Raw genomic sequence first — 124,992 nt, forward strand, 5'->3', positions numbered from 1 at the left:
TATAGCGCGAAAATTTTATAAATTATGATTTTATTTTCCATTACATATCCATACAGTATAGATGGATGAGATTCCATATGAAGCTTGATGGTTCATGACATCCCCTCTTAACTGTAGTTTGCACTTAAAAGACGTCCTGCTTTTGATATCAAAATGAATAACGATCAAATTTTGTTGCTATATAAATATATTTTGTTCAACAATAACATGATATGGAGTAATGAATTATTTTGATGGAAAAAAGATTTTTGGTGAATTAAGCTTTTGTAAATGTAGAACTCTGCTTTAAAGTAATATTTTCGGACGTAATTTAGACTTAATTTATTTCAGAATCTTCCTCGGTAGAAGTATGAATTAAACAAGAAGTCAGGTTACATATGTGTTTTTTGTAAATTTCAATTGAATATGTCAATTTATTTAATGTAAGATAATACAGTTAAAACTTTCTTATCAACAAAAGACAACATATACCAAAAATAATCGTAATTTATGACCCTTATACACTTCCATACATTTTACCTGAAGGAAAGACATAGTATCTTGAGGGAACAACATAATATATTAAGAGAACAAGGTAACTTTCATGTGGGAACGACATAATATCTTGAGTGAACAAAATAAGTCTGTAAGAACGAATTGCGCGGTATAAAGTCGAAATGAGAGCGATTTATGTAATGGCAAACAACAAACAAACAAAAAACAAAAAAAAAAAACAAAAACAAAAACAAAAAACAAAAACAAAAGAAATAATTAAAGAGGAAATAAATTAAAAAATAACAAACAAATTAGGATACAGACAAACAGTCAGTAAAAAAAATGCAATACAATACAATACAAAACAAGTTATAATTCAAGTTACGTTCTGTCATGGGTTTATACGAGAGAAGAAGGAGCTATCCATGAATTAGACCGCAAAATAATAATTCGATTATTTTATTGTTAGAATGCATTTTTATAACACGTGACAAATTCGTGCGTAACATAGTAAAGATACACTTTTGTCATACAAGCATTTCAGGCAAAAAATTTGTCCCAAATAGTTAGATATGTCGCGGGGTATTTATTTTAATATTTGTGCCATGTCATGTCGCTGACCTGTAAACGCTTCCCGATTAACTACTTATCACTTTAAACTAGCATAGAAGCAACTCCTGTTGCGAAAATGGCTTATCTTAACTCAAAGTGTACTGATCTAAATAAATGATAATGCCACATTTATGACGACGAATATCAATTGTCCTTTGTTAAATGTTTATTCCTCATTTAAATATCATAATAGTCGGCGTATATATTTAAATATTTATTTATACTAGTCTCGTCATTGCATTTGTATAATTCCATGGGTTCTGTATTTGATTAACATTAATATGAGTTATTAAAATCAGCAATTTTAGTTATTAAAATTGCGACTACTCCGCCTTTTCGAAATGAAAAGCATATTTACTGTGTTGAGCATTCAGTCAGTATTATTCGAAATTATCGATGCATATACGTTCATGCCGATATAACAAAATCACATTTGTATTGTACACAGTAGAGACGATACACATAAAGCCTGAATTCACTTATAATGCATAAGTTTTTATGAATAATAAATTGACGTAATCTAACGAACAAATATTATAGCGGTAATCAAAAGAATGTAATACAGGGACAAAGACCAGACATGGGAAACAGACAAATACAACAGAAAACATAAAGTAGCTAAAATAATACATACATGTACAAAGTACCAAAAGCAAATGAGCAACTCGGACTCAACAAAAAACTTGGAGCATGGACCAGGTGTACCGGTAGGGTAAGCGTCCTTTGCTTTTCTAGAACACACGCCGGGTTGCTCATAAAAGTCAAATCCGGTGCAATGCAAGAAATTAAATACCAGTGTATTTGTACATTTTTAGAGGTCTCGCTGACCACTTCTAACGTTTCTATTAATTTATATGTTTTAAAAGTAATTTCAAAGTCCTGTGAATTCCGAGGACAAATGACATCTTACAGTTGCATATCATAGCCAAGATGGAATAATATGGCTTTCAAAATCATTATCCTAATGGAACGATGGTCGTAGAAATTGATAATACTTAAAATCTTCATTTTTACTTTTTCTGCTAACTGACAGTATGGAACCATATTACTCATACATGATAACAATATTCATATTCTTTTGTAATAAATTACAAATATGGTGTTAAAGTACACAGAAATTCTATTTTTCTATTCCGGTATCCTGTAGTATTTGCAAAATCAAATAGGATAAAATAGATAAACCCAATAATATAGATTAAATGGAAAAGTAATCTATCCAAAATCGATCAGTTATTACTCTTAACAATTTTTGGATTTAATAGGCACAAGGTTCATGGCAGTAAATCATATTTATACTTTATTCAGTATTGGTCACATGTTAATATATCATATAGTATTATGACAAAATGAAAACGCAATATCAGTGAAAACCATAGATCGTTGGAAAGGGACAGGGCAAGAATCTGGATGAAAACGAAAGACGAACATAAAGTCCACCTCGAAAAGGCTATTAGAGGATTGTAAGTCCGACAGGCCACAATCAAAATAAAGTTGAGGTTAAAACAGCAGAAGCAAACACCTTCCAGCAATCCTTTCTCATCAAAATATTTGTATCCTTTGATTGTGCTGGATTTGCGTTATAAAATGTATCTATTTTATTTATCTCCTCTCTCGTAAATCAATCTAAACCAGCGACTTAATAGTACAGGCTACTTCATGCTTTGTGTTTTACGTATACAAATCAGTTGAAGTCATTAAAATGTACTTAGCCTTGGTTGTCACTCATGTGTTTATTTTGCGTGAAGAAAAATTACACGTCCGTACCATATTCGACCATCATCTATATCTAAGTGCACCGATCCTTATAAATCAATGAATTTAATTCAGATACTATTGCATTCTAAATTTAAAAAAAGATCAGCCAAGTCGAACGAACTGACGTACATACGTACTGTTTATATGCTCTATTTAAGAATGTATCACCTGAATTATGTTTCTGGAGCATTGTAAACACTTTTAACAGTTACATGAACTAAAATGGGACAAAAACGTAAAATTTACGGTATGAATCGTATGACCTTTAACTTTGCCACACGTTTTGATGACTTTATATTCATAAGAAATATAGCTATGCTGAAGGTAAAAACGAGAGGAAATTCCGTGACAAAATAATTGTGAGAACACCGAAAGAGGGGAAAGTTTTTGGCAAAACAATGTCCAAAACGTTAAAAGGGGGGACATCCCTGAACAAACTAATGTTGAGAACACCTGAAGGGAGGAAATCCCTGGACAAAACAAACCTGAGTACACTGAAAGAAGGGGGAACCTTGGGCATTACAAGACCTAAAACATTTGAGAGACTAAAAAATCACACAACACTAAATAACTAAAACAGGTACACACAGAAAGAAATTCAAACAACGACAACACCACTGAAAATTGAAGTTTACCCAGGTTATCTGGAGAATTAGCAGCCTAAGGTATCTGCCCGCTGTGCGTTGGTCTTTAAGCTACCACCATGATCAAGATTCGCCTTAATTATTTCCACAATTTACATTGAGAAAAGCAGAGGACGTTTACCCTGCCGATGCACCATACTCCCAGATTTTAATGTAGTCTGAGTTGCTCATTTTTTGTTACTTTGCATGTATTAGATAGTTGATTTTATGTTCTTTGTTGTGGTGTGTCTGGTCTTTGTCCCTGGATTACATTCTTTTAAATTCCGCCATATTCTTGGTTACCTTGATTACTCTTTCGATTAACCGATTCCATTTTTATCATAATTATTTACTGGGCTATTTAAAATCCATAATGTTCTTGATCTCGGTAGAATCTTCGGTCAAGTCATTGTACAAGTACGTATTCAATGAAAGATTTATATATTCATTTAGATTAGTCCAAAGCCTTTTGCATGATTAAATAAATATAAGACAATAAAAGAAAATAAGGTATATGAAAAAAGTTAATGTACTATAGAAACACGAGCAACATTTAAATTTTGCAGTGAATGAATACACATTATCTTTGTATGTATTCGGTTCAACAAAGATGATAATTTACAGCACTGAAAATAGAAATCTCCAAATACTTGTTCAATTTCAACAATCACCATTTATCTGTAGTCTAAAATTTTGTTTTTACTAATGGAACAAAATTAAATCTTTGGCTATCTATATTGCAAACAAGTGTCATTTCACAATAGTTTGCTATCAACATATAATTGTTTCGGGGTCTCTTGCGACGTATGTCAATAAGCAATTTTATTATTACAATATTGATATTACCAACACATTTTACATTAAAACACATAAAACACAATTCTGATATTATCATAACGAGAATAGTTATGGTGAATATATCAAAGAGACAACAACCTCCAGGGATCAAAATGTCAGTCCAAGGCCACCCACTTGTTTTCGACGAACGACGAGGAATATATACATGTTCCTACAAATAAAATTTTATAATCATTTAGCACCTCGAGGTTTCGTTTTATTTTGTAAATTTCCTAACGCGAAAAAATTCTGAAACTTTGTTATACAGGTTCCCGTTGTTTAAAAGTTGTATAACGTCAGCTTTTTGGTTTAGATCATCCAACGCTCTTCTCTTCGATATAACAAAATCACATTTGTTTTGTACACCATTTTCTGAGGAAGATTCTCCCTAGCAATTATGTAAACGGTATCAACACAAGCATGAAGATTATTTCAACTCGGATTTTCGATTAGTTAATATAAATCTCGTTCACTTACCGTAAAAAACACTGCATGAACGAGAATTGTTTCTTAGGTTGCCGTAAATCTCGTTAGTGCATGCTATTGGTCAACACAGCGAAAAATATCTTTGTTCATGGCGTTAAGATTTGGGTCTCGTTTCTTGAATTCGTGATATCAACATAAATATACAGGGTGTATTTGAATGGTAGCATGATATCGTCTCTTGCAACCTGTTACAGAATATTCCCTAGTACATATGCTACAAGAGATTGTATAATTTTCCTGCATAAATTAAAAAAATATACAGGATAAAAACAAGACATATGTACCCGATGTGAAACAGTCAGAATCTCTTTGGGAGATCGTCAAACTACTTTCTAGCAATATACATGAATTCATGTTACTAAACTGGCAAATAATGGTCTTTTCAAATAGAGCAAGTATCATTGAGGGATATTACATTGATCGGTGGGGTTTCTGATTTTTCCGATTTTGCCTGATTCTTCCAAACACTTACACTGAATACGAAATACAACTTCTTTACCAAGTCGAATATTAACGATTTCATAAAAGTGTGTTAAGATTTGTCAAAAATGTGTCAATAATTTCTGAATTTTTAAGTACCAGTCCATATAAAATTCAGACACTGGCTATGGTAAGATGATTCAAGGTGTAGAAAAAACACACAGGACAAACGATGCTTTTTTGTTTTAATTATGCTATATTTTTATGTGACAATGATCTCCTCTGTATTTAGATCTGTACTGTTGCGAAACTAAACTTTAACTTATCACTTAAATAAAACAAATCAAACCAAATCAAGAGCAATTACTCTTGCAAAATGCTAACTCCATGTACTATCTATATAATTTCTAACTCAAAATCGCAACACCAAATCAAAACATAAGACTGATTATGTGGTCTATAGCTGTTTCGGAACATGAAACAAATGTGAAATTGATGGGTTTTAGACATGCATGAATCACCTGCTGTCTGATTTTTATAAAGACTGCTTCTTAAATGATAACTATTTGGCTTCGGGTAGTGTCGCATTGAAGCATTCTCTTGATCTTTTAAAACATGTTGAAAACGTGAGGACTTTTCCCCATGATTATTTACAAATAATTTGTATTCAAAATATAAAAATTGAACTACCCATTCACCAAATAAAAATATAAAGAACTTGAATGTTCACTTGGATTTATAATTAGACATAATTATAGGTTTATCATTGTATATTCTCCATATTTAATTATGTTCCTAGTAAAATGTTGGGCTCTATATAGCACATCAGAAAAAGAACGGATACATTAATGTGCACGTGAAAATAACATAAAAAAGAAGTCGACACCAAACTAAACAATATCGATCATTTGGTTTTTTGTACTTAAATCACAAATATGCTATAGATAGATAATATAAAGAGAAATTCATCTTCACGTTCATATATAACGTTCATATGATACAGTTTCTTGTGTGCCCAATAATACTTTTATACATATTGTCTCCACGAGAAAAAAAATGTCTAATTAAAAAATGAATAATGTCTAAGACTGGTTATATGTTCCGTAATTTTACCTTCAAGAGGAGCCATGCTTGGTTGTTCTTGAAATAAATGACGTTTATGTATGCATAGAACATCTTTATGACATTATTTTACTTAAAATTCTACACAGTACAAATGTTAACTGGTTTACGATTCTGTACTAGACAAAACAACAAAAAGAAGGTTTTTTTGTGACCAAAGTTGAACGCGATATATATGAAGAACGTTTTCGGAACGGAAGTGAATCTGAAAGTGGTCTATTTTATGTATGAACGTAGTCACATTACAACAGATTATCGCAACAACCATAACCCAATTAGTACATCTGTGTAAGCACAACGATGCATCACGCAAACCACAGCAGGTCTAGATAACTAAGCATTAAAAGGGCATCAAAATATTAGCTGCGGAAATGACCGAGTATTTCCGATTAATTCTGCTCGCTTATTAAAAGTTAAGACTAAGTGCAAAATTGGGTTTCCTCAACTCTAATTACACTGTCCTCAACAAATGATAATGTTACTTTTATGACGACATATGTCAGTGAATTTTGCATTTCAATGTTTGGATAAAAACCTAATTATACTAAGCGACATATAGATTTAAAAAGGTGCATTGTATACAAATGATTAAACTAGTCCTGACATCGCGTTGGTATAATTCTGTGTGTTCTGTATATGACTTATTTATATGAGTAATTAAAATCAGTAACTCCAGTTTTTAGAGTGCAAAATTGCTCCGCCTTTTCATAAAAAAGATTATATTTACAGGGGCAAGGGTTGATCATTATATCGGTAATAGTGCAAAGGTCTAAATGTTACCTTCATGACCTATATTACAAATAAGTTTGTGACACAATAAACATAAAATATTAATACAGTATATGGCATATTATGCTTAATATGATTGCTTACTCGTAACCGTGATGACCCGAATGTTTTCAAACAAAATAAGTTTTTTTATTTAAAAATATTGCTTCAGTTACATATATTCATGGGCAACACCGGAGAGCAGAATGAACTAATGACCAGGTGCACCGGTAGGGTAAGCGACCTCTGCTTTTCTAGAACATCCGCCGAGTTGCTCATAAAAAGTCCGGGGTAGACGAAGGGGGAAAGGAAAACTATGACACGTTGAACATGGTGCAGATTTTGACTTGATACAATTGGGATGGAACATCTAGGTTGTCAAAGCATGTGGCAAGAATTTTATGTACAGATATATATTTTGAAACCAAGCGTGTACCCCTCAATTTGGGAGAATCTACATAATTTCGCCTAATTTTTCAATTTTGTAATTAAACTACATGTATATGAATATAAAATGGTTTAGTTTCGTATCGTATCATTCGGGTGTTTGATGTTTGGTTCTTTATATGTTTATGATTCAGTGAATACTATTTCGTTGATTCGGTAAACTAGTATTTATTGTTTCAAAGGTCATAAGGAGGCTGATTTCAGCTGCGGACAAATTATCATTGTTTATTCAAGATATCTAACTGCTCATGGCTGTTTTTACTACAGTTGTTTTATGGTCGTCATCATGAACTCGTTACAGTGTATCCATCTGTACCATGAACTTGTGATAGTTTTCCTTTCCTCTTTCATCTAATATGGACTTTTTATGAGCTACTCGGTAGGTGTTTCTAGGAAAGCAGAGGACGCTTACTCAACCGGTGCACCTGGTCCATATTCCCAGTTTTTAGTGGCTCATTCACTTTTGCTACTTTGTATGTATTATTTTGGTTAATTTTTGTTCATTGTTGTGTATGTCTGTTTTCCATGACTGGTCTTTGGTCCCTGCATTATATTCTTTTCTTTTCCGCTAGAATCTTGGGTTCCTTGATTACTCTTAGATGTCAAATTATTTCAGACAAAATGAAATGACACATTTTCATTAATGTGTAGATCAAAACTTCTGATAAAAATTTGGAAGGCCTAATAGACAAAATTATGCATGAAAAGTAAGGTTAAAACAACAAAAGTAAATCCTACCCAATCCCTAACACCGAATTCATAATCACAACTGAGAAGGGAGGGTCAAAATCAAGTATAAACTGGTAAAACGAAGAAAAAAAAAACGTTTTGCTTTTTGCTTTGTATGAACTATTAAATGGAGTCTTTAATAATAACTTGTTTATCACTTATGTGTTTCATTTTGCGTGACGAACCGTCACATATATATATATCGATCATCACCATTTTCTTAGTGCTCCAATCCTTTGAAATATACAAATTTACTATTTATGTGAATCAATTTTTATTTAAAATAAGTCATGTCAAAGACATTTCCGTACAAACATTCTGGTGACAAGCCCTAGTGAATTATGTCATCAGCAATCTGTGTTTCAGATGCACAAATTTAACTGACATTGTTTAGAAGACTAAGTTCGAGTTGCACACTTACTTTTGTTACTTTGTATGCATTATTTTGGTATTTCATACTTTGTTGTGTGTGTCTGTTTTCCGTGTCAGGTCTTTATCCCGGGATTGTGTTCTTTTGATTTCCGCTGCAATCTTTGTTCCTTTGGTTACTCTGTCAAGGGTTTGGCAGCCGATAGCATAAAAAAGATATTAGCCGAAGAAAAGGTCAGTCTCGAGGATATGAAATGAAACAAGACATAACTTTAAATGTAGAATATGACTCGATTGCACTTGACCTTTCCACAGTTTACAATCAAGAAGATACATTAATACCGTACGCTGAAATGAAAGAGAATCCTTTGTCTATAAAACAGTGGGAATATCTGATGGGTAATTGCAAGCCATCCATCTTCATATTCAATCGCTGCACCAGTAGTTCTGATCAAAAGTGTATGTGGTGTGATGGAGAAATTACAAACAATCCTTACAAGAGAGCTTATACCAGGCACTTGGATATTACCAAATGCCAGCGTAGGTCAATTTACACTGATATAACAACTGCAACAAAACATTTTCTTTAATTTATGAATATTAGAATTCTATGTACTAATCTAAAACCATTTTGTAAGCATTATAGGTTATGATATTTTTTTTCATTCTGAGTAAAAGTTTAATTTTAGAGGTTATGAATTATGTAACATGTTTTTACAATTGGTACATTTGTTCAGTGATTTTAAATTTAAATTCCTGCAAAGAAACTAAAATCAAAACTTTTCCCCAGTTCAAATGGGTTTGAAAGTCTTGGAAAAATAAATACATCGGTCATTCACTCTACGCATATGTTGAAATTTGTCTAGTCGCTAGAACAATGTATATTAAACTTTAAATAAGAAGTTGGGGTGGCGATATATATAAACATTGCTATACATTTCGCTACATATATGAGTTATTTGTTCGAAAATTCTTTCGCGTATTGTATGACATTTACAGAGGTAATAATATGCTCATATATGATATACTGTATGTGTACACACATTGACACATTCGGGTTTCCTGCACCCATTTTTCAAAAACTACACGATAAACGAACGCTCCACACGTGTATTCAAACGCACGGTAAATAGACAATAAAAGTGCTCTGACTTGACAAAACACACGAACACAATATGATGTACGAATGTTTAAAAAGCCCAGAGCAAACGCATGAAAAACCATACACTTTTGCTTTCTTGGAAAGCCAAAACGCCTCAAGTAGTGTATTTATTTACAAACTATTGTATTCCTAATTGATTTTAATATCGAACTTTACAGAGGCATGCTCGTGGAGGAGCGACAGTACCAGATGCTATCCAGGGACATGTGCAGATGAACTTGCTACTAAATGTCCCTGTGCTGAAGATTTTAGTGGCAGTCATTGTGAAAATAGTATGTAAAACAGATATAGAAAAAATGCGATACAAGAAAATTTGTACCTCATTCCATCAAAATGTTTTGTTAGGTACATTTTTCATTGTGGATTTTGTTTGAAAAAGTGTACAAAATACATTAAAATCTCTCATTAAGCTTGAATAGTACAGTTAGTAATAAGAATTATTTATAAATAAGTCCATTTTCAGTGATTTCATGCTCACAAACATCTCATCTGTAAACCCATCAAATACGTATTAATCCGCTGACTTTTAGTGTCTATTTACTTTCCAGGATGTGAAAAAGATAAGGCTTGTACACTTATTTGCATAACTAGTGACAGACAAAAAAAGAGAGCTTGTTATCCGATGCGCAAGAAAAAATACTTCATACAAAAACACAAAATATGGAAACAGAAAAAAAAACGTTTCTCAAGGATTCTGACCAATCCGTTACTTAATACTTAGTTCAAGTTGGTGAATTTTTTAAAAATCCACCAAAACATCACCAAAACCGTTTTATACATATACGGTAGGTTTATTTTTCATGTCCTATATAATACGAGAATAGTTTTAATGCGAACTTTTGAATTTACAAAAACAAAAAACAAAGACAAAAAAAAAAAAAAAAAAATAATAATAATAATAATAAAATAAAGGAAAACACTCTTTTTAACTTAAACTGATAAATAACGCTATATAAATAAAATTTTCTTTTCAGTTCTTAAAACTCCTGCCATAAATGAAAATTACTGCCAGTTTTCTGACACACACAGGGGTATAATGTTGTTGAAAATGACGGGAACTATATAAAAGATGACTACCCTATCATTTGGACAAAATTTGTCGGATACACAAAAATAAAAACAAAGATGTCAGCCAAGTATACTCAGCCATCTGACAACCGGGATTCCACACATTATGTTAAAGATTTTAGAGTTGGTGTTATAGAAGAGAAAGTAACACTTACTTATTACAGAGGTATTATAGCTAATATTGACGCATGTGCTATGCATAAGGTCACACATTATACACCTGGTCATAATATATGTGTAAATACCTCTTAACTTAAACAAGTGTTTTAAATATGACAATTTTGCATTTGTAAAGGAAGGCAAAAAAAAAAGGCGAAAAGAAGTAAATCCATATCCTACATAACGGACACAGGAGAAGTTGTCAAAATTCATAAAATGAACTGCAGAAAACGAAAAGGCAACTAAGCGGCGAAAAAAAATGTCGATGTGTAAAATCGAACCATTCACTTACAAAAAAAAACCCCAAAGAACTTTTATGTCAGGTTTGTGAATAAAATCACTTTCAAAACAAATAAAAGTCCGATTTTACCCATCCATGAATTCTGGATAAAACAGGACTTTTATTTGTTTTGTGAGTGAATGGTCCGATTTTACACATCAAAAAATTCTGGCAAAACAGTGTTTAATCCTTACAATTCTAATCCCTTACTGTTTTAAATACAACAATAGTTTTTTTTTTCTTGAAGGCTCATTTAGTGAAATTGACACCCGATACTGACATTGCAAATGGCGGCATTCAACCGACAACGTGACATGGTTGTCAATTTCAATATTCAAAGTATTTACGGGCTTTTGATAACTATATTCTTTAAAAAAAATGTTGCTTTGAATATACAATGTCGAAAGTGAATGGATTAAAGAAGCAGATTTTAAGGCTCTATCTTTTGTCGAAACGATGGTCATGATCATATGTGGTACACATATTGTTTATGATATGTAAATAAAATATACACTGTTGTAAAAACTGTCATTGCCGAGGTCGTAAAAGGTGAGCAACCAATCATAATGCACGAAAAATGCTTATGCTAATAAGATTGGAATTATATTTTCTTATCATGAACAGGTAGTGTGTAACATCAACAATGAGTTATTTGTGCACTTAGAAGTTGAATAGGTTGCTGCTATGCAGCGTCCTCTTTCTGTAAAAACTGTGACAGGTGCTGCTGGTGGAACAGGACATGCTTTTCCGATGCACCTGATATCACTCTCGGTTCATCATAGGGGTCATATAGCAAGTGCTTTAGTTTTTTTCCTTTGTAATTGTATTTCATTCGATAAACGTTGTGTATGTACATAGCACATGTTTCTTGTCCTTGGGTTTGGCCATGAGTTTGATTTGGCGTCTCTGATTCGACCCTTTATTTCGATGTTTCGGTGTATGGTTTGCCGATGTATATTAGAACAATAAAAATGTTACGACAAATGAATAGAAATAAAGAGTCTCCAAATGAAAATCAACAACGAATTTGATCCTTTTAAAGTTGGTTAAGATATTAGGTAGATATATAGTAGAAGGTCTGGTGTTCTTATCTCGGGGTATTTTTGATGGGATGAAAATTAACACTAAATCGATATTGGTCAATGACAAATGAGGCACATTCAACATTTTTACAATTCAGTTGATTTACTTCCTGGCTTAAGGATTTGAGTTTGTTGAATAAGCCCAATAAGAGTAATAGAAGGAGAAGTTTAGTACGTAGTGCAAAAAAAGAAGTAAAAATAAATGTAATCCAGAAGCAAAGGAATAAAAAGAATGTAATCCAGGAACAAAGACCAGACATGGATAACAGATACACACAACAAGAACATAAAATAACAATAATTAAAACATACAAAGTAATTAAAGTAAATGAGCAACTCGGGTTTCACTAAAAACTTACACCAATTTAGTGCCAATACATTGTGAGTCATAATTACATCTTTATATATTCAGTTAATTCATATTTGATGTTCCAAGGAAGACTTAGATTCTCGAACAAAGGATCGAGAAAAAAATTAGAATCTTGACTTTTTGACCAAGTGGGATATAATGAGTGTACTGAAGAAGAATCCGAGTATATTCTTTGGCGACAAATTGATACGTAAATGGGAGGTATAAAGGCACCTGAAATCATTCATGAAGTTGATGAGTGGAAGGGGTGCACGGTTGACTTTCTAAACACATGGACTATTTTAGATAGAGTTTTATAATGAAAAAAGAAGTTACATGTATATAAAAAGGGATTCAGCAGACTAAATATGATATCTTTCGCTTCCATAAAAAATGAAGAACTTTTGTAATCGAAGTATTATTGGAATCGTAATAACTATACTTTGAAAATATTCCCATTATCTCGAAGAAATACTATGAAATTTAAGACAAACTTAATATACAGAAACACCACCGTGTACAATGTACATATGGTTCAAACCATTAATTTATATTCATATGTAAGGAAATTTATCACCTGTTTAATAGTATATTAATAAGATCTCTCTGCGATGACATGTTCGTAAAACTTTTATTGTCATCTGAATCCCCTTTTCATCTAGATTCCATTTTCTTTGTTGCAATGTAGTAAAAAATCCACCATCATTGATCATTTTTGCAGTTATGAAAATTAGCATTGCATATTTACCACAACACAGTATGCGCTTTCCCCCGCACGCCAATTGTGTTAAAAAAAAAGGTACTGACAAACACACTGTCAATTATATTGTTTTGTAAAAAAAATGTAATATTATATTCCGTTTTCTTTTTATACAAATGGAATATATATGATTAACGGTGAAATTCATTGTAGGTAGTAATGTCTTAGGAGTAAAGAAGAAGACTTGTAATGGAATGGACAAAAATACACCACTTAATAATAAAGAGTGTGATTTTAGTTTTAATTCCTGGTCAGGCTACCAGCATGATGACAAGTAAGTTATAGCTGTCAGCGGGAATTTTCGGCTTCTCATATCAAAGAAGACTGGGATATTATAATTGATTAATACATAGTCATGGTGTAATGGTGTCTTCTTCGAATGACAACAAAATTATTTCTACAAAAGTTTATACAATTACAACAGGTATTTTATAATTGTTAACCTGTGTTAGACTAAACGAAAAGATATCAAATTACGTACATTTTTATCTCAGGTTTTTGTTGGTATTTGTTACTTAGAATAAAAAAAAAAAAAACAGAACATAAATGAAAAAATGTTTAGTTGACTTAATAGTGATTCTGCCTGAGAAAATAATTAAAGATTGATTACTAAAAATTTACTGTTTGTTACAAGAAATTATACATTAACAGTAAAAAAAAAATCAGATATCCAATGATATTACGTAGTAATTTATGAAATTCATATTTTATTGAATTTTTTATTTTTTCTGATATGTAAATTAGCCTTTGGTTTAAAAAAAAAACTTGTCCCTATTACTTTAATATGATATAAAGATGACAATCATGTTACCACATCACTTAAAAATCACTTAGGCGGGTTTGAAAGAGCTTACAGTAAATTCTGCGTGTGTATGTTAATTTCGGTCATTCTTCTGGTATTGAAATTGACTCCTTTTTCAAGTCGGTACGAATAAATAGATTTCTCAGATAAAACAGCTTCGGACACTAAGGGCTTAATCCAAAAGACTGTCTAAATGTAATGCTGTTGTGATATCAAAAGGTGTAGGGACATTAAGCTCTGAATATGGTCCGAAATGTCAATTTTATTATTATAACATAAACATTATGGACATCATAATGATGTTGCAATTATACGTCATTTAACAAAAACTGTAGTAAATTGTACGTTTTAATGGTTTTTTTTTTCGACAATATTTGCATCCAGAAAACGATGTCGTCACCCAAGGAACAAGATTAAATTTTCACGTATGATAGACTATATCATAATGAATGTATTTAGTATATATGAAGTTGTTTTCTGTGTGTGGAAAGCATTTCCTTGACAGAAATATTACAAGCAAAAACGTTCAGAATTCAGAGCATATTTAAATTTGGCATGCAATATACTTCTTTCATCTGTGGCAAAATCCCTTCAGCACCTGCGTATCGAGTGTTCATATCACAACTCATACGTTATGCCAGAGCTTGCCGAAACTTTTTGTATCGCGCTAAGCTTCTAACAAATGGGCTTCTGAAGCAGGGTTATGCTGCTACAAGATTGAAGTCATGACTACAGAAGTTTTATGGTCGTCATCATGAACTCGTGGATCGCTGCGGTGTATTCATCTGCGCCATGAAAACTGATTTGTTCAACGTGTCATAATTTACCTTTCCTTTTTCGTCTACCCCGGACTTGACTTTTATGAACAACTCGGTGGGTGTTTCTAGAAAAGCAGAGGACGTTTCCATGCTCCTAATTTTTTAGTGGAGTCTAAGTTGCTCATTTTTGGTTACTTTGTATGTATGTTTTTATTTACTTTATGTTCTTTGTTGTGTATGTCTATTTTCCATGTCTAGTTTTTGTCTCTGGATTACATTCTTTTGATTACCGCTATAACCTTGGTTCCCTTGATTACTCTTCGATTACCGCTATAACCTTGGTTCTCTTGATTACTCATTGATTACCGCTTTAACCTTGGTTCTCTTGATTACTCTTTCGAGCAATTCATTTTTGCTTTGATTTTTATGTCAGAATTTTAGGAAATAAGAGCATTTAATGCCCTTCTTAATTCAAAAAGTATCTTATGACTTGCATTTCTGAGACATCTTTTTTTTTTAAATTTTAGAGTCATGTTCGAAGTGTCCTCAACCAATGGAGGATATGTAGTGATAGCTGATAGGAATGCCGATCCCTTCGACAACGTATTACATAAACATTAGTACAACGGTCAGACTTTGACGAGAGACTTTGAGTTCCATTGGGATTTGGTTAACCCATACCATTGTTCAAAGTCGTCTGGATCGTCGTGTGCTGCTTTTGTTTCATTGATAAATGGTGATATTGTTGAAAATGTAAGAACAATAATGGCATGTTTTTGATAGTTTTCAATCTCCGAGTCCTACATGTTTCTTTTTTTTATGAATGGCTATCGGGTGTATTTGACACACCTTTATTGTCCGGCGATTTAAAGAGTTCTTTCCCAACCTTTAATACAACGCAACTGCGGACCATATAATACATGCCTAAATTAATTATGGTTTACAGATATTGCCTGTATATATTATAACAGTTAAGCAGATATTTTTTTCGCCTTTTCATTTAAGAAAATTTTGAATATTAATGACTTTGGCTAATTATAGTTCTAACTATCAATCTTTCTGAAGTTTCGACTATCAGATTTTTATCATCGACTACAAGCATTACAGATTATTAATTAATATCATCTGATATTGGTTTAAAGCTTCTGATAGTATTCAACTGTATATTTATTATGTCAGAAGTTGAAGCTACACGTACATTGCTCCTTTGTGACTAAACCCCACAAGGAGACAATAACTATGGTAGCTGAATTGTTGACTTTTCCCAACAAAGTGGTAAATACCATCATCATTCTGTTCACTCAAATGAAATTTAAAAAAATAACTACCATTGTCATGTATTGCTTTTGAAATGTAAGCTAATTTTCTTTAACTGCAGCCCATTTACTTAAGCTCATATTTCTTTTTTAGCCGACAATTGATTTTACATGGGATGGCTGGGCAGATGATCTATCAGGTTTATATTATTATGAATACGATGTGTTTGACTTGGGACGTGATGGAACTTCTTTGGTTGATGGAGCTGGGGCTGGTGGGAAAAAAATTGATTCTGTTACGAATATAACAACAGCTACAAATTCGGTATGTTAGTAACCAGGTAATATAGTATGTATGTCATAATTTTGTATCAAAAATCGAATTTGAAGTATACGTGTAATTTGTTTCATTTCACAAACTGTTATACTTTTCATATATAGAATGAGAAGCTTATTAATTTAGAAAATGTGTCTGTTTTAAGGCATCAATAACGCTAACAGAACCAGGGATGTACTCCCTCCATTTGGTGGCGTATGACAAGGCAGGCAATCACAAAGTTGGCAGAAATTTGTTCTTATTTGATGATCAATCCGTTGTTGACATTGACGATTCTGCTGAACATACTAGGTGTACAACGGCCTCTAAAGACACTGAGTACACGTGGGTTGTCGAGGGTACTTCTGATATAACCTTTGTTTGGCCAAGTCGTTTCATGAATGTTCGCCATATGAATAACTTTTGGTTGAATAAAGTGTTGACTTATGGTCCAGTCCCCAGTGTGGCTATTTATGAAGATTTGTATGGTAACAGGACCAATCATGCCATTAAGAATGTTAGAGGTGAGTTCACTATTTTATGATATTTTAAGATGTGTTCAAGATGTGAGTTACTTTATATGAAAAATAAATGAAAAAGACAGCATGCCTCCATCGGGCTAACGTCGGCTGATGTTTTGTTTGTTTGCAATTGCATGGCGTTGGCAAGACGTTTCCCTAAAGTAACAGTGCTTGGTAATGGATTTTTTCTTGATTTATTTTTACCGTAACAGATTATATTTGACAAGCAAAATTAATGCTAAAGCATGACGATTAAAATTTTAAGTATTTCAACTGTATGATGTAAAAGATTCTACGTTGGTTCCACGTTGGTGATACTAGGTATATTAAAAATAACCATGAATTTCATGTTCCTCTCTAGATAGTACAATACAGTTCGGTCATTTCTGAAAATAAGGTCTCATTTTGTTCAAATAAAAGTGTTTTTAGGCAGTCTGCATCGAAATTTCTAGTGTTTTGTCGTAAAAAAAGTGCATATTCTTGAAATCCTTTGTATGTGTATGTTCAAGCCATTTATAAGTATTTTAGTGATTATTGAAATAAAATCCAGTAGCCATGGTAAAATACTGAGAAAAATACTACTGATTTTTAGTACAAATCAGGGGTGCCTTTTCAAAACTAACAGACAAATACTATGTCTTATAAATTATCAGGCACTTAGACACTACCACAGGATGAAGGCATGCATGGAGTAGGTGGAAAAAGGGTAAAAAATTGTAAGGCCCTTTACGATTCATTCCCTCACAATTTTAGTTCCAAACGTTTTTGCGAAATAAGGTATTTTGAAAATCAGCCATCTGATGCTGAGGAGAGAACCTAATACGGCAGAGGACTGAAACATACCATTCTTTATTTAAATTATACCTGTTTACCATTACATATATTACATCTGTCTATTTATAAATGCTTAACTACATTTAAACAAACTTCAAATTTGTGAGCAGACCGTGAGCCAATATTGAACTAACGTCGAAACAACATTGGCAAAAAAATGCTAACACAGCTTTTATATCATTCTTGATGTAAAAATATATGTGAAATTCAAGGAAAGTAAAATAAGATGGAAAATCCGGAATAATTTTGGAGTATATGTTACGTTTGCCAAACATTAGACCAAAATTGGCCCAACCTTTTTTCTTGTACAGCACTTTTTAGCTAACTTGGGTCGAAGGGCAGGGAAGCTGTTGTCATCACTTGATGTCCGTTATCGTCGTAAACAATTTTATTCAAAACTCCTCTCTTCTTAAGCTACTGGACAAATCGGAACAATGTCGTTAGGTTGAGCAAATTGTAAGAAGTCTAACGCGATACAAAACGTTTGAGTAGTTACGGCAAGCTCTGGCATAACGTTTGAGTTGTGATATGAAAACTCCATACGGCTTGCCGTAACTATGTATGCAGGCTTTTTTTTTATCGTGTTTTAAGTCTTACAATTAGGCTTCTGGAACAGGGTTATGTTGCTACAAGACTGAAGTCAGCACTACAGAAATTTTATGGTCGTCATCGTGAAGTCGTGGATCGTTACGATGTATCCATCTGCACCATGAAAACTGATTCGTTCAACGTGTCATTGTTTCTCTTTCCTCTTTCATCTACTCCGGACTTGTCTTTTTTTAGCAACTCGGAAGGTGTTTCCAGAAATGCAGAGGCCGCTTATCCTACCGGTTCACCTGGTCCATGCTCCCAGTTTTTAGTGGAGTCCGAGTTGCTCATTTACTTTTGTTACTTTGAATGTTTATTTAAAAAAAAACTTTTTTATGTTCTTTGATGTGTTTGTCTGTTTTTCATGTCTGGTCTTTGTCTCTGGATTACATGCTTTTGATTTCCACTAGAATCTTGGTTCCCTTGAATACTCTTTTAAAATTGGTCATAACATTCCGACAGTTGACTGTATGCATGTCCAATTGCAAGGTCACCAGATACAATGCCTTATTTTGGCAAATCCTACAATTACTTTTTCACAGCTGTGGTTGATTATAAAGTGGCATATGATGTCTTCAGCGACCCAACAACCATGAAAGATACTCGTGTTTCGATCTCGGTCCCTGAACTTTACGATCAACAAGAGACACTGTCTGTTGTTTGGGCTGATGGTGACCGTTTGAACATGACTGGAGTGGCTTATGATGTGTTGGGAAAAACAAACCAGGAGAGTGTTACAGTTTACAGAGATGCCACACCTCCAGTTATTAACAACCTATGGCTTACCAAAGGGGACAGACTAAATATTTCTGTCCATAGTCTGGAGGAATTCAATGAAATGACGTAAGAAAATGAATTTATTGAGAGTATATAAATACATGTAATTGAAACTAACTCTTTAACCATTTAAATGATCCATATATTACTCTTTAAATTGTGAAATATCGTCATCTGGAAATGATCATCTCGAACTATTCACAAATTAAAGGAATGCCTACAGTTGTAATACTGAGTACTTGATTACCCTTACTACTATGGCAAGCCAAAGTGGACAAAAATGAGTATTCTCTAATATTAAAAAAATATTTTTTAATATTACAAATTCAGTTTCTAATATTACAAATAAGATTTCTTACATCACAAAACATTTTTTTAATAACAAAAAATCATTTTCAAATGATTTCTAATATTAAAGAATCGTTTATAATATTAAATATAATGATTTTGTAATATTACAAATTCATTTTCTAATATTACAAAATATTTGATTTTGTCCACTTTGGCTTGCCATATACTACCATCTAATAGAAAATCGACTCAGGTTCTACTCGTATCTTAGCGGTGCCATATGAGTACGCCTGTATACGCCTGCTGGTTAAAAATACACCTGCAGAAGGAATGATGGCCGGTTTACCTGTAGTACCTGCATAGGTCGATGTTTTATGAGATGGTGGTGTAAGACATTTTCCATCAATGAATGGGCCCAGAAACTGACAAATAGGATTTTTAATCAAATTACCAAATATAAATATGATACTCTTTGAAACACATGTACAGCATATCTAATCCCAAAAATTAATGGTATTGTACATGTATAATACAAGAAGTACTATCGAAATTGGGAGCCACAGTTCTACAATGTGCAATACAGTCCGTGTTTAAAAATGTATTTTCATAGACCTGTGATCAAATTACTGGTCTATGGTCCATCGTATTTTGAAATTTGTTATACAGCAAATTTTGATAATATGACAAATAAATTCTGACGAATTAGCTGGAAAATAATACATAAAGAATCACGCCGTATTATTGGTTCTCGAGAAAAAAAAGTGGGGTACGTGGTCGAAACCATGGGGCCCCTAGTGGCTGTGATATTCTGTGTAATTATAACTTTTTTCGTAAATGATCCGTTTTCTATCGAAGATTAAAGAAAAAATGAAACAAAAATAAATCAGAAACCTGCTCTGTTTTAAGATTTAAACGCACACCCAATCACAATTTTCACACCCAATGGATAGGGATAATTACAGAAAAAGTCATTATTTCACTTAAAGTAATCCTGTTGAAGTGAAAATTAACACTCTCCTTAATCCTTACTTGCACATGGAAACAATATTAAAATAACGCTGCAACTGTCAGCCTTTAGACGAGTGGGTCGAAATGACATTGAGTTGTTTCATTCTCCTGTATCTCACCTCCCTTTCCCAGTATTGAAACCAAAAACCTAGAAAGACAAGGTAATCACATCTGGAATGCATTTCTGGAAGAGCAGTTCCCAAAGAAAAATATGTTCCAAATTTCCAAATTATTATATTAATCGTAAGATACTCACGAGGGACTGGAAACATTGTCTATATATTTGTACTTGTACTTTTTTTGGGGTCAAGTACAGTGCATGATTAAAATGTAAATTTGTAAGATGTAGGAAACCTCTCTTCACTCTACTGCAGAAAATTTGTCATATTGAAGTTATCTCATGGACTTCCAAACAATGGAAACTGTAATGGTCCTCATGAAGGATTTCATGATATATTATTTTTTGATTATGTATAAAAAATCAATATTTTGTAATATTAGAAAATGAATTTTTAATATTACAAAATTATTTTTTAATATTAGAAAAGATTTTTTAATATTAGAAATTCATTCCTGATTTAGTGATATTATAAAACATCATACATTTTGTAATATTAGAAAGTCACTTTGCAAAATTGGTCACATTTTTTAACATTACAAAATGATTTTCTAATATTAAAAAATTGTCATTGAATACGACAAGTCCATTTTCTAATATTACAAAATCAATTTCAAATATTAAAAAGTTAGAAATTCAATTGAATTTTTAATATTAAAAAATGATTTTTTTAGTATTAAAAAAGTGTTTTGTGATATAGGAAATATAATTTGTAATATTAGAAAATGGACTTGTAATCATGCAGTCGACTCCCTAAAAGTGGGTTTGAGTCCTACATGTCCAGGTACCTATCCTAGTCAGGTGTTTCATAGATTTTTGTGGAATATTGGACTTTCCTCCCCATGGCCACTAGCCTGGCAACTTTGCTAGAAGCTCACATTAGCCAAACGGTCGTAAATCTCACTGTTGAGTAAAAGGGCTCCTCAGTGCTTATGCTAATTTTTTACTTGTACACACGTACATTAAATAAAATTTACTTTACCTACCTTTTCCTTTATCCTTATTTCTCATTTATTTTCTTTGTTTAGGTAAAAGTGCTTATAAATAGACAAATTGCTACATTGCATTTATAATCATTTTTAAATTGCATGTAGGGCAAACTATGTTTTTGTGATTGCAGGGTTTATTTTCAATAGAAATTTGTAATTTATAATAATATATTGTTGTTTTGTGTTGTTGTGATTTCTTACATGTACCATTCGATATTACATGTTACATAAATAAGATATATTGATTTTGAAATTTTAATTACATTAATATGATACAATAAAGTTATTATTTTACAGGAAATCAATGACTCAGTCATTATTACTTTATTAACAAGTTTAAAATTGTAAAGATTTTATTATTATTATTATTATTATTATTATTATTGGGGCACAATGTTTACAAATACATGTACTTTATAATAGAAATGCTGTCCTGATGACAGTAACATATACTCCTTGAATTTTGGTATTTTCTGTTGACATGACTTGACTGTGCATCATATTGGTGGTGGCCCGTGGTTCTTTGATTTTCTTACATAGAGAGGAAGGGCCAAAGGCACATGTAATTGAGAATTCAAGTATGAAATTGGGACTTAAGGTAATAATCTGTAAAGGGCGCTGGACTTAGTGCAGGCGGTGTTATATCTCACAGCGGTACGAGTTCGAGTCCAGCAAAGGGAACGACAAAAATTTGCTTTGTAAATTTGACAGTCCTAACATCGTTGGGAATTTTTCAGACCCTTCTATAAGTTTACGTTATCTTCCCTGTATAGGAAGGCAAAGATTTTTATACATATTTAAAAAATGATTTATAATGAAATCCTTCATGAGGACCATTACAGTTTCCATTGTTTTGAAGTCCATGAGGTGACTTCAATATGACAAATTTTCTGCAGAAGAGTGAAGAGAGGTTTCCTAAATCTTACAAATCTCCATTTTAATCATGTACTGTACTTGACCCCAAAAAATACAAGTACAAATCTATAGACAATGTTTCCAGTCCCTCTTGGGTATCTCACTTCTAATGTAATATTTTGGAAATTTGGAGCATATTTTTCTTTGGGAACAGCTCTTCCGGTATTTGATATCTGATAAGGTCTCACTAACCACTTCTAACGTTTCCATTACTTTACATGTTAAAAAAGTAATTTTCAAAGTTTAACTGTGAATTCCCAGGACAAATGACATCTTAAAGTTACATTCCATTGCACAGCTTGGAAAAAAAGGCTTTCAAATCATTATGCTAATGGTACCATGATTGTAGAAATTCTCAAAATTTACTTGAATAAATAATACTGAAAATCCACATTTTTACTTTTTCTGCTGACTAGCACCTTGGAGGCAAATTACTCACACATATAAACAATATTCATACACTTTTGTAGTAAATTACAAATATGATTTTAAAGTACACATTATCAGCTTTATTTTGGCTACTTTTAATCAGAATACACACAAATAATGCACTTACAATGCATAGGTCTAGGTTCAGTGTGTTTTTGGTACTACATAGGAATGGCCATTTGTTCCGAAAGTTGTTAGTGAGACCTAAGATTTCTCTGTCTTTCGATTAAAAGTAACCATCTGCTTAAAGATTGACTCCTCTGCCTTTCTGTACTCTTTTTCAATCCAGGGTATTTTTTAGGCAAAGTATCAAGGTAATGGTTTTCATAACAATGTTTTTGGTTTGTATATACAGTTTGTTGAAGGCTTTTTCTGTTTCAGGTAAAGTATTACTAACTGATATTGATAAAATGAATAGAAACTGAAAAACAAAAAAAAAAAAGAAAAGAATTAAATTTTGCTTTAAGCCTGTTCCTCCACTTCTGTATACCAGGGTATAACCTTTTATTTTACACTTCAGGATAGAATGGGAGGCTTTTGACATACACAGTGGTTTAGATAGTGTTAACTGGAGATGAACATGGATATGAAGATATTATTGCCCAGGGAGAAGCTGTGGTTAGTAATAAACTATGAAACATTGATCAGAAAAATTTTCACATGTACCTGTAGATGTCACATAAACATGGACAATATCAATAGTTTAAAATTCCAATTTTGTGTTTTTACCATTGGATGACTGAATTTCCTCATGCATGTACTGAATAAATTGTTTTATATTTATTGGAAAAAGAGGTTATACTAACTGTTTAAAAATGCTGTTTAGACCAGAATTTGAGCACACTCTTTATATTTTTTTTTTACAATATTTGGAAAATATAAACATTTTTCATAATGTACTGGGTTTGGTTGTTTATCGTCAGTACTAACCCTGTATTAAAATGCACTGATCATTTGATTTAAATTCAATCATACTTGTATGACTGATCAGTTGTTCAGGATTTAATATACATGTATCTCTAAAAATACATCAAGCAATGATAGAAACATGCCACTTCTGTCTATTTGTACTATTTTTGCAATTTTAAATATTTGGTTAAATATTTTGCAATTCTAAAATAATGTAGTGGAGTTTTTGAAAAGGGAAGGATAATCCAGATAAAAAAGGGTTTTCTAGCACATTAAAGGCAATTAAAGAAGAAAGGGAATTAAGGGCAATATTGGCCTGAAATACAACTATAAATTGATCATCAGGTTTCTGAATATTTTTGCATGAAAAGGATGAAAGAATTGCTAAAATTTAACGAAAATGAAGAAATTCTGTTAATTTTTTTCAGTCATATGTTACTAGGAAATGTTGTCCACACCCAAGAAACAACTTCATATTTAGTGAATCCATTCAATACTACATACATGTATTTTATTATATATGAAAATATAAAGTTGTTTCTATGGTGTAGACCGTAATGGATTTAGTTCAAATTTGTAAGATTGTTAGTCACCATAATTATGTAGTTGATCATATCGGGTGCCATTTTGATTTAAACAAATTCACAGGAGTGACGTACGGGACCTGTAGTTGTATTTGTACAAGCAACACATAACCGCTCAAAGGATTTTGTTCAAATATTGTTGGACTGTCAGTCACTATACACATGTATGTAGTTGTTCATATTGTGCTGTGATTTTGATTCTATTAAATGAACATGAGTTATGGGACTTTTGCACTTCATCTTCTTTGTGGCTTGCAGGGTGCACATGGCAATCATGTAAATAGTTATAATGTAATTACAACGGAGTTGATATTTTTGGGCTGAAATCATGACCCATTGCCTCTACAACTTTGAAGCATATCATGCAAGCATTAATATCTAAATGCATTTAGGGAAAAATGATGAAAAAGGGCAGGGACTTTTAAAACTGAATAAAAAAGGCTTTCTAAAGTGGTCTGTCAGGAATACTATTAGATATTGAAACATCTGCTTGATATATTCATGCAAAGATTGAGGAATGTGCCCTTCTGTTTTGGCAATTGGGGATTTCATCCAAAGAGGGGAAAAATGAAATATAAATTTAGTGTTTTAAGAAAGACATGTTTCTTACTTTTGTTGTTTAGTATAACATTCAAACATTTTGCTAAAATAAGGCAAATTCATGACCTTACAAATGTAGATAACACAATAATTTCCTATTTTACTGTAATGCATAATCTTTTTTGTTGTTTTTTTCTTCTTTAAAGGATCTTGATAAATGTCAGACCAAGTACAGCTCATATGCCAGGGGAGCTAACTGTTACTGTACTGCTTTCATGGGTTGCTTCCATCGTCATTTTCAAGTAAAACCAAAAATAAATAAAAATGGAGGACTAAAAGTTGGTAAAGACTGAGGAAACCATGAATATGATTATTACATAGAAGTCAGTGTTACAAGTAAAGCTAACCTAACCACAGTTCTTACTAAAAAGGTTGGTTTTTATGAAATAAATTGGGCATTAGAAGGAACACCAACCTGTCTGTCTGTTTGTCTTTCTTGTTAAACAGTATGCGTTTTTGTTCTTTTTTTGGATTAAAATAAAATGATTAAACTCAGAATGTAATATCTTTTCTGACTGGTTTAAGTTTTTGGGATTATATCATCTTAGGAACAATTTTACCCTCTTATTTTGATGTCCTTTACATCATTGTTTGCAGATTTATAATCATTCAGTTTAAAAGAAAATGAATGATGGAAATATTAGTTTCTTTCTACTGAAAATAACATAAACATGCATGTGTGGGCAAGTTATACTTCAAGTTACTCCTACAATGTAATCAGTTGGAATTCTTTTCCTCCATTTACATGTGATTTGTAGCTTGCCAGACAACCTCTAGCACTACAGGAGTAACTTCAAGTGAGTAGTCCACATATTGAGGTTATTTCTTCTGTATTTAGAAAATATTACAAGCCTTCCTTAAATGGTGTATTTCACAACAAAAAGTGTTGAAAATACATGTGCAATAAATACAAGTTAAGCTTAGTATTATGTATTATGCAAGATAACTAAAGAATAAGGTGGACATTCAATATGTTTTATCAACTTTCCCAACCACCTAAATTATTTCAGAAAGATATTTATGTGGCTAGAATATATTAATGAGAGATATGTCTGATGTTTAGGAAGTACAGTTGAGTTTGAGCATACTTTATATCGGAGAATTTAATACAATTTAGTTGACTATGCAATTAATGGGAGCGATGAATCAGTTGATTTTGAATCGATGTAGTGTTAGACCTGTTTATCCCTACAATTTCAGCACAGTTTCTATAATTTTGACTGCAAGTTACACTCTACAATTTGTGAATTGCTCCATAGTACCCATGTTAAAATGACACAAGATTAAAAATTTAACAAATCATTTTCATGAAATACCACTGAAAATATGCTTTGTCTTAAAGCATTAAACAGGTCTGTGGTGCTATGCCATAACAATGTGGTGTAAAATGCATCCATGTACCATTTTCATTTCTTTACTTATGTGAATAAATGTAATGAAATTATAGTAAACCACTATAGTTGAATTCCATTGAATAATATTTCCTACCACTACTGATCAATGTACAAGCAGTCAATTTTTTTTTACAGTTTCCCAACCAGAACCACCTTCTTTATTTTTATTGGTTCTCTAATTACTTATAGAAGTTACTGAAAACATTTCTTAAGATTTTGACAAGAAATGAACTTATTACTATCTGCATAATTCTAAGATTGGCCTGTACTTATATATGTAGCTTCTTAATATTTATTTTCGTTTACAATGTATATCATAAATAAGTTTAGATATAAGACCATTGAAAATAATATCAGTGGCGGATCTACTGTGAAGTGATCTGAATTTGCTAGGGGGGGTTGGGGGCATGCCCCCCCCCCAAAAAAAATTTTGAAATATTAAACCTCAAATCCTGCTTTCTGAGGGTATTATGAACAATTTTTCAACAAAATTGCAATTTTCTAAGGGGGGCTCAGGCCCCCTTGGATCCGCACTGAATATTGACAGACAATGATAGATAACACCTAAACTGATAATATATGTTTAAATTGGTTTGTAATTTTTATATCAAGTTGATTTTTTTTTTTACTGAAATCTTCCTGGTCTTTTCACTTATATTAACTACTGACAAAAACAATGACACCTTTAGCCACAAGTCCTACAGTCTAAAACATGTACTTGTACTTGAAATGCATCTTTCCAGCTACATGTATCTTATATTTTCTTTCCAGATTACTATAGACATTAGCCCACCACATGCTGGAGTTGTCCATGATGGTTTGCCATCAGAGAAGGAGATAGACTACCAACAGGGACTAGAACTAAAAACCTACTGGGATCAGTTCTTTGACAGAGAGAGTGGGGTCTTCTTTTACCAGTATATCGTTGCAGATAGCTGTTCTAGTAAGACTGATTTTAATCTTAATTTAACTTCAAATCCTGATGTAAGTATTGAAATGTTCAAGTTGATTTATGATTATATGTAAGAAAGAAGAAAAGACTAATGATTTACTGAGGCTTATTGTAATGAATTTACGACCAACCATTTATCCAGGTGTTGAAAAGTTGCTGATTCTGACCTATGTATGTTTGTTTGACAGTGATCCTTGTTTTTATACCATCCACTTGCAAAGTAAGGGGTATAGTGATAATAATGTCCATCCTTCTGTCTGTCCTCCTGTCTGTCCTTCTGTCCGTCCTTTGTTCTGTCCTGTCCATCCATCTGTCTGTCCTTCTGTCCATGCTTCTGTCTGTCATGCCGTCTTTTTTTCTGTCCATCCTTCTGTCTGTGCTTCCTTCCTGTTAGTGTTCTAGGATTTGTCAAAACTTTAGGTTTCCACAGGAAAACTGTAAATGAAGATTAACTTTCCAACACTTAAAGTTTGCTTTCAAAACTTAACATATCCTTTCAAAAATTCAACCATTCTATTTGCCAAAGGGAAATATATTGGGCATAATAGTCAAATTTCTCACACCAAATTTGCACTTGCCCTGAGTGACAGGAAAGTGGAATCCTAGAACACTGCCTTCTATCCGTTACACAGAGAGGTACCCATCTCTTATCTGTTACTCCTTCTACGCTGCTCTATGGAATTCAGTGAAACGCAGAATCTTTATTTCATATTCCGATTCTGCACCTCCTATTTTAGATTTTTATCCAAGTAATTTTGGAGGTCAAAAAGTTAATTTTATCAAGTATATGTATAATTTAATGAGCATTGCTCACAGTTTTTTAATATTTTACCTGCATCATTTGCACCTAAGGTGAAAGTAGGTCTGTAGTCACTTGATTACTTACTTCTGTCATTCATAAAGAATGCTTTTATCTCTGTAAATCAAAAAAGTCTTTTTTTTAGGTTTGGATGTTTTAAAGAAAGGGCAAGACAACAACTTGAAATTTGAATCCCCTGAAATAGTCTGTGTTGAATCATTTTGGGATGAATATTTCATGAAGGCTATAGATATGACTATATCATTTAAGGGCAGGACAGCTTTGCGTTCCTATATTATTTAGCAGGATTAGTTGATCCTAAATGCAAATGAAATGGTTTTAATCATCAGTCATCCATAAAATTTAGGAAAGTTAAGCATGTTGTGTGCAGATATTGGTTACAGTGAAAAGTTAAATGAACTGAACCCTCAACATTTGGACTTTAAAACTGGATTGGTTTAGACAGATGTTTGGTTCACCATGTTTTGGTATACATTTCAATTGATATAAAGTTACTTTAGAAAAGTGTCTTGTTTAGACAGGTTTTGAATTATATAGTTAGTTTTGACAGATTTCACTGTACTTTTCAAAACTTGCATGAATGTAATTTGAACCTGGTCCAGAATAGTTCATTAATACTAAATTTTTTGTAGACTTAATCTTACCAATGAATTACAGATTGTAGAAACTTACAACACGTTTGGAACCCATACAGCCGGCAGTGATGGTACCTACTTCTTCACTGTTGTAGCTTACAACAGGGCATTGGACCCCTCTGTCCCAGTCTGCTCTAATGGTGTAACGGTTGATAGTTCTGTGCCTGGTGTAAAAGAAGTTGTTGTAGATGGCGCTTTGATCACAGGAGGTCTTATTAAGGACTCGACCAGTACAGATTACTACATATTAGGATCTGATCGTGTTCGAAGGGAGGTTGTAAATGTAACTGCTGACTGTGTGTAAGTCTTACAGAAAGTTTTATAGTAAACTTAATGAAGAAACTTGATATTAACGAACAGGGTTAAATTCATTGAGTATTGCCTGACTTTGTTTAGGGGTAAAAATATGAAAAAAGAAAAAAATAATTATCTGTTTCTATTAAGATTTGATGATATATGTGAAAAATATGATAGTAGAAATTGTTCTACACCATAAAGTTTTAATTATGTTGGTAACATGCTATTTCTGATATTTGTTTCTCATGAACAGGAGTAAATCTACAGCTCTGACCAATATTGATCTGTTCCTGTTACAAAGAGATGCGAAAGGTGATCCTGTAAAAGTTGATGGCGATGTTTTCTGTAGTAACTCAAGCTCTGCTCCAAGCAGTATAGGATTATCATTATTCAAATCATCAATGGTGAGTATATTAGTTATGAGGTAAAGTAATGAATGGTAAGCATTTTGGTGAAGTGGTGAGGCCATAAATGGTGAATGTATTAGTTAAGTGGTAAAGTGATAAATGGTGAGTATATTGGTGAAGAGGTAAAGTAATGAATGGTGAGTATATAGGTGAAGTGGTAAAGTAACAAATGGTGAGTATATTGGTGAAGAGGTAAAGTAACAAATGGTGAGTATATTTGTTATATGGTTAGGTAAAAATGATGAATATATTGGTTAAAGACAAAAAACCTGAAATTGAAAAAAAAGAAGATAAGTTTTTTGCCAAGAATGCTAGCAAGAAATATGCAACTAATGGAATGCTTGAAAAACTACAAGTATTCACAAATTGCTTGTATTTAATGAGTAAAGTGATCATTCATACTTGTAATCAAACATATTGCACTCAAAAATCACTCTTTAAGGTGGTTTCATTCACAAGGATTTGTGCTAGTTTACAAATGATTGTTAGAAGATTATGATAGATCATGTAGATGGATTCATGAATAAACACAAATTCAAGTGAATAATGTGTTAAGTTTTGAGGTTTGTAAGAATTAGTAAGAATGATTTTTGTATGTGAAGTATTAATAAAATCAGCTTTAATGAATAGAATATATATATATACACGTATGCCTTCATGGTGGAGATTACACCCTGCTTAGAAAATTGAGAAGTATATAGTGTACTCTTACAACATAAGGTGATGGCACCAAGTCAGATAATAGTTTGCCAGACAACCTCTGGAATTCTAGTGTAGCATTAAGTGATAATGCTATCCATACCAGTATGCTCATTGGTCTGTTCATCAATCCATTCCCTGTTTTTATATGCAACTTGCCAAAACAGATCAATTGTATTTGAGTAAACTGATACTTACAATACCCATGTGCATCTCCTACTGGTATTTTGTTTTTATATTGACCACTGTATACAAATATATAGTTTAATAGGTAATTTTCTCAAATACATATATAGAAGAGTAATCAAGGGAACCAAGGTTATAGCGGTAATCAAAAGAATGTAATCCAGGGACAAAGACCAGACATGGAAAACAGACATACACAACAAAGAACACAAAGCAACTAAAATCACACATACAAAGCAACAAAAGCAAATGAGCAACTCAGACTCCACTAAAAACTGGGAGCATGGACCAGGTGCACTGGTAGGGTAAGCGTCCTCTGCTTTTCTAGAAACACCCGCCGAGTTGCTCATAAAAAGTCAAGTCTGGGGTAGACAAACGAGAGAAGGAAAACTATGACCCGCTGAATAAATCAATTTTCATGGTGCTGATGGATACACCATAACGATCCACAAGTTCATGATAACAACCATAAAACTTCTTTAGTGATGACTTCAATCTTGTAGCAACATAACCCTGTTCCAGAAGCCTATTTGTTAGAAACTGCATAATGCACTTTGCTGGTCTGTGATGTTAACACATTGTACATATTTGATTTTCCAGATGGAGATGTCATGGACACCTGTAGATATCCCTGCCAAGGTCTATGACTATCAAGTTGGTTTCTCTTCAACACCTGGAAGTGCTGCCCCTGATATTATGAGTTTCGAGTCGACCAAACAACATGCTCACCACCGAGTGATGCATGGAAATGTTCCAGATGGATCTCAGTTTTATATCATTATCAAATCTATTAGTAAATCCAACGTAGAGGGTTTAACAGTAAGTCTGAATTAAGTTCTGTCTGACCCTATTAGATGGGGATCCAGGATTTCAGTTTAAAGGGGATATAAACATAATCAAATTGCCAAAATAAAATAACTTCTTCAGCTAGAATGACAAAACCACAATATGTAGTGAACACAAAAATTTCTAAATTACATGGATATTCTACTTAGCTAAGTTCTATTTTACTTCACTTATAAAGTATTCATACATGTATGTACTTCTTTATTACAGACCATTGGACCATGTTTCATGGACACAACACCCCCAGATTTTGATGACACTAATGGTGGCATTACTACGACACTCTCAGGGGATTACCTTATGGCAACTTGGCCCCCCAGCAGCTTTTTCTGACAGTGAAGAATTGTTTAATCTCGATTACCAGTTTGCCATAGGTAAGACTACTGTGATGGTAATGGGTAATGGATATTATCAGTTTATATCAATTTTATTGTAATGACCAAATTTTGTTAAACCATTGATTTTTAAATCTTTGGATTTTTTTCTTTAAGTTTGCCTGAAAATCAGCACTAAAACATCATAGAAGTTGTATTAATAGCAGTTATTAACTTTATCCATTCAGGTCATAGTACCTATGGAACAGACGTACAGAACTTTGAGCCTCTACGAGCAGGTGGGTCCTATACCCTATCTACACCCCCATCCTGTACAGCTGCCAAGATCTCTGATTTAGACTGGTACATACATGGACATTATACTTACTATATATCTGTTAAGGTGGAAAATACAGCAGGACTAAATCTGATCCAGACATCTGAATCATATACCCATTATGTACAGTTACCAGCCAAGGGTGTGGTCATAGACTGTAATACACAGGTAGGCTCCTAAATGTAAATCAGACTCCTGATCCATTCATCCATGATGTACAATTACCAGCCAAGGGTGTAGTTATAGACTGTAATACACAGGTAGATTCCTAAATCTAAATCAGACTCCTGATCCATTCACCCATGATGTACAATTACCATCTAAGGGTGTAGTTATAGACTGTAATACACAGGTAGGTTCCTAAATCTAAATCAGACTCCTGATCTATTCACCCATGATATACAACTGCCTTCAAAGAGTATTGTCATGGACTGTAATACTCCAGTAAGCTTATTCCTAAATCTAATTCAGAGACTTCAGATCCATACAACCATGATATATATAACTGCCAGTCAAGCGGGTGTGTCTGTGATGCACAAGTAACTTTCCTCCTACATCTTAACCAGATCTCATATACAATGTAACTTCATTTACTCTGAAAACTACAGGAAATAAAAAACACCAATATAGCATAGATCACGATCAATTATGACATTCGTTCAAATGCATTACAGTTATCTCCATTCTTAACCAACTATTAAATAAATCTGTGAAAATGACAATTAAAAATTTAAAAAGAAATATGTCATTGTATGCACACACATCAATCATGGAAGTAATACCTCCAAATGTTCAATGTTATCCAATGAAATTCAATGTGTAAAGTGTTCTGAAATTTTTATATGCTTTCTATGTTATTATTCTAGACATTAAACATTAAACATGTAACATCAACATCTTCATGATCAAATTTATTTATTTTCAGGACTTTTCAGCAGATATTCCACTGAAGGCAAGTTTTTATATCAATTTTAAACATTGCTTTGTGAAGACCCAGGCAAGTCCTTTTAAAGTTAAAAAACAAAAAAAAAAATTAAATTTTTGTTTCATATTAATCATGGTTTTGACTGTTTATATGCATTGGTGATTGTTCCACAACATGGCAGAGTCATTTAATGTCCCATAAGATGCCTGACTTTTTTATCTCATTGTTGGTCTCAATGAAGCATGCTTTTTTTTTTATTTCAGAAAGATTTTTGAATTGATGTTTTTGAATTATTTATTTCAGGATATAGAAGATGAAGATTTTCAGGCTGATACAACTAGTATGCTGCTAAATGGTCAGGATTTGCTCATCCACATTTAGATGTCACATACAAATTCAGCATAGGTACTTCCTCTGGTGGCAAGGATGTGATTTCTGACAAAGATGTTGGTTCTAGTTTATCTCATCAGGAAACTGGGTTGAGTCTTACACCTTATCAGGTAATAATAGACACATTTTAATACAATCAAGGTATTTAGAAAGGTTCTGTCTGTTTGTCTCTCACTACTTTTAAAAAAACTGGCTGTTGGATTTTGTTGAAACTTTGTAGGATGTTTCAGTGCGGAATTAACCTGATCATGTCAATTTGACATTTTAATTTGATAATTTTGTAGAAGTTGGTAGCCTAAGATGAGTTTTACCCATCAAACTAAATTATGGTTACATAACAGTTCTTAATTGATTCACGTCACATGGAGGAACCAAATTTGTTCTGGTCCAGCATTCATTTGTCAAAAGAAGCATTTTGAATTATGAAAAAGATTTAAGATCAACCAATATGATTTGGACATACAGGTTTGAATAATTGATATGCAGTATGCACCTCATCAACATGCCAAAAGTTGTAGCGTTGATATGATATGACCAATTTTGAAATGCTATTTACGTGTAACAGGAGAGTCATCATAGGCTATGATGATATTCATGAAATTTTAATCTCTAGTTTACAAACAACAAGCTGACAGATAATTGAATGAACAACCATGAAAAACATCTTCTTTAATTCTTTCAAGTAACAACAGAAAACATCTCCAAGCTTTATTCTTTCACAGCATTATGCCGTGACATAGATAAATTTTAAGAGCTATGTAAATGTTCAAATGTTACAACACTGTCATATTTGTAATATAACAAAGTTGGTTGAGGCTAAATTGAGTAACCTTATCTGTAACTTTTGTAGAAATATATTGTTACCATTGCTGCAGTAACTTCGGTAGGAAGTACTGTAGTGTCATCTGATGGTGTTACCATAGTAACAGAATATGATGGCAGGAGTTGTTATTTATGAATCATGCTACAAATGCAGCAGGGTTAAAGGGCATATCTTATTCTGACCCAATACTAGTAGATTTGACCCCACCTGACATTAAGTTTGTCTATGATGGGGAAGGTAAGTAGTAATACTGTTGCCTTCTGCCTTCTGCAATCTTCAATATTTTTTACCATGTTGACTGTATGGACATTGTGGGCATCCTCACACACTTAGTTTTGGTGGTATAACATGAGTATTATTTTATGTATCTTCTTCATTATTGGGGGTTTGCATACTTTAAATTACATGTAAATGCATTTTCCATTGTCATGGTGATAAGTAGACTATAGTGTGGTTCATAATAAACAATGCTATTTTTTAAAGTTTGACAGCATGTATTTCTCATTTTTCACCGGCTGTTGCCTTTTATTTATATTATGCTATCTAGGAAAATTTATCATATTTCTTCATTAACTGTGAAAAGTCACAATCTTAATATACACATCAAGCCAGAACAGGTGAAAATGTTTAGAACAGTCTCATAATTACCAAGGTATTTAGCCTCCTTCATTAAGTAGTTTATTGTCAAGTCAGGGAACTATAATTGTCTGTGTGTATGTCAGATTTACTTTGCCCCAACAAGCAATTTTTTTGTTGGTAGACCTTGTTTATCAGCCCACATAACTAGTAAGAACAATTCCTTTTAAACTGAATAATAAATTGATGAACATTTATAGATAGGTTCGGCCTCATTGGTTGATGTGTTTGAAGGAATGTAATTATTGTATGATCACCAAATGGAGATAATCCAATTCATTGCTTTTAAATTTATGTATATAAAGCAGGGGTATTTTCATGTGAAAACTTTCATCAAGCATGTGCACAGTCTTCTAAATACTGTGAAAGTACTATTGTTCATGGTATTTTGTGGATAAGCCAAAACACAGGAAAGCTCAAAACTGTGAATTCAAGAATCCATGAACTTGTGTTTCTACCCTTATCCATCAAGTTAATTGTATTCATGAATTAAAGAACTTTTTTACCTGCAATTTTATTCTTTGAAACTGTAAAAGTATATCAGATAGAAGATAATTACTGGTATAGCATGATTTAGAAATATTTATCAGTATCATTCTTTTTGTAGGTACTGATGAAGAAGCTTGGGAGTTGAATGAAGTGATTGCTAACTGGGATGTAGAAGATCTGGAGTCTGGTATACAACAGTGTCAATGGGCTATAGGTAAATTGAGTTATTGACCATTATTATCCCCTATCAATGGGCTGTTGGTAAATAGAGTTATATCCCCTATCAATGGGCTATTGTCTCAATTACAACTTCCTGGTCAAATGACCACCCCTATATGTAATATCAAAACCACACTGAACTAAAATAAATGCATTAAAATTGCTTATTCTCTGTGTATGTTATTTATGTTGATCAATAATAGTCAAAATAAAGCTGAGAATGTGTACTTAAAATCAAATTTGTAATTTACTACAAAAGTGTATGAATATTGTTTACATGTATGAGTAGTTTGCCTCCATGGCAGAAAAGTTAAAAATGTGGATTTTCAGTATTATTTATTCAAGTACATTTTGTGAATATTTCTACAAAATCATTTTGCTAAATATACTTTCATGAATCATACTGAAAATCCACACAAATTTTCAAGCTTTCTGCTACTAAACAGTTATTTCATATTTGAGTGATTCGAAGTCTCAATGCTGTATGTCCATTAAAGTACTTTAAATACATGTATATATACGAAACAGTGATGTTTAGTGTTTCAGGAATGATTTCTAGTTTTTGGTCTAACTAAACCTTGTTGCTTTGTAGTTTTTTCATATTTTCAAAATATCTTTCAGGGTGCACTTGTAGTACAGCTAGCTTACATTTCTCACACTATTCATTTTATTGAAAAGTGGAAGTTTTAACCAAAAATTAGGATAATTTCATCTAATTATTATTTCTCTGAAAGTGTCCTAAATTAGTACTTATGTTTTTTTTCAGTATTCACTTGTTATTCTTTTTTTACATTTTATGAAAGCTTGGTTTACATTTTATGTTATAAATTTACATGCAATTATTAGAAGGCTAAAAATCCATAAATTGGAAGCTAAGCAGAGATTAGAATGTGATAGTTTTGAAAACTCATCATAACATCAATTTAATCATATGTTATCATATCTTTAAAAACAACATAGGTTACAAACCTGGAGGAAATGACCTTATGGCTTACAAGCCAGTAACTGCAAACAGAGGGTATAAAGAGTTCTCGTACAATGTACTGACTGGCAGAATAATTTACACTACTCTTAATTGTGAAAATAAGGCAGGACTATTTTCTACATTATCGTCCAATGGAGTAAGGATCTCAAACCAGCCACCTTCTGTTCTGACTGCAGAAATTATGATGTTCCCTGTATCTCGTACAGAATTCACTCCTGATAGAGGTTTCCAGGGAGTGAATGACAGCTTGAGGATGAAGTGGACAGGTTTTACTGATGATATTGGAATTGAGAGATATAGGGTATTGAAGTTTTTGTATATCTGGCGTTAAGTGGTTGTATATAGTAATCATGATGTACATCAGTTTATCTGTCGATACCATTTTCATTAAAAGTTTTCTATGCTGCTATTTTTCGCAACTATTTGATAGTTTTGACACAAGCCTAAAAAATAATCAGGGGAACCAAGGCTATAGTGGTAATCAAAAGAATGTAATCTAAGGACAAAGACCAGACGTGGAAAACACAAATAGACGACAAAGAATATAAAGTAACTAAAATCATACATGCAAAGTAATAAAAGTAAATTAAAGGCATGCCATATAGTGAGAGATCTTTCAAAGTTCAAAGCATCATCAAGTTCCAGTTTTATACACCTTATTTTTGTCCATTTGATTTTAATGCAAAATTTCAGTCTTCTCTGCTTTGCAAGTAATTAAAAACAACCAAACTTGATATTAATACTGACCACTTTGCAGGAGGTATATTATGATCATGCAATTAGGTGTCCACCTTCAACTCTTTGATACTAATTTCTCTCACTTGGAAACTTCATATCACAGCTACTTAATATTTTGAAAGAAGTTCATTGAATACACTACACCATTTCAATGGATTTGACAACTTTTTAGCTCACTTGGCAAGAAGGGCCATGTGAACTATTGCAATCACTTTGTGTCCGTTGTTGTCGTCATCCTGTGTCATTAACAATTTCAAAGGTCTTCACCTCCTTTGACAATACCAGACCAATTAGAACCAAACTCAGTATGGTTGTTGCTTAGGGTTGTTCTGCATAGAAATGATGCATGATTTTTGATTGGTTGAACAACGTGACTGCTGTTACTAAAAGTAGAACATATGTGTTGCACAGAAGTTTTTTGCAGATATCTCCAAAACTGTTAGGTTTAGCAAAGTCCTGACATGCAGATTAAAATGTTCAGTATGATGTAATCTTCCTGTGGTCTTATTTTTGTGTTTTGTGTGAATCTGTTAAGTCAAGTTGGAGTTAACGCCTCTTTTGACATTTTTTGCTATTTGTAATTCCTCAGAAATTCCAGGACAGAATTTTGTAAAAATTATTATGATTTATCTGTAGGTATGAGTGCAGGTATTATCATGCAAGGAAAAAACATGACTGCTTTTAAAATGGTCCATAGAGCCTCTAGTTTTATATTTTGACCATATTGTTTAGTTGTTTTGTTTGTTTGTTTGTTTGTTGGGGTTTAACGTCCGAGCAGCAATTTTTCAGTTATATAGAGGTGGGTAGGGTCGGGAAATTTAGTCTTCTGTGGCGGAACCCTATGGTTCCTACTCCGGGAGAATACCACAGTAGGGTTTTTTAACGTGCAAGGAATGTGGCATCTTTCCCAACACGGTGCACCACTATGGTTTGCGGTCAGGTTTTCCGTATTATAGCCTGACAACCCCAGCATGTAACACGCCAGGGGTACCCTATTCCACCACCTGGGGCACACATCCCAGGGTTCTGAGCACTTTTTAGTCGCCTTTTACGACAAGCTTAGCGCTGCATCAGGCCTATTCTTTTAACACCCGAACCTGCACGGGGAGAGAAAGGGCTATTCTCAGGACTTTCTAAAGATATTCAGAATTTGAATGAACCTTTAAATTGGAAGCCTTATAATTTTCTTTTAGATAGAAGGGCCATTTTTAGCCAGAAGGTCATATAGCCAATGGCCCCTTGTGTTCTCTACCTATGATGGTTACTGTGTTTGGGGTATTTAGTGTCCTTTAGCTAGCTTATCTCACAGTTGTTCTACTTCATCTTTGTTATAATAGAAGTTTTACTCTTTGTTTTCTTGTATGCTTAATTTGATTTTGTTAAAATGAACGTTATTGTCACCTTTTTTAGCTCACCTTGCCAGAGGTTTTTATTGTTTATTGCATATATCTCCAAAATTGTTAAGTTTAGCCAAAATCTGACTAGGTGAAAGTGTTTAGCATGACGAGATCTGTTTGCGGTCAAATTTTCATTGTAATTTGTTAAGCATGTTGGAATTGCCCTTTTTCAACATTTTTGTTCCTATTTTTAATGTAATTCTTTTCACAAATCTGCCTTTCTAACATTACTTGACCAATTTGAACCAAACTTGGTATGAATGTTTCTTGGGGTATCCTACATAGAACTGATTTGGAGATTTTTTATTTGTGGAAAAAAATGGCAACTGTTACTAAAAATTGAACAAAGGGGCCAGACAGTAGTTTTTCTTATATATCTCCAAAACCATTGAAATTATTTCAGTTGCTCAGTTGCTGAAATTACCCTTATTACAGGGCCTTTAAAGTCTTCAGGGATCATAGTTGTCAGGCAACCCTTTTTAAGATTAATTTCCCCCGTTTTTTTTACAGTTTACAGCCAATATCTTGAAAACTATAATAGATAGAAAGAAACTTTCAATTGCTGAAATGATCTGCATAATAATTCTACCAAAGTATTCTTGAGTCAAAATTGTTGGACAACTCCTTGTTAAATTTATTGCCCTTTAAAGACAAACTTTAGCAAGACTTCAGAACCATTTGTTTGCAAAGCATGAGCATAATATTTTTTTCAGTACATTTATTCCTGTTTTTTTTCTCATATGTGTTGCAGTGCTAAACTCAAGGTTCTCTATGTGGTGTACCCAGTACGTTGAAGAATTTTGCACAAACAAAAGCTTACATGACAAAAATTTAATTTATGACAAAAGACACTTCATATGTATGAAACAAGTCTCCATATTATATATGAAATTATCCTTTCTGTAGGTGAATTATAAAGGTGACGACACCGATGAGCTTATGTTCTTTGCTGATGTTCAAGATGTCCTTTATGCACATTTTACAAAGATGGCTTTGACAGAAATCAGCCAGAACTTCTCCATACAGGCCATTAATAAATTATTCAAGAGAAGTGACAAGGCAATTTCTCAACTGACTGTTGATACTACTCCTCCTAGTGTTGATGGTAAGTTCAATGAATTTTTGATACAACCCTGAAAAAGGTTAGATAAACATTTATGCAATTTTGTAAAGTATTTTCAGTTAAATGATTGAGCATGAGTGTTGATGTTAAGTTCAATACATATTGATATATGTATTAATAGTGTGTGGGTATGTTGACAGCTAGAAGAATGATAACCTTTCTTTAGTGTTTGACTGTAAATTGAAACTGAGTGTTGTGAGGTAGCTGGATGAACATTGATAGAAATATTATGTCTAAAATTAAAGCTTGTACTTTTGGTTCTGTGCCATAGAATTGTTACAGTCAGTAAATTGATGGATTGATGGCTGAAGATTGAATGATCCGTGAAAGATTGATAATCAATGACAAATGACCAAACTTATTAAAAGCCGATCTCCCGTTGTTCCTGGTTTTTGTCATGTCGTGTGAGACATATCAGAAAACCTTGAGCGATGCAAAGTTGGCTTTTTATAAGATCACCCAATTACTAATCTTATTGCAGTTTTGTTATGTAAACTAATAGATGATTGATCCATGTAAGCTTCAGAATAGCAGAAAAGTAACAAAATGCTGTTTTAATTTTACTTCCTGTATGTCATGAGAAAAAGCATCTGTAATTGAAAAAAGTAATCTAAATTAATGTCTTAGTTCATATCATTTTGTAAATTTGTGTGAAATGGAAAAATGAAACAAACTGATCTGTAAACTATATTTACTGATCAGCCGTCAAGTGATGTAAACGGAAGAAATCACTGGTTTTACAAATCAGGTAGACAGATGAATGACTGATCTGAAACTGATCTGTGATCAATAATGAATTGCAATTATAGATGCATAAATTGGTCTGGTAACTGTAAGTAGGTTAGGACCTTTTTTTAGCAAGCTGGCCATGATAAGGCCTATTTTTTTTTCAAGATCCAGATTGGTATTATAATGATAATTTATTTCTGATTTGTGAGCTTCCATTACATTATATTGTTTGGGGAATCCAATAAGGAGGATACAGAGACTTTGAAAGGACAGTGATTGATATATTTTTGTCACATTTTTGCCCAAATTTTGCATAAAGTGAATAAAACTTTCCAACAAAAGGTGGAAGGTCTGACTTCTTGATCTGCCATCACCAATAAGATTCCTGCTACATGTTACAGATTATTTGCTTTTATCAGTACGTATGTAGTGGTTGGACAAAAATGACCTCAGAGAACACTACTGTTGAAAATAAATTTGTTGAAATTTTGTTAAACAAAACATTATGGTTGCCAGTAGATTCTAGCAATAACTTTTTTGCCTTAGAAATTGTTAAGAGAAAGATGAGTGAACATTGATACAACTCTCAATAGTGTACAGCTGTTTTTATTGAAAATCATAAACCACAATTTGCAAAATTATAAAAAATAATAAAACACTGAGGCCTTATTTCTTGTAATTCACTTGGTATGACTTCTTAGTACTGGATCAATTTAGACTGCTGAATTTTCAATAATGTTTGTTTTAAGTACTTGTATACAGTTTATTTTTGGCTTTAGATCCTTTGGGTCTTATGCTGCAAATTCTGACATTTACATGAACCAATTAAATCTGATTAAATCAATGATCAGATCAGTCACCAATCGTTGATCATTAAGCCATCAAATGGTTGCTCCAATCAGTTCAGGGATTGTTGGAGTAACTTGGATGAACATAGTTTACATTGATTTTAAGTTTGTACTTTGCATTGAAAAAGTTGTATGGAATACAAATTACCATACAAGTTTTGTAAATCCCTGCAGAAATAGTGTTGCTTTTTTAGTGTAATGATTGAAAAACATGTTTTAAATAACATCTTTTTACAGGTACCAAGAACATGGATATTTCCTGGGTAAATGAACAAGTCATTGTGTCTTGGGATCAGATATTTACATCAACAAGTGATATATTCTACGAGGTGTCGGCCGGTTCCTCCAGTTCTGGTGTTAATATCATACAATGGCAAGAAACCAACCAGACCAGTATAACATTTGGTATACCAGCATCTGTATCAACAAAGTCAGGGTTACCAGTTTATATAACTGTGAGAGGTGTGTCTGATGGGGGATATTCTGCTGTTAAAACTGGAAAATTTGTTCTTCCTTGATAAGAGTAATGAGACTTTTTTCAGATACAACTAGGAATGTATATTATCAAGCTTAAATATTGGTTTTTGAGTAGATGTGTAAATGGCCTTAATATTAATATAATGTTTAGGACTACATGCATGACCAGCCATTAAATCTTTGAAAATGAAAAAAGTTGCAAAAATATAAATTTCTTCTTTTAATATGTCTTCAAAAATATGGTTGTAAAATGGTATCATGCTGTTGTCATTCTCTGGCAACTGTAGACATTTCGTTGTCTGGCCAATAATGATAACAATACCACAAAAGGAAGGCTGGGATTGCTTTTTTGGGGGGATTTGTGACTAAAACCAGTTATGAATAAAGGGCCAAAAAGGGTTAAATTTGATTTCTAATTAAATCTTTATCTTTTGTCCAATATTTCATTGCAATCAAAATTCCCAGCTGTATCAAGCTTGGACGATGTATTATACTTATCCCAAATGTTCAGTGTTTGACTACTGCAGTCCCATCAAGCAGCAACCGGTGCACCATATTATTCTCAGTTAATTATCAGTTAATTTTCGGACTTAGCATTTTGTTAATTCACATATAACTGCTACTACTTTTTAAAAAAATGTGTACAAAGGGGGTAAATTCACTTACACTAGTTTCTGGCCTACTATTTTGCCAAAGTTTCAACTTAGTGTTGAAAATTTTCTATTTGCCTAATTTAAAGCTTAAATACCATCTGAATACTACTATACAGAAAATACCAGTTGTTGTGTTGTAATTTAGTCACAAGGAGGGCGCAAAATGCAGCTTCTACACAGTTTTCAAAGAATTTTCACATAAGTGAGAGGATAAAGGGCTTTTTAATCCAAATATATACAGGGCAAGCTACGAACCACAAAATCTTTTGTCAGGAGTTGTGATGGTACAGAAGGCTATTTTTGTATAAATATCAAAGAGTCTGACAAATGTGCTGTATATATGCTCTATAAAAATGTCTCATGAAATAATCAATTTTGACACAATTCGGCTAATTTTTTAAATTTTGCTTTGTTTTTATTTACAACTTTAGTGTAACACATGTGTTAGCAACATTGAAACTTTGTTTTTCATGAAGCCACATATTCAACTAAATAATTATGCAATTTTTAAATTTATTTGAAACTTTTTAGTTTTTGGGGCTGATTTTGATATTATCTGAACATACTCCTTTTACTTCCTTTAGAAGTTTTCCCAGTTCATAAGATTTTAAGTACATTTACTATGATGTATTTTAATGAAAGTTTAATACAAGATTTTATGTAATTCAACTTCTATATTGCATGCAGACAAAAAATTGTAAAAGATATGAATCTTTTATAATATTTGATATTTAAAGTTTTGGTTATTGATTAACTGAACCATTTACATATCATTGCAAAATAACACCCATTAGGAAAGGAAATGATTTTAAGTGGATTTATTTACATAATGTGTTGTATACCTCCTGTACCTTTATGGTTACAGCTTCTCTTAGACAGGTAAACATGTACTAAAAGATGATTTTGCACCATATGTACTATATAGTGTATTTTAAATTGAAATTTTTCATAAATCAGCTATATGATTTATCATTAATATCATTAATAGACGTACAGAGTAAGACATGGCAGACCAAATCCCCAGAATCCCAACTTTGTTTGAAGGTTTTTTTAATTTTGTTAATCATTTATGATAAAATGACAGGCATTTATACACAGTTTATTTAGAAATTTTCTTATATGCATAATACCCAGTTGTAAATTCGTGGGGTTCCATTGGTTGGAACTGTCTCTTTTGTTGGCATTTGATTATTTTGTGAAAAAAAAACAAACAGGAATTTGAAGGAAAGGAGCAAACCATAGACTTGAACCCCCTCTGGAAATTTTATACGGGATTTATTTAATTCAACTATGATATCAGTGACAATACACCAGGACTGATGTCTGACTAACACAAGAAATGTCTGTGAGGAAAGTTATTTGGCCATGTCTGGTGTGAATTTGTTAGAATTCAAGAAGTCCTGTGACCAAATGTTGGTACATTGTAATACAATCCGTCCAATGTGTTAAAACTTGTGATCATGGTGAAATGTTTATATACATGATTTATTGTGGAGTGTTTTTCAAAAGCTTATTTCTACAGAAGCAATAAATAGACACAAACAATAAAGAACTTTTTTTGCAAATAACCAAACTGTTTTACCGAGCTTTCGCTAAATAATAAATAACTATCTCAATAAAACAAATTTGTCATCTCGAGATTTTGATTAAAATTAAATTGTTATTTCTATAAAATGCATTGGTTATATTCTGATCTAGGATTAATACATCCTTATCTCAATTTATTATATGGAGATCATGATAAAATAAATTTGTTATATTGAGATATTGGTAAAAAAAAATTTTATCTCTGTAAAAGGGAATGGTTATATCTTTATCTCGATTTATCATATTGAGATCACAGTAAAACAAATTTGTTATTTGAAGATATCCGGTAAAAATAAATCCTTATCTTGATATACATGTAATGGAATGGTTATATCGTGACCTCAGTTTACATGAGATCATGATAAAGCAAATTTGTTATATAGTGATTATGATATAATAATCCAAAATCACGACCCGGATAGCAAACTATGGAAACATATTTAGGACATTTACTTGTTGCGGTTCACGACATAGTTCAGCATTTTTATCTCTTCATATTTTGACAGCAACTGGAGTTTGTTTTAAAATTTAATTTATGTGGCACGCTCAGTGTGTACAACAATTTGAACACACCGTGCTATTTTTTCTTAACCTTGAAGTCAAAGAAGAGAAAACAGAGGTCAAATAATTTGTCTATTTATCGTTTTGAACTCAAGCTCTGTTTTCTCGAATATTCATATCTGCCGTGTTTTTTCCCCCGCTATCTCAAGCTACAAATATAAGTGGTTAGTGTTATTGTTACACTCTGCGAATGTTCAGCTACTAAACTATATGTCTGGAAAATACAGCTAAACGGTTCATTTTTTATACGACTGCTATTTATTTTTGGTTGTGTTAGGGTATCACTCAGTCATCGACTTTGTTGTTGTCTGTGTCGCCAGCATCTGTTTAATTGGTTTTTACGATAACATGAGTAAAACGTATCCAATTTCACACATTAGTCCTTGGGACATGGCAGAAGAACCTATATTTTTTAAGGTTTTTGCCCCACATCTGTAAAAGATGTGGGCGAGAGGAAGAATATACATGTAAGATAGAAACAGTTTATTGCTACTCCGAATTAATGATTAAAATGTCATTATGCTCCTTTTGAAATTCTGTCTACAAAATATAGGGTTTTTTGTTTGTTGGGGTTTAACGTCCGAGCAGCAATATTTCAGCTATATTCAGACGATGAACATGAAATTGATGATAAAATGAACATGAAATGATGAAATGAAAAAGGGATGGGACACAAGTATAATGGGGTCGACAAATTTCGATTGCCACTGGAAATAGGGAGAGATGAGTAGGGTCGGGCAATTTAGCCTCCTGTGGCGGAGCCCTGTGGTTCCTACTCCGGGAGAATACCACAGTAGGGTTCTTTAACGTGCGAGGAACGTTGCATCTTTCCCAACACGGTGCACCACTATGGTTTGCGGTCAGGTTTTCCGTATTATAGCCTGACAACCCCAGCATGTAACACGCCAGGTGTACCCCATTCCACCACCTGGGGCACACATCCCAGTTGCTCTGTGGGCAGAGCGTCCTAGCCCCCGGCTAGGGTTCTGAGCACTATTTAGTCGCCTTTTACGATAAGCTTAGCGCTGCTGCAGGCCTATTCTTTTAACTCCCGGACCTGCACGGGATAAAATAGATTTATCGTTAACCGTTTCGGGGTGAAAGAGGTGCAAAATTGGGCCACTTCAATTACAACTATTATTTTTTTTTTAATTTTTATATTTTTAGTAGGTTCTTGATGAAAATGCCCGCCTGCGTTTTTCAATAAGATTTCAGATATATCTTGTGGTTTTCGAGTAATAAGGGACCAAAGAAGCCATGCCAAAAATGTTTGTTTAGCTCACCTAGCCCTAAGAGTCATGTGAGCTATTGCCATCACTTGGCGTCAGTCGGCGTCGTCGTCGTCGTGGTAATCCGCCATCTGTAGTCCGTCGTCGTCGTTAACAATTTTTCAATCGAAAGAATGGTCGTCGTCACTAAATATAGAACATAGGAGTCAACCAGAGGGTTTTCGCATATATCTCCAAAACGGTAAGTTTAGCCAAATTGTGACATGGGTAAAAAGTCTTATGGATGATGAGATCTATCAGTGGTCGAAATTTCGTGTAAATCTGATAAGCTACGTCGGAGTTATTGCACTTCCTTTTGCTAATTTTAATGTTATTTCTTTAAAAATCTTCTCCTCTGACATTACTCGGCCGACTAGAATTAAACTTGGTTTGAAAGTACCTTAGAGTTTTCTGCATAGAACACATGCGGGGATTTTTGATCCATCAAAAACATGGCCGCCGTTTCTCAAAAAACATAGGGGTCAGAAAAAAAGTTTTTTTGCATATATCTTCAAAAATGCAAGGTTTAGCTACATTCTAACATTGGGTAAAATGTTTAGCACAATGAGATCTATCTGTGGTCAAATTTACATGTAAATCAGGGAAGCCATAATGGAGTTCTTTACCTTCTTTTACATCTTTTCGCTATTTTTAATGTTATTACTTTTTTTTTAAAAAGATTATCATCAGACAGTACTGGACAAAATGTTATAAAAATTGATATCATTGTTTCTCATGTGTGAAAAATAGGACTTTTTACCCAAGAAAAACATGGTCGCGTTACGAAAATAGAATATTTCTTATTGAACAACATGAGTAATTCATGCAGGCTCTTAAGCGCCTTTTGTTTGTTTTTGGGACGTTTTTCACCCAAATTTCAGATTTCTCTTACGGTTAACAGTAGGATTTGATTTTGAATTATTTTTTTTTAATTTTTGGATCCCTTTTTCAAATTTCTACTTGTGTTTTCCTGAGTTTTCAGTTAAAAGATCGAAGGCAAAGATAATGCTGAGTACCCTGAAAGCAAAGGTATATTCATCTTTAATTGAAATTCAAATTTTGTGATATATTGTGTCTAAACCAATTGTTGTGTCCTTCATTATAAACTGTAAATCCAATTATCACTTAAAACAATTGTAGTGTTTTCCTTTCAAAGGCTGTATAAAGAATGAACTATATTCAAAACTCAAGCAAAAACAGCGTAATTGTTTAGTAACATTATTAAAGGCATTCAGCGGATGTATTTTGCCGATAATAGCTGTCATATAACTTATTTAACGTTAATCGCAATTGACAACAATATAACTGAAAACTGATCATTAATCAATTTCATTACATAACCCACGCCTCGATTTTCATGCTTCCTGCTTACATCATGATACAAAAACCAACATATTATTTTTATTGTGAACCAATAACTTTAATAACACTTTCTAAGTAAATCTTATCTTTACATTGCATTCTTTATCTCTACAATCCTGATTTTCTTGTTCACTCCAAGTATTCAGTGGTAGTCTCCATCATTTTTGTAAATAAGAGAGGTGAGATTTGGTTTCATTCACTGTTTAATTTCCGAATAGATACATAATCTGTCTTCGAGCCAGTATCTACAACTCCCTTATTAGACCATAACCTAGCATTTTCTGCTCTTCTGATGAAATTTCGTGGTTAGGGTTGCGTCCTCGTTTTCACTACTCTTCCTTGTAGTAACTACTCGGAATTAGCCTGAGCTTTAAAAATGATGACTCAGTCGTATCTTCACGCAGTACTTTAGACACAGCACACTCGTATCAACACTACTTTCACGCTGTGACTTTCCATTACTACTCTCATCTCCAGAGCAATTCACAATTTAACTACCATGGTCTTGACCTTCCCAATCACTATCAGAATTCTTTGAACTACCTGTATACTTATTGTCATTGTGGTCTCTTCTTTGTGCAAGAGTTTCATATTTATGCTTAACCTTCGTATGGCTCTTGAAAGTAACCAACTTAGCAGTATGTTAATAACAGAATCACATTTTCACATTTTACTAAGTTATTATCCGTTTCCTGCCTGAAAAAGTGTTGTTTTCTTAGACATGACACAAATCATAAATCAACAATTCACAACAGAATAAAACTGTACAAATTATTACACACAAAAGCTATTTCTCAAAATAAGCCTTCATCCATCCAGGCTTTTTACGTTTCCTGAATCCTCTACCATCTCCTTTTGTCTCACTTGCTACCTTGCTTTCCTCATCTTCTGTACTTGCTTCAACCTCAATATGCATTCTCATCCCTGTTTAATTGCAAGCCCATATTCATTTGCAAGATAATATTGATCTTCTTCATTAATACCATACCTGTTTTTATGTCGTTTGCTTAACGGCTTCAACCTAAGTGTCTGGGCAGTTTTAACTCATTTGTCAAACTCTCTCTGTTTTTTTTTCCATCTGTTTTATCCATCTTCCTTAAGTCACTGTCTGTCTTATCAAACCCTTTTTGCATAACTTTTCGCTTCTGCGCGCCTTATATATGCCCCAAGCTCCATTGCCAATCTTATCGCCCAACCCAGAGATTGTTTTAGCTTTGTGACCGCAAGATCAAGAAGGAGAGAATTACTGCAACGGGTTTTATATGCCCAGGTCACTGGAACGTATAACTGGATCAGTCTATTAACGCCAAAGAGATGTTCATAAATTATCGGTCATACCAAAGAAATAATGGGTTTATCCCTTCAAATAAACAAGTCAAGCTTATTGTATGCAAACAATACAGCTTCATACCAACTGCATTAACCAAATACAAAATTAATGTAATTACTTGAATAATAGAATTGAATCTTCTATATACTTTATAATGTAACACAAGTCTCACCTTTCGGTAACTGTATAAAGAATGATCTATATTTAAGGCTTTTGCAATGTTCGGCGTAATTGTTTTCTTAAAGCTGCATTAACTGTCATTTTCGTAAATTCTTGTGTCTGTTGAAATATACATTATCTTTGAATTATTTCTACTAAATTGTACTTTTCCTGTATAATTTCATTTGATATCCACAAATAAATTGCATTAAATACGTTAAATAGGTGTCTATATATTTATTGTCTTGCAAGGCAAAAAATCGATCTAGATAAATTCGTATGTATGTATGTGACTTCTGGTGATCTTAATCCGCGCATGTGCTGTAAGGGTCGTTACTTTCATAACAAATCTGATTGCAATGCAAAAGTTGTTTTTCGACGGTTAGGAAGGCCACAAGCCGTAAAGAAAGGAGTTCGAATATCACACAAGGATCCTTTTGAAGTTTACCTATTGTGATATGATGTGGCTCAATAATGGTCATTATTTATTTGAAAACTAACCAAGAAGTTGATGAAATGAAATGAAAACCAGACAAGTGCTTACCTGCTCACCTGTGTATCCATTATTGTTATTTTTTCCAAAGGTTAAAGTATTTTTTAACCCAGGTGAATGACCAGTCGGCAATCTTCGGAAGTAATGGCAAAATAATTAGATTAGAGTTATCGTCTTCTCTGATTAAAAAATCGTTGTTTTCACAATATTCTATAGGTATTATCGATATTTATTGCTTCATTTTCACTACAAACTTATTTTATTGAATCAGCAAAATTCAATAGAATCAAAACTGAACAAATTTGGCATCTAATGCCGCTTTAACAGATGAGAAGAAAATGATTCAACTGATGTATTTGGTCGATAATAGCCGTCGTATAACTTAAACATAATTTAAACATAATTGACAACTATGTAATTAACAGCTGACCACAAATCAATTTTGATACAATTCTATGTGCTAAATGTTTAAGGTCCATTTTATAAAGGTAAATTTATTATTATAAAATTGCACTTTTTTGCTTATTCTTTGGATATTCTAGCTGTATGATTGCAGAGTTTACTAACGTAAAAAGTAAACGGAATACCTATATTGATAGCTTGAGATAACGAACAAGATATGACAGTTTTGCACTATTTTTGAACATTATTTTTTCGGCCATGTGTTTTAACTCCTAATGCTTAAACCTGAGGAAAAATTACATCAATTTACATTAAATTTTGTCCAGTAGATTTCTAAGGAGACAATCTTTTAAAGTGATAACATTAAAATTATCGAGCAAACTATTCGAAAAAGGGCAATAACTCCAACATCGCTTAAAAGATTAACACGAACATTTGCGTACAGATAGATCTTATCATGCTGAATATTTTCTGTAAGTTAAAATTTGGCTCAGCCTATATGTAATATTTTTTAGAAAAATGCGAAAGTTTGCCGTCTGACCCATATGTTCTATTTTTATCAAAAATACCCAAATCATTTTTATGCAGAACACCCTAAGGGATATTCATGCCAAGTTTGGTCCTTATTGGTCTGGTAGTGTCAGAGGAGAATATTTATGAATGAAGTATCATTAAAATAGCGCAAAAATGCCGAAAAAGGGCAATAACTCAAACATGAATTAACAGACCAATACAATTTGACCAACCTATTTATTATCATGTTAGATACTTTTATAACGTCTATTTAGCTTAACCTTACGATTTTGAAGATATATACGAAACAAATCTGTCTGACCCCTATGTTGTATTCTTTGTAACGACGGCCATGTTTTTCAGCGGATCAAAAATCCCATAAAAAACAAAGCCGCTTTTGCAAAAATAAAATGGCGTTTATCAAGCGAAGTGAGCGATTCTTCTAGTCCGTCGACCTTAACATTTTCGCAAAAGTTTCATTGGCAGTATTGTTTTCGGACTTTTAATAGACAATATGATTTATGAATTAAAAGTTTCAGATAAGCAAACATATTTCTGGCCCATGTTTACAGGTGTACGTTACAGTTTCAACTCAATTCTCACATCTAATTTATATTGCATGAAAGGTTGTTTAATTTATTCAATGTCATGCTATTCGTAGCTGTTTATAGATTAGAAAGTAGGATCATTTGAAGGATTATGAACTTTGAGAGACGATGGTAAGATAGATTTATTCGACATGAATATATCTAAGTCTTTCTTTGATGCACGAATTCGGGTTTTCAATTCAATGGTTCCACATAAATCATCTGAGTTTTATTTTTCAACGTCGTATACTCGTTGTATATTCGAAGAATTTCTACGTTAAAATATCTGGTACATATTTCTACACTAAAAGTAGTAATGATTAATATATTCTGAAATTATCTTTTCTTATAACAAAACAACAAAACAAATTACTACAATACTTTACAAACAACATTCAGTTTTGAAGTAAGATCTAGAAACTATTGAACGATATCAATTGTTTAAACAATTTAGATACACGACGAGAACCTTGACTATCTATACTCACGAACATCTATGGATATAGAAGGATCACACGATGAAATGGAACGGCGTAATACTAGCAAATTTCCTTCTGCCATTGATAGTGGAACGACTTTGCCGAAGAGCGAAACAGTTTGTAAGGAAGGTGAAACTGCAGGTTTGTTATAAAAGTACTCTTATGAATAACAAATTAAAGTTTTTAAGAATATAACGCCTGTACAATTGTAAGAAAAGGAAATATTAGACACCCAATGGTAAGCAGCCAGGTGTAAAATATTGGTAACTTATGAAAAGTCACTCGACATAAACAAACATAAAAAATACTCGATAAAATTATAATAAAAAAAAAAATGAATGTTTAAACACATGTTGGTAAGACATGACTCTTTATTTAAATGTGCCATTTTTCGCAAGACAGCACACGTGTTCTCTCTTAACCCGTGTGTGTGATAAGGAAATCTCTCTCCACTGAAAATAGTAACTGTCTTGTCTCTTAAGGGAAAATTACATATCTATATTACGGGTGCATGTAAAGCAGAACAAACTAGCAATGGTTGACAAATTCGGTTCTTGTCCTTAAATAACTTATTTTCGCATTTTGTGATGTCAATTCAAAATACATACTGTGAAAGTTCTTTAAATCTTGGATACCAAATTTCGCGGGATATGCGTCTTGCAGAAAAAAAAAGGTTTTGAGCTGTTCTTCTTGGGAAGAACATTTGTTTTCAAAAACGTTTTATAAAGCAGTCTTTATAAAAGTCAGACAGGCGTTGATTTGTCATTGTGAAAAGCCATACAAAAAGAATAACAAAAAACACAAGATTGCACATTAACAACGTTTCATAGCTGGATCAGCAACATATATTACAAAGTCTCTTGAACTTCCATACGTACAGCTGTCAAAAAGTGTCTTTAGTCTTACCACAATACTTGTCACTCTTTAGTGATATCAACTCAATGTCGATCTTGAAAAAAATCGAAACCTTAAATGCTAGATTATTTTCGGAATATTACGACATAAAATTTGTTGCTCTTCATAAAAAAGGATGAAACACTTAGATCTTAATACGTAGCACTTTGTAAAGATTCTATATACCCTGTCTAATACGATTTCAAATATTATCTCCTGCATATACCGACGAAGAGGTTGAAAAACCCTCAGGATTTTTTATAGACAGCATACTTGTCCAAGGTCAGGAGAAGTTGTTTTTAACAAACGGTCGACATTCCAACATATTGTGCCCCTCTACCATTTGACCCACTCCTGTACTCTTATGAATCTGACTTTATAGCTAATCTTGCTAAAGAGAAATCAAGGGAAACAAAATTTTAGCAGAAACCAAAAGAATGTAATCCAGGGACAAAGACCAGACATAGAAAACAGACACACGCAACAAAGAACATAAAATAATTAAAATAATACGTACAAAGCAACATACATACAACTCGTACCATATGACATCTATGGTAACACCGCCAGCACAATGTCCAGGCCCTAGACCACATGGCCAGCTAGGCTATATTAAAATGTAGCTTTCGCTGACCGGGTCATTCCTCCTCGTAGGATTAAATCTAGGGTTGTAACTTAGTACACGATGTATGACAGTACGGGACAGCTCATCTAGGTGTTGTTATGTAGGATAAAGGATTAAATTAACGATACATGTCACAACATATTATACAAACGTCTTAGAAAGTGAATTTTCTTTAAATAATCCTGGATTCGGAGGTATTATACATGGTTTCTACTCAAACAGAACTTTAGGCTAGGATATTAGACATTATGGAATCAACCTCATACTCTTTGCATATAACAACTCATATGCCAGAGGTTGCCAAAACAAAACAACCTCTTCTAACCGTGTTAGACATCTTACATTGACATATTATGATCAAGTTGGTAGGCGTTTTTTCCGAAAAAAAAAGACAATGCTTATCTTATCGTTGTATCATGTCCACGTTACTAGTTTGCAGCGGAGTACATGTTGTTCATTCACGTCTTTTACTTTGTACGTATTATATTGTTACATGTATTTCTTTGGTGCGTCCGTCTATTTTCCCTTTCTAGTCGTCATCCCGCGTTTATATTCTTCTGATTACCGTTCAAATTATGTTTCCTCTGATTTCTCTTTAATAATAAAAGGCCTTATGAACTACTTATTAGATTTCAGATTCAATATGTAAATGTACCTTTCTATCAACAACATACTGAGATAGTTGGCTCTAGATTTTATAAATAAATGTACTATATACTAGTAATATAATTAGTTTAACATATCTTTTCGTTTACTGACCTTGTCTATAAAAATATATTTAACCAAATTTTATATAGTCATTTTAATTATTTTAGTTCCTTGGTTCCCCATACACATAGAAGACTTGGATATCTGTGCTAACCGTGTATTGAGTTATAAAGTAGAGTTGGATGCTGATCATCCGGTATGTAAAAGACTTTTTTCTCACTTTTTTAGTATTATAAAGATTATATTTCGGTGAAAGTAAACAGGAGAAAATAAGATTTGAAAATAGCATGCATGTAACAGTGTTCCTAGAAAAGTTTTTTAATAGATTTCATTTGATCTTAAACGATGTTTGCAGGGTTTTACGGATGCCGTATACAGAAAGAGGAGAGAACATTTTTCTGCACTGGCCATAAATTATAAACAGTGAGTACTAAAGTAATCTTTAAAAAATATCTTGTCTAATTAAGAGAAAGCTAGTGGTGTAAAAAGTGTTACAATTATTGTATTTTTTTTTGCGTGAATGTATTATAAAGATTTGAAAGACGATTTAGGGACAGTCAATTATTTGAATTATTTGAATGATCGATATGTAACTTTCAGAAATTATGTTTCTTTATGTACATGCTTTGCCATTATTCACTTACTGTTATGGCTTTTGATCTGAACGAAAAAGTGTGTTTCCTACTTTCGTAAAATAAATTTTTCCGTAAAATCTTAAGTATGAGAACTTTTCTTCAAGTATGATCTCTAATAATTTATCTTCAACTCGACAGGAACAATGATAAGGAAATGCATGGTTTTCATGGCATAATGTAGACTTTGTCATTAACTAAGATATTGTAATATATAATATGAATTTCATATCACCCTTAAATTTTTGATTGGATAAAAAAAATGTTCATTATCTCACAGACCAAATTTTGTATATGACTGTGACGTCATCAACGGTTTACTCGTTAAACATTTGATATTAAAATGAAATGATAAGGAATGAATGTTATATTTTTCCAACTACATGTATTGAGGTAACGATTCTCATTTTTACACACATTTGAATACGATTTTGTGCATATAAAAGATCCTATTCTTACAAGTTTTGTGGTGCAGTAATTATAGAAATTATATATATATTTGATTATCTAATGAGTATTACGGAGCTCAAGTTGTCTCCTTTTTCCTTTTTTCTTTTTCAACATTCGGATATAAAATTGGAAATTGCTATAGGGAACATCTCAAAGATTTTTTTCACAAATAAAATATTTTTCAGATCTAATAAAAATTGAAGCATATAGATTTTTTTTTTTTTTTTTTTTTTGGGGGGGGGGGTCGGGAGGAACCAAAGGCTAATTCATTTCCTTTTTCAACATTCATTTCCTTATTCGCCATTTGAGGTCGCACCGAGTTGGGAATGGCCGCAATCGACTCGGGAGGGGTGACTGATCTCATTTCAACATTCATTTCCCTATTCACTATTTGAGGTCGCACCGAGTTGGAAATAGTCGCAAGCAACTCGGGAGGGATCACTGATCTCTTTACAACATTCATATCCTTTTTCAGCATTCATTTCATTATGCGTGATCAAACGCGTACGAAATATATTTCATAGGCAAGAATTGAGTCAGATGGACGTTGCGACTTCTGGAAATTACAAAATTTGTTTTGTTTTTGTAGTGTATAGTGAAACCAAAGCATTTCATTGGAATTGGTGTTAACTCAAAAACATTCAACGAGAAATGCCAAATATTCATTAATGAATGAATTCGAAAAAAAAAATACATTGTTCCATATAGACACGTTTTTGCGGGCGTCGCTCTGTCCCTTCTTATTGGTTTTAGAAACATCCTGTCTTTTTATATCTATTTTAAAATGGGACTGAAATGCTTAAAAATGTGCCTCTAATTTTGTGAAATGGTTTACCCTGCGAAATCCAAAGCTCCAGAAAACATTTAACAACGAAACCAAATATATATTAAAAAAGAAACTAGTAGAAACGTAGTCGGAAGATGTTGCTCAGTAATGTGCCTTTCTGTCGTTCTTTTAATTTTAAGTTCCTTCTGAAGAGGTGTCACCTTTCTGTTAACGTGAATTTTAGTACTTTTTTCTCGATTTTAAGAGCATACTTGAAGGCCTCTTGGTGATTTTTGGAAGTATTAACCATTTTTTAATTCGGTAATAAGCCCCGCAAAAAAGAAAGAAACAAGTTAAAAAAAAGTGAATGGTAGCGGGTCCCGTTCATGACAAGTATGAAAGTAGAAATCATTTTGATATATTCAAAAAAAAAGTAACAAATGTCACTCTTAAATATATAACGTTTGTTTTATGCACAATCGTAGTTTTCATATAATGACGAATTGTGTCTTCTATTTCTATATACAATGGCAAACACGATGAAAGTTGACATTTTATCATATTTAACACTGTCTGAATGGTAATCTTTTTTACGAGCATAGAAAAACTATCATTACAACTAAATTTTCTTATAGGAGTGCCTGAATGAAATAAGCAAGTCTGTTTTATAAAGGTTTGAAATTCTGTACTCATATATTAGTCTTTGTTTCCGAGAACTATCGATTGTCTATAAATTTCAAAACAGATTGCTCACACAATCAATTTTTTTATTTATTGATTTGTGTGCATCTCGGCCAAGTAACGTAATTGTTCTTCATGAAGTGTTACAAGTTGCCGTCTAAAGGAAATCACATTCTTGAATTGTTCGTCACAACGATCACACACATAGTTTTCCTGTGTATTTCTCTGAAAAAACAAATTCTAATACAACTCAAATATGTGATTTACAAACAAAAGGAATTTTTGGCAAAAAGATATAGGAAAAAAATTCCTTTACCAATCACAATAAGTAATGTAAGTGGCATATAATGTATAGAATTAAAATAAATTGTTTAATATATTAAATATTGATTGTATAATGTAATAAGCTACAAAACTGCAAACCTTACAAAGCGAAAGCTGTTTTAATACTTAAGAGGCTGTCTGTGAGAAAACCATGCGAAATCGTCCAAAAGTGATTTCAGCAATTACTAATAAATTATGGTGCATTTTGTAGGACTGCATGTTAAACAAAAAACTGCAAAATGTTTTTTTCGGTAAAATCCAAGATGGCCGAGATATGGCCGCCATCTTGTTTTGCAGTATTTTCCAAGGAAATTGACAATTTTCAGGGCTAAAATAACTGAAAAATAAACCAATTTTTCTATAATGATTTTAGTAAATTTAGCTTTTTTAGAAACAAAAACAGTTTGAATTATTACTATTCAATAAACAATAAATGGGGCTCAAAATTTGGCAATTTGCCAAAATTACCCAATTTCTCATTTTGACTACATTTTACAGACTCCTAAAACCCGAAGTAACTCTTTTTATCAATATTTTATTGTGTTGACATGTTGATTTATCCTAAAAGTACGATATGTTGAGAGCAGCACCTAGGAAAATTTTAAATAACAATTTCATGGCACGCTCAAGATGGCAGGATGAGAAAAAAAAACGCCAAAAAAAAAAAATCACTAGACATGAGACATTTTCTTTATCATTGGTCCTATAAATTATTCTAAATGTCTTCAAGAGAAAGAAATTTTAGATCATGGGCAAGTGCATTTTTTATTCTGTGTAAACATCATATGTGATATACATATATATGTGAAAACACTGGTACTTAAAGAGGGTCAAAAGATGAGCTCCAAATGTAAGCATTACTCTGCAGTATTGAAAACAATTAATTATATATATTTATGTAAGTAACAAATTTGATAATGAAATAGGCATAACAAATTACACCTAGATGAGTTTCGTGTACAATGTATCTTCTAGTGGAACATAGCAAATTACTTTAATACTAAATTTACTTGTAATTGTCTTTTTTATCAGACACTTAAGAATATACAGAATAATTTAAGATACTATAAATGAATATGAAATATTAGTAAATATGGGAACATTGTAAGAAAACTTGACACGAAAATGTCACTCATGGTTAAAAAGTGGTTAACCTTTAAAAAGTGCACAATTGTCATATCTAAAGCATTATACATAATAACACTCTGAAAAAAAAATCACTGTATACATAACAAATTATCTGCATTTCTAAGTACTGTCATTGCAGATCATAGACAAACATGTTTATGAATAGTTGAAATATAAACTAATCATCAATTGAATAAAGACACAATAACTCTAGCTAGCTCTGTAACATCTGTATGAAATTCTGTACTGTTCATGTCGTTAAGAACATTTTGCAGTTCCTCATCATTTGCAGTTTCAGGTTTATTCTTTTTAACTAGTGACAGGGCAGAACTCTGACATGATCCAGATCTAAATGTTGCAAACATGCTCCTTATCTGGGATGCTGCCGACCATTTTGAATTCTTAAAGATTCTTCATTTCTTAGCACACGCAAATCAGTAGCTATGGCATCAAAATTGGGTCTTTTGCCATTTTGGTTATACTGTAAATACAAACTTCTTAGATATTCCTTCACCTTGATGGTAAACGCTTTTGTGGCTTGATAACTTTAAGAGCCCAACCTTCTTTCACGTCTGCATCGAGTGCTGAAGCTGATGACTTTATAGGCATTGTCTACAGCAGCACATTTTTCAGCCCAAACTCTTTTATCAGAATCATAGCTGTTCTCTGAAGTTGAATATACATGCTTCCCAATAAATACATGTATATCAAGCAAATGTCGCCTTGTATACATCATGATGCAACTCTGATCTGGACAAGAAAACATATTATCTGAGTCAGGAGCATCTGTATTGTCATCTTCCAGACTTACTGTGCAATCCACATCCATTTCATTGTCATCATCACATGCTTTTGAAAAATTACATATATGTTTTATAGTACCTGGTGTAAATGTTGAATGCATGTTGAAAGGATTTTCAACCTAAAAAGATAAAAATGGAACAAATTTTGAGATTGATTTGCATACACAGCCAAATGTGCCACATTTCTTATTTGGTAGTTTTCATTTAAACCATGTATTTTGACACACACCCATATTTTGTGATATGGCATACTTGATAACAATAGATATTGCATAGCTGAAATCAGCTGTTTACATTTACAATAAAAGCGCTTTATGTAGAAAAAATATCAGAGTGAATATCAATTGGCTAAATGTGTCCAATAGGTTTTTGCCTATATTTACTCACAAGAAAAGGCATTCAAAAACAAATACAAACATAAATTTGTTATACTTAACTCAACCAAATTAAATGCATGCCAAAATATTTGTGATAAAGTTGTGATAAAAAGAAAGTCATACGGTGAAAAATTCTTAATCTTTCTACAGAGAAATGTAATAAAACAATTATATCTGCTAGATGCGTGCAATGTCGTGTTTTTTGGAACACTTCAAAGAGATATTGCTATGGACCTCAGTGCATACATGCATCTCTTTTCATTTTTCCATAAAAAATAATATAAATGTAGCATGCACTAAGCTGTCATAATTGTATCTAATCATGTGGTGCTCAATTCATATGATAACTACATGTAGCATGCGCGCTGTAAAGTAGAACAATATTTTAAAGGCTTGAGTGAAGTTGAAGAGGTTTCAATGAGAAAGTTAAAATAAAATGCCATACCTAGAGACCTTGAAGTACTTCATGGTCTTTGAATAGCTTTTTGAAAACAAAACAAAATATCCATTGCCAATTCCATAAACCTTTCTGAATGTGACGCCAGATGACTTAAATTCCATATTGTTCATCAGGCTTATGTTCGGAATTTTAATATTTATCTTTGTTTCTTCTCGCTGATCAACAGATATCACTGAGGCAACAACACCTTTAATCCTTCCATTGGAATTAATTGCTACTATCCTCTGGCGATAAAACATCACCCTCTTAAGCAGTATATCTGCAAAATACACCCAAAATAACTAAAATACTGTGAGCAAGCTTAAGAACAAAATACCCCTTTAAATGAACTAAAACAAAACCCTGTAATTTGGATTCATCTCCCTTTGGCGTCTACAATACAAAAATAGTTACGTTCATTCATGTACATCTACATATGATGCCCATTCTTCCATAAAATGTCATCAAAATTACTTCCGGGGTTTAGAAGGAGTTGGGCTTACTAGGTAAAAGCTTTATTTTGGATTATTTCACTTTGTAGTCCGCCAGCACTATTTATATTCTTTTATAAACATTTGCAAATGGTATTCAACCTTTCTGCAGACAGACAGAGAGGTAGATTTTATATGCATCCCAAACTTGTTTATAGGAAATTGAATAATACTATTTCTTTTGGCTCATCTTCTCCAGTTCCAACATATTTTGTAAATCAAAGTATTTTGCAATGTGACACTTTAATAAAGTTATATTCAATCTGGGATAGAACAAGTATACACATATCACTAATGGTATCTGAAGTATTCCTCAAAAAGAGATCAACATGCTTTCACAGCATGAATAATTACATTTTTGCATTCAAGGATCTAGCTAATCATTATATTTACATGATGTCTCCATAGATGGTCTCCCTCCTTTCATACAAAAACCTCTTGGACTTCATCACATTAGAACCAAACTTTATTCTATACCTCTCACTCTACTACACTCCCTTTACAAAACAAGTCTTGACACTCCTGTTTCTGACCCCACCTCTTCATTATACAGACTTGTTGCCATCCTTTTGGATATTGGTTTCCACAGACTCTTTAAACCAGTTTGTGTGAAAAGTCAAGATGAAGAAAAACGATAATTTCTTCCACTACCGTTTGTCAACAAAGGTATGGATGCAATTGATTTGGCCAACATCCTCCATTACAAAAACGTTACCAACACATTTCCCCCATATTTCAAAGACAAATCAATATCAATCATTTCATATTCCTATACTTCATCCATCGCATCCAAATTTTTCAATTATAAAAGGCTATTGCAGAACCTCGAGATTGAAGACTTCAAGGCTAAACCACCTGACTGTTCTTGCAAAACCTCTCCATTCAAATATGGCCCTTCTGGTCACGTCGTATGGGAGATTTAACCATTATTGAAAACGAATCTCTGCGTAATATTCTTTCTAAAGGTCCCAAGTACCGTGAACCATGCTCCATAAATTAGAATTATAACTTTAAAGTTCTTATGGATGCCGTCGAGGACTATGCAAGAAAATGGATAAAACGAGAACAAGAAGGCATTGATTCTCTGTCAGAGTAGTTAAAGGCTGTGAAGTTTTTAATTTTGAAACGAATGAAAGTTTTAAGTAGGTCAATGAGTGCCAAGGCTACATCAGTTTTCAAAGACCCCGATGTAGCAAAAACATTGTCTACTATACATGACAAATATGTTTTCGTACCAGTAGACAAAGCCCAAATCAACATTGTTTTTGTCTGCAAAACGTTTTATATCCAATGTTTATTATCAGAGGTAGACGTAGAAAATAACAGCAGTGATAAGACCTATACTTCTACCACTCTCTCCAAAGAAGAGATTGTGGAAAACCATAAATCTGTGCTATCCTCTTTCGGTCTCTCTACCAAGGACGATGATTGTGATTTACCGTCTATGTACTGGATTCCTAAACTTCACAAGAATCCATACAAACAACGTTTCATAGCTGGATCTGCAAAATGAACCACCAAACCTCTTTCAAAACTTTTAACTTCTATACTTACAACTGTCAAAGAGTGTCTGCAGTCCTACTACAACACTTGTTACTCCCATAGCGGTATTAATTCAATGTAGATCCTGAAAAATTCGAAAGATCTTTTGGAGACAACAAGTTCAAGACTATTATCTGAATATAATAGCATTAAAATCTATGATTTTTCAACACTGTATACTTCTATTCCCCATATTCAGTTAAAATCCCGACTTAAAAACATTATACATCGTTGTTTTTTCCAAAAAAAGATGGTACACCTAGATACAAATATATAGTTCTTGGTAGAGATTCCTCATACTTTGTAAGAAATAATTCCATATCATCTTCCAAATATACAGAGGAAGATGTTTACAAAATGGTGGAATGTTTAATCGACAACATATTTGTCAAGTGCGGTGGACATGTTTTTCAACAAACAGTCGGCATTCCAATGGGAACAAATTGTGCTCCTTTACTTGCTGACCTATTCCTTTACTCTTATGAGGCTGACTTTATAGCTGATCTGATCAGAAAGAAAGAATATCGTTTGGCTAGATCCTTCAATCTCAGTTTCCGCTATATAGATGACGTATTATCTTTAAACAATCCTAATTTCGGGGATTTGATACATCGCATCTACCCAAAAGAACTTGATAAAGGATACTACAGACACTGTGAAGTCAGCCTCATATCTTGACCTACACTTAGAAATCGATGATAAAGGAAAACTATTGACCAAACCTTACGACAAACGTGATGACTTTTCATTCAGAATTGTCAACTTTTCTTTCATCTGTGGCAACATCCCTTCGGCTCCTGCGTATGGAGTGTTCATATCACAACTCATACGTCATGCCAGAGCTTGACGAAACTACGCAGACTTTTCGTATCGCGCTAGAACTCTAACAAATAGGCTTCTGGAACAGGGTTATGTTGCTACAAAATTGACGTCATCACTACTGAAGTTTTATGGTCGTCATCATGAACTCGTGGATCCTTATGGTGTATCCATCTGCACCATGAAAACTGATTTATTCAACGGGTCATAGTTTTCCTTTCCTCGTTTGTCTACTCCGGACTTCACTTTTTATGAGCAACTCGGCGGATGTTTCTAGAAAAGCAGAGGACGCTTACCTTACCGGTGCACCTGGTCCATGCTCCCAGTTTTTAGTGGAGTCCGAGTTGCTAATTTGCTTTTCTTACTTTGTATGTATGATTTTAGTTACTTTATGTTCTTTGTTGTGTATGTCTGTTTTCCATGTCTGGTCTTTGTCCCTGGATTGCATTCTTTTGATTACCGCTATAACCTTGGTTCCCTTGATTACTCTTTCGTATATCTGTTAACGACGACGACGGAGTCAATGATGACAATAGCTCACATGGCCGTTGGCCAGGTGAACTAATAAATGTAAATAACAAATTGTTCAGCTTCATTGTAGAAGGTGGATTTTCCACAGTTATCGCCAAACGAACAACTATTCATTCCAGTTTAGGCCATAAAATAAGCTATATATTAGAAGGAAGATTCCGGCGAGACATTTTACACATTAATATGCTCACTTAATATGCATCAAAGAAAATAAAAAAATAACCAAATCATTAGCAATTAGACTAAATATTCTTCAATTCTTTTTGACAAATCTAAGGTAAATTGTGGATATTTTTACATTTTGTACATAGATGACGAGTCGTACCTTATGAACTATGTCCCTCATGATTTCATGTAAAATTGTTTGTTTGGAATTTAAGTAATTTCACACATTGAAAACATGAATTTGAATTTTGGCCTTGTGTGAGATTGCAATAGGCGAGTTAATATAAACTATATGTTATACCAGTTTTTGAAAGACCCTTTTCGCTCTTCTTTGAGTTGACCTGAAAAACAAAATATGTGTACGTTAAGTTGCAAAGAAAAATAATAAAACTAAATTGTCAGCGAACTAGAAATGTCAAACTTAAAAATCCGTAATTTTACAGTGAACTGAATACAAATACAAAATGCTTCACTGGGCTCAGCTAGATAGTCTGCAGATGTTAAATACTGAATAATTGTAAACGGTGCAAATTTGACGCATTATTCAAGCTTGATACATTTAGAATTTGATTGTGATAAAAATATTTGACACAAAAGATATAAAAGTGAAAATGAAGTATATATCAATAAAATAATAATAATATTAAAAACAAAATATTCATGGTATACCATAATATGTCTTTACAGACATAAGGGAGTATAAAAATGGTATTTCATTCCATATCAAAACAAAAGTCAATTTACATATGCTATCTGCTTGGCCCCATATGGCAATATTTGTACGCGTTCGGTCTTGGATCAACTGGAAAATCGACGAGAGTAGCTAAGTGCATTATTTTGACGTGATTTGCTAATTGACGAAATAATTCGTTGTTTATGCAAATATTGTAGGGAACACATTAAATTTCGCTAAACTTCATTCAATTTTACAATAGCAGAAATGTGAAAGATCGTAAGAAACGATATATAAATGTGTTCAAATTATTTAAAAAAAAATACTCTTTGTCTGCAAAAGTAAATAAAACATCGCCAATTGTAGCATGGTACAACCGCAGCCGTCGAACACTTGGGCAAGTGTGGACACAAAATTAGTTTTTTGAAACATATAATACGAACATACAGTTCATTGTGGTTCCAACTGACTTGGATAGAAAGTGCACAATATTCTGAAATTCAATTAAGTAAAAGATTTTGCTTACAGAATTCAGAAGAACAAATTACAAAAACAAAACCAAAAAAAAAAAAAATATACATAAAAAAACTAAGAAAAGACAGTTTACCAAAAAGTTAAGCTTTTTGCCTCTTTGACCCCTCGTTACTATCAAACGGCGAGAAATATTCCAAATGCGTTTGAAAAATGTAGGTATGTAATGTAAATGTAAAATGAACTTTTGTAGTCGTATCATAATGGACCTATCTAACAGCTATTTGTTAATTGTTTCATATAAAAAACAAAGGTGTCTGACAACGACGATACCTTATCACATACACGTGTCGGAACATATTCAATATGCAAAAATATGGTCTGAATCGTAACCATATGCATTGAATAGTCCTATGATTTGGAATAATTATTTCGTAGAGAAACATTACCGACAGGTCGTGAAACTTAAAAAAATAATGCAGTTACTTACACGGGACGTTCGTTCTGTTTTCTCAAAACTAATTATGTAACAATTACGCTGAAAAGAAATTGGTACATGTTATGATTTATCATTTCTGTGGATCCTTTTTTATGCTTAACTTTTAGACAACGCATAGAATACAAAGAATATTTATGCTTCACATATTTGTGATCGTTGAAGAATATTAAGTATATATTATATCAGATGAAACAAACGAAAATAAAAGGTTGTTGTTCTTTCCAACATATACTAAAATGTACGATACAACTGAGTTTGAAGTGACAAATTGACAACCAAAAGGCACGATTTTTTCGTGTACATTCTACTTCGAAATAAATGCATTGAAAATAGAATAGAAATTTGGATATCAATGTGAATATCAAAAATCGTTCTAGTAAACAATGCATAAATGGCATCTATTTGCTAAAATTCTATATGTTCGCACTTTACAGCTTTTGATGTAGTTTGATAATGAAGATTATTGTTATCATAATTGCATCGACGTTTCGTGTACATTGTATATGATTTAGTATTATCAGACATTTTACACAACTCCAATATTAGTCATCTACTACTATACGTGCGATTATTAGTTTACAGGTTAGTATTCAATCACCTCTAAGTCTGTTCTTAGTGTCATATCAAGTAAATTTAAATGCTTCTGAGGTTCCCATGATTTCAACTTCTAAATTACTTTTTCATAACTTTTCCCTTAAATGTACAATTGTATTATAATAAAATGAAACGCGCATCGGCACTATGCTTACCTTTAGACATGGAAATTTTATCACATTTGTTTGATGTCATTTTCCCTAAATGTATGTAAATGATAAAGGTTTTAATGATGTTTCATTTCTACATTTTCTTGATATGCTTACTTTCACGTCATTGTTTTCTAGAACGGCATCCTCTACAACTTCTACTCATTTATCGTCATATCGAATTATTCCATCGTTAAGGGTGGTAAGGGTATAGTCTACAGATGTAAAAAAAACCAATACACGTAAAACACCCAAAACTAAAATTAAATAACACTCCAGCTCCTGCAAAATGTGATTCACATTTGGAAGGCCAACATGTTTTTTGATGATTTGTTTAAAATATTATAATTGACAGAAATTAACATATGGCTTTCATATAAACCTCGTTTATAGGCGATATAATTTTGTACTATATAATTACATATTAAGGGAGATAACTGTGTAAATGATAACGAAATACAATAGAAAGTATTGAATTTTCAATATGAATTATCTCCTAAGAGCGGACTTGTGGATACGGTTGCTTTCTTATAACAAATTATAAAAGTTTTCAAAGTGAAACACATCTTCTTAAACGTTAACGATTTACAGAAAAGTATAAATATATCCTTAATTGCCGCCAAATAGAGTTATATAGTTTATTATTTTACATTTCTTTGTATGCGTTTACATCCCAAACAGAACTGAATTAAAAAGAGCTTTCAATGTTTTAAACAAGTGAATTTAAACTCTACTCCTAAACTTGTCGACAATAAAGGTAAGATTTCATAATGATAAGAGTAATCAAGAGAACCAAGGTTATAGCGGTAATCAAAAGAATGTAATCCAGGGACAAAGACCAGACATGGAAAACAGACATACACAACAAAGAACATAAAGTAACTAAAATCATACATTCAAAGTAACAAAAGTAAATGAGCAACTCGGACTCCACTAAAAACTGGGAGCATGGACCAGGTGCATCGATAGGGTAAGCGTCCTCTGCTTTTCTAGAAACACCCGCCGAGTTGCTCATAAAAAGTCAAGTCCGGGGTAGACAAACGAGAAAAGGAAAACTTTGAGTCGTTGAATAAATCAGTTTTCATGGTGCAGATACACCATAACGATCCACGAGTTCATGATGACGACCATACAACTTCTGTAGTGATGACTTCAATCTTGTATCCTGTTACCATTACCCTGTTCCAGAAGCCTATTTGTTAGAGTTCAAGCGCGATACAAAAAGTCTGCGTAGTTTCGGCAAGCTCTGGCATAACGTATGAGTTGTGATATGAATACTCCATATGCAGGAGCCGAAGGGATATTGCCACAGATGAAAGAAAAGTTGACAATTCTGTATGAAAAGTCATCACGTTTGTCGTAAAGTTTGGTCAATAGTTTTCCTTTACCATCGATTTCTAAGTGTAGGTCATGATATGAGGCTGACTTCATAGTGTCTGTAGTATCCTTTATCTCAAGTTCTTTTGGGTAGATGCGATGTATCAAATCCCCGAAATTAGGATTGATATTGAAGGATCTAGCCAAACGACATTCTTTCTTTCGGTTCAGATCAGCTATAAAGTCAGCCTCTTAAGAGTGAAGGTATAAGAGATGAAAAATAACAGCAGAAATAATTGCATGCGCTTACAACGTTGACATATCATTAATTACTTGCTTCTATTATTTCCATACAAAACAAATATAACAGAATGGACGCTTGTGTTTACATTATTTATGTATGTTACCGCAGGTTGGTAGCATATTTTATATTACTTATTATAGAAGGATACATCATGGCTTAGATGGGAGAAATTCAAAATCATAAAACATAATATAATCATAATTTTTTTTGAAAGAATAATCAAGGGAACCAAGATTATAGTAGTAATAAAAAAAATCAATTGAAATGTGGTCAAATTTGCTTCTGCAAATTATAACCTGCATCCACAAAAGTGTTTTGCTAAGAAATTGTATAATTTTCATAGTTCCTTTTCAGAAGCGAAGTAACTACTTCTGCCAACTTTCATTAATTAATTAACGGCAACAAATTTGAAACAGAACCAACATATATATGATATGTACAGTGTCCTTGCATAAGGAACATGCCTTGATGGATCTTATATATTTTGGAAATATTGCACATGGTTAATGGTATCAAAATAGTGATAAAGCAAAGAACAAATTAATTACGATTTGTAAATCTGAACATTCAGTTAACTATAGTTTGAGGAATTTATAATTACGGTGTGTATACCTCACCTTATGATCTCGAGTGTTTTTCTTTTCGATTGGTTATAACAAGCATATGTCCACTTAAACACCAGGCACCTTCCCAAAATATATTACATCGCTCAAGAATTATTTTTATCAACATTTATCAGAATATTTGACAAGTAATGCTAATCTTATTTTGACCCATGCAAAGATTCACAGCTTTCCAACTCCAGTTTCTGCTTTTGAAGCCATCAGGGTTCTTTCAGAAGGAATTTTAACTTTTAGGATCTTCCATTACGTCGTTGAAATATTCTAGTAGTATTGAAAATAAATGGTCAAAGGGGAATAACATAAACAAAGTATCCTGACCCCCTGCTGTTCAAATGAGATTTCTACAACAAAGATGGCATCCTTGTGTAATTTTGTGAAAGTGAATTAAGAATGTAAAATTATTACCTGAATATGTCAAGTCTATATTATAATATGTATAATAAGATTGTTTTAAATATACCGACCCTTATTCATTAAACAAAATACTCAGATTAAAAAAAGTAATTCTCGGCAGTGAGGTTTACAGACAGCCGTGAAATAATAGAACACCATACAAAGAAAATGATACAAGTGCAAGTACAACGTATTTACATAATTTTAAAACAAGGAAAACGGTACAAAAAATGCTTGCAGACATTATATGACTACAGTGATGGTATTTCTATAAACACAATTGGATACTTGAATCAATTAATAATGTCAAATAAATCTTACTACCACATAATCATGCACGGCTCATCAAAAAAAAAAAAAAAAAAAAAAAAAAAAAAAAAAAAAAATCGTCGCCTTCAGTTTTTAAAGACAATAGCAACTGGTCTGTGTACATTATATCTGCTTTGAATCGCAACTTTTTTTATTTGTCGATGTTCCGAAACACATACTACTTCCACAATGAAATCTGTTTGTATTCTTGTATTCCTCTAATAACAATATTACCTGTGCTGCGCAAAGATTGTATGTTGATTCTCCGAAGTGCACTTCCCCTTCAATGAATAAGTGTAAAGTTATATCAGATATTTCATTTCGGACAACAAGTAGTTCTGAAACGGACGAATGTGATCACGGCATTACGATACCATTATACTACCGCATTTTACTTTTTCGCAGTCTTGTAAAAGCATGACATCATCGATTGTTTGTGCCTGACCAATATAACAATAAACTAATAAGACTAATAGCTCAGCCGTAGCTTCCAATTCCGTTTTTATTACCCAAATATAACATATTATAAACATCACGTTGTGTTTATTTTTAATTGTTTGGTCATGTTAATTTTTGTGCTTTGTGCTTCCCTTGGTTTGGTCTAGCCTGTGAACTCAGATCATGAACATTATATTTCCCGTTTTAATCCCAATTTAAATTTGGTTTCACTTCTGTACCATAATGTCTTCTACATCGTGATCTGCCTTCAACGCATGTGGAGTATTCTGCAAGACTAAGTCCGTAACATTAGAGGTACATGTACTTCAATCTGCAAAATTTATAACTGCACTTTTCTCTTTTTTTAGTTCTAAAGGAAAATATTAAAAAAAATATGTTTTACTTTTGCATTCCTGGAGCTAAATGTTGTATTCATATAATTAAAATTTTAGTTGTACAATGATCTATTGACTTTTGTTCATAACAACCAATCTACAACCCTTGCTTTAAGTGTTAACATATTGTGTGTCGGTTTATTGCGACACCCGATGGTAATATGCCTATTATTTTTTTTTTATTCAACGTTCCCCGAAATAGATAAAATCATGTCTTTCCATAAAGTGGGCAAAACTGTGCAGTCGTTCAGGTGGGTTTCATTTCCTACCTTTTGTTCTCATGATTTGTTAATTTAAACAAAAAATAACGCATTTATTTTACAATCGATAATGACGAATCTATATCAACATTGATACGACACGATCAGCTGTAAGTATTTCAAAATAGTAACTCAGTGACTTATTTGAATTATAGGAAAAATGAAGTATCATTCACCAGTTCTTTCAAACAGCAGTCAACTCACCATAACCATTTTCTAACTCTTTATCTTATTGTGCAAAGTTAATAGCACGTATATATATTCTGACTATATGTGGGTAAAATTATAAAGTATCTTGATTAAATTAGGTATTTTATTGACTCTTTATTCAAATTACGGATTATAGTCTTTTCATTTTTTTAATGCTGTTTAATAGTGTCGTACTGACTTTTTCATATATTTTACATTTTTAATATCGAAGTTTAGAATATTAAACTATCTATATATAGTGGTGTAAAATTTCTTCATTTATAATCCAAAAGTGTATAGATTTTAACATCATATAACGGCATTTTATTATTTTACTTTAATATACTCACTTTTTATGTTGTTTACTATGCATATTTTTAGGGCCTGCAAAGCGGAGTTAACCAGCAGTTATTGCTTGTGTTTGCTAAACCAAGTCCAAGAAAAGGACAAATCCTGCATGATCTTTATGGTTCAGGAGCTTTCAGTTTATAGTGTAGTATGTCTTAACGTTTTCTTTATTTCGCCTCATCCAGGTTTCTTCTAGTTCAACGTTTTTTTTCAAATGATCCTTTCTTGTTCTTTTCTTATCAGTAGATGCACTTCGACTTGTAACCCTGTTACATAGAACAATTGATTTTATTCGTCCTTTCAGAAATTTGTGGACCTTTCTAACGCAATTGCAAGGTCCAATCTACGTTTTCTCTTAAGGGTACTATTCTTCATGATACCGAACCATTCTCGACATGGTAATTGGAGTCTCTTGTTTTCCCATCAGGCTTATGTTGAATAATTCCTCTCCACATCGGAATAATGGGAACGTAGTAATTTATTTGCTCCATTGCACTTGGTAAGTGGTAATGATTGTTCCGTTCTGCCCTTGTGTTTTCTTTCCTTTTCTTTGATCCACCCGTGTTGCAAAAATACGCTGAAAATGGTGACGATTCCTTAATACTTTTCATTGTTATCATTTGACCAAACTCGCCATCGTCAAAATCAATAATTTCACACCCAACTTCGACTTCATAACACTTTTGGTTTATTTCGATTTCTTTTTTGAGCCCACTTATCTGAGAATCCAACTCTGTGGTAAGTACAAGGTTACACAACACCAACTTGATAAGATTATATATCCTTTATGTTTCTGGAAGCGATGTAGTGTTTTGCCAAATGCAAAAATAATATAGGAAAACTTTGATCAGGTTTGTATCATTTGTCAGCTTTGAAAGTCTGTCACTAAAACGCTTTTTAAGATGGCTACAACATATGTGTAGGATTGAGTGTTCAGCTGCATTATAGTCTTCTTTCGTTGCAATGACCCACGATGACTTCAAATATTGTCGAATGTTTTGCCCACAGAACGTATTAATGACAGCTGTGATCATGGCCCACGAACAATCTACCTCTATTATGTTTGTAATTACTGATCTGTTAAAGAGAGCTGAAGTTGCTTGCCTCAACTTGAGGAGGAAATGAGTAATCGTGACCGATGTATGATCATTCGTAATCATTTCACATACATGTATAGGTGGTTCTTTCTCACCCTGACCTTTGAGACAAATGGCATAGTAAAACGACTTTTTAGGTTGATTAGGAATTCGCCTTATGATTTGTCCTGTTGCAGCTAGATAAAGAACTAGTATTTTTCGTTTTCTGAGGTCATTCATAAGCCTAATTTGTGAACAAATAACTGTAAATGGATCAGCTCCGACATAATGAATATACCCTGTGATCCTAGTGCTCTCATCATCTAAATCGGCAAGAACTTCCTTTGTCAGCATAATGTTTGCAATGTCCTCTTTCGCAAACTTGTCCCATTGCCATAACTCATACAGGACTTCGTGGTGTACTGCTTTTGTCTGACACTCTGTGAAATTTCCTTTATTAATCGCAGCTTGAGGCATGTCCCGTTTGGCTAGATCCTTCAATCTCAGTTTCCGCTATTTAGATGACGAATTATCTTTAAACAATCCTAATTTCGGGGATTTGATACATCGCATCTACCCAAAAGAACTTGAGATAAAGGATACCACAGACACTATGAAGTCAGCCTCATATCTTGACCTACACTTAGAAATCGATGGTAAAGGAAAACTATTGACCAAACTTTACGAATAAACGTGATTATTTTTTATTCATGTCAACTTTCCTTTCATCTGTGGCAACATCCCTTCAGCACCTGCGTATGGAGTGTTCATTCGTTATGCCAGAGCTTGCCGAAACTACGCATACGTTTTGTATCGCGCTAGAACTCTAACAAATAGGCTTCTGGAACAGGGTTATGTTGATACAAGATTGAAGTCATCACTACAGAAGTTGTATGGTCGTCATCATGAACTCGTGGATTGTTATGGTGTATCCATCTGCACCATGAAAACTGATTTATTCAACGGGTCATAGTTTTCCTTTCCTCGTTTGTCTACTCCGGACTTGACTTTTTATGAGCAGCTCGGCGGGTGTTTCTAGAAAAGCAGAGGACGCTTACCCTACTGGTGCACCTGATCCATGCTCCCAGTTTTTAGTGGAGTCCAAGTTGCTAATTTGCTTTTGTTACTTTGTATGTATGATTTTAGTTACTTTATGTTCTTTGTTGTGTATGTCTGTTTTCCATGTCTAGTCTTTGTCCCTGGATTACATTCGTTTGATTACCGCTATAACCTTGGTTCCCTTGATTACTCTGCCATCAACGAGTAATGTATATTACTTGCGCTACCTGCTTTTACCAGTTTTTCTATCCTTCTTCTTGTTCCCCTAGTTAGTTTTTTCTTTTTTTTAATTAATTTTGTGAGAACAAATTCCATCATAAGTAACTTCTAATTCGACATCTAAATCACCTACAGGCTTGTTCGCTATAGTAAACGTGTACGTAGTTTTGTTATAAGAACAATAGGCTTTAGCAACAAAGTAGGGGCTGTTTTTTTTCTCGAATCTTCCAACTTCACACGGTTATAAAAGAATGATAAAACACAAGATAGATTGACTTCTTTAAAAGCTGCTGCCAATACATCTGTCCATTTTTCACGTAAACCAGACCAATTGCTCTTTCCTGTAGCCTTATTTTTTTTCCATTATCAACTCGTTGAATAGGATTAGATTCAATTACTCGTTCCAGTCGTATTCGATTCAATTCGTCGTTCGTGATAGTGACAATGAAATCTTCCGGACACTCAATATCCGTTAATTAGTCATCATCTTCTTCTTCGAGTTGAGAACAATTGCCCGAACTAATGTCGCTTATATTTGTGCTCAACTGAATCTTTATGCGATTCATCTTGCTCATATAACGTCGTTTTCAATTAAGTAATGATATTTGTTTTTAAGCTTCTCTTTGTATGTCCATCTTCAAAACTGCTATTCGTATCTGATGATTCATCGATAGCATAGTTTTCAGATATGTCACTTCCAATACCCTCAAATGTGTGTAATTCATCACTATGCATCGTTGCACATGTATCCAATATATCACCAACTAATGATATATTTGTTTCTTGAATTTCCTCTTCATTAATTCTCACATTCTTGAAGGAAACCTCAATATCTTTTTCATTGTCAGCTTTGACAGAGGATTCATCGAAAAAACTGTGCGGTAAGTCGTTTCCAAAAAAGAGATATTACTACATTTTCTACTTCATATGCAATGTTATCCCTTGGAGGCAGATTTCTTCTTATCTCCTTTGGAATTTCATATTCCTGTAAGTTAATCTTGATTGTTCTCTTTCGATTTCTTTTTTCTGTTGGGCAATTTTCATTGTAAGGGAGACTGAAATGAAATGTGAAAAAAATGAAAACATACCTAATAAAGTTTGTCACTACATGTAATACTGTAACTAGAGGATACAGACAGATTGTCCAAGACGAGAAAAGATTCATACGCTGTGGACCGAGCAATGCCAAAAAAACTGAAACAAAAACTCATTGAAGAGATGAAAGGAAAGTGATTGTAGGTTTAACAAATGTGTAGCTGAATAAAAAAAAACCTTTATAATTTACTAAACCCATTTATCAAACAAGTCACGGAGAGAAATTATGTCAAGGTACTAAAGGAACGCATCATAACATTATGTTCCCTGTTTTTACAAATCTAGTTTCACTTCCTTACCATGATTAATTCTACTTTGTGAATTGTTAGAAAAAGATATTTGTGAAATTACGACAATCAATCCTCTATGATATGTTTATAAGAAACAGAATATTTTTTTTCAATAAGATATGGATATCGGACAGAAAACATTTTGAGGCAGCAATTGAGGTATATTTTCTAAAATATTTCTCTACAAGCCTATCGCATAGGTACTAATGGCGCCTTGTTAAGTCAGAACGGTCTTTTGTAACTCACATGTTGACTGACATAACTCGTATCTTGACTTTTAACACTCGCATTTTAACTTTCATAACTCGTAACTCGACAATGAGAAACCATCGGTTTACGCGAGAGATGAATGCAAGGTTTTCTCAAATATACAAACAGAAATATATTGAATATGACGTAAATAGGCATGGTGAAACCCCATCTAGTTTAAAATGCCAGCCCAAGGTCAACCATTGGTCTTTCTTGAACGACGATGAGACCCTCACACCACAGGGCAGACTGCTGCTGACCTCAAAACATCATTATACGTGTGTACAGCGAAAGAGTTCCCTCTATTAACTAAAGTAAGATAAAAAAAATATTCTATAGGTGAAAACGAAACATTATATACAGAGGCCAGACATTCCTGACTTGGGACAGATGCAAAGAATGCGGCGGGTTTAAAGTACTTTGGAGTGAACACAACCCCCCTATAAAATTTGGGCACTGTGGAAAAATATTACACACTTGAACACACCTAAAATCAGTTCAAAAAGGTCTGAGTCTTTTGTTACAACGGAAATAAAGAAACTGGATATAAATTAAACAATTGTACAAACTAAGGACTAATATCAATTAACTGACATACCAGTTCAATATCAGTTCAAACCTACAAAAAAGTTATGTCCTCATCGTATGTGAAATTAATATAAATTCTTCCCATGAGGGGTTTAGAACCACGCTAAATTATAAGTCAAATAATAAGAGTTTATTTATTCAGTTAATTTCGAGCTTTCCGTGCTTTGTGTAGAATATTACCATAAAACACACGTATTAACCCTTTACAAGTACATCTGTATTTAATAATGACTTCCTTGTATCGGTTGAAAGAGTAATCAAGGGAACAAAGATTCTAGCGGAAAATAAAAGAATGTAATTCAGGGTCAATGATCAGACGTGGAAAACAGACAAACACAACAAAGAAACAATAAAACCAAAATTTAGTGAATGCTTTAACGAGCTTGTGATATCGAAAACCATGATGTAGCAATTTCTCGATTATAAAAGATTTTCTTTGTCAAAATTCGAAACATTGTTACAAATACAGGCAAATCGAACCAGCTGTAATATGTAAACACCATATGATGGTGGCAAGAGAACCATATTTAAACGGACAATTGAAAATAAGGAATGAAAAATCATCCCTTTTATTGTAAATTTTAATATTAAGTTAAACATTATCGATATGAATACTAAGATCAAGAAACGAACATGCTTTTTTTAAAATTAATATTAACTTAATTCAAACACAGTTCTACAGGAAATATATTTTTAGTATAAATATTAAAGTCGCCGCTGTTTGGACTCAAATATCGCTCTATTGTTACGTGAAACTGTAGCAGGCGTAAACCGAAAAAGTGTCATTCGTTCGTTGGGTTTTTGCTACACATTAAATCACCTCCACCACAGGCATTGTCTTAATTTTATATTGACTGGTACTTTAAAAACTGCTGTTAGCTACAATGGTGTATTTTTGTAACTCTGGACAAGCTTGTCGACGGATCAATTGCCGACATCTCTTCTGGACATGATACCCTTAAGAACATTCTCACCAAACATTGCTCCTATTCGTCAGATAGCTTTAGATTAGGAGGTTTATGAAAAACAAAAATGGCGTTTAACAACGACGGACTCCAAATGATAACAGTAGTTCAAATGGCCCTCTGTGTCAGGCGAGCAAGATCCGTTAATGTTGTTCGTACCAGGTTACCAATCTTTCATTGACATAAAATTCAAGACTTTTTCCAGGATATTTCTCGGATATGTAAATGTTTTCCAGGATATTTTTACATGGTTTTCAGCCCACTTAATCTTAAAAGGACTTCAATTACAAACCATCTGGAGAACACTGATCATTGGTTTGTGTGTGTTCTATTGAACACATTTATAACTTAGTTAACATGTTAGGTCTCATGATTTAGTATTGACATTACTTTCTGTATGATGTTGGCTTTTAATGCTTTATAAGCCACGAAAATTAACAATTTATAAATGCAAATCCATTTAGACAACGAGTTCATCTACCTTGACGTAAAGAAGAAAAGTCTTAGATTAGGGTTTCCTTCTATAATGTCAACAACTTGTCTGGACTTAAATAAAAAGTCCTTCCAATTTTATCTGTAGATTCAATTATTTTAGCGTTAGAATTTCCTTGCAACATTCGTAAATTCCTCTGAAAATTGTTTCTCTCTTGTTTAAGTTCTTGGTTCCAATTCAATACTAACTAAAACGCTTTGAAAGTAAACATGCGATATTTATAAAAAAAATCAAAAAAATCGCAATCCTTGAACGTATTTGTATTTAACGATATTGCATCATAGTAAACTTGGCAAATGCTTTTTTAAAGGCCACCACGACCATTATTAACCATTGCTTTCAGTACTCCATAACAGATGCGAGCAGGCGCTATCGAGACCGCGATGTCAGTTCGATTCGTACCATAGAACACGGCCCAGAAAAAAAAAGCCGCAGTGTATCAATAAAGTTTATTCAGGGTATTAAAGCGATGGTCGAATGAGCTCCAATGGAAGTATTCTTTTCCAAACTTCCGTTTTAAGGGTTTTCCCCTTTTCTCGGTAGCGTGAGAACCCTGTCATACCACTAACGGTTTAAAAATAACACAATTCAGTTGATCGTAAAAGGGATGAACAGAGGTGTATATTGTTTCTGAGCCACCATAAACACAAACTTCTTTGTGTGATGAAGTGTTCACGAACAACGCTTTGATACGCCCATACACGTTGCACCTTACAAGTTGGGACATATACTGACACAACAACTGAATTTAATGGAACTCATCTGGATTTATTTTAATGAAATCGAGGTGGTAAAATATTTGAAATGCCTATAGTTAGACTTCAAAATATGTAGTTGGATAAACAATGCTATCTGAAAACAAAGGAAAAAATTGAAAAAGGTGGTAGGAAGGTAAAGTCATTACCTTCCGATATTTCATGGAAAATCAATTTTCTTCTTTCACACCACTGGGTCGATACCGCTGCTGGTGAATTTTGTTCCAGAGGGTATAATTTATGGTTTTAACAAGAGGAATGAAAGAAAAACTGGGTCGGACGTTGCCAGTATAAAAAAGTCCGAACCTGACAGCAGATCGGACACACTGTTGTCTTGTATGACTGTGGTGTCCACAGATGAGAATCTTAGCACGCTCACATCTGGTATGGATAGTGCCCCGACCATTCCAACAAAAAAGTACCCAACCACATATTCAGTCTGCAAACCATCTATTCCAGTATAAAACTTCTGACGTATATTTCAAAATAATCAAACCATGTTCCATCACTTTAAATGATATATTAGACTACAACGATGAGGAGCCAAATTGTACTATATCAAAATGTGGTATTAACAAATGCAGAACATGCAACAATCTTATAGCCAACTACTACTTCTCTAGTTCCCTTACAAACAAATCCTTCCATACAAGAAGTCACGATGACATAATTTGCAAGTCAACAAACTTAATATATGGATTAGAATGCAACTTATATATGTCGGTGATACACAAGAACGTTAAAACAAAGGAATGTGCGGTCATAGTTCGGGAATAAATACCACTTAAGTCCCGACAGTTTATCAAAACTTTAATCAACAAGATCATTCAATCCTCTCTATGAGAAAGTTATGAAAAAAAAATTACCATCCCGTTCTAAGTAAAAACTATCGTAGGGAAAACGAGGAGTATTGGATACGCAGACTAGGTACTGCAATACCTTACGGGTGTAATGACAATATCAAAAATATAGGACACCTTTCAAACCAATATAACAAAAGCATAAATGTAATGAATTTATTTGACAAAAATCCAAGACGGGAAATGAGTTATGGCCATCGCCACATAAGTTACATGATGTTTCCATAGATGGTCTCCTTCCTTGCATACAGAAACCTCTTGGGCTTCATCACATTGGAACAAAACTCTATTCTATACCTCTCACTCTACTACACCCCCTTTACAAAACAAGTCTTGACACTTCTGTTTATGACCCTACCTCACCAGACTAGTTGCCATCATTTTGGATATAGGTTTCCAGACACTTTAAATCAGTTTGTGTGAAAAGTCAAGATGAAAAACGATCATTTCTTCCACCACCGTTTGTCAACAAAGGTGGAGATGCAATTAATTTTGCTAACTTCCTCCATTACAAAAAAAAGACAAATCCATACCAATCCATAATCTTTCTAAAGGTCCCACGTACCGGGAACCATGCTCTATAAATTGGAATTATAACTTTAAAGTTTTTATGGATGCCATGGGGGACTACGCAATAAAATAGATAAAACGAAAACAAGAAGACATTGATTCTCTGTCAGAGTCACGGTACTTGGGACCTTTAGAAAGGATATTACGCAGAGAGATTCGTTTTCGTTAATGGTTAAATCTCCCGTAACGACGTGACCACAAGGACCATATTTGAATGGAGAGGTTTTGCAAGAACAGTCAGGTGGTTTAGCCTCAATCTCGAGGTTCTGCAATAGCCTTTTATAATTGAAAATTTTTGATAAAATGGATAATATGAAATGATACGTCAAATTCTGGAAAGACTGGCATATTGGCCCGCCCCTTTAGAAAATTGCAATTTTTAACTCGTTGAAAAATTGTTCAAGATACCCGCAGAATGCAGTATTTGAGGTTTAATATTTCTTGGGGCATGCCACCTCCAGCTGATCGTCTATTATTTCGGCACATTTAAACGATAACTGCCGCGCTTCTTTTCTGTTGAAATCGATACTGTCTGATTTATTTCTGGGAATGCTATTTAAATGCCTGTTGTTTTGTGGTTCATAGGAGTTTAATGACCTCCTGATATAGTTGCATATGGTTAGTTTTATAACCCCATGGTGCTACTATCGACGCTTTCTATTTATATTAAAAAAAACGAGAAGTTCGACAGCACGTTGATGTACAGAGTAATAAATAAATAGGTTAGCTCAATTTGGAAGGGGGCGACGGGGTTATGAAATTGATAATGATGTTAACAGCCATTCTCTGCAACCAATTAAAATGGTGTGCCATGCATGGTGACCGATTTCTGCTATATTTCCTATTTGACAAGCTATTACATTTTATCACCAGAAAATGCAAAAATAACCCGTAGTTTCATCTTTTTGACTGTCGGTTGCCATGGTAATGATGTGCTAAATTTCCTCGCCACAATTGGGGGTTCTTTGGTTTGAAAAGTAGCATATTTCATTCTACTCTAAATGCTATAAGGTGTGCTTAAGCAAAGGCATGAACTAAAAACTATAAAATACAAGTAATTTTCTATCATTTCCTGGACAATTTTATTATTTATTATTTTTAGTCAAATATTCAATATTATTCACTATAAAAGCACTTTTAAGTACATTCAGTTGTGAATATATCAATCATCTCTTTTTTTAGAAAACACTTCAAATATGTCAGATAGACTGCAACTGATCTCGTAACCATGGTAACTTAGCAATTAAGTAAAAGTTCCGTCATACTAGAATGCAAAGCAGATAATATAAATCTTCTATATTTATTTCTTTTGCATAAAATCGCACCAAAGCCGTTATGAAATCTTGATATATACTATCTTCGAACAATAGAACAGTAATAAAAATTCGGTATTGTGAATATTGGCATTTCGAGCATTATAGTATAACAAAATGCGGAGAAATTTTCCCGCCTAAATTTTTACTAAAATATATTACCAAGAGACATATATTTCAATATATACATGATTTTCTGAGAAACAAAGTTTCAGGAACTTTTTTAATGCATTTGAATTACTAAGAAATACACAATTTGAATTTTAAATTATGTAAAAATTACATTGTGCATGATTTGTACAGAGAGTCTTACATGCACATATACGTGAGTGCTTTTGCAAAGAAAAAACGAACGTCATCAGAAATTGATAAATTCAAATTACAGTTATGATCATTCAAAAATGAAAATGTAATACCTTGTAGTTAGTCTGTTCACGTTTGATATTGTTATAGAAAAATCGTTGTCTTTCATGGGCAATAATTCTTATAAGGAGATGTTCTACAGCTTCAGGCAATGACTTGTGTAGTGCCATTCAAGATAAAATGTCAAGCAATTTTCAAGTATCGCGTAATTATTTAGATATTTATATCAAGATATGAGTGATCTGACCCATGTGGCGTAAAAGTTGCGACAAGTGCCAATAATTTACATTTGATCTGTATAATTGACTAGAATTTTTTTTAGAATTGTCAACTTCCCTTTCATCTGTGGCAACATTCCTTCAGCACCTGTGTACGGAGTTTTCAAATCACAACTCATTCGTTATGCCAGAGCATGTCGTAACTACGCAGACTTTTTGTATCGCGCTAGACTATGGCGAATAAGGAAATGAATGTTGAAATGAGATAAGTGACCCATCCCGAGTCGATTGCAACCATTCCCAACTCTGTGCGACCTCAAATGGCGAATAAAGAAATGAATGTTGAAGAAGGAAATGAATGTTGAAGAAGGAAGTGAATGTTGAAAGGAGATCAGTGATCCTTCCCCAGTCGATTGCGACCATTTCCAAGTCCGTGCGACCTCTAATGGCAAATACGGAAATGAATGTTGAATTGATATCAGTGACCCATCCCGAGTCGATTACGACCATTCCCAACTCTATGCGGCCTCACATGGCGAATAAGGAAATGAATGTTGAAAAAGGAAATGAATGTTGAAATGAGCCCTTGGTCCCTTTCGATCCCCCCAAACAATCTTTTCTGTAAAGTTGCTTCAGCATTTTTTAACTGAAAAAATATTTTATTTGTGACAAACATCCTCGAGATGTTTCCTATAGTAATTTCCAATTTTGTATCCGAATGTTGAAAAAGGAAAAAGGAGACATCTTGAGCTCCATAAATAACGGGAGTATTTCGGGTTTTGGTTTTATTTTTCTGAGCAAATTACAGTTATTCTACCTTTCCGTTGATAGCGGACAGCGGATCCCCCGAGTGGAATATACACAGGAGGAAATCAGTACATGGTATACTACATTCCTAAGATAAGTTAATGCTTGTGCTCATCTTAAACAAATGTGAATTCATAGTTACAGAAATTCTGAATAAGATGGTGTATGCAATGTCGTGAAAAGCATTACGCAACTCGCTTCAAATGCTTTAATTTTGATCTAAGGTTAAATACAAAGTTGAAGAGTAATCAAGGGAACCAAGGTTATAGTGGTAATGAAAAGAATGTAATCCAGGGACAAAGACCAGACATGGAAAACAGACATACACAACAAAGAACATAAAGTAACTAAAATCATACATACAAAGTAACAAAAGTAAATGAGCAACTCGTTTGCTAGCAATAGAGTGTGATTGGGTATACACATCCTGTGTAAAGGACTTTTATATGTGCCAGCACACATTCTGTCTAAAGGGTTTTAATTTGAGAAAAAGTGAAAGTATAATGGGTATAAAACATAAAAGGATTGGTTTTGGGAATATTGTAATGTGGTTTGTGGTAATTGAGAATCTTTATAGGGTAATCAGAAACGCTACAAAGAATATATAGAATAGAGACTGGGCATTGGGAATTTAATCTAGAAACGTTGTTCATAAAATCAGCATAACGTTATGTATAAAAGTAATGACGCCCCTTATAAGTCGATGTGTGGCATGCATTGTCTATGGTTATGTGAAACCAGAATTGAGGAATAACAGAGTTTCAAAAAATAAACACAGATATTTTTCCACACATGGATACTTCCGGGAAAGCCACTATAATCTAACCATTCACTATATTTAAATATGAAATATAGTTCTGTTAAGGAGATGCTTAGCTAAATACGACGAAAATATTTTTCAAATGGACGAACGGATTTCGGTACAGCCTTGGTCTACCTTGAGGATCGGAATGTATTGTAAAAACAAAATTGTATCCTATTTCCCCAGCCACTCATCAGTTATTGTAGCATGCATAAGTTTTATCTTGTGTACTTTAAGAATTAAATATCATTTATTTCTGCACAGAGTTCATTTGCTTGTTCACAGTCAGCAGACTTTGGTCATTATTAATGTGTCTTTGTGTCGTTATATTATATATTAGTTTGATGTTGAAGGATTTTCTTCGTTCGATTACCATGATTTATGTATCTTTTGTTGTCGGTGTCCCAAGTGCCTAGTTTGTGTTTGTGAGTGTTGAAGTCATTTTAGTGATCTCAGAAAGTCTGTACTATATTGGAAGAGTAATCAAAGGAACCACGATTATAGCGGTAATCAAACGAATGTAATCCAGGGACAAAGACCAGACATGGAAAACATACATACACAAGAAAGTAACTACAATCATACATACAAAGTAACAGAAGCAAATGAGCAACTCGGACTCCACTAAAACCTGGGAGCATGGACTAGGTGCACCGGTAGGGTAAGCGTCCTCTGCTTTTCTAGAAACACCCGCCCAGATTTATGTTATACTTTGGTACATTTGTTGCGTTTCACCGTATCCGTTGTTTTTTTTGCAATGTTAGTTAATATCTAAATTTATTTTGTATTTTAGGAGAACAGTTTACACTCAATTGGAATCATTATACCCAACACACGCTTGCAAGGAGTTTAATTTTGCGTTTCACTCCTTAAAGTCAAAGGGTGTTTATGGACCTGACAGTATTCCCCAGTTAGAAGATGTATCTAATTTTCTTCGAGGTATGAAATCTTCGAAAAAAAATATTACATTAAGGATACACTTTACGTAAAGTTGTACGTTTAATAATTATTTTAAAAATTTTAGACTAATCTCTCGTTGAAAAGAAATATTTATATTTTTCTCAGTGAGGTCGAGTGAGTTTTAAATAGTAATACTTAATGAGTGTTTTGAATGACGACCCTGTTAGTAATTCATTATTTACTTATTTGGTAAAATGACGTTTTCGGTTTCAGAACGATCGGGATTTACAGTAAGACCCGCGGCAGGTTTGATGTCACCGAGAGATTTCCTTGCAGGTCTTGCATTTCGGGTCTATCCGGCAACTCAGTACATTCGCCATGGTTCGAAGCCTATGTTTACACCGGAACCGTAGGTTTAAGATAATTGTCAATTGAAGGAAGTTACTTTAAGAATAATAATAAAAAACAGCATTTGTTTTAGAATCAAACTTTTTTGAACTGACTTTTAAAAACTGATGTTTATAGCCGTGTAATATATTCTCACAGGGATTTATTGAACAGTGAATAGTAATCAGGGGACAAGATTCAAGCGGACATCAAAAGAATATACTCCACGGATAAAGCCCAGACAGAGAAAACAGACTCACACACACGCATCAATGAACATGAAACAACCAGCATAACATGTACAAAGAAATAAAAGAAATGATGGCGGCTCTTTAACTAGGTAAATCCGAACAATAGAAAAGATAAGAAGACAGAAAAAAATAATGTTCTTAAGAGATGAATATCGGAATAATTTAGATGAACATAACTATCTTGCGTGTGTTTGAAAATATTTTCGATAAAAAAATATAGAAACGTTTTACGGAAATACGCGGAGTGTACCGAAAATACACAATACAGCTACATCTGGCGCGCTTTTCAAACTTCTCATACTGAGTCATCCTTTAGTTTAAACATATTCATTAAGTAATTTGCATATTTTAACATCAAACCAAAACAATACAATGAAACGAACAATCGCAAACTAATTTCAGGATTCAGAAACAATACAAAGTCTTATGTCAATCAGTCTCCTGAAATCAAGAATAATAATTATATCATATAGCATAGCTCAAGGAATTAGTGCTCTAGTGCTTATAACGTGCATTTGGTGAGTTTGGTGCAAAGCGAAGAGGTTGATATTTAATGCTCTATAAATTAATTCAGGTCATAAGGAATTATTAAAATTATTCAAAAGAAGTAATTGTGTAATTTAGGTTGTTAATTTGAAGCGTTTTTTTCTGTTTCAAAAAGTTTTGAACCTTGATAAACATTTCAAGGTTATACTCATCAAACATCTCATCTGATCCAAATAGGAGAATATTTGAAGTTAGTTGATCAGGAAGTGCTGAGATATGAGTCATCCTTTACTACTGCACAAATTTAACGAAACTGTACAAAAAGGAAAGTATCCATATGAAGATGCCCATGAAAATCAACTTATTTTAAAATATATTGAAAGTAGAATAATTAGACTCTAACGTTTTGGTCAATATTTCTCTTTGATCAAAGTACTCCTATACTTTACATAATTAAACGGCATTATATAATGATATGCATGAATAAATATAATTTCAACACAAATATATAATTGGAATTTTACAGTTTTGTTCCACATGTATCGTAAACAACTTCATGGATTGGAATGGGGGAATAAAAAAGGAGGAATTTCGTTCAGGAGATTATCAGTTCTCATTGAGCAGTTATAGTTGTGACACCTACATTTATCCAAGTATCTACCATAACAGAAAAGGCTATCTTTTGTTACTGCTTCATTAATTCATTCATTTCTTCACTTGTGTCAATTTAATTTTGGTTTTTTGACAACTATTATAATATTTCCATTTTCTATTACACAGAGAGTACGTAACCAAGAGAAATCTTGTCTCAGTATCGTTAAAGTCAATATACTAAGTGTCTTAAACAACAATTAAAGCTAAGAGACGGCTAACGTTTGGAAAAGCTCTTACTTTTGTACATTCTTGTATTAAAGTGACATATGCCATGAATTACTTGGTCATGTTCCTATGTTTGCTGACCCTGACTTTGCACAGTTTGCTCAAGAGATAGGACTTGCCAGTTTGGGAGCTTCTGAACCGTATCTTAAAACACTTTCAAACGTATGTAAACAATTTAAGCCATTTGATATCCAACGATAACATATGCATTAGCGGTGCTGTTTATGCTTTGCTGTACTTCTGATTTTATTTACTAAAACAATACAAAATGTATCACCCCACAAATCTTGGTATTTCATTGGATTTTTTTCTTTTTTTAGTACTATCCTTTTAAAGTTACTTATGTACATTTTGCCAACATTTCAGGGAGATATAGCGGTTAATATGTGAATACACCTACGAAACATGATAGCATTCATATATAGTATTTCCTTACTTATAAAGAAGTATCGTTTTCTGGAGTAATATGTTCTTGAGAACGATTTTTTTCAACATAATACAGCCAGTGTCGGAATATTGTGTTTGAGTAGGATGACATACTTTCTTTCGATCTGTTACTTCTGCGAGCTTCCACAATAAACATAAGGCATGACATGAGGATCTAATATTAAGTAAGGGTCTGTACCTGTTCGATTAATCCAATCCTCTCATTCTGAAATGGATGAGGTATCTACCAGCTGACGAAGTATCACAATCAATCAATCTATATATGTTTCAACCAATGACATGCACTACTGATGGTGGCGAAAAAAATTAAAATAGGTTAAAACAGAATATAAAATACATTTTAGCTGTACTGGTTTACCTTCGAATTTGGATTATGTCGAGAAGGAAAGAGAATAAAAGCTTATGGAGCCGGTCTGCTGTCCTCCATTGAGGAATTACAGGTATTACTAACATTTTATGGTATCTCCTGCAGAAATATCTTTGATCATTGTGGTGACAAGCTATATTAATAAATGTAAGACAATGAAAGTCCGGTAGTGGCTTGACTTCTTTCACATTTCCCGATTGATGCAAAAATTGTTCAGTTCATCAATTGCGAAATGTCTATTTGGATGTCGGAAATGCCAACTTGGAACTGCGAAATGTAAAATTGGAACGGCCAAATGTCAACGTGGAATTAAGTAATGGCATTACCGGGTTTTCGAATAGACTTCCATATTTAGTCTTCATAAATGTACTTGCAGATATTTTTCTGGTATTTAGTCTATTACTTCACCATGACAGGTTACAGATCAAGTTCAAAATTTGTTCAAGTCTACGTATTTGTTGCTAATGTATTGCCGTTCGTATAAAATCAGTCAAAACTGTACGATTTGATTTACCGTATTTATAAAAAAAAATTGCAGTATGAAAAATTTAGAAGTGCTGAAAGCTCTGAGTTTTCCTTTCTTGTGCTCAACATGGTAGAATCTCTCGGCTAACTATTTCGAATGAATGAATGAATTTTCTCGACTAATTTTGGACATTCTTTTAGACACATACATGCTTCGTTGTTAATAGATATATCTAGATTGATTGCATTGCAGTCTATAATCTCTTTCATTAGGGCAAATCTTTTGCAGAGATATGGTACTTGGACGTTGATATCCGTAACATACATTGATATGATACATTTTGTACCTTGTTTACATCTATCTATAAACTATCTAATCTATAGAAAAAAATATCACTAATGAATCGACATTTTTGTGTGTAAAAACAATATATGTAACTATTGTTTATTCATGGTATGTTTTCATGCTCTTAGTTTTCAATGGGGTGCGGGTTGTACATTTTTCTGTTTTCTTGCGTTTTTTAGTAAATTGGCTGTATCTGCTTATCTGATGTATTCTTTGTCCCAGGATCACTTATGTTCTTCGTTCTAATTACAGCATCCTGGTTATTTCGTATAAAGTTTGCTTCATTCCTTGAAAGACATTTTTTTTCTTACTCTCCATATGTTCAGTTTGAAGCGTCGGATATTTGCAGCTAGATATAGAACGACTTAAAATTCAATATCTTATTCAAATTATATTGTGCGGATGACGTTTGCCAGCAGGGAACATTGTATTGCCATGTAAAACGCTAAACATTTTTTATTATGATTTTCGTTTACACTGGTTATAGCAATTACACGCAAAACCATATGGAAAACAACATGTAAACGTTTCCAACTCATTTCAGAAATTACTCTAAGTACATGTAAAACAACATGGGAAATAATATCTGCCCTCCTCAATAACTTGATCATGCATTTACAGTACAGCCAAACAAATAAGCCAGAGAAAAGAAATTTTGATATAGAGGAGGCCGCTATACAAGACTATCCTATTACTGAATTTCAACCAATATATTACGTTGCTGAGTCGTTTCAGTCCGCCAAAGAAAAATTGAAGTAAGAATCATAATAAGTGCCACTATGAATCAAAAGGATTTAACTATGAAATATCGCATTAATAGTTGCACAAGTAAATGAGAATTTCGAAATAAAAATACCGAAATGTAAACAAATATTAACACTCGGAGACATCACAATTTATGTACATTTATCTACACAAAGAATGTAGCAAAGTGTGGAATAAAGCACAATTCTATATAAAAGCCCAATACAAGGGGAAAAAGCAAACCACAGATTAAACTATTTAGTATATGCAATATGACTTCGCAAAATACCCGGAAATGACGTTAAGTGTTCCCTACGGGTAGCATGTCCCCGCTAGCAATATAGCCGTCCCATTGCAAGTGATTACAAATCGTTTAGAGTCAAGCAACATTTATGTAGTTCATGACAAGGTCACGAAGAAATCCAGAAAAACAGAGCGATTCACATCCGAGCATTATTACGTAATCTAAAATAGTTTTATGGTGTAAATAATTGAAACTACTTAAAACCATTCGAAATACACAAATAAGATATCAAAGATCAAAAGGACTATAATTCATTGTTCAATACAAGCTTTAAATTTCGAGCGGTTGAACGTAAATATATTTCATAAAGAAATAAATCTTGCAAAAAATAACTCAGTGTCAAAACGAGGATTAAATCAATATTTATTGGAAATGAACTATATTTCTGTCTGGGAAAAGTTTCCTTTCCACCACCTAATACAGGCATTTAGATGTTGATAGTGATTATCTAATCTACATACTTCCGTTTTACTTCACCTATATCTAAATGTATTAAAACTTATTAAATATCATATGTAAATTAAATTGAACTGAAATTGCCTTATCCTGTTGAATACAAATAAAGCACATACTTTTCTATATTATTTTCCTTCTGTTTCTTGCAGAGCGTATGCTTCCAAGATTCCAAAAGGGTTTAACGTTCGTTATGACCCCAACACTAAATGCATTGAAGTCATACAAGACAGAACAGAAATAAGTGGTCTTACAAAATGATAAAATTACAAGGTGATTTAATTATTTGCAAATTAGTTACACATTTTTTTGAGGAGGTGTTTAGGTAAGTTCTTTATTTGCAATGATACTAATTGATACTACTTTGAAATGACTTGAAAGTAATGTATGCATTCACATTTCCGTTTATATCTCTGAAATGTTAATATTTGTTTTCTGGTCAGTATCTATACACGTATAAAGACTGTATTGGTGTATGTAATGAATTCTGTCTTCCCATTCCCTATCTTCCTTTGACGTTATTGTTATACAGATGTTCAAATCGTATACGAAACCGTTGTGAGGAAAGTTCAGAAATGCCGGATTTTTACAGGTTTACGCGCTTTTTACCGAGTTTATTACAAACATTAACGTACAGGACTAAAAATGCCTGATTACACAGGTTTCTTGTTTATCCTTGGTTCGTTACTTATTATTTATCTACATTTTTACGATCGTGTTTGTTTTATAATCTGGATAGTAAGTAACTAAAATCTCTCTCTCACTCTCTCTCTCTCTCTCTCTCTCTCTCTCTCTCTCTCTCTCTCTCTCTGTTTGTGTTTCATTCGAAATAACGGATGTAATGGTGCATAAAATGGTGGCGATAAGTAAGAATGGTATAATGCTTAATAAGAGTTTTTATTTATCCCTTTGATGGACGGAGCTCATTCCTGTTTCTATTTAGAAATGAAGACCAAAAAAAGACATTAATACCATCCGCATTTTGCTATGGGCGAAGTCACATTCGGTGAGAAGAATGTATGAGACTTTCTACTGGGAAAGCTTAATGTATTTCTACACAGTCAATACTTTCCAAACCATTATTGAAGGGAAATATATATAATCGCATTCATCGACGTATTAAAAGACAAAACAGCGCCTCTGCATTTGTGTTATCGTCTACTTTTGTGTCGACAAATTTCGTCTTCCCTCAGAATATGTTTTAGCCCTTCATAGTTCTAGTCTTACATTCTACATATATAGGACGTCGCTGACGCTCCGTACATATAAGTATACATATACTGAAAAGTTTAATACAAAATACTATTTAAATATCTTTTTTTCTTATGATTCTTCATTAAAACATTTTTAGGAGAGATGGCAATGAGGATGAAGACGTTTAACAACTTGTGAACTATTTTAACATTGGATCTTGTACAACTCCAGTATGTCCTTAATATATACTAGACGCCCTTATATTGCTTTCATTGTCATTGAAGTACATTGATCATTAGATTGGTGAATATATATATTCGTTAGCATTGGCATATGCGCTCATTTTATCTGCTTATATGTCGTTATATGTGTAATATTTAGTATGACCAAGACACCACATTTAGTTATTCGCAAATTAAACATGTGTCCAAATTTCATACTACTTTTTTATTAATCAATATTTGTTATTATCGAAAATACATTTGTATGTAATTACGTTTATAAAGTTATTATGTTACAGATATTCGTACCTCTGACCAAACTAAAAACGAAAAATAATTATTATAGAGTTATGTTTTAGGTTTACACATGTAACCCTACAGTTTTTATCACCTGTCTGTATTTAGGTACCTGAATTTTGGTTGCCACGTCTTGTATTCGTAACTGCATGTTTCTAACATGTTTTAACACTCTGAACGACTTGTTTGTACTTCATATATTTCTCAAATAATTTGCATATTAGGGATGAGCTTTATATAATTGTTTACGAAATCTTCCTTCAAATTTGATAAATCTTACTTTTATTTACTGTTTAAGATTTGCGTAGATTTAAAAAGAAAATAAGCATCAAGAACGGAATGATTTTCCGAAAACGATTTGACAAAACATATAACACGCAATCATTTTATCATTAAGCGAAATGTCATGATACTTTGACTTGAGTCAAAGAATATGTTTGCGACGACCGGTAAGGAACGTGTACATAAAGAATTTTTAAAAAGTCCAAAGTTATGATCCCATTAAAAAGAGTATTGTGACGTCATGCACAATATTAACCAATTTAACACTTTCGATTTGTTGGAATAACTCGAATTACAGTGTCGTTATGGCAACCCTCTTGACAGGTTCAGTTTTTGGTGTATCATTTTTCCTCCATTTGCAAATGATTGCAAAATACTTTAGAAATGAACTTTCATTATGCACATCTAATCTGTAGTAATAACATAGTATATAATGATGACTAATACCGGAATTAAGATGAGTACGCATATTGGGTAAATTTTGGCGAAATCGACGAAAACACGATCATTAACAATATTGCATACGAAGCATTATTGCCATTCCGAGTGAAATCCTTTCTCCTCCATCGGTTGATAAACAATTGCGGGTTCATAAATGCATGGAGCAATGTAAAAATAACCGTAGATCTGTTTTGTTTTTCTTAAGGAAAACGGAAATTAATTTCGGAAAACACATCATGAAATCAAGAGAGCACTGCTGCGTGTCAAATGGGAACCTTTTAACAATTAGAGTACATTTTGCTTCCAAATTGTTCCAAGTACCCGTATTACTTTTCCCGTCTCAAAGACGTGGGCGTAAAACAGCGAATTATGTCCTTTTGGTTTTACATATAATAAATCATCGACTTCCTTAGACGGAAATGTGGTTACCAAATGTCATCAGAGTAACTACAAGAAAAGAAGTTTGAGTATACTTATTTCTATTTCAATTTATGGACTCGTCATAGGACGGCAGGTTGGTTTGGAGAATCATGACCTTAGTTTTTATATAATTAATTTCAATAATTATTTTAATATATTTTTTTTCAAATTCCAATTGTTTTTGTAGTCCCCAAAATAGTTCGTAATCCACTTCCGTACCTGAAGCATGTGTGGATTTAATTGTCACTAGAAACAGCAGAATCAATTTTGGAAGTCTTATTCTATTGTAAAACTATACAAACTGCCGGACCAAACTGTCACTTTCGTCAACTCCATCGTTGATTGTATATGTGTCGCAAGTCTGGATCCTATCACGGCTGTCATTAATTCTAATTGTGGAAGTGTAAGTGTTTTAACAGGCGCGACTCTCGATTTTGCCATCAACAGTGTTGAATCGGATCCATTACATATATATGCAGAAGCTTCATAAGCTAACGAACTTGCATCTACAAAGACATGCAGTGTACAGTTGTCTGAACTCCTTTGTTGAAAATAAGATCTTGGAATTGCAATTGTGGTAGCTTTCTGAATGTCGCTAGCTATTTGGATCCATTTATTTCTCAATCTGTCTGATATCAGTTTATCCCAATCAAGTCCACTTCATCATAATTCCTGGTTAAATGCCCTAGGTCTGATTGTGACAGGGGTAACTAGTCCTAGCGGATCATACATCTGCGAGCCGTGTCTCAAGATTCTAGTTCCGTACTTTGTCGTCACTTTCTAACTTGAATGCCGTGGTGGATACATGATGTTGTCGGTTGTACTGTTCCAAAGCATTCCAAGTATTTTTGTGTGTTGATCTTTGTCTAATACAACCTGAGTTTTTGCTAATTCTCGTATTTTCTCGCTATTAGATGCCCATGATCTTATATTGAATCCAGCTTTTGCCATCATTTTTCTCGCTTCGATGAAATATTTCGTAGCCTCGGTCTCGTCTCGGACGCTTGAAATAATGTTATCCATGTAGATATCTCTCTCCATGATTTCTGCTATTTCGCTCTTGTTCAGTTGTAAATGTTTAAGTACGGTTGTGATAGCAACTGGGTTAGATCGAAATCCCAGCAATATTTTGGTCAAATTATTCAACCCGGGTGGGGTGTCCATCAAACAATCATTTAGACTCGTGTAGTTGGTGACTGACGACAACTACAATCGTATATTTTTTTTCTGATCGGGGTAGTACACTTTGTATACTGGGTGGTGAGGTATATAATCAACTTTGGGTGCGTTCGATTTTGCGTCACTCACTTTCTCAATGAAATCTCTGCGTTCTTGATCTACTATTATCTTGCCGTATTTCTCTAGCATGTCCGGTTTTTGACTCTACGGATAACGCTCTCAGTTCGCTTCTTTGCGCCGATAAAGTTTGATGGTAATTCATCATGGTCTTGTTTCCACTGCAATGTAATTGTTGTCTTTGAATTCAATTTAGTTTTCTTGATATGATTTCAAGTATTTACTTTACTTTCGTTCTCATCGGCTTCCTTGCTGTGTATGCCAATTGACTCAAGATTCCAAAAATTTCTCAATGTTTTGCTCATCGATCTTGTGCGATATCATTACGTTGAGCATGCTAGCTGTCGCTAATCTGCATTTTTGCTCACGGTTTACTTTCACTGATCCAGATAACAAGTAACCAATCTTTGATTTCATGGATGTCAGGCCGTTTTTTTCTGACAATGTGATCTTCCACGATGTCCCAATAATAGTCGACGCCTATTAATAGCTTGATTTCAAATGATTCTTGTTGGGTAATGAGATGTGCTAGCTTCAATCCACGCAAGTATTCATGGTTATTTTCAAGTTTGCTTATATAATTCTGTAATGGCATAGCTATCTTTGGTACTATCAATACTTTGATTGGTAAGTTTTGTCCATATTCCGTTTTCAAGTACAATGTTGCGGAATCTAAATTCCTAGTATTTTTGTCTCCGCCGCCGAAAGTTGACTAGTTTAAGATTTTAGTTCCTGTTGTTTTCAGGTTTAGCTTCTTTGCAAGGTCCTCTGTTACGAATGATCGCTGTGCTCCCTTGTCGAATAAAATGTTAGTGTCTATGAAAGTCTGGTAGTATCCGCCGGCGCTACAGCTGTCTTAAGAAGGGAATACAATACACTTGTGTCGCAACTCTCAGCTTCACTAATCCGATTTATGGAAGCGTTTTTGTGTTGTGGTCCTGTGTCTCTGTGGGTCATTTTTAATTGATTCTTCTGTTTCTGGGTATTATCTGCACACTTATGTGTACAAATTCTTGTGTGGTGTTTCCTCTTGCAGTTTCTACACTTGAACTTTGATTTGCATTCATTCATTCTATGGTTGCCGAAACAGTTGGTATATTTTGGCGTTCATCGGGGTCTTGTCCCTCCTCCTCCATAATTGTAATCTCCTGCAGAAAAATCTAAGGTAGCTGAGTACCCATGTACTAGATTCGCGTACTCTACGTAAGTTGTTACGTATTTCTCCTGGCAGTTTCTTCAAGATTATTGGCACAAGCAGATTACCATAGGTTTGTTAAGATTCCCCTAGTCCTCAAACGTACGACTCAATTTGATCGTAGAATGATTTCAGACTTCGGATTTCATTTCTGGTTTGAGGCATTTCAATTAAAGCATCTAGATACGTGCTGACAACTTTTCATTGTTTCCGAATCTGTCTTCCAATACGTTTATAGCCTCGTCGTAATTTAAGTTCGTTAGCGCAAAACCTGAGATTGACTGAAGGGCTTCATTTTCGAGTTGTGCTTTGAGGTAGTTGAATTTTTGTACATTTGTGAGTGAGACATTTAGATAGATGGCTGATTCGAATGAAACCCAGAAAGCTTGCCACTCGAGAATATGTTTAGAGTACTCGAGATATGTGAGCTTTGGAAGGCGATGATTATCGTTACTACTACGACCAAAGTTTGACGATATACTCGGGTTTGTATTTTAATGCGGAAAATTGAATTGTAGGTGCTGATTCTTATACTGATGTGCATATGAAGAGGAGACGATCAGGGTAGTCTCTTTCGTGAGTGTGTGTAAATGCGAAGGTCGTGAGGGCGTGGTGTAGGAGTAGGCAGGAGGTTTTCAATGAATTTACGTGCATGTTTTATCTTGGTTTCTAGCGTTGCGGAATATTCTTCTGACTCTATTACCTCGTCTGCAATATCTTCCGAATTTGTTTCTTTAAGAATTTGTTCACATAACTCTTCTAAAAATGTCTGTTTCTTAAGAATCTTCTCAAAGTTTGTTATCACTGACACCTTGTCAAAGTACTCTGAATTTCTGACTTCCCCGATCTTCGTGAAGAATTTCCTTACAACACTCTTGATTGTTGATGGTATGGACTTCAATTTTTCTAACTCCATGGTTCAAGGCACCATAAATATTGTGGTTGGGATATTTTAGGCTGAATAGAATACAATCGTGTAGGTTTATCGTTTATCTAGATTTTTCACTTGCGCCCAGAGTGACGTCATGGTCAATCGACGTCGCAGTGGAAAATATACAAATATGCGGACGTTACTTTCCCGCGACAATCTCGACAAATATAAACCCCAATTCTTTCCGTACGTATCTGTGTATCATTTTATAATCATTCGAGGCAGACATCACTTACTTATCAGGAGCAAATTAATGTACCCCATTGCGTCTAAATTTGATTTATAAGGGTCCATGTTCTGTTAAAATAAATATCAATATATGACTGTGTTAATTGAAATGTTTTCTTACATGCAGGTTTCAAATATATAGTATTATAAGGAACAAAGTATACGATGGGGGCGAGATAATTAAAAGCCCTTTCATCATTCATTTTCCATAGGAGGTTTAACCTCTCACCAATTATGGCCCTACCTTAAATTTGAGAATGGGCAACTTTGTATTTGATTTTTGTTTTATAGGGATGCATGTTGTCCTTTTGCGTTTGATTTCATCACGTTCATGTTGTTTCCTTTGTTTCTTGTTTGTTTTCGGTTGTCTGTGTCCTCTTTCATCATTTAAATACATAATAACCAAACTGCCATTCATATCAGAATAGTTTACTTACGCTACTTATAAATGACAGTAAATAAACAAAGACCGGCGTTAGAAAATCGTGAATCCAGCGTTGAAACGGTAAAATCTGCGCTAGGGTTACTCAGTATCTAAGTTTGTAATTTGTTCGTTGATACCTAAAAAAAACCAAACAAACAAAAACAAAAAACAAAAACAAAAACAAAACAAAACAAAACAAAAACAAAACAAAACAAAAACAAAAACAAAACGTAATTAACAATTTTAATATATATCAAAATTTTAAGGCGTAACTCTACATTAAAGAAAAACCTATTTTGTTCAGAAATGGAGATCTTTGAAAAGTGTATTTTGGTTCGTGGCTTAAGTCTTAAAACGAGTTTACATTCATTTTATATACATGGAAAAATCTTTTTGCAGTTATTTCATACTGAAAATTCAAAATTAACGCACCGCCTATTGTACATGTATTTCTATATATTCGTAGGTTATATACACGTTATTACACGTGTAAATCCAACATTAAGGTGCTTACAAATGAGATGTCATGAAGTCTCTGTGTTTTTATTTCTGTTGGCTTAAATGACATTCATTAGATTCCTAAGTTCATTCAAAAAAGTTAGATTAGCATGATTATCAATATACTTCTAGTTTCATCGGTTATTTTCAAATAAAACAGTGACAAAACGCTTCGTCCAATGTCAATATGTTATTTACTGTGAAAAAAAAAATAACAATGAATGCACTTTGGAATCTTATAAATAAAATTTGATTTGAGTCATAAAAAGTGTAAAAAGAGAAAAAGAAAACTGAGACAATGTGCTCCGAAATATTTTTAGTTAATCTGTAACAATATCTTTTTCATAGACTGAAAAGGAACGTTTTTGCCTGATAATCGATAATGTAATTTCGTATATAGTGGGAAAAAAATTCCTGTAGTTTATTTTCGTCATCGATGTTTCTTATATTAGTTACCAGCAAATAATATTGTAGTTAAAGCTGCATTAGCTGCCAAATTTGTTCAGCTTTGATTGTACTGAATTTACTGATACAATGAAATAAGTTTGTACTTATGCAATTGAAGCAAGTAATGTCGATAATACCTACAGAATATTGTGAAAACAACGTTTGTTTAGTCAGAGAATAACGATTGGTCTGATAAAATTATTTTTCGCCATTACTTCCGAAGATTGCTGACAGGACATTCACCAGGATAGACTTTAACTTTGGCAAACAAATGATTAAAACGGATACACAGGTAAGCACGTGTCTTGTTTTCATTTCATATTATCTATTTCTTGATCAGTTTTGAAATAAATAATGGCCATATTTGAGCCGCATTATATCACATACGTTAATTCTAAAGGATCCTTGCGAACTATATTCGAATTTTTTTTCTTTCACGGCTTGAGTCCGTCGGTCTTCCTTGCCGTTGAATAACCACTTTCGTTTTGCAATCAGATTTTTTTTATGAAAGAATCGACCCTTAGAGCACAGGCGCGGATTGAGGTCACCAGAAGTCACATGCATACGAACTTATCTAGGTTGATTTTTTGCCTTGCGAGACAATAAATATATAGACACTTATTTCATCTATTTAACGCATTTTATTTGTGGATATCAAATGAAATTGTACAAAAAGTACTATTTAGTAGAAATAATTCAAAGTTAAGGTATATTTCAAAAGAAATAAAACATTACGAATATGACAGCTAATGCAGCTTTACTAATGTATGGTCGATCACGGTGACGGGGTATCTCAGTCTACGTATTACGACTGAATTTACATTACTTCATGTTAAAATAAAATTCCTAAGACTATAGTCATAACAACTTACAAAATGTACTGTTTTTAAGGCCTCTATTTTGTATATAATTATTGTTATTGATTGATTAAAATGTATCAATAAACGATCGCAATTGTGTTCTTCTGTCAAAAAGGCAAACTTGTTGACATTGTTCATAGAGAATGAAAAGGAAAGACAAAAAAATTGCCGTTGAAACTATACCTATATCAGTAAACATCATTACATATAAAAAAAATCAAATGCACCTAATTCTTTATTTTGATGATTTCAAATAAATATGTTAAACATATAAGAAATTTGTAAAGGTGCTAATCTTTGTTTTGGTATCCATCCCTATCTACCTCATTTGTAACTTTACAACTGTTTCAGTGTCTACATGGAATTTTTGTACCGTGCTACAGTACTTACAATAAGGCTTCTGGAACAGAGCTAAGTTGCTAAAAGATGAATGTCATCACTACAAACATTTTTTGGTCGTCATCATTAACTTTTGGATGGTTATGGTGTACCTTATCTGCACCACGAGAACCATTTTGTTTACTGTGTCATACTTTTCTTTTAAAACTCAGTATCCAAAATAGAAAAATGAACATGCCAATAACATAACAATGATAACTCAGGACAAATATACACTACTGTAAAAAAAAATGATTTTCTTTAATATGCCTGTAAGAAGTGTTTTCTGATACATTTAAAATCTATATGTGTATAGTAAACTTCTCAAAATGTAGGTGTCAATAAATGTTCTGTTGCTGAATCTTCTACCCCGCCCGAAAGAGTAACTTGTCAACTATTTAGACGCAGTATAGATTATTGTTATGGTAGATCATCACTCATTTTTAGGTTCAGCAGTTTTTTTATTGTATTTGCCAGATATTACGTTTCACACATGAAAGCCTCTGAAAGAACTAACAAATAAACGAATGTCACATTCGTCTTAATATATAGAATCTAGTTAAAACTGGTTTACAGTTTTATGGGCGAAAACTGTTTTACAGTTTTTTTAAGTAAAAACTGCCTAAATGGAACTCTTTTTTGGGCTTTTTGAAATCCGTTCGATCTAGACTTGTATTCGGTTAGAAAGGTTCCAGATCGTTTATAAATTTATATTAAGTGACGTAAAAAAGTTATCAGATCGTTCAGTGTTCAAGTATAGACTGATTGTAAAAAAAGATTTGTTAATCCTGTTATAACTTTTCTATAATAGAGTATCACATACAAATTCGTATATGTAGTTGCAAAAAATCTTATCTTTCACCTGTTGGCCCCAGTTAACCTCGATATGAATAGAAAGTTTTTCTGAACAGGGTGATTTTCTGACACTGAAACCAGCCTTATCCAAACACCTAATAGTGCTAAAACCCCTCTTAACAGAACACCTTTTTACCCCCTTTACATTAATTTAAACGTATTTCGAATCTTGGTACAATATTCATGTAAACCAGACACCTGTAACAAATTTTAAAGTCCAAAAGGGATTCTATTTAGACTGGTGTTACTGTAACATGGTAAACATTAAGAATAGAAATGATAGTTGTATATCTATTTTACTTTATTTCACTTTAATAATATGTGATTTCAACACACTCCAAAGTCACCTTGTTGTATACATTCCGTACAAAAAAGTTATCTGCGGCTATGTTGATATTTTTCGTGTCATGCATTGTAAGTGTATTTTTATTTTCTTTAATCCCTAACAGTCCGTAATGGGTAACTTAACAGGGTTGCATGGACTTTAATGAGGTCTGACATGTGTTCGTATTATCTTTTTTCACTGAACTGCACATCATTGATAAATAATAACAGAAATGCGACATGTATGTATACTTCAGATAAGAATTAAAATCATATATCTACTAGCCAAGAAGAAGTTCTCACCAGCATAGGAATAACATTTAAGTAAGCAGATTCGCGAGAATTGCTTCTGTCCTGAAAACGGCGAGATCTACTCTCTGACCTGTACATCATTTTTATGTTATTGGCGTGTTCATTTTTCTAATTTGGTTACTGAGTTTTAAAAGAAAAGTAGTAAATATACTGCACTTTTGCAAAAACCGATCATTTTACTTATTTATTTTATGGGACCATTCTTTGATTTAAATTGTTTTAGAATCATATTGATTATGAAGGATTTCATGGACTATTCTTTGAAAGTTCTAGGTAAGCATCAGACATATCCTTGTATACATGCGTTGGGTCAAATTTCTTTGATAATTCTGATTTAGCTATAAAGTTGGACATAAATCTGGTACAACCTGCTAAAACCAGAGTTACTCCAATAAAATGAAATTCCGACCTGATATCACACAGAAGTCTGGATCCATTCATGTCAATGTAATTCATAGAGGAACAATCAATGATAATGTATGTGAAAGGTACTGTAACACCATCATCGAATCCGTGCATTATTTTATCAGTACAAACCGTAGATTCCTCTTCACCTCGGTCTAAAATATCAGCTTCTGTTTCATTTGTTTGATCAGTTTTATTTCTAGCGTTAATGATCCAGTCTTCTAAGTTTTTCTTAAAACTACTTGGGTTAATTGTTTGTTTGTATAGTTCTCTCTTAAACCTCTCAGCAGTTGCGAAGTACAATGAACATTCCATTTTGAACGTGGCTATAAGTGGTGTTTTACGTGAAAGATCGCTATCACCTTTTGATAAACTACAGCTTCTTAAATTAGCTTTAGGGAATGTGAAAGCATAAACAGCTGCGGTCTGACTTTGAACAATGATTGTGAATAAGCTTAATAGTAAACCAACGTACAGACTATATGGAAAGTCAATAAGTACACCAGACAACAATGTTCCTAAGAAAATTACAAAGTCAAAACGATTTATTCTCCAAAGTTTTGGCAAAATTTTCACTTGAACCAATAAGTTTTTTGCTAGTGCAACAATCATGGTTGCAAGGAAAGCATTTGGAGCCCATCGCAAATACGGCCCAATAAACATGATAACAAGAAAAGCCACTAACGCAGCAACTATGCCATTTAATGTTGTTTTTGATCCCATTTTGCTGAGAATAATTGTTCGGGGTGGCCCAACCGCACATGGTATACACGAGAAGAATGATCCTAGAAAATTTGATGCTCCATAAGCAAAGAGTTCCTGATTATCATCTACACTATAATTATGTTTCTTTTCGCAAAGTCTTGTCAAGGAAATCGTAAGGATAAAGCACATCATGGCCACTATAACGCTATTTCCAACCATATCCACTGACACTTCGGGCAATGTTGGAGTCGGCAGCCCAGTGGGTATATCTCCAACAATATCGATATTAAAATTTTCGTGAAATTTTGCAAATTTTGATACTATAGTCACACCAATGACTAAGATAACATCTATTGGTATCGGTATCTTTAATTTATGTTTATATCGTTCGTTGATAAAGTCCTTTATAAAAATAAGCATAAACAAACAAAGTAAGGAAAGCAAAAGTGTTGCAAAGTTTATGTCTTGGATTTTCTCAATTATGTCGATGTATTTATATATCAACTTTCCAGGACCATTAACGGTCTTACTTTGTATTCCCAGTAAAGTGGGAAGATTGACTGATATAATATGCATTCCACCAGCTGTTGTGAATCCAGCAATAAACGATGATGATAAATATGATGTTATGAAACCTAGTTTGAAGATGCCCATTAGAAGCAGAAAAATCCCGACTAGAAATGATGATCCAGCTGCAACCGAAACTTTGTATGCAAGCAAATTATCATTGAGTCTACTATTTGTGGCAGTTGAATTCGTTTCATTGAAAGAATCATTTAAATTATTGTTGTATTGGGACAGAAAACTTTCGCTTTTATATTCGACAAGCTCTGCTGTGAAGATGCAAAGTATCGCCGTCGTACCCATCGACACATGCTGAGAAGTTCCGAAGAAAACGTAAGCAAGTCCAGGGAAAAGTACGGTGTAAAGACCATTTGCTGGTGTCACTGATGCCAGAATTCCTAATGCAATAGCGTGCGGAAAGTGTAGACATGCAACGGATATTCCACTGACTATATCACCTTTAAGGTACTCCCGGAATTTATATTTTTTAATAACTTGAATTATAGGGAAAAGTGAAAGAAAATAGTTCTGGAAAAATTGTGCAGAGCAGTTGTTCCTGACCTTTTCGATGAAAAGCTTTGTCGCAGCTTTTTTTCCTGGATCGGATTGTCCATTGCATTCCTTTAAATCTTTATTAAGACACGGTGTATTTTGGTCGTGATTCATTGTCTTTTTTATTTTCAATCTATCTTATCACATCTAAGTCAACTTAAGTATATGTCAACTTATACAATTTTTTTTCATTAAGTACCACTGCATTGCTAAATAGGGAAAATGACCTGCAAAATGTGAAAAGATAAAATTTGCTTGCAGTTAATTGTTTAATGTATTACATAATTTGTTTATGAATTAATGCTGCTGAGGTTACTCCTTGACACACGTGTACAGGATATCAAAATTTGATATTTTGTATTTTCTAAAGTTACTGCAATGCAATATATTATGGAACGGGGAGAAATTATGTGAATTTTTTTTTATGAATAATGAAGTAACAAAGTGTTTATTATTTAAAAAAAAACATAGCTTTTTGTATTTTTTAAGTTTTTAAACTATCGTGCATGTGCTCTTTTTGTAAATATAATTAAACCGTCCACATCAACTTATTCAAAATAGATTGTGTAATTTCAAAACGTCTAATACGATATCAAGTAAAAGGCTTACCGTTTGTGACCGTCATTCGCTCTTCATAAAATATTTACATTCTAATAAATGAACCTACATAATGCAACCTCGAAATCAGCTGAATCAATATTAAGTTTGAAATCTTTTCGAAACTAAAGTCAAACCGATATAAGAATCAGGTAGACACTATTATAAATATGATTCATATGGCAAGCCAAAATGGACAACAATACATATCTTGAAAATTAAAAATTAATTTTTATATATAAAAAACAAATATATTTTTAATATTAATATTACAAATTTGATTTTATTAATGTTAAACGATACGAAAAACTTTTCAGTATAATTTGAAAAAAAATCAAATATTATAAAGGAATTTCTAATATCAAAAACTGAATTGTTTTATGAAGAATATCTGAACATTTTAAAACTCTGATTTTTTTAATATTCATATTTATAAAATCAATTTCTCATCGTGAGAAATCCATTTTCAATATCAAGAAATCAATTTATCAATTTATAAATCAAATTCCATGTTAAAGTCTCAATTTCTAATATTAAGAAATCAATTTTGAAATCAATTTCCATGATAAGGTTTCAATTTCTAATATTAAGAAATTAATTTCTAATATTAAGAAATTAATTTCTAATATTAAAAAATTATTTTAAAAACTAAAAAAAAAATTAGCATTTTTGTTTTGTTTTTTTGTTTTTTTTGTTTTTTTTGTTTTTTGTTTTGTTTTGTTTTTTTTTTCAGAAAAATATTGAAATTAAAAAAAATACAAGACAGGAATATATTTTCAATATCATAAATCTAGTTATAAAGTTCATTTAGAATAACTAAACTGAATTTATAATAAAGGAAACTGAATTTTCAATATAAGAAACTGATATTTAAATACTAAACAAAATTCTAATATGAAAAAACAGCATTTCTTATTCTAAAAATTAATAGGATTTCTAATACTAAAACCCGAATTTTAATTCTGAAGTTTTTGTTTTATTTTAACATTAATATTTATTCTTGAGGTTTAAATTTTGATTTGTTGATAAAAAAAACGGTCTTTTTCCTCTGCGGCAAAAATTTTAATTTTGAAACATTAAATCATGGAATCATACTTCGAAGTTTCTCATCAGGTGCGCCTAATACGCCACGAAAACAACCCTTTTTAATCAATTATTTGTTTGTTAATAAATATCTAATGCATCATTTTCATTCTGTCACATTATGCTGCACTCGGTCTCCCTTTGTGATATCTATGTTATCATTTATTTTTTTTATCACATTTTGGCAGTTCAGGCAAAAATATATGACAGAAACAGTGTACAATTTTAGATTTGTGTCCTTTTGAAATTAACGTATAAGAAAAATGTTAATGAAAACAGTACTAGCATATATTTTCTTTTGAACATACTACCTGCCAATCTCTTACTTCGATATGTTAAGTGAAGTTCTTCTTGCGGAACAAATGTGACAGCTTTTGTTAATATCTTTTGATGTATGAATGTTGTAAACATTTGTAGCATTTATAACAAAAATATTCAAACAAGGTTATGAAATGTGTGATCACACAGAAAACTTATAAGAGTGGGAATTTTGTCAATTTTTGTTAGTAATGATTCTTGCGGATTTGATTTCTTTCTTAGTACCATATCTATTTTGGTAGACTTTAAATGCAGAGCTTAAGTGATGTAATAAATGTGTGCTTTTTTTATTTATTGTAAAAGCTTTTTGAAAAGTTTCTAAAAATAGCAAAAGTGCATTAACAAACGAAAGTAAATGTGCAACACACTCTATTGAGCAAATGAAGTAAACGGATATTTTTATAATGGAATAGAACAATTACTTGTATGTCCTACTTTGCTTCTCGTTTTTACTTATAGTAAGACCAATTACGTTCGGAAAACATTTCTCTTATGATTGCTGATTGCTACTCGGAAAATAAGTAACGTTACACAATAAAACGCTGAATTTAACGGTTGATGCTTTCTAAAATCATGAATTTGATTTATAAACGTGTATTCTATTTATCACACGTGAATGATTTCGTAAAAGTTTTACAATATGATTGCATACAGATATGTTTCTGTTCGCATACGTACTCATCCAAAGAATAATAAAACGGTTACCACGTTTTATGTTTAGTATTTAATGCCAATGTTTACATGAAATAAAAGTTAACATAACTAGATTGAACTCAATGTTATCAATGGTTAATGTTTCAAAGTACAATGTCAGAAATCACAAATGGACTGTTTCGAGCTCGTACTATGTCAATGACCTCTTATGCGGCAGTTTAAAAGTCATGTCTGCGTATCTCCTTATCACAAACGATTTTGATACGGATTATGTCCTTATTGTATTACTAATGATTTATTCTCATTGTATCGTATTTGTAGACAGTCCAACCTTCATGATTCGTAGCATGAGGCTGACTTTATAGCTGATCTGATCCGAAAGAAAGAATATCGTTTAGCTAGATCATTTAATCTCAGTTTCCGCTATATAGATGACGTAATATTTTTTTAAAAAATCCTAATATCGGGATTGTGATACATCGCATCTACCCCCAAAGAACTGGAGATAAAGGATACTGCAGACACTGTGAAGTCAGCCTCATAGCTTGACCAATATCGATTGTAAAGGAAAACTATTCACGACAAACGTGATGACCTTTCATTTAGAATTGTCAACTTGTGGCAAAATCCCTTCAGCACCTACGTATGGAGTATTCATATCACAACTCATACGTTATGCCAGAGCTTGCCGAAACTACGCAGACTTTTTGTATCGCGCTAGATGTCTAACAAATAGGCTTCTGGAACAGGGTTATGATGCTACAAGATTGAAGTCATCACTACAGAAGTTTTATGGTCGTCATTATGAACTCATGGATCGTTATGGTGTATCCATCTGCACCATGAAAACTGATTTATTCAACGGGTTTTCCTTTCCTCGTTTGTCTACCATGGCCTTGACTTTTTATGAGCAAATCAGAGGGTGTTTCTAGAAAAACAGAGGACGCTTACCCTACCGGTGCACCTGGTCCATGCTCCCAGTTTTTTAGTGGAGTCCGAGTTGCACATTTACCTTTGTTACTTGTATGTATGATTTTAGTTACTTTATGTTCTTTGTTGTATATGTCTGTTTTCCATGTCTGGTCTTTGTCCCTGGATTACATTTTTTTGATTACCGCTATAACCTTGGTTCCCTTGATTAACTCTATCAAACAGATTTTGATTCGATCTTTGTCAAGCTACTAGCAAAGCGTTTTAAATTTCTGTCTTACATCTTTTTGCATTTGATTTGTTATTTTTTTTTTACTATTAATTTATATGCTCTCTTCACTTTTTTCAAAAGATTTTATTACATGTAAATTTTACCCATTGATAGACCGTATTATGAATTTTTACAGGATGAATGTTTAAATGATAGCATCATCCCTAATGTTTAGATAGTTAACGGATTTATATACTTTCTTTCGGAACATGTTTCTGAATTCTTATAGGAATGTAATGTTAACTAATTGGTAGTGCTCTTGTAATTATATGATAACACTGTTTAAACTATTTTTTAGTTATCTTTTTGGTGGTTTTTTCAACATTTTCCACCCTCCATTGTTGTTTTTAATTTTGATCCTCAATTTGTTGAAATTAAAAGTTAAGTATAGTTATTTATAAGAGCCAAGCATGGAGTTATTTATGCAGTAGAAAAAAACAAAAAACAGTTGTAATGTAATTTTAACTTAAGATATACACCACAATATTATAATAACAATCCAGACATTGGAGATGAAGTGGATATAAAATGCATTATGAAGAAGGATACTTTGAGTATTTATTTTGTTCCAGTTAATTTTTTATTAGAACCATAAAAGAAATAAGTTAGGATGATTTCAGGCCTGGAATAATGACACACACCCTTTAAAAAATGCAATTTATTACAATTATTCACAAAACAATACACTTACATGTCAATTACTTTACTGGTTTACACATTTACCCCCCGTTAAAGTTTATCTTTGTGTTTACTTATTTCCTGTTCATGATCTTTTTTTTAAAAAAGCTGAGAAGAATGCGAGTTTTACCGATTGCTTTCTTGGTATTTTTAATATTCTGTTCTGCCTGTACATTGAAGTAGGCAATCAAATTTTGACTTTTTGTCATGTGATATAATTTGCGCTTGTTATGTAATGGCTCCTAACTGATAGCATTTGACCGTTAATATCTATTAGTACAGTACACAACCTCTCACAATACTAATATGTCATAACTTAAATTTCTGTTTAGTCTTCTGCCGATGGGGCTTAAGGCAGGCGGCGACTATATTTAAAGGCTCTCCGCCTGTCCTTCAGCTCAACAGTTAACTGAGTCTTTTGTATCGTTGATTACCTCATATTTTGTATGACACGAAACATACATTCAAAGATGATATTTTGAGTGTACCTGTTGACTTCGAGAAATTACTGATAAAGACATTAACTTTTGGGTTCAATGAGACATCAATGATCATCATCCTTCAACTTCGATCTATCATGCTGCCTGAGACAAAGCTGTCATGCAAAGCTTTCTCGTAACCATCTATCACTTCAGTGAATTTTCTGAAATGACCTAATATCAGGTTAAAATAAAGTTTGATGCGACATAGAGAGTGACAAAAAAGCTTTCCAGTTGATGCTGCGGCAAACAAAACCAAAAATAAAACAAAAATAAAACAACAAAAACAAAAACAAAAACAAAAACAAAAAAAAAAAAAAAAAAGGAAAAAAGAAAATAGAAAGAAAAAGAAAGAAACAGGAAAATATCTGATTCTACACAGACAAGTATTTGTAGGTCATTGCCTGGACGTCATTCCGTAAAGGTACATTGTTTTCTTGTTTTTTTCAGAAGGTTACATCGTTATTTCGATTTTTTTTCTTTTGGTTTCTTCATATTTTTTTGTTTTTTTTGTTTTAAATTTGTATATTAACATTCGTCTGTTTCGGTTCCGTTAAACCACGAAGACAGCTATCGTGTTATAATTCAACTTTGCAATATGAATATAAGAAAATCAAGTGACAAGACCAATGGAGAATTAAAATTTCAAGTTATGAATTACATGCTTATTTTCAAGAGCTGCATCTATATTTTTCTAATTCATGACATGCAAATGCTCTGATTTATACCGGATATAGGCGGGGAAATGTCTAACAAGGGACATGTGAAACCTTTTTCTGTCGTGAGCATTTATCTATTTTATTTATTCATTAGACTCTGGCATAAACATTGCTTTAGTCAAAATTTGCTGGTTTTAAACTTTTAACAATATTTAATAATTTTCATCATCGTAACAAAACATATATTTCGATTACGGACTGGAAGTTGATAAATGTAATAATCCATTCTGTAGAATTTCGATTCAATATTATATGAAACCAACATATGCTGAGTAAATAAAATTTGTGTATGTATCGTCTTCAGAAATAACGAAAAATTTAACAACTGTTTACAATCTTAATCAGATTAATATGAAAATCTAGCGAATAAGCATGACCACTATTTGTGTTTTCAGAAATGGTCAAAGTGACCGCTATACTATCTTATGGAGTCGATGACCTCTTTTGTTTTTTTTCCATCTAAATAACTGTTCTTATCTGGCTTCTGGGCATGTCCTAAATGTCTGACGCAGGTCTTGAACGAACTTTTATTGATTTGGACTTAAAGCCCTTCAAAATGTGGGCAATCATCTGATATTTGTGTCAAAATAATTTCTGTTAGCATTACACCTTAGAAGAAATTACCATTTACCAAAAATAAATTCATAGTCCATTCAGAAGATTTTAATTATTGATTACAGTAACTTCCTAAATCAGTGTCAGGCTACATGAAAATATATGGCTTTCGCTTGCGGGCTCATTCCTCCTCATAGGACAAATCTAGGGTTGTAGGTTAGTAAACGATGTATGGTAGTACAAGACAGCTCATCTAGGTGTTGTTATGTAGGATAGAGGATCAAATTAACGATACATTTCACATCAAATCAACATTATACATACAATAAGAATGTGACAACTCTATTCTCTACACTGCTCCATCGGAACAAATTGATACAGGGAAGATAACGTGAGCATAGTAGGGTCTGAAAAATTCCCAACAATGTTAGAACTGTCAAATTTGCAAAGCAAATTTTGGTCGTTGGTCCTTGGTTTGCATAAGCATATTCTTCCGGTATCTGTTCTTTAAAGTGCTTTTGTTATAAATCACGCTTACATAACTATTTATAGCGCCTATGTAAACAAAATGGTTGCAATATTCATGTGCCATATGTTATGAGTTTCTTGTTTTAAAGGAATTTTATTTCCATTTATTATAGGTTTATTCGGACTCACTGATATCGTTGTGCGTAGAATTAGCTGTTTGTTTTTAATACAATTCGTCCTGAATTATCAATTGCTAAGGATTTATATGCTTTATATCAGAAAAAGAAAGGAGCTTTTATCAGACCGATATTTTTTTTCCGTAGTCTCCGTCAAAAAGTTAATTAGACACAATGTATTATACCATACTATTGGCATTGTTTTAAAGGTTGCTTTAACAACATTAAAACGATCAGTCAGACAAGAAGTGATTCAAGCATATCAAAATCCAACCAAACAGGTCTTATTATGGCATTTGCTTCTTGCACTTGTGTATGAAAATGGTATTTTACAAGGGTTACCGTTCTTAATTCGGTTTAATACAATTAAATGTAGTTGGAGATGAATGTATTGTTGAATACAGGAAAGACTATCATTATATGAACGCATTGCATAAAGCATAACGTAAAGCATCATTGGTTTGGTGTTTATTTTTTTTCGTAACCATGAGCCACTTTAAGATCGCCCCTGTCTTGATAAGATATGGAATTGTACCAAATAGTTTTAAACAATCCCTATGTTGGGCTATTCCACGTGAAAAATTCGTTACATGTTTTTGGTTGGTTATGAACAAAATTCATGTTGAAACTATGCCTCATATTTTTTCTTAATAGAATTCAACCATGACGAAAATAAGCACTTCATCGAATACAACGGACAGACGGAAAAAGACTACAAGTCATTCTGAATAATTCTTAATAACCAAAAGGTATGCATCATAAAATGTATTGAATCTTCCGTAATTACTACAATAATTTAATTTGATTTATTATTTATTGGTTCCCTTTGAGCAAACAATATTATTGTGTATAACTTGCTTTAGGACTTTGACGTCAATGTTGATTGGTCGAAAATCCACAATTCAAACAATCCCAAACAAAATGCAATTTTATAACGAACGAATTCTAAATATTTGATTTGATTTCATTTAATGAAAAACAAACATTTAAGGAATTTTCCTAATTTTTGAACAGGTAATACAAAATAAAATAGCTTATACGTTTAAACTGCTGTATGCCACGCTATCTTGTATAACCTTTTAAACAAATTGAAATAGTGAATTACAAAATCTACTATTTACTAATAAAATGTGAATCAATGATATGAATATTACGTGTTAACAAACGCAAGTGTAGATATTGTATTTAATTTTAAATTCCAAAAGGAGGCTATAAAAAATATCATAAATATATGTCATGATCATTCAATTCTATTCGACAGACTCACGCGTTACCAATACCGACTTGTTTATTATTACTTTAGATATACAATATATTAAATGATCATTGCTATTTTAACAACATGTCCTTTCGTAAATATTTTGTGACTGAATATCGTCCAAAAATGATTTACTAGAATAAATATATCAATTAATAAATAAATAAATATATAAATACGACAGCATCAGTGAAAAGTTAGACATCAAAATTCAAATGCATTGCCAAAATGTAAAAACAGAAAACTAAGACGGTTAAGATGCATGTATGCAAGAGAATTAATTTCCATATAATAAAATATAATATCTGTACAAGAGAATAAAGTTAAATATGAAAACTGAGAATAAGGTGAAAAAGGTGAACAAGACAGCACACAAAAAACTTAACACATGCAACATGAATTCCCTGAATGAATTCGTCTACCTTGGACTTGACTTTTTTTCTAACGCGTTGGGTGTTTCTAGAAAAGCATAGAACGCTTACCATAACGGTGCACTTGGTCTATGATCCCAGTTTTAGTGGAATCCGAGTTATTGATTGACGTTGGTACTTTGTATGTATTATTTCGGTTATTTAATGTTCTTTGTTGTATGTGTGTGTTTCCATGTCGGGTCTTTGTTCCTTGATTACATTCTTTTGATTTCCGCTAGATTCATAGTTCCCTCTATTCCTCTATTCCAAAAAGCCCCAGAATGACTTCCGGTGCCTAAAGTATGCGTATATACTTCTTTATCTGCAGCGAGCGACACTCATATAATTGCAGGTGAGCAAATTCTGAACTGTTTAGAAACATGCATCAAAACTTATATTTAGAGAAGGGAGCCGTCAAAAGCATAGACATACCTTAAATGGAATATTATTTTAGAGGAAATGGTTTTCACATTTTGAAAATGAAACTTTTTGCTTATTATTATTAGTTATAAGCTCAAAAAAGAAGTACAATTTTATTTGAATGGCATTTCCGAAAACGACTATAATCACACACAAATCTATACACTTCATTTCATCTATATACAAATAATTTAATCAATTAAATGGTATCTAAAATATATCACGTAATTTTAATCGACTAGTTTACCATAACAAAAAATCCAGAAAGTGTCATACAGTCACAACAACGAATGCATCATAACCTGATAAAAGTCCAAAGAAAAGAATATAAGATGTTGCACAGAACACAGTTTCAAGCGCACTTGACATCTCGGGTCCTGTGACATTATGGCTTACCATGTTGTCAAGTCCATCTTTCTGAGAATCGTCTTTTCTCCATTTTATTACAAGATACTTTAGACATGCATTTTCATTTTGTGTATCTGCTTTGTAGTAATAATGCATTGTCATGATGGGAAAGAATATAATAATACCGCCCGCTAACGATCATGATCAACACAAGAATTACAATAAGAACGCATATTGGGTTAGATTTGGCGGGAATCGATGACGACACGATCGTCAAAAATATTGCATACGCCATCAAAATTGTCATTCCTAACGAAATTCTTTCGCTAGCTTCGGTTGGTACACAAAACATAAGCGGGTTCATAAATGAAAAGAGCAGTGTCGGGAGGACCACCGCGACAACATTATACAAGGAATTTCTTTTAATTGTTAGATCTACTGTAAATATCGGATGAGAGGGATACGTCGTTAGTTTTGCCTCCACAAGCTGCCAATCAGAATTTTCAATAAAGTGAGTTAGATCAGGTTTCTCTAAAGGGACATGAAATTCAATTCCAGGATAAAGGCTCCACAACATAAAGTCAAGTGCGCACCGCTGCGTGTCAAATGGGAACTTGTAAATATTTGGTGTACATTGTGCTTCTACACTTGCACCAGATGCCCAAATAATTTTTCCTGTCTCGAAGATGAAGGCGTAAAACTCAGAATCATGTCCTATTGGTCTTATTTCGTTCATTGAATTTCTTAGATAAACATGTGGTAACCAAATGTCATCGGAAGAAATTACAAGAACGGACGTTTGATTATACTTTTTTTTTCTATCCCATTTTATACGTGGATCAAGCCACGTAAATTGAAATGTAGCCACTAAGGTCAACTTTTCGTCAGTTTCGAAATAGGATGGCAGGTTAATTGGGAAAATCACAAAATTCATATTTAAAATTTCGTTTAAATTCCAATTTGGAAATAGTTGTTTCTTGTAGTCACCAAAAATATCGTAACATATCTCTCTATGGGAAGCGTATGTGAGTTTTAGTTCCAAAAGAAAAAGTCAATAATATCATATAATAAAACTCGGTATCTCACCATATCCGTTACTGTAGGAAAAACAATCTATTTCGAAACTTTATCTATTTTATTACTACGGATACAATATCACGAATGTACTAAATGAAGCTGCACTTTTGAGTGTAAAATAACGGCAATGGTCTTGATTTATCTAACGTGAGATTATGAATGAAGGCATGTGCATTAATGATATTTTTCTATATATTGATTTAAACGACTACGGCACCATTAATTATTACCATTTTAGTGGTAATTAAAGCAGTATCTATCACCATGTTTTGTTTCATTTTTTTTGTCTATATTTTTTGCATAAAAGTAGCAAATATTTACATATTTGACAATAGCTGTTGTAGATTCGTCTTTCAGTGTTAATCCTATTTTCAATAATTTCACAATTTCGAAATAATTCTACGTTTGGCTTCAATTAAAAAAAAACAGTCAAAGTTTCTTTTTCACTCAAAGTCATCGCCCTATAGAAGAATACCCGAATGCAAGTAACTATTCACAAAGCTACAGAGAAAACTAATAATGCTTAATAAATTACAATCTACATGAGTTTTCAATCCTTCTATGATGATAAATCTTTGAAACTGTTTAGAAGTTATCGTATGAAGTAATGAATGGTAGGCTGACCGACGTTAATATAGTTACAGTATTAAGATTAGCATGCTTTTCATGAAACTTGTACATACTTTATATAAAATTTTATTATTTTTTTAAGATCAGAAAAGACAAACACAATTGATGTTCAAATACAGTCAACTCAAGTATACTTTGATGGAGCGTGGCAGAAAAGAGGAAGTGGTTGATCTTATAACAGTTTGACATGTATACAGTATTCACTTTAAATATCTTATAATCGTACATTTGTTTGTAATATGGGACAAGATTACGAACAATAAATAAAAACTAATTATAAATAAATATAGTCTACTTATACTTGAAACATATCAAGACTTAATCAGTTATAACTTATAATTATGCCTCTGCTTATTTGGGTTAATGATTATTGTACACAATAATTAAAGATTTCAATAGTTTTGTTTTGTTTGGTATATTTATACATCTTACCATGACAAGTATTACTCAAAACAATATACAATTAAATATTTAGTTATATACAATAAATGTTTTGGAACTAGAGTAGAGTGTAGTTTTCTTATAAAAAGTTGAGTGATAAAAATATAATCACTCAAAAGTTGATAATAAAACCGCGAATGAATGTAAATTGTAGATACAATATAGATAGAAAGTTATTTTCACATACATGTAACGGATGTCATTATAACAGGCTCGGATCCAGAAATTTTGAAAGGGAAAAGGGGTCCAAAAAAGGAGTCCCAGGCTATTATTTTCACATCAACACAATTTCCGACAAAGTGGGTTCCAATTCCGGAACACGCGGTCCTAGACCTGTTACTGTTGGTATACAGTATGGCATATATATCCTTGTTGACTAATTTATTTAAACAGGTTGGAATACATCGCAGATCATAAGCCTTTGTCACATCATACCTCTTAACATTCTATATTTTTGGGCATGACACCGAACTATAAAATGTCGATCGTTCAACGTTGTAGTATGTATATTTGCTCTGAAGTAACAAGCATTATGAAAAGTCGGGTTTTATCAAAGTATACGTACAGTTTATAAATGAGGCTTTAAGATAATATAGTAACTGCTTCGAGCTGCTACTCTAAGAATATGATTAGCGATGATATTTATTAAGGAACTGGGTGGGAACCATTAAAATTTAGAAGAGAACAGAAAATACTTCATCTTTTCTATATAATGTATAAAAAACTTGCTACTCCGCACAACTTCCAACGTTAAAATCCGTCAACTTCAGAGACGAGAGAAGTGACGTCTCCAATAAGACGCTGCGACGTCGCAATTTCTTTCGTTTATTAAACCCAATTTCTCATGTTTATTTGTCTATAGTGAATAAACGAATCTGGTAACCCCCCAATTATTTTGATAAAAATGTTTCGTATATACGAAAGAATATAATGGTTGTTTTTTAAGAAATTTTATGGACGAGATTTCGTGCTCTTTGAAATGCATTTGTGTAACAATACAGAACGTGACATATGATTACTACATTCCAAGTGATTTATAAATATTTTGGTGTACAAATTCCTGGAAATGAAAGTAGTATTACTCCGTTAAAACCCTGGCGTACCTATACTGAAAATTTAAAGTGTTGTGACAATACGCATGGTCTAACTACTGAACAAAATTAAAAGAAATCTATAGAAAGACGTCTTACTGAACTTTAATCGTAAGAGGGACTGTTGTGAATTTTGCTTCCAAATGACGTTACAAGGTTTTCCGTATTTTGGGAATCTATGACGTTTTTGAGGGTTAACGTTAGTAACGGATTTTGAAAGTTAGGCCTAGAAGATTGAGGATTATATTGAGCTGTACTGAAGTTGTTTATTGAATATAGAGCTACAGTGATTTATAGCATCGGTCTGTGCTTGTAATTATCCGACTTTGTATGTACCAAAGACCCTAGCTCGAAAACATTCACCATACTTTGCCGTCAGCCTAGTCTACTTTGATATATATGTTGCGCCACTCAAGAACTTTACCAAACAACTACATTATTCAAGTATTGCGACATTTTTTTACAATCGCGCTTAACTATTATCTGTTGATTAAATCATAGTTTTCTAAAGAATTCATTTTATATACATGTTTATGTAGAAAGCATGTCGCTCGGACATTCCTCTATCCATAACAGGGACATTAAATGTTCGCTGACTTTTTTTTCGCATCCATAGAAAGAGTCTACTGGAGATAATTGTGAAACATCTAGAATTAAATATTGCGGGCTTAGACGCTGCAAACAGTTATCTAAGAAAATGCAAACAACTTGCTATGTCAGAAAGAATGTGATGAGTTAACTTAATTATCATATTTCAAGAGGCCTGTCTGTACCGGTCAGTAAGACAGGAAATAAACGTCTGACACTGTGTAGACGTTGATTTTGAATTAGCCATCATATTTAACTGTGAAACATTACTTGTGTCAGACCTATAATATTTATAGGTGGGATTTTGTTGTCCAAGTTATTGAATCTGGTACAAAAATATACTTCTTTTATTTACATGAAATTTTCACAAAAAGAAACGTTACATTTTCAAAAATGTTTTGATACATAGAGAATTTATTTTTAGAAAATTGATTCAAGAAATAATCATAATTAAACGGGCAAAGCCCAACTAAAGAAGCGCTTACTGTCACACATAATTAACAGATTAATCTTATCGTAACTTCACCTACTTTGAATAAATGTTTCTGTCGAAGGTAAATATAAAATAGACTGGTTTACATGTTTAAAATGGTATTCATGTTTTATGAGAAAAACAAGCCTTCTTAATAAAATGTGTTCCACATGAGATATTTTGCCTTAGTTAACTTTCTTCTGTAGTGTAATGCTGTACATGACCTTCAATAGGTTAAAAATATAGGACCATTCTTAAGATTTACACAATATAAGCATTTAAAGAGGTAAGACAGTTGTTAGCATTATTGTTTCCGTAATATACATTAAGGTAAATACACTATGACAATATAAAAAGCTTAATTACACATATAACGATACATACAACCAACATATAAGTACGCTTGACTCTGTTTATATTAGTACATCAAAAATGAATTCGTCTGACAGAAATGATGTGTTCTGTCCCGACAGAATACGACTATACAATTGGTATGATTATGATTCTCATTTAAAAAAAAGGAATTATATGTTGGTAACACAAGAATTTACAAAAGTTCATTTCTACATTCATTGCAGACCTGGTCGAGTTTATTTAAGATTGACCATTCTAAATCCTAATCATACCACTTATTTTAAATGTATTCATCAGATTCAAGTTCATTGTATATTTCAGAATATTTGAAAAAGAAACAAAAATACTGAACGAACAGAATACTCTGTTTATAGATGCAGTCGAGCGTTCAGCGGTTCAAATGTAGATCAGAAACAGATACATTTAAAAACAACAAAATCAAAAAATTGAAAGACAAATGCAGCATATTATCTTTTCGACATTTTGTGTTGTCGATGCTGCCTATAGTTAACACAGTGAAAAACTACAGAGTTAATGACTATCTCAGGAGTGATGTGATAAGTGGAGTATCTGTAGCATGCTTACATTTTCCACATGCGCTTGCATTAGGAATTTTGGCATCAGTGTCACCAGCCAATGGTCTTTATACTGTGTTTTTTCCAGGCCTAGCCTACATCATATTCGGAACATCCCAGCATGTTTCGATGGGTACAAACGCAGTCCTTTGTATATTTACTGCAGAACTGGTCAACATCAAGAGTAGCGGCTTTGTGTCCGAATACAGCACTGGTTTGAATCATTCCTCAAATATAAGTAGTTTAACTCTTCAAATCATTGGCAGCAAAATAAAAAATGATGTGATGGCATATAAAATTTCCGTAGCAGCTGGGTCGTCTTTCATAGTCGGTATTACTTTAATATTCATGGGGTTCTTTAGACTTGGTTTTATTACATCATATTTGTCATCTTCTTTTATTTCGGGGTTTACTACAGCAGGTGGAATACACATAATTGCAGTTCAGATTCCAAGTATGCTTGGAATACACAGTGAAACAGTAAATCGACCAGGAAAGTTGATATATAAAATCATCGATATCTTCAAGAAATGTCCAGAAACTCACTTTCCGACACTTTTGCTTTCTTTAGTGTGTTTGGTAATTCTAATTTTTATAAAAGACTTCATCAACGAAAGATTCAAAGATAAGTTAAGGATACCAATACCAATTGATGTAGTATTAGTGGTTGGTGTAACTATAGTGTCTTATTATGCAAAATTTGAAAAAGACCTCAATATCGACATAGTTGGTGAGATTCCTAACGGACTACCAACTCCGACGTTTCCTACAATTTCAGTAGATATGGTGGGAAATAGTGCGTTAGTTGCCATAATGTGCTTCATACTTACTGTATCTTTGACAAGACTTTGTGAAATAAAGCACGGCTATACAGTAGATGGCAACAATGAATTAATTGCTTATGGTGCTGCAAATCTTTTTGGCTCATTTTTCTCTTGTTTTCCATCAGCCGTTGCACCCCCACGTACTCTAATTTTGAGTACAATGGGATCAAAAACAACATTAAATGGGCTTGTGGCTTCTTTAGTAGTTTTTTGTATTATAATGTTTCTCGGGAAATACTTGACATGGGTCCCTAATGCTCTACTGGCAGTCATGATAATTGCAGTCGTAAAGAATCTTCTTGTTCAATTAAAGGAATTACCAAGGCTTTGGAAAATAAATCGGTATGACTTTGTCATCTTCATAGGTACACTGCTTGCTGGAATATTAATTGACTTTCCATACGGTATGTATGTTGGTGTTTTTTTAAGTTTTCTAGTGGTCATTATTCAAAGTCAAAACTCGGTCTCTTTTGCCAACACAGTTGGAAAATATTGCATCGAAACCAGTTCTATAGCAAATGATATTGCTTATGATGAAATACCAAATGAATCGGAGATAATTATATTCAGAATGGAAAGCTCATTGTACTTTGCAACAGCAGACAATTTCAAAAAGAAACTTTACAAACAAACGATGAATCCTAGAAGTAAAGAGATAAAATTAGAACAGGACTGGGATATAAATGTCACAAATGACAAGGGAAAGATGTCCAATCAGGATGATGAAATAACATCTTGTGACAACACTGAAATGTCAACATTAGACAAAAATATCAACGTCGGTATCAAATATGTAGTCATAGATTGCTCCTCCATCAACTACATTGATATGGACGGTGCAAGAGCTTTGTCTGATATTAATGTCGAATTTTGTCAAATTGGTGTAACTGTGATTCTAGCTAGTTGCACGAAGTTTATGGCGAATTTCATTAATGATTCTGATTTATCCAAGCAGTTTGGGGATACTAAGGTGTTTGATAATTTGCCGAATGCTTATGATGCTCTCTCTAAAAGAAATTCCCCTTCAATTTACTGATAAATACATAAAAAAAATATAATTCAAATAGAATTTTCGCATCTTGAATTTATAATACAAAGTTGAATATATAAATATAAACCAACACAATGTTATATAAACATCAGTCATGAAAACAACAAACAATACATTTTCTCTAACTAGACCTTAAAGAGTGTATACCTTAACTAAGTAACGTTCTACATTCTCACATGGTAGTCTTTACAAATCAGACAGGAGGTAATTCATTAATATAAAAGGCCTCCATAATTCATTTTTATTTTAAATTCAGAAACATACAACATAATCAGGCTGCCATGATGCACATTTGAGATAAACATTATATGTATTGTGTATGGAATTGACACTGCAAAAGTAATTGTTCTTTGTTCTTTTCATGGTATTCTGTATGTGGTTAATTGATTTTCAGAAGTGGTGAATGTATGAGGTTTTAAATAACATAGAACTGTATTCACCGCTATGAAAAAGATACCTTTTTGTATCTATGACACATTTCTAATAAAATAAGTTGCTGTCCTAAGAGTGTTGGGCCTGTTCTTTGTATTTACACCAAGGAAAATACTTTTATTCTTTTCAAATGTAATCAAAGCACTGCACGGTAGCACTGGTGAAAAAAACAACACTATAAATGACTGCAGATTTGTTGAGCTGAGTTTATAGAATCTCAAAATTCACTTTACAACAGTAGTTGACATAGAAAGATGTCAGAAAGTATAGACATGTGTTTGATTAATTTAGTGTCCTTTAAAGACTTGTGTGACACTAATGTAGGCCGAAATTTTAATTTGGGTAGCACTACTGAGTGGCTCTTAAAGCAAGCGGGAATCAATGATCTAATAGTAGGCTTTAAAAAACAGTCCAAAGCACGGATTGGGATATATCGCATACCCCTTATTTCCACCCCTAGTTGGAACACACTTGGAGTATAGTAAAAATATATGGAGTGGTGAACATGACATGGCACAATCTGTATCACATGCGTCATCAACCCTCGACATATATCACCCCGCAGACCGGTGGCCCTTTGGTGTGATATAGAGGACAAGAAACAAAATCAGGAAAATGTCATAACCTAAGCAGACAAGTATTGGTCATTAAACAGACGTCATACCCAATACAGCAAGGGACATTAGCTGTATTTTTGTTATTGTTTACTTGACTTCTTTATTTCGATTTTTGTATTTTTTTGTGTTTGTTTGTATGTTTTTGTTGTTGTTATGTTATGCTTTGTTGTTGTTGTTGTTTTTTTTTGGTATTGGGTTTTTGTTTTAATATTGTGTATTTATATTCGTCTGTTTTGGTTCAGTTAGACTCTGATATAAATATTGCTTTATTCAAAATGTGCTGACTTCAAACTTCTATCTAGATTTAATGATAGTCACGTCGTAACGGGAGATTTTACCATCATTGAAAACGAATCTCTGCGTAATATCCTTTCTAAAGGTTCCAAGTACCGTGAACCACGCTACATAAATTGGAATTATAACTTTAAAGTTCTTGTGGATGCCGTCGAGGACTATGCAAGAAAATGGATAAAACGAGAAAAAGAAGACATTGATTCTCTGTCAGAGTGGTTAAATGCCGTAATTTTAAAACGAATGAAAGTAAGTCAATGAGTGCCAATGCTACATCGGTTTTCAAAGACCCCGATATAGCAAAAACATTGTCTACTATACATGACAAATATGTTGTCGTGCCAGCAGACAAAGCCCAAAATAACATTGTTTTTGTTTGCAAAACGTTTTACATCCAATGTTTATTATCCTAGGTAGACGTAGAAAATAATACATGTAGTAGTGATAAGACCTATACTGCTACCATACTCTGCAAAGAAGAGATTGTGGAAAACCATAAATCTGTTCTATCCTCTTTTGGTCTCGCTACCATGGACGATGATTGTGGTTTGCCGTCTATGTACTGGATTCCTAAACTCCACAAGAATCCATACAAACAACGTTTCATAGCTGGATCTGCAAAATGTACCACCAAACCTCTTTCAAAACTTTTAACTTCTATACTCACAACTGTCAAAGAGGGTCTGCAGTCCTACAACAACACTTGTTACTCCCGTAGTGGTATTAATTCAATGTGGATTCTGAAAAATTCAAAAGACTTTTTGGAGACAATCAGTTCAAGAGTATTATCTGAATACATTCCGTAATATGCATTAAAACCTTATATAAATATGCATTTTTCAACACTGTATACTTCTATTCCCTATACTCAGTTAAAATCCCGACTTACAAGATTATACATCGTTGTTTTTTTTTTCAAAAAAGATGGTACACCTAGATACAAATATATAGTTCTTGGTAGAGATTCCTCATACGTTGTAAGAAATAATGCAAATCATCTTTCAAATATACAGAAGAAGATGTTTACAAAATGCTGGAAATTTTAATCGACAACATATTTGTGCAGTGTAGTGGATGTGTTTTTCAACAATCGGTCGGCATTCCAATGGAAACAAAATTGTGCTCCTTTACTTGCTGACCAATTCCTTCACTCTTATGAGGCTGACTTTACAGCTGATCTGATCAGAAAGAAAGAATATCGTTTGGCTAGATCCTTTAATCTCAGTTTCTGCTATATAGATGACGTATTATCTTTAAACAATCCTAATTTCGGGGATTTGATACATCGCATCTACCCCCAAAGAACTGGAGATAAAGGATACTACAGACACTGTGAAGTCAGCCTTAAATCTGTGTTCTGCGGAAAACAATACGTTCATCTCCCAATAAATGCAATCATCTGTGGCTCCATCCCATCAGCACCTGCGTATGGAGTGTTCATAACACAACTCATACGTTATGCCAGAGCTTGCCGAAACTACACAGAGTTTTTGTATCGCGCTAGAACTCTAACAATTAGGCTTCTGGAACAAGGTTATGTTGCTACAAGATTGAAGTCATTACTACAGAAGTTTTATGGTCGTCATCATGAACTCGTGGATCGTTATGGTGTATCCATCTGCACCATGAAAACTGATTTATTTAACGAGTCATAGTTTTCCTTTCCTCGTTTGTCTACCCCGGACTTGACTTTTTATGAGCAACTCGGCGGGTGTTTCTAGAAAAGCAGAGGACGCTTACCCTACCGGTGCACCTGATCCATGCTCCCAGTTTTTAAAGGAGTTGCTCATTTGTTTTTGTTACTTTGTAAAAAAAACACGATTGTGAAAAGATGAAATTAATAATTTTAGCCTCAAAATTAAAAGTTTGAAAAGATTTCAAATTTATATGCTATAACTGTAATAAAATGATAGTGCTTCATAAGCCTCTAAAGGTCGGTTGGTAAAAAAACATAAATATATTTATTGTCATGAATATGTATAAATGTGATATTATGTTTATATATATATATGGCAAGCTGCACTTAAGTAGCAGTCTTTATGAAAATCAGACAGGAGGTGATTCATGCATGTCAAAACCCTGCCGAACTCAGTTTTATTTCTAGTTCAGAAACCGTTATAGATCATACAACCAGTCATTTTTTTTCATTTGAGGGTTGCGCTTTTGAGATAAAATTTATATAGATTGTACAAGAAATTAGCCCATTGCAAGAGTTATTTTGATTTGGTTTGAATAGATTGATTACGTTGGAATTACAACTGTAGTTTTCTCAAAAGTACAGACCTAAATACAGAAAATATTATTGTCACATACAAAATAGCATATATAGACAAAAAAATAGTGTCTGATACATGGGTTTTTCTATTCCATGAATCTCTTTACCATGAGCAGTGTGTGAACTTTATATGGACTGGTACTTTAACACAAAATATCTATCTATCTATACAATACTAAGGACATTGTTTATACGATGCTTTAAGTGTATTAAAAGAAACGAGTTTTAAGAAATCGTTACATTTAAAACCATGCAAAGGGGGAAATATAATCACTTATAAAGTAGCAATCTTTATATACAAACAAATCAGACAGTAGGTGATTCACGCATATCAAAAACCAACCAAACAGGTTTTAGTATGTCATTTGGTTCTTGCACTTGTGTATGAAAGCGGAACTTTGCATAGGTTAGCGTTCTTGATTTGGTTCGATGTAGTTGCATTTATTGGGAGATGAACGTATTGCTTTCCGCAGAACACATATTTAAATACAGGAAGGACTATTGTTATGCAAAGGTAAAGCATATGAAGAGCGCAAAAGCATCGTTTGCTCGGTGAGATCGCTTCACTATGAATAACTTAAGCATCAGCAGTGTATGCATAAAATATGGACTGGGACTCAATAAAGTCTTTTTCATGTTTTTGGTTAAGTATAAAGTACAATTGTATGTTTAAGCTATGCCGATAATTCCCTTTTTTCATAATAGAATTCAACAATAAAATCGTTGTAAAAATTAAGCACTTTACCTAATTCATCTGAAAGCTGAACAAGTTTTCAAGTCATTTTGTATAGTTAGTTACTAACCAAAAAAGGTATGCATGAACAAACGTATTGGAACTTAACTACAATAATTTAATAACTGTAAATGAGCTAGTAACTCCAATTGAAATAAATCGTATAAAAATTACAAGATCACAAGAACTTGTATAAAGCCTCATACAAACAACCCCAAAAGAACTGTACAATAAATCTTGAATAACTCAATAAATAAACAGCTTTAACAAACTTATTTCTAACAACTCAAACAAAAACCATACTCTAAAAATGTTAAAATTAATGTTTTGAATTCAGGTAAATCATTAAATTTTAAGTTGAATTCATTGTGTTCATTAGGGTTTCATATCTGGTCATTCTTCGATCTGATTGATAGAATAAGAAAGCCAATATAGGCAAATGAAGGAGCATATAATAGAGATCTATAACTTATATAACCATCAAGTTCATGGAAATGGCAAAATATACAATATAGTTATAAAAAGCCATGGAGTGACCTGGCCTCTTTTCGTGTTTCTTCTCCCTTTCCAAACACACCTAATTATAAACTAATATCTCAATCTGATCAAAACTACAAAACTATAATAAAACAATTTCAATTAAAGTCCTTATCAAATAAAATACAAACAATATTAAAACATTAGTGTTAAAATTGTACTTATCTCCTTAAGATAACTATCAATAAATGTATAGTCACATAAAATCGAGTTTAATCTTCCGTTGTGATAATCCGCCTGAATGTTTGAATTTAAATCTGGCCTGAAAACTTATAATTATAGTACACAAATCTTAAACAGGGGCTACACATTAGGCTTCAGACTTGTCTAGAAAAATAAATAAAGCATAGTCAGTGCCGTAGAGAATGACGTTTTGTTTATAACGACTAACATCACTTCCATTCCACTCATTAATCTCGTTTTTGTTTTTTTAGTGTGTGTCTATGACGGATAATCATTTTCGTAAAAGTGGTTTTCAAGGCTTTCATTGGCATTTTCCCTTAATTTTACGCAGAAATGAAAGCATATTTTCTAAAAATAGGCGAATCCTCTTGGAGATAATAAGGCGGTGCATAACATTGATCAAGTTTTAGAATTCTAAAGTTATCATAGCATCCCTCTTCATAGCTATATTGTCATGCCTTTTTGACGTCACTCTAATAACACTTGAATCCTCCTTTACGTTCAACTCAATACAAATGCTGTATATTTATACACCAGATTATAGTATCAGATTGGTTTTGTTTTAAATTAATACATTTGTACAAAATCGTAAGAATCCACAGTCCATTTTTAATTTTTATTTGACGCGATCAATAACAAACTAAAAAATATGCTATCAATAATAAATAATTACACCACAAATTTTTAAAATCTTGACCTACTCAAAAAAATGATCCCTGCCGCTTTACCCTTTTATACTACCTGTCTAGATGACCGACAACCGGTTTAACATAACTCAAGCATGTTAAGGGTATTCAGGATTGAAAGATCGGCCCACTTAATACATTTTGAGTACTAAAGCGAGAATATGCGTCGGCTATATTTTGTAACAGGCTTAAAGATGGTACTTGTTTCTTCATTTGAATCTTATGATTTCCCCTCAGTGATTTCTAAAGCATCGATCGTCCCATGATGAATCTTGCACAGTAGCAATGTTAATTATATTTACCCATTGCTGATGTGTATCATTCATGCACTATTGGATATATACTCTCATTATAATACCTGTAGCTGGTTATGCCGGCCCTCATAATTGCCTAATGAAAAGGGCTGACTTAGATAATCCACATAATCAAAGACATGTTTGTTGTAAGTTTGAAATTAACTTTTACGCAAGCTAAACTGAATTGGGTCATGTTTGGAAAAATCAAGGTAATTATGTTTTTGTTTGTTTGTTGGGGTTTAACGTCCGAGCAGCAATATTTCAGCTATATTCAGACAATGAACATGAAATGGATGATAAAATGAACATGAAATGATAAAAAAAGGATGGGTCACAAGGACAACAGGGTCGACAAATTTTGATTGCCACTAGAAAAAGGGGGATGGGTAAGGTCGGGCAATTTAGCCTCCTGTGGCGGAGCGCAAAGGTTCCTACTCCTATCGAATACCTAGCAGGGTTCTTTAACGTGCGAGGAACGTGGCACCTTTCCCAACACGGTGCACCACTATGGTTTGCGGTCAGGTTTTCCGTATTATACCCTGACAACCCCAGCATGTAACACGCCAGGGGTACCCCATTCCACCACCTGGGGCACGCATCCCAGTTGCTCTGTGGGCAGAGCGCCTAGCCCCCGGCTAAGTTTCTGAGCACTATTTAGTCGCCTTATACGACAAGCTTAGCGCTGCTGCAGGCCTATTCTTTTAACACCCGGACCTGTACGGGGCAAGGTAATTATGAGGTCGGTGTCATATGATATTTTGACTCCCGCGAAATATTGACCCCTGGGTTAAAATATCATATGATATCTTGACCCTGGGGTCAATATATCCTATGAAATTTTGACCCCTGGGGTTATTCTAACATATTCCCCTTATGATATTTTAATCCCCTACGAGGGGGTTAATTTATCACAGAAGGGGGTTAAAATATCCCAGCAGGTGGGGGGAATTTATCGCAGTAGGGGGATACAACGTAAACAGTAGGGGTTAATTTATGGCAGGAAGGGGTTATAGCAACAGGGGGATTAAAATATCGCAGCAGGGGTTAAAATATCACAACAGGGGTTAATTTATCGCAGCAGGGGGTTAAAATATCAAAAAGGGGCTTAATTCATCGCAGCAGGAGGTTAAAATATCATAAAAGGGACTTAATTCATCGCAGCAGGGGGTTAAAATATCGCAGCGGGGGGTTAAAATATCATAGCAGGGGGGGTTAAAATTTCATGAACAGCGGGGGTAGTTTTTCGCAGTAGGGGAGGGGGTTAAAATGTCATAGCAGGGGGGTTAATCTATCGCAGGAGGGGGTTAAAATATAGTAACATGGTAATCAAAATATTGCAGCAGGGGATTAAAGTATCATAACAGGGGGTTATTTATCGTAGCAGGGGTTGAACATATCATAAAAGGGTATTAATTTATCGCAGCAGGGGGGTTAAAATATCGCAGTAGGGGATTAAAATATCGCAGCAGGGGGTTGAAATATCGCAGCATGGGTTTTAAATATCATAGCAGAGAGTTAAAATTTCATAACAGGGGGGTTAATTTGTCGCAGTAGTTGGTTAAAATGTCATAATTATAACTAGGGGTTAATTTATCGCAGGAAGGGGTTAAAATATAGCAAGAGGGTGATTAAAATATTGCAGCAGGGGGGTTAAAGTATCATAACAGTGGTGTTTATTTATCACAGAAAGGGAGTTAAAATATCGCAGCAGCGGGTTAAAATTAAACCTCTGTTATGATATTTGAAACCCCCTCCTGCCACAAAATAACACCAATTTTTATGATATGTTAACCCCCTGCTGCGATGTTTTATCACCCTGTTATGATATTTTAACCCCCTGTTGTGATATGTTAACCCCCCTGTTATGATATTTTAACCCCTGCTGTGATATTTTAGCCCCCCTCCTGTGGTAAATTAACCCCCTTTTATAATGTTATAACCCTCTGCTGTGATATTTTATGCCCCTGTTGCGATATTTAAACTCCATGTTGCTATACTTTAACCCCCTCCTGCGATAAATTACCCCCCTTTTGATATGATATTTTAACCCCCTGTTGTGATATGTTTGACCCCTTTTGTTTTATTCAACTTGCCATTGGCGGGGTCAAAATCTCGTGGGGGTTAAACTATACAGGGGGGTCAAAATTTTGCTATGATGTTTTAACCCCGGGGTAAATATTTCGCGGGGGGGGGTAAAATATCGTATGACACCGACATAACCACCTCACCTTTTCGTACGCGGTATATATTCCATATTTAAAGCGTACGTACGCAATACTCCCACATTCGAATACCGGACGC

The 124,992-nt window shown here is 33.1% G+C and overlaps 8 protein-coding genes and 1 long non-coding RNA gene across 10 annotated transcripts; 7 read left to right on the top strand and 2 right to left on the bottom strand.

Annotated features, from left to right (window-relative positions):
- The first annotated feature begins 10,905 nt into the window (after positions 1–10,905).
- LOC148609872 (uncharacterized) lies at positions 10,906–15,683 on the top strand. Its single transcript, XM_088541363.1, has 3 exons — positions 10,906–11,038; positions 13,656–13,776; positions 15,590–15,683. The coding sequence occupies exons 1-3, from the start codon at positions 10,930–10,932 to the stop codon at positions 15,681–15,683; spliced, it is 324 nt and encodes a 107-aa protein (XP_088397489.1). The 5' UTR covers positions 10,906–10,929.
- Positions 15,684–15,698: 15 nt separating this feature from the next.
- LOC148609873 (uncharacterized) lies at positions 15,699–23,682 on the top strand. The gene is made up of 5 exons (XM_088543154.1): positions 15,699–15,815; positions 16,473–16,643; positions 16,801–17,158; positions 19,120–19,420; positions 23,625–23,682. The coding sequence occupies exons 3-5, from the start codon at positions 16,828–16,830 to the stop codon at positions 23,680–23,682; spliced, it is 690 nt and encodes a 229-aa protein (XP_088399280.1). The 5' UTR covers positions 15,699–15,815; positions 16,473–16,643; positions 16,801–16,827.
- Positions 23,683–24,570: 888 nt separating this feature from the next.
- Positions 24,571–31,801, top strand: LOC148609874 (uncharacterized). The gene is made up of 7 exons (XM_088543155.1): positions 24,571–24,597; positions 25,344–25,475; positions 27,363–27,575; positions 29,021–29,298; positions 29,549–29,699; positions 31,188–31,406; positions 31,644–31,801. The coding sequence occupies exons 1-7, from the start codon at positions 24,571–24,573 to the stop codon at positions 31,764–31,766; spliced, it is 1,143 nt and encodes a 380-aa protein (XP_088399281.1). The 3' UTR covers positions 31,767–31,801.
- A 26-nt stretch (positions 31,802–31,827) lies between these two features.
- Positions 31,828–33,390, top strand: LOC148609875 (uncharacterized). Its single transcript, XM_088543156.1, has 4 exons — positions 31,828–31,831; positions 31,996–32,252; positions 33,010–33,036; positions 33,313–33,390. The coding sequence occupies exons 1-4, from the start codon at positions 31,828–31,830 to the stop codon at positions 33,388–33,390; spliced, it is 366 nt and encodes a 121-aa protein (XP_088399282.1).
- LOC148609876 (uncharacterized) lies at positions 33,317–42,028 on the top strand. The gene is made up of 6 exons (XM_088541366.1): positions 33,317–33,509; positions 34,250–34,459; positions 35,466–35,561; positions 36,527–36,852; positions 39,593–39,791; positions 41,624–42,028. Exons 2-6 carry the CDS (start codon positions 34,354–34,356, stop codon positions 41,902–41,904), a joined length of 1,008 nt encoding a protein of 335 aa, XP_088397492.1. The 5' UTR covers positions 33,317–33,509; positions 34,250–34,353; the 3' UTR covers positions 41,905–42,028.
- Positions 39,503–51,405, bottom strand: LOC148609877 (uncharacterized). Its single transcript, XR_015914600.1, has 2 exons — positions 51,267–51,405; positions 39,503–39,819 (listed from the first exon to the last, which is right to left on the bottom strand). It is a non-coding gene; the product is annotated as an uncharacterized LOC148609877 (long non-coding RNA).
- On the top strand, positions 43,243–111,590 carry LOC148609878 (protein henna-like). 2 transcript variants are annotated; one of them, XR_015914599.1, is made up of 14 exons: positions 50,789–50,910; positions 51,233–51,398; positions 53,592–53,680; positions 53,840–53,907; positions 80,539–80,589; positions 82,110–82,255; positions 82,490–82,625; positions 84,255–84,381; positions 85,011–85,106; positions 86,466–86,599; positions 87,498–87,618; positions 88,697–95,511; positions 107,757–107,851; positions 111,328–111,590. XR_015914599.1 is itself a non-coding variant. In XM_088541365.1 (12 exons), exons 1-11 carry the CDS (start codon positions 43,372–43,374, stop codon positions 87,604–87,606), a joined length of 1,146 nt encoding a protein of 381 aa, XP_088397491.1. In that variant the 5' UTR covers positions 43,243–43,371; the 3' UTR covers positions 87,607–87,618; positions 88,697–95,939. The 2 variants fall into 2 exon arrangements, 1 of the variants encoding a protein (XP_088397491.1); XM_088541365.1 differs by lacking the exons at positions 50,789–50,910; positions 107,757–107,851; positions 111,328–111,590 and adding an exon at positions 43,243–43,395 and having other exon boundaries at positions 88,697–95,939.
- Positions 95,949–100,851, bottom strand: LOC148609879 (sulfate transporter-like). The gene is made up of 2 exons (XM_088541364.1): positions 100,784–100,851; positions 95,949–100,401 (listed from the first exon to the last, which is right to left on the bottom strand). Exon 2 carries the CDS (start codon positions 100,286–100,288, stop codon positions 98,195–98,197), a length of 2,094 nt encoding a protein of 697 aa, XP_088397490.1. The 5' UTR covers positions 100,289–100,401; positions 100,784–100,851; the 3' UTR covers positions 95,949–98,194.
- A 3,095-nt stretch (positions 111,591–114,685) lies between the features above and the next one.
- Positions 114,686–116,626, top strand: LOC148609880 (sulfate transporter-like). Its single transcript, XM_088543157.1, has one exon. The coding sequence runs from the start codon at positions 114,686–114,688 to the stop codon at positions 116,624–116,626; it is 1,941 nt and encodes a 646-aa protein (XP_088399283.1).
- Positions 116,627–124,992: the final 8,366 nt, after the last annotated feature.

This window comes from Perna viridis, chromosome 8, assembly GCF_037379345.1.
Source record: "Perna viridis isolate PV_CMFRI_1.1 ecotype Kerala chromosome 8, ASM3737934v1, whole genome shotgun sequence".
Classification (NCBI taxonomy): Eukaryota; Metazoa; Mollusca; class Bivalvia; order Mytilida; family Mytilidae; genus Perna; species Perna viridis.

Excerpts from the sequence above, each read along its gene's own strand:
- LOC148609872 (XM_088541363.1), top strand. The coding sequence starts at position 10,930 with ATGTCAGCCAAGTATACTCAGCCATCTGACAACCGGGATTCCACACAT. Across the intron at positions 11,039-13,655 it reads AACACTTACTTATTACAGAG|GTAGTAATGTCTTAGGAGTA; the intron begins GTATTATAGCTA and ends AATTCATTGTAG. Across the intron at positions 13,777-15,589 it reads GGCTACCAGCATGATGACAA|AGTCATGTTCGAAGTGTCCT; the intron begins GTAAGTTATAGC and ends TTTAAATTTTAG.
- LOC148609873 (XM_088543154.1), top strand. The coding sequence starts at position 16,828 with ATGTACTCCCTCCATTTGGTGGCGTATGACAAGGCAGGCAATCACAAA. Across the intron at positions 17,159-19,119 it reads TGCCATTAAGAATGTTAGAG|CTGTGGTTGATTATAAAGTG; the intron begins GTGAGTTCACTA and ends ACTTTTTCACAG. Across the intron at positions 19,421-23,624 it reads GAGGAATTCAATGAAATGAC|GATAGAATGGGAGGCTTTTG; the intron begins GTAAGAAAATGA and ends TTTACACTTCAG.
- LOC148609874 (XM_088543155.1), top strand. The coding sequence starts at position 24,571 with ATGGATTTAGTTCAAATTTGTAAGATT. Across the intron at positions 24,598-25,343 it reads TAGTTCAAATTTGTAAGATT|GATCTTGATAAATGTCAGAC; the intron begins GTTAGTCACCAT and ends TCTTCTTTAAAG. Across the intron at positions 29,299-29,548 it reads AATGTAACTGCTGACTGTGT|GAGTAAATCTACAGCTCTGA; the intron begins GTAAGTCTTACA and ends TCTCATGAACAG.
- LOC148609875 (XM_088543156.1), top strand. Across the intron at positions 32,253-33,009 it reads TCATAGACTGTAATACACAG|GACTTTTCAGCAGATATTCC; the intron begins GTAGGCTCCTAA and ends ATTTATTTTCAG. Across the intron at positions 33,037-33,312 it reads CAGCAGATATTCCACTGAAG|GATATAGAAGATGAAGATTT; the intron begins GCAAGTTTTTAT and ends TATTTATTTCAG.
- LOC148609876 (XM_088541366.1), top strand. The coding sequence starts at position 34,354 with ATGAATCATGCTACAAATGCAGCAGGGTTAAAGGGCATATCTTATTCT. Across the intron at positions 34,460-35,465 it reads GTTTGTCTATGATGGGGAAG|GTACTGATGAAGAAGCTTGG; the intron begins GTAAGTAGTAAT and ends TTCTTTTTGTAG. Across the intron at positions 36,853-39,592 it reads TTGGAATTGAGAGATATAGG|GTGAATTATAAAGGTGACGA; the intron begins GTATTGAAGTTT and ends TCCTTTCTGTAG.
- LOC148609878 (XM_088541365.1), top strand. The coding sequence starts at position 43,372 with ATGGTTACAGCTTCTCTTAGACAG. Across the intron at positions 82,626-84,254 it reads CCTATGTTTACACCGGAACC|TGACATATGCCATGAATTAC; the intron begins GTAGGTTTAAGA and ends CTTGTATTAAAG. Across the intron at positions 85,107-86,465 it reads CCTCCATTGAGGAATTACAG|TACAGCCAAACAAATAAGCC; the intron begins GTATTACTAACA and ends ATGCATTTACAG.
- LOC148609879 (XM_088541364.1), bottom strand. The coding sequence starts at position 100,288 with ATGAATCACGACCAAAATACACCGTGTCTTAATAAAGATTTAAAGGAA.
- LOC148609880 (XM_088543157.1), top strand. The coding sequence starts at position 114,686 with ATGCTGCCTATAGTTAACACAGTGAAAAACTACAGAGTTAATGACTAT.